The sequence below is a fragment of the Canis lupus genome, chromosome 7, assembly GCF_003254725.2.
Source record: "Canis lupus dingo isolate Sandy chromosome 7, ASM325472v2, whole genome shotgun sequence".
In the NCBI taxonomy this organism is placed as follows: Eukaryota; Metazoa; Chordata; class Mammalia; order Carnivora; family Canidae; genus Canis; species Canis lupus.
In genome coordinates, this window is record NC_064249.1 from 30,914,291 (window position 1) to 31,025,104 (window position 110,814).

At 44.1% G+C, this 110,814-nt stretch overlaps 2 protein-coding genes and 2 long non-coding RNA genes across 12 annotated transcripts; 1 reads left to right on the forward strand and 3 right to left on the reverse strand.

Annotated features, from left to right (window-relative positions):
• Positions 1 to 831: 831 nt before the first annotated feature.
• STYXL2 (serine/threonine/tyrosine interacting like 2) lies at positions 832 to 31,915 on the reverse strand. Of its 2 annotated transcripts, XM_035719383.2 has the most exons (7): positions 31,675 to 31,688; positions 30,875 to 30,999; positions 26,551 to 26,613; positions 14,420 to 14,514; positions 10,833 to 11,064; positions 9,174 to 9,391; positions 832 to 4,130 (listed from the first exon to the last, which is right to left on the reverse strand). In XM_035719383.2, exons 3-7 carry the CDS (start codon positions 26,568 to 26,570, stop codon positions 1,288 to 1,290), a joined length of 3,408 nt encoding a protein of 1,135 aa, XP_035575276.2. In that variant the 5' UTR covers positions 26,571 to 26,613; positions 30,875 to 30,999; positions 31,675 to 31,688; the 3' UTR covers positions 832 to 1,287. The 2 variants fall into 2 exon arrangements, with proteins under 2 accessions (XP_035575276.2, XP_025286265.3); XM_025430480.3 differs by lacking the exon at positions 26,551 to 26,613 and having other exon boundaries at positions 31,675 to 31,915.
• Positions 31,916 to 35,949: 4,034 nt separating this feature from the next.
• On the forward strand, positions 35,950 to 83,020 carry GPA33 (glycoprotein A33). The gene is made up of 7 exons (XM_025430486.2): positions 35,950 to 36,108; positions 50,691 to 50,845; positions 58,009 to 58,225; positions 65,661 to 65,813; positions 79,850 to 79,969; positions 80,676 to 80,799; positions 81,249 to 83,020. The coding sequence occupies exons 1-7, from the start codon at positions 36,066 to 36,068 to the stop codon at positions 81,379 to 81,381; spliced, it is 945 nt and encodes a 314-aa protein (XP_025286271.1). The 5' UTR covers positions 35,950 to 36,065; the 3' UTR covers positions 81,382 to 83,020.
• LOC112648698 (uncharacterized) lies at positions 41,470 to 43,423 on the reverse strand. Its single transcript, XR_003129220.2, has 2 exons — positions 42,816 to 43,423; positions 41,470 to 41,705 (listed from the first exon to the last, which is right to left on the reverse strand). It is a non-coding gene; the product is annotated as an uncharacterized LOC112648698 (long non-coding RNA).
• On the reverse strand, positions 57,864 to 101,976 carry LOC112648699 (uncharacterized). Of its 8 annotated transcripts, XR_004817643.2 has the most exons (7): positions 101,880 to 101,976; positions 81,265 to 81,398; positions 68,038 to 68,365; positions 66,698 to 66,771; positions 61,570 to 63,135; positions 58,156 to 60,407; positions 57,864 to 58,022 (listed from the first exon to the last, which is right to left on the reverse strand). It is a non-coding gene; the product is annotated as an uncharacterized LOC112648699 (long non-coding RNA). The 8 variants fall into 8 exon arrangements; XR_003129226.3 differs by lacking the exons at positions 66,698 to 66,771; positions 68,038 to 68,365; positions 81,265 to 81,398; positions 101,880 to 101,976 and having other exon boundaries at positions 61,570 to 62,226; positions 63,018 to 63,377; XR_003129227.3 differs by lacking the exons at positions 66,698 to 66,771; positions 68,038 to 68,365; positions 81,265 to 81,398; positions 101,880 to 101,976 and having other exon boundaries at positions 58,156 to 58,294; positions 60,304 to 60,407; positions 61,570 to 63,377.
• Positions 101,977 to 110,814: the final 8,838 nt, after the last annotated feature.

The window sequence follows — 110,814 nt, forward strand, 5'->3', positions numbered from 1 at the left end:
CCTGTACCAGAAATTTCCCTATTGGAGTAAAATGAGAGAGGAAAGCTTGAGCTCACCCAGAAATGGGCCACAAATGGCCTTCTTGCTGGAGGTATATTAAGATGGTGCAATTTCATAAGAAAAGAGTGTTCTATCAAGCAATGGAAACCAGGAACAAAGGCTCACTGACATCTAGACATCTTGCAGCCCTGCATGGCCTATGCCTATTTTCAAATCTTGCAAGGTGCTGCCTGTTGAAAGGAACTATAGGAACCAATCCACCAATGCTCGTTGTAAGGTGCTCAACACACCAGCTGGCCTCAGAAACCCAACTTGTGTTCTGTAAAGCAGACATGCCTTGGGAATAAAGGGTAAAGAATTCTCACCAACTTAGCCCAACCAGAGTGCAGGAAGGATCCCGTGAGCTGCCCACCGCATGGTCTGACCATCCTCCAAGGAATGAAAAGCAAGGGTGACGGAAAGATTTCATGAAACTACATCTCCATCTCCATCTCCTTGTATTGGGCTTCTTTTCTTCTCCCTCACCCCCATTGGTTTGCTTTTGTCTCTCTGCTATTCCAGGGAGCCCTCCTCTCTGCCTATGTCTCACCACTCTCGCCCCAATAAAACCTGATCTCCCTGTAATTCCCTGTTACTCTCAAGGGTCTTCCTCATGTCTTCCCACTTTACTGTATCATAGACAAAATACTTGGTTACTGTTTTAATGTGAAGAGCGCGGTGTTGTCTGGAGGCCGGCATTTATGGAACAAGGTGAGACTGGCTCATGATAACCTATCTGTGTCTTTTAAGGTAGGTTCAGAAAGCTAAAAATGACCAGAATGACGTAAGAAATGTTAGACAACATACCATTTTAATGGAGATCCCAAACATTTAAGAGAAACAACCAGAAATCAGCTTTGCCAGGAGAGGTGAGACTCGCCACAGGATGAATTTCCTGGCTCTAATGAAACCTCCACAACCAGAACCACATCCTGTATTGAGTATTCCTGGATATAAGCTGGAATCTCTGACAAGCTATGGTGTCACACGAGCTCACCTCCAATCTCTGATGGACACGATCACATGTGTAAGTGAAGTGTCAAAGCTTAAGAGGACATTGGGCAACAGAAAGCAGTGTCGGTGGGTTTAGCATTCAGATCTCACTCTCCTCCTCCTCTCCACCCCAACTCGAGTGCCCTGCTGCCCCTCAGGATGATCCTCTCCACACCCCTGTCCCTTGATGGGTGGTGGCCGTGTGTGTTCTGAGCCCTGCACTAAGCTGCGTGACCCAGGTCCACCTTGCCCAGCTTAATCCTCCCTCCTTCTCTGCAGCTTCGTCCTGGTTTCTTCCTGCCGACGTCTCCAGGCAGCAATGATGGCTTCATCGTCCATTTCTTCCTCCTCCTCCCTGTCAGTGCTTCTCCGATACTGAGACCGCCTCCCTGAAGCAAACCTCCCTTCTTCTCTGTTTTCCATTCTCTCTTTTTCTCCCTCCTCTTCAGACCTCATGAAGCTTTGGGTGAATTTCCTCTTGGCTCCAAATTCAGAAAAGTCTGAGTTAGATGACTCTTCCACGTCTTCCCAGTCCCTGGGCCTGGCCCAGTTTGGACGCCGTGGTTCCGGGGATGCATCCCCTTCAGAGGGCTCAGGGCTCCGGCGGAAGAAGTAGGGCTCTGGGCTCTCCTCCCGGGAGCTGGAGGTCTCGCTGAACATCGACCGGGAGAACTTGTGCATCTCCCTGCCCTCCCTGGTAGAGGAAGAAGAGATCCGTGAAGTGCTCCTTACAGAGTTGCCATTGGCCTCATGGTAGGAGGAGGTGTCCTGCTCCTCCGACTGGGATTTGGAGAACTTGTAGCTGGAGGACTTGGACTCAGTCTCCCGGAGCAGGGAAGATCTGGTGTACTTCCCCCTGGAGCTTCCCGACCAATCACTCTGGGGAGAAGATTTTTCCTCTGTCCGGAGGCCACTGAGCCACTTAGTGATACTGCCGTCCATCTCTTTGCCAGCCCTGCTACCACTTCCATTGCGATCAGAAATGGCCAGGGAGGAGGAGGTGTCTGTTTCAGGTTTTTGGGAATTACTGCGGGAAGAATACCGGAAGCTCCCGATGGCGCTGTCAGTGTCCTCATCCCTGTCACCCACATCATCGTCCTCATCTTCCTTGACCTTCTTCTTCTTGAAAAGGGAGCTCCGTTTGTTGTCGGAGGCCAGCTTCTCCATCTTGTACTCAGACATCTTCTCCCTCAGCTCCATCTGCATCTCCCTTTCCTTCCGGCCAAGCTCTTTCAGATCCACGTTGTCAGCGAAGAGGCTGTAGATAGGCTTGCTGGTCCCCCTGACTTTGCCCCCCTGACTTTCGGCCCTCGGACCCCCCGCAGCGCGGGAGGCCAGCAGGGCTGGTGAGCCGGAGCCGGGCCCGGGCTGGCTCTGCGGCAGCAGGCGGCCGCCCAGGGAGGAGCCGCTGTGTCCGCTGAGAAGGGACACCTGGTCGTCCCCCGGGCAGCCGGCTGCTGGCGCCGCCTTCGCGCTCGCCACGGACGGCGAGCGGGGCAAGAGCAGCATCTCGTTTTGCTTCTGGGCCAGAGTTTCACTGACCACGTTGGCAATCCAGTTCTGAATACTGGCAATGGAAATGGTGTCCCCGGGCCCCACGGGCAGGCTGGGCACAGCTGTGCCGGGGAGCGAGGCCAGGCACCCCCCTGCGTTGCTCCCCGCCTGCGAGGCGCGGGAGCTGTGGCTCTGGGTGCTGAGCACCGAGGCCGCGTCCTCCTCAGCGCCCACCGAGGAGCCCGCTGCCCAGAAGGCAGACAGGGGGATGCTCCCGCCGGTGGCCGAGCCGGCGGCCTCCCAGCTGCCCAGGGACTGGCTCTCCTCCAACGTCTGCCGGCTTCTCTCCAGCAGCTCCAGCCTCCGCTGCCTCTTCTTGGCCGAGGCGGCGGCGTCCGCCTTGCTGAGCTCCAGCACCTCCTCCGTGTTCTCGCCGCCCACCTTCTTCTGGTGCTGCAGCTTCCAGGCCTGGTAGGCCGTCAGGCTGACGTCGGCGCTCTTCTCGCCCTCGGCCTCCTCCTGGGCGCCCGGCTCACCGCCGCTCTCTTCAGCCCCCAGGTCCTTCTTGTGAAACCCAAATTGGATTCTCTTGATCTTCCACCTTTCGAGGGCAGTGAGCTTGTCCTTGTGCCTGCTGCAGAAGTTGTAGAACGAGCTGGCCTCGGAAGACACGCTCTCCTCGTCGTCTTGGCGCCCCCTGCTCCCCGCCTCCGAGCTCGAGCCCGCGGCCGCCTCCTCCCTCCTGCTCCGAGAGCGATACCGCCGGGCGGCCTCCTTCTCAATCTCCTGCAGCCTCTGGTTCCACGTGTCCCAGGTGCTCTCCGTGGACACCGAGTCCGAGCGGCGCCTCCCAGCCCGGCTCAGGCTGCTCACCTGCAGCTGCTGCTTCAGGACCCGGATGTCGTGGCTGCTCACACTCTCCGAAGTGCTGCTCTCGCTCAGCAAGCGCCTCCGGCTCCTCCTCACGAAGGAGCCCCCCTCGCCCTCCTCCTCCTCCTGCGCCTGCTCCTCCTCCTCCCTCCCCCACCGCTGATGCCCTTCTGCCTGGTACCTCTCATTTCGGCTCTGCCACTCCCGAATCATCCTCTCCACGTCCTCTTCGTCTTCTGGCTCCTCCGTACCCTGGCCAGAGGCCGGCCGTCTCTGGGCACTTCCAGCCGGGGGGGCCTGGCCCGCCGGGAGGCCCTGCTCCTTCTTCCACTCCTCGTACAGCTTCTCCTCCTCATCTTCGTCAATGAGGCTGAGGGGCTTGGAGGCCTGGCTGGCCCGGCCCCAGGAGGAGCCGCTCAGGTGGCTGACCGTGTCCTCCTCCTCCTGCACCGTGAGGCTGTGCACTCTGGCCCCCACCTTGCTCTCCCTATCCTCGCCCTCCTCAGCCTCATCTGTCACCCCTTCCTGGCTGTAGTCCTCTTCTCTCTCCTCCATCAACTTCTCGTTGAGCTCCCGGAGCTGCTTCAGGAAGCCGTCATTGGGGTAGATGGCCCGCTTCCGGCGCACCGTCATCAAGGCCTCCAGGATGGCCATGTTGTGGAAGATCATCAGGTAGGCCACCACCAGCACTGCTGACCGGCTGATGCCCATCTCACTGCTGACCAGGACTTTCCCTGAAAGCAAACACGAGACGGAATAACATAACTACGGCGGCTTCCTTATTAGGGTTTTTAAAGTTGTGTTAAAAAGTACGGTTTGGTGGGACGCCTGAGTGGCTCAGTGGCTGAGCATCTGCCTTTGGCTCAGGGCGTGATCCTGGGATCCAGGATGGAGTCCCACGTTGGGCTCCTTGTGGGGAGCCTGCTTCCCCCTCTGCCTGTGTCTCTGCCTCTCTCCGTGTCTCTCATGAATAAATAAATCTTTAAAAATAAATAAATGAAAAGCACTGTTTGGATGTGCTGGACTTAATATATTTACCAGCCTCTGGCATTCATCTGCACTCAAGTCCCATGAGGGATGAGCATCACTGCCCCATGTTACGAACATCAGAGAGGCCAGTGAGGCTGCCCTGCGCTTGGGCAAGCATTTTCTGCATTGCCTGAACGTGGGCAGGGAGGGAAGGGTGGGGAGGGAAAAGAGCTAACAAGTGTCCCCACTTTTGAAACACTGGAGTGCACCCCTACTTTCTTCCTGCCAGATGGATGAGCACCAGAGGGAGGAGAAACAAAGGAATGGGGGGGAGGGGGAAGAAAAAAGAAAAGAAATGAGGCTGAGGTGAATGAATCACAGTGACACATAATGTCAGTGTGGGAAAGCACCAGGAGTATAGTGGAAACTTGAGAATTCCCTTTACAATGTCCTCGATGCTGGATCATCCATCATCCAGGAGAGACTGGATGCTTCCTGTGACAGGGAGCTCAGTATCATGCACATGCACACACACACACATACACACACATCCTTCACTCTATATTTAGATCAATTTACTCTTTCGAAACTTGTTTCACATGTTAGGGCAAAGTATAGCTTTCTCTAATGAGTATCTCGTGCTCCTACTCTGACATTCTGACATTTCCATAATGAACCAGGCTTTTATACAAAAATATGTTAGAGATCACTATCACATTCTTCATTAATTTTTTTCCCATCTCTTGGCTATTCTGGGTCTTTCGATCATTACTAGCCAAACTTGCAGGTCAAACTTTATTAGTTTTTTTTTTTTTTTTCCTTAGGAGTCTGTGTCAGGATTGAGCAAATATATTTCAGATTTGGATTGATCCACACAGAATAGAGTGGGCCTCTTGCCACTCTCATTCTGGGCACCGAGGCTTCATTGATGCCATTTAAGCTTGCAATGTGGATGGATAGGTCCTAAAATGAACTCAGATTATCTTTTATATCAACTGAAACCTGTAAAGGTTTTTTAAAAAAAACTGCTATTAAGTCATGTGTCAGCATTTTTATTTTTTATTTTTATTTTTATTTTTTTTAGCATTTTTAAAACATAAGGATAACTTTACCAATTCCTATTAATGTTTTTGGTAAAAATAACCTTATAGCCTACCAGAAACTTTCACCAAGTCTTGACTCTAGCATTCAATAAATCAGTTATCCCCTTGCCTCATCTTCTGCTTCATGTCCTTAATAAATATGACAAACATGCCTTCTATGCCTTCTTTCTAATGGCTGTTTTTGAGCAGCCTGGAACCACGAGAGACCTCCTTGCATGCTGCCATCAATCTATTTGCCAACAGTCTTTGGGGATGCTCGTTACATCTTTAAGAGTCCTAGCTAACAATATGGGATGGGCAGGGGGTGACTTTCATCAGCACATCTTGCATCCAGTTAAGACTGTTTGTCACACGAAGTCGGAGACCAAGGCAAGCCTAGAAGGGACTTGAGGCCCAGTCACGCAGAAGAACATTATTGCCGAAGGACAGCAGTGACTAGAGGGAGGTGAAGGGCAGAGGGTGTCCTCTCCTCCCATCACCAGCTCCGGGCTCAGCTGTCTCTCACCAAAGACTGCCCTTTAACTGGCTGACCAGGCCACTGCCGCCACTTACTACCACCAGCACCAAAGTCTTCCTTCCTTTCTTTGGAGGTGAAGTTACTGGGCTGGCTCACAACAGGACACTTCTGGCACAAGCACCCCAGCTTCCTCATAGAGACTGGCATCAAGTGCTACTTAGACTCAGTCTGGCAGAGACCAGCTTGGGGGGTGCTGTGCTTTTCCATGCTGTGTTCCCTGCATCCCAGAGTTCCTCTGTGGAGCTTCAAGTGTGGCCTGAGGACAAGGGGGAGGTGAGGTGGGTCAGGCCCTGGGTGATAGGACTGTCTGCTCTCTGTTTGACACATGGTCATCCTGACACTGTACCATATGTACATCCAAGTCAAAGTCAATTTGGAGATTTGTTTGGTTCTGATGAAACATCTCCAGCAATAAAACGGCTTGAGGAAGGTGGTCTTTTTCTAATTTGCAGCCACATTTTGATGAGCAGCAGGAAGAGGGAGGTGCCCTCTCGATGTGGTCTCTCTGTTCAAAGAGTTTGAAGGATGTGGCTAGTGGAGAGAACACTGGGCTTGAGTAAGAAAGGTCTCTTTCCATTTTCAGTATGCCTCTACATGGCTGGCTTTTGTGTTGTATTCTCCCAATTATCATTCTCATTTTCCTCAGAATGTTCCCTCTTTCCATATTTGGGAAAAACACACGAAGCAATTGCCCAGAAGCTATGCTCCCCACCTTGCCACCATGGATAGAATTCAGGGTACACAAAGGACCAGAGTCTGCCAAGCACATTTTCTCCCTAGGAAATTTGGAAATGACACTGAGGCAGGAAGTTAGGCAGTCTATGTTCAGGTCTGTGAAGGGCCATGCAACCTGGGGTAGAAAGAAAAAGAGAAGATGGAAACCAAGAGTCCAGAGATTATCCAGTCCTTGTTCAGGTGAGTCTGGAGCCACATCCCCATCTTTGGATTTGTTCTTCTGTTGTTATAATTAATGCCTTTGGTGATGGTTAAACAGTTTGAGATGGTTTCTACTTACTAGCAACCAAGAGAACCTTGATTATCACACAGCGACAAAGTCACTAAACCTTCCGTGGGTCTCAGTTTCCTCATTTGTAAAATGTAAATAACATCCTCCACTGTAGTTATTGTAACTATTACCTAAACCGCCCAGCCCAGGTGTTAGTTTGGCCTTCCTCCCTCTTCAGAGCAGACTCCAAAGCATCCTGGAGTAGAGGAAATCACAGAAGCTACCGCTCAGGGGTGGTGACAGCCCTCAGGCTGGAGTAGGAAGGACGCAGAGGTAACCCCAGTGGGGATAAGGTCCTTTCCCTGCCTGGCAGGGGTGCGGGGTGCAGGGGGTAGAGGCGGAGGCGGGGAGGGCAGGCTGATGGCCACCGCCAGCAGCAGCGGAGGGGAGGAGCAGGGGTGCCGGGCCCAGCAGGGCCACAGGGAGGCCCCGCCACCCACCCGCCCTGGCGGCTCCGGCTCCGCTCAGGTTGGCCAGACCACGGGCCCTGGTCCTGCTCTGGCCCCACGTCCACGGCCACGCGCTCCCCGCCGCTCTGTGCGGGGCAGAAGCGCGCCAGAAACCCCCTCCCCGCTGGCGTTTGCACACACGCTCCAGTCAACGATGGTCGGAAGGAATAAATTTTTAAAAGTAGGGATGTTTTTTTTCTCCATAGAAATGTGTCAAACCATAGGTATTGTTTTCAATTCAGTTTTGTTCACTTAATCCGTTATAAGCATCCTCTCATGGTGGCAAGTGTGAGGCTCCGTTTTCATTTTTATTTTTTATTTTTTTTCCGTTTTCATTTTTAATGAGAGCTGAGGTTCCTAGTCTATGACCATATCAAACTTTACGTAACCAGCCCACATTTCGTCTTTCTGATCATTCAGACTATGATCCCACGAGTAATCCTTGTAAGCACATCTCTGTGGGTATATCTGATCCCCTCAGGGTGGGTTCCTAGTAGAGCTGCTCTGTCAAGTGTTATGTTCTTAAAGTTCTTACTAAGGGTTGTTTTTTTTTTTTTTTAAAGAATTGAAAAGGAGAGAAAACTATTTCATATAATATACATACATATGTAATATATATGCATAAAATTTATAAATTTCATTTTAATAAAAATCTCTATAAAACATTCTATGTATAGAGATACATACATATATTTATAACTATACATATACATACACATACATATTTGCCAGGTGCTGTGCTAAGTAAGTTTTTATATGCATTTTAAAATTTAATCCTCATAGCAATGTTAGGAAGATTACATCTCTTTATCTCTGTTGTATATACAAAGAAACAGGTTCTCCTGGAGAAAGAAATGGCTCAAGGTCCTCGGGAAGAGAGAGCATAGCAGAGCCTGGACTCAAGCCTGAGGTTTCTGACTCCGGATCTGAACTCCAGCCACCCCCAACGCATGGGCTGCAGCCTGTCCCCACTGAGGTGTCCTGTCTACTCTGTGGCTGAGTCTCTGGTCATCTCGCGTTTGGACGACAGCCACAGCCTCAGCACTCCCTGCTCCTAGTCCCACCCTCCCGCCGCCACAGTCTCCCAAGCCCAAAGAGTTTTCTACAATGTAGATCAGATTCAAGGAGCTTTCCATCTCCTTCACTTTGGCCTTCAACTTCTTGCATGACTGGGCCCTGCCACTCTAACCCTTCCCCACCGTGCTGACATATGAGCCTGTGATCCCGGACACACCAAGCTTGTTCCACTTCAGGAGCTTCAAGCTAGCACTTTCCCTGGCCAGGAATGCTCTTCCTATTTTTCCATAGCTACATCCTTCCTATCACTTGGCTTAAATGTCCTCTTCTCAGAGAGGCTCTCTCAACCACCGTCCCCACGGCATCCAGCCAGTCACTCCAACACATCATCCTATTTGGTCTCTGCCTCACACTTGTCACTCTCTGACACATTTCTCTGTGCTCACTACAGTGTGAGATTCAAAGGTCAGGGCTTTTTCTGTCTTTCAGCACAGCACCTAGAACTGTGCCTGGTATGTGTTAGGCCCTCAATAATTACCAATAAGATGAATTATTGTCCTTTCCGTGCCTCTCTTCTTAGAATGAGACAACTACCTTCTTAGGACAGATAACCTCCAGACATGTCAGGTAATCCGGAGTTCTCCTGATGTCCCCCACTCTGCCTCTCCCCCTGTGGAGTTCTAGCAGCCTGGAGAAGGCACACTCTACTCCCTCACCTCTGTAGGTCAGCAGGGCTTCATCAAGGAACTCAGCAGCCTTCCGGAAATGCTGGGAGATGTCTACCTCGGGAAAGTCATCCACCTCCACTCCCAAGTACTGAATCTCCAGGCCAGTGTAGAATTCGGGCCCAGTATAGACGCCGGTGCCATGAGCAGCATTCAGGATGTGCGTGATTCCCAGCCTCTTCAGCCTCCCTTTGTTCACAGCTACGCTCCTGGGGAGGAGGAAGGAGTCAGAGAGAGTTTTGTCAGAGTCAGAGCAGGAAAGGTGCATTACCAGAGACCAGGAGCGAGAGGCCACAGCTGGGTGAGCACCTCCTTCTCTGGTGCCAGGCAAATATGGTTATAAAAAGGGGCCAGAGAAAGAAAGACAGGGAGCTGGGCAGGGGAGGGTAGAATGAAGAGGAGAATAAGACTGATAGGGAAGGAAATCTTTGATCTAGAGACCTCTGGTTTAAAATTCTTTGCCTTGGGATTGGACATTCATCTGGACGCAAAAGTGGCAGACAGAACTAATGATCAAATTAGATGTGCTTCACGTTGATATGTCATGCTGTATTTTTCAAAGTCCTTTTACACACATTATTTCATTTTATCCCTAAGGATAAACTTAAGAGGTAGATAGGGTAACTATTTTCATTCCCGTTCGAAGATTATAAAAATGAACCTAAGAACTTTTCTGACTTCCCAGGACTGAAAGGAAAAAAGACTGAACAAAGAGAGGTGTTTTGGTTTCTAGTTCACAGCTCTTTTTGCTCAGTGAAGTAAGTGGAGCTTGGTTTGAAGAGGCTCTGAAGATGAGATTGCCAAAGAAGAACCAGAAACCTGGGGTTATCCAGAGGCGTCTGGGGTCCCTGGTGAGCATGATGGAATGTCCCTGGATCTCCAGAGCTAGCTAGAGATCACTTAGGACTTGGTGCCCAGCTCTGAGGTTCAGGTTGTGATCATCACTCCTGGTGGAGTACAAGCCCTACCGTCCAAAGTTGTCTTCCCTACTGCCTGCCGCCACGGGGGCCCCCAAATCCCCTCCTTTGCTTCTACATATATGAGTAATTGCACAGGGAGGCTATCTCATTACGTAGCTAATGGATCAGCAAAGATTAGTTTCACAAACTAACCTGTGGGTACTGATTGTACATTAGCAGGACCCTGAAGGAACAGGACATGAGTGAAGTGTTTTGGGTTTTGTTCTGAAAAACCACTCATAAACTTTTTAAAAATAACATTTTTTTTCTGATTATAAAACCAAGAAATGTTTACTGTAGGCAATCTGTACAATTCAAAAGAAACCTAGAGAAGAAAATAAAAACCACTTGTAGAACCACCTCTTAGAGAATACTGTTACTGTTTAATCACATTTGTTTCTAATTGTTGTCTATGCAAAGTGCATACACACATCTATGTGTTGCTCAATTAGTATCATATTATACATATCTATGTACATAGATATGTATTAATTATAACCTGTTTATCATCTTATTATATTGTGAAAGTCTTCATTGGTATCATCCCTGAGTCCAAATGTCCCATCAGACAGCATCAACTTGTGGGATGAAGCTATTGGGGCCTTTGCGGGGAAAGTGGGAGGTGTTTCATGTGTCTCGGGCACTGAAAGGGTGGGGACAAAGGGTCACAACTTGCAGCAGTCAGACTCACTTCTCTGCTATGAAGACATTGGGCCAGACCTCATCCACCTCATTCCAGGGCGCCTCCTGGCGGTCTTGGACCAAGGCCCGCTGTAAATCCAGGACGCAGGGGGTATTGTATAGGCTGGTGTCATCCATCTTCTCCCTGACACGGTTGTACAGGTCCTCCACCAGCAGCTGCTCGGCCGACTCCAGCATGCCTGGACACTCTGCCTCGGCTCTGATCCCCCGTGGCTTGAATTCTAGACAAGACAAGCAGTATTCTCATTAAGAAGTTAAGAATACCACGGCCCTCCCCATTCTCAGGAGGATCTGCTCTTGGCCAGTCTGCTGCTAGGACTCTGAGCATGCCCCAATACCAGGAACGACTTAATGAAGGTCTGGGGGTGGTGGTGAGGGCTGCGTTGGCCTGGACACTTGTGGTCAGGACCAACAACAGTATAGGTATATGGGTGTAGGTGGAGGGACACTCATTTCCCTTACTCCCTCCTGTATTTTTCTAAAGGTTGATAATTTCTTAGACCAAGGTCCTTAAGTACCTGGCGTATGTCTGATTCACCTGCACAGCTCCCACAGGGTACCATGTAAACTAGAAGCATTTACCAAATGAATAAATGGCATTCTTTCATATCACATTTCACTTTATTAGTTTGAGTCCTTTTCATACAGAATGCAGGTAACTTGGGAAAAGTAAAACTTTCAGCATTTATGTGAGGTCACTTTCTCATACACATTTGATTTAGTTGTTTATTTTCTTGTCTGCTTCTCCGCACTGGAGTGTAAGTGCCTGTGAATCTCAGTCCCCCAAACTTTCTGGCAGGCAGCAAGGGTTTGCCAAGAACTCCCATGCAGGTCCCAAAACACCATGCAGGGCCTTTCTACCTCAGAAAAGCTCAGATTGCAAATGGATTCAAAATCTATTCACCCACATCTCCAGTGAGCCTTTAGCTCCTCCTCCTAATATTTTTGTTCCCGGTTTATCAAATTTGGGGGGAATGTAAGATATTTCTTTCTCTGAGAAATGTAAGAATAAAGGAGGGCAAAACCTTTCCTGCCACTTAGTAGCCAAAAATACTGAATAGAGAGAGGGGGGAAAGTAAGAAAGGAAAGAGTGTCTCCCGTGTGGGCCATGACCTCTTGCTGGCACCATCTCTTTCCCTGATGGGTGAAGAGCACAGCCACATTTGGTGACTAGACGTGGCCCAACCCTTCACAAGCTGAACAGGTGTCCATGAGCTAGGCCGGCTGCTCAAGGTCTGCGGTTCCCGGGGGTTCTGCTTTCTACCCAGGTCTGAGCACTCCATTTCCCTAAAGCTCTTCTCTCTCTCTTCCCTTTTCTGAACCACCTGATGGGCCCCCCCATCCCTGAATCAGATCTCAGCTCTAAATGTTCTCTGATCTCCGTTTCAAAAGCAGAAAAAAGAAAAGCCCTGCAATCCCAGAGCTCTATTTTGTTTAAAAATAGATGAAGCGTTCCTATTCTCTCTACCACTCAGTCTTCTCCCCTGGCTCTCCTGGGATCTTACCTAGCAAATGTAAAAGGCCCTCTCCTTCCCTCCCCTAACAGAGGCCTCTCTTCTTTACTACATATAAAAAAGTAAAACTCCCTGATGCCTCATTAAAATATACAGCATTGTCCTCCTCAGCTATTTACATAGCTGGTTGTTGTCTTGATTTTTCCCTTTCCAGTTTAAAAACAAGTGTCCCAGCCCCTCATTCTTACTGGCAGCTCCTGCTTTCCCCAGGTCTGGTCTACCTCCCTCCCTGCATCAATTTCTCCCATTTATTTTACTATGTAATATTCCTTCAGAAGAAAGCAAAGCCTATACTTTTCTCCTTGAAGCTCTCTCGGGTGTGTGGCACATGCAGACTTTCATGAAAATGAAGGGTTCTTCAACACATGTTTTTATCCCTCTGATCACTGGTGAGCAGGGTAATGTTTTGAAATAGCACCTGATACATTTTCTTTTCTCTGCTGTGTTTTTTACCTCCCCACTCCACCCATGAGCCACTGAGACTAAGAAAACCTAGGCTCAATGCCCCAGACAAGGGACGGTAGATAAAATCTAGAATTTAAGAAAAGGCACTACTTAGCTTTAGATTTCAACCTACATGTGCAATGTCCTGTAGACCCATCTAGAGCATTCTATAGGCTTGAAAGCAAAGTTTTCAAAGAGAGGAAATGGTTTTCTTACAGCTCTGAAAGCCAGATTTTTACTTCCCAAGAACCCAAGCATGGAGAAGGGTCCAGAGAGTAAGGCACAGAGCAGGGGTGTTGCAAGTTGGAAGGTGAGGGAAGTTCCCAAACACATGGGAGGAAAAAAGAACTTCCAGAGCTAGGATGGTGCTGGGATCAATTCAGAGAGATCTAGACTGGGTGAAGCCACTTTGGCTTGGCTTGGAGCAAAGGGAAGAGAGACTCTAGGTAGGGCGGTAAAAGAAAAGGGAAAAAAACTTGAGAGTTCCTTGAGAAGATGGGGCCCCCGAGGATGTCTATGTCACAAGCAGTGGCAGATGGAATTTCTGGCTCCTCACGAAGTGGATCCAGATGCCCTTAGCGACCCTGGGGGCACCCAGAGGGCCTGAGGACTGAGAAAGACCTGGGACTACATGGAGAAGCAGCAGTATGTGTGGTTCTCACAACTAAAGGCCAGGGAAGGGTTCATAGCCACCAGCAGTGGATGCCAAATTAAGCTCAAAGCCCAGCAGGACCCTGTGTCATTAGCATGGCTGCTACATCCTACCCCACCCCACCAGTAGTGACAGAGACACTCAAGGCAGAGGGAGGAGAAAAGATGTTTGCTCAAAATTGATTAAAAAAAAATCCATCCAATCAAGATGAGTATCCTTGAATGAAATATATAGTATGTTTTCTGTGCCAAAATTTACGGTGTGCATATTAACATTTTTCCCCATTCTACCTTTCCCTGCCTCCTCCTCATACATAATTCAGATTGAAAACCACCTTCAAACACTAGTGGGAATGCAGATCTAAATCTAGATATCCTGGGCAGCCAGGTGGCTGGGCAGTTTAGCGCCGCCTTCGGCCGAGGACCTGATCCTGGGGACCTGGGATCGAGTCTCATGTTGGGCTCCCTGCATAGAGCCTGCTTCTCCCTCTGCCTGTGTCTCTGCCTCTCTCTCTCTCTCTCTCTCTCTCTCTGTCTATCTGTATCTCATGAATAAATAAATAAAATCTTAAAGAAAATGAATAAATCTAGATATCCCTTTGAACAGAACTCTCTGTGCTTCTGGTCATTCCTTGGGCTTTCAGCTCTGTGTCTCTAGTATAAGCCACCCCAGGATTCCTGAGATTAACTACAAAACTGAATGGGAGGACATAGAAGCAGATTGGCCCTGTCTCCCTGGCTGCTGACTCCAGAGAACGATTCACACCGATGCGTAATAATTTCTGCCTCTATCTCTTGAAGGTTGATGATGAGTTGTGTTGGCCGAATCACAATCTTTGGATCTACTCCTCCTAATGTGATGGGCAGCCCCTGAGAAGCACCCTGACCTCCTCCAGTGGGCCCTCTCCAGGGATCCCCAGATGGCTGTGGACTCTGCCTGCTTCCACCCGCCTTCTGGTGGCATTACCTTCGTTGATGATCTGTTTAGCTGCAACCGACGAAGACAGGTGAATGGGCTCCATGAAAATGCTTTCTGTTTCTGCATCTGAGACCATCGAGTACCTAAGAGAAAAGAGTATTTGTGTAAGATGACTCTGAGCAGCATCTGAGTGGGAGGCATTCTTTTTAGACAGGAAAACTGGACCTGATTTTAGGCACAGTGGACAGCAATGAGAGATAAAGGGAATACCCTCCTTAGTTTAGGGAACCTGAGAATGGCGAACACTGTGGCTCAGTTGCTGCTTTTCAGACCAGAGTTGGCACTTATGTGAGCTGATGTCTAATGACGTGGTAGTCTAGGCTGTGGAGGGAAGAGCACATGTCTGTGGTTGGGGAGATCTCACCCTGATGTGAGTTCACCTTTTCTACTGGTTTACACTGTTGTTCATATTTTCTATCTTGCCCCTGTTCCTCTGTTATCAATACTATAGGATGTCCCTAACTATGCTGTTCCTGAGGTTCTGCTGGATTGGTGGGCTGGGTAGGCTACCGTCCTTACCCCTTACCCCCATGCCCTATATCTTTGCCCTGTTTGAAAGAGAATAGGCTAAGAATGATGGGCTGGCACAGGGAAATGTGAAGGTTTGCTCAAATGCACAGTCCTGATTCTGGACACAAGAAATCAAGACTCAGCCTGAGCCCAGGGATGCAATCAAATAACATAGGTAAATGTCAAGGTAATTTTCCAGAAATAATTCAGCAGAAATGTCCTAAGGGATTTGAGGAACATGGTGAATCAGGGGCAGAAACAAGGGGTAAGACCACAGTATCACAGTGGGTGCTACCCCCCACCCACGACCTTATGGGTTCTTCTCTTTTCCAGGCATTGGGGTAAGTTTTGGTTCTTTTTTTTGTTTTGTTTTGTTTTTGCTTACTCTTTCCTTTAGGTCCAAAAAGATTAAAGAAAAAGTGAGAGAATTTAATGGATACCATTTTCTTCCATCACAAAAATTCCCTTGTGCTACTTCTTTAGAGTCAATGCCTCCCTTAACCTCATCCCTTGCCAATCACTGATCTGCTTTCTGTCCTTACAGTGTGGCTTGTCCCAGAATGTTATATAAATTGAATCATATCACAGCCTTTGAGACTTGGCTTATTTCACTTAGCAAAATGCATCTACAAGTCATCTATTCTTTTGCATTAATCAATAATTTATTGTTGAAAAATATTCCATATTTTAGGCACCTCGGGCTATTGTTTCCATTGCTGTCACATTGCCTTGAGTCATGTCTGGGTATTCCAGAGGGGGGAAAAAATGATATTGACATTGCTGATTTGGTTGTACTTTGAATTCTCTCTTCCTCAATCTGTCTGCTACTATTTACTTTTCAAAATCTTCAAACAGTTGCTGTATCCTTCTGTTCAGGTTTTATAAAGGCAGTCCATGGGAGAGTGGAGGGTGTGTCTGCCATCTTAGCCAGGACTGGAACCTCTGTTCTACTGTCTTTTTGCTTTTAAATGTCTGAAGTCAATGTGTTTCCTGATTCTTATAAGTGACCTATTTTATCTTTATTAAAACCCATAGGATCTTTTGGTTCATGGTGTTTAGAAACTTCCCAATGATGTTCATTGGTTATTTTCATCCATTGTTCTGGGAATGGATACCATTTTTGAGTGCCTTCTATGAATTTAATCCTGATGAAATTCTCACACAGTAGGTATTATTATTCCACTTTAAAATTAGGAAATTGGGGAACGTGGGTGGCTCAGTGGTTGAGATTCTGCCTTTGGCTCAGGTCATGATCCTGGGGTTCTGGGATTGAGTCCCACATCAGGCTCCCCGCAGGAAGTCTGCTTCTCTCTGTGTCTCTCAAGAATAAATTAAATTAAATTAAAAAAATAAAAATAAAAAGAGTAAATTGTGGCCCAGATAACCTAATGAAATTCTCCAATCCAATAAATAAAAGGCAGGATGCAAACATAGGGCAATCCTGCTCAAAGTCCAATCTGCTCCTCACCACAATATACCATTTAGATTAGACAGAGGAGGTAAGTTGATTGGTGGATCCCCAAGCCAAACATAGACTTCAACTCGGAAAAGTACTTAAAAAATACTTGTTGAAAGCATGGATTGATGAATAGATAGATGAATGGATGGACTGAGTTGAGTTGTACTGAGTCTGGCTGAACTGCATGGAGCTACCTTGAGCAAAGATAAGTTTAGTTGAACTGATTAACAGAACAATTTTCCCATCGTAGAAATCCACACGAGAGTCCTCCCTTGGGAGAATGGTGTGCTCAGGGCTAGTCAAGCTATGGAGAAAAAAAAATCTTTGGCAAAAGAAAGGAGCCTATGACTCTACCCCGAATGTGGCTAGACTTGTCAATGCAGCAAAAGGGACAGCACAATGTGGCATTATTGTTGGTAGTTCCTGATGGATTTCCAAGAAAAGTCGTGTTGGATTCCCATTCTAGCATCAAGTACTCCTCTAATATTCTAAGTACTCAAGAAGATGCATTTTTATATAAGTATGACTGGGAAGTGGGGGTGGATTCAGGGTGAAGCGTACAGGATAGTATCCTTGCTTATTAGAATCAGTGAGGTCTTGGGATCCCTGTGTGGTGCAGCGGTTTGGCGGCTGCCTTTGGCCCAGGGCGCGATCCTGGTAGACCCGGGATCGAATCCCACGTCGGGCTCCCGGTGCATGGAGCCTGCTTCTCCCTCTGCCTGTGTCTCTGCCTCTCTCTCTCTCTTTCTCTCTCTCTCTCTGTGTGACTATCATAAATTAAAAAAAAAAAAAAAGAATCAGTGAGGTCTCATTATTTGGAGGGTAGTAGTAAAGAGTGAACGCTTGGCAAGCATGGGCATGAGCTCTGTAAAGGCACACCTAAGGTCATTTTATTTACTTCTGTATCGCCAGCACATGGAAAGTGATCGGCCAACTAAGAATAGACCAAATGGATGGTGGGCAGACAGATGGGTAGAGGGACGAACAGACAGACAGATGGAAGAATGCATGGGATTTGCTGGGTATTGGGCAAGGTGTCCACATATCACCTTGAGGAGCAAACCCAATGGTCTTCAGGGCCCTGCCATCTCTGGCTGCTTTCTCCTCTCCAGCCTCAGCTCACACTGGCTTCCCTCTGGCTCACTCCTCACACTAATCTTCTTTTGGCTTTCCATCCTCACCAAGCTTCCTTTTGCCCTGGGACTTTCCAGAAGCCCATTTCCACCGCCTACATGCTCAGTGCTTCCCCCCTTACCTATCTTGCACATCTTAGTCCAATCATCACTCCTCTGGTCTCTACCTCTCTCATTGCACGAAGTACCTTTCCTTTATGGTGCTGCTATCAGGTGCAATTTTACTTTTATTTGTGAAATCATTTGATAAATCCCTGTTTCCTTTACTAAATCATACCCTCTATGAGGCAGGCACCATGACTGGTACTTTGATGACTGTGTTCCCAGCACCTAATACAATGTCTGGCACAGACTAAATGCGTAGAAGGGATTTTCTGATTCACAGACTGAACTAGTCCTCAGTATAGTACCATATTTATGGTGATGTAGCAGTTTCAACAATTAGCAACAGGCACTTATCAAGTATTCGCTACTTGCTCAACATTTTACTGGGATACCAGTAGCAAGCTCAGAAGGAAAACCAAGGTTCTAACTATGTTCTGTTCATGCTCATTCTCTGCCCTTGTGAGGCCACATTGCATACGATCTTGGAGGCCAATGTTGACAGTTTGCAATTTTTTCCTAGGGTGGATTAAAGGTGGCCCGGATCTATGACACTCCTCACACCTCCTTTGAATCTGGGTGGTCTCTGTGACCGCTTTTACCAACAGAATATGGTAGAAGTGACACTATAGCATTGTCTGGCCCCAGTCTTAAAGGCAGCTTCTCCTTCCTGGCTCTCTTTGGAAGCCCTGAGCTGTCATGTGAGAAGACCACCAAGCTGAAAAAGCCAATGGTCAGCAGTTCATGCTGAGCTTCCAGCCACATGGATGAGTCACTTACTCCTCCACCTGTCAAGCCACCACAGCCGACTCTACACAGACAAGCTGCCCAGTAGGCTTCTGTCCAAATTCTTAGCCCACCAAAAGGGGAGCAAAATAAAATCATTGTCTTAAGTCATTATGTTTTGGGGTAAATTTGTTAAGCAGCAACAGATAACAGGAGCTGTGTTATTCCAAGGGCTAAGAAGTGAGATTTGAGAAAATGCTAAGGCATCTTCTCCCTAATAGTGAACGTAGAACCTAATAAATATCATTGAATGACCTGGAATTGTTGCAGTTGGGAAGTAACAACAAAGTAACACCAATATGAGAGCAAGCCCCACCACCACACCAGACCCTGTGGACGTTTGGGTCCAGGTTTCAGGGCGGTCTCAGTATTAAAATAGCAACATTCCATAAAACTAAAGTCAGAACCTCAAATTTTATATACATATGAGTGATATCCTTGTAAATAAACAATATTTATTAAGGGGGTTAATTCCTTCATTAATAAACAATTATTTATACCATTATTTTTTATTTATACTATTATTTGTAAAATAATCCTTTTGTTTATTAAGGGTCAATATTATGTAAAATGAGGTTAGGGGTGGAAACCAAAGCAAAACTCTGACCAGGTAAATAGTGGAGAATCACTACGTAGGGATGAGAAGGGCTTTCTCCTGGCACAGCTTCTCATTTCTCCCACGGGTAGGTTTTCTCTGTTTCTCTGTAGGCTTCCACAGCTGTGCACTTGGAGGCAGCCTTCTCACATCCATAATCAGTATTCCCAACAATGGGCATGAACTGGAAAGGGGCAGAGAAGGAGCCCTCACCTGTCAGGTGTGAAGAAAGGTTTGGGAAGAATTCACCTGGCCGTGCCACCTGGATTCCTTCCTGGAGCCATTGACAAGCCTATTATCATGACATTTTCCCTAAACAACACTGATTTCAGGTGGTGTGGATTTGTTCTCACGTGACAAATATAGGGACCTGAGAATCTGTCCTAAATATACCTAATCTCTGAGGCTGTGAGTTCGATAGGGGAGAATTTGAAATTAAAATTTGAAAATAGAAATGATGGAGAAATATCCTTCTTCTTAGGGGTTGTCAAGATTGAACTTTTTCTCCTTCTTCTTTTCTTCTTTTTTAAAAGATTTTATTTATTTATTCATGAGAGATACAGAGAGGCAGAGACACAGGTAGAGGGAGAAGCAGGAGCCCAGAATCCCGGGATCACAACCTGAGCCAAAGGCAGATGCTCACCACTGAGTCACCCAAGCACCCAAGATTGAACTTCTTCTAATGAGTCAGTGAGTAGGACACCCTTGAAGACTCTACCCAGTACACTTTTCAGAAGTTGGAGATTTTGTGATTGAGAAAAGAGGGGTGTGAAGAACAGATTCTCTCCCCAGCCCCACAATGTGTCTCTTCCTAGCTGCTGATGCAACCATGTGAACAATAGTAAAGTGAGCTCAGCATTATGTAGTGTTGAGTATAGGATGTAAACTATGAGTCAACTGCTAAAAGAAAAGGAAATGTAAACCTAACAGTCCTAAATTGTTTTGCCACGGAGGCAGTTTACCATGTCAGATGTGGGGGTGGGACCCAAAAGGACCCAAGTGGAGAACAAAGTTTAGGCATCAAGGAGCGGTTCCTTTGTTTTCCAGGGAGAAGCAGGACTGCAGGGAAAGAAAGGAGGAAGGAGAGCGAGACCTGAACAATTGTCCCTGTATATATTTGCAAGGTCAGTGAGACAGTGGCCCTAGAGGTTTTGATTTATGACCATGTCCATGCCTACCCCCCGCAGACCTGAGACAGAATGAAATGACACCCAGACCCTGATTGGAAAGCGGCAAGGGCTGGCTGCTCAAAAAGACAGGCAGGGAAGGAGAGAATCTAGGATCGATACACACCTCATCACAGGATCACCAAGCAGCAGCTAAAAAGCCTTGAGGGTGATTTGAAAGAGAAACAATAAAGCAGAGTTTGATGGACTTCCTAACCAAGAGCGGGAGACTGGTGCCGTTTTCTTTAAACCCATGTTTTACAAAATTGCGGACTGTGGCCCGTTAGTGTATCATAAAATCAATTCAATGGGTCCTGCCCAGCATCTGGAGAAGGAAGGAGGGAGAGAGAAAGAGAGAAAAAGAGTACAGAGCACTATCCGTTTTAAGGTAAATATAATCTTGTAAAATCTACTTTTTTATTTATACAGACCTGAATGTATGTTCTGAGTTGAGAAGTAAGTGGCACATCCTACCGTGGATTACAGTCACTGAAGTTTAAAAGCCACTGCTTTAAACCAATTGCCATGCTGTCAAGGCACAGAAGTCCTTCAACCCAGACCCCCTCCTGCCAGCTGATCACGTCATTTCAAGGAGTCCCTTGGAAATGAAATGGAGGCAGAGGCCCAGGAGGGGGTGTCTATCTTGATTTGGCTTTTGCAAAAAAGGAACAGATTTCTGAGTTTCTTCTAAGTGTTCATTCGCTTCAGAGAAAGTGACCACATGGGCAAAGTTCAGGTTCCAAAGAAAGAGAGAAGTCAGTAAACAAAAGCAAATTGATTTATAGCAAGCTGCTTCTGGCAGGCCTTGTGGAAGCCGGAAAAGTCTTCACGGAAAAAGAAATACAAAAGAGAAAGGGTAGCTAGGAATAGCCAGTTCCCAAGGACACTCCACGCCCCGATTGCCTGTCCCACCTGCCCCTACCGGCCACAGAGACCTCACTGTAAAGGAACTTGGCTGAAGGTGGAGGGGAAGATGCCTTCATGACAGGCAGCCTGAGCAGATGACCAAGGAGTTCTAGAAACTTCAAAGGCTTAAGAATTCCAGATCTGAAAAGCCAAAGCCAGAAATGAACTTTAACTTGGAAAGAAATCAAGGCAAAACAGAAAAAACATTCTCCAAATCAGAGCAAGAGAAGGATAAAGGAGTCTGGTCCTTCATTTGGAATGGAAGAGAAAACTGGTGATTGCTGAAGAGGAAGAGGAGAGGCAGAGGGGGGCTCCGGAGCCCCTGCAGTATGGGAGGGCTTGGGGGGCTATAGCGTCCTCGGTTCACCGCACAAGCACACTGATTTCTTAGCCTGTGCTCGTCTGGATGACTGGCAAGGTCTGATGGAGATCACAGAGACAGGCAAACCCCGCCAACTTGCCCCCCTGGACAGGAGGTTTTAAATTTTAGTGTTAACTCATAAATTACCTAGGGAAATTAGTCTCATGGGGAGATGGAATAATCTCTTGCCAAAGGCTTTCTTCCAGAAAGAATGCTTCACAGACATGGGTTTGAATTTAAGGCATTTGAGGTCAGTGCCTAAGCCAGACAAAAATGAAGATCTGACGCCTCTATCCACTGCCTCTCCCTCTTTCTCAGATTCTTGATTCACCCCAGGAGGCGATTTACTGGTGAGGTTGGAGATGTTAAGACGCCCTGCCAGGGCAGCAAGCTGACTTCATCCCGCAGCTAGCTCTGATTGATCAGCCGTGGCTTCTAGTCTACAGCACGGGGTAGACTTTGCAAGGCCCTATCCTGGTTGCACAGCAGAGTCCAGTTATGTCTCCCCGGGGCTGGATCTAGGGCTGTAGTAAGTTGAATGGTGGTATCCCAAAAAGGTAGGTCTCCCAGAACCTGTGAATGTAATTTTATTTGGAAAAAGGATGACAGTAGATATAATTCGGTAAAGGATCTTGAGATGAGATCATTGTGGATTAGGATGGGCCCTAAGACCGATGGCAAATGTCCTTAAAAAGGGCACACAGAGAAAGAGAAGACAGAAGAAGATGGAGGCAGAGGTTGGAGGGACAGAGCCACAGCCAAGAAACTGTTGGAGCCGCCAGAAGCTGGAGAGGCCAGGAAGTCCTCCTAGAGCCTTCAGAGGGAGGGTGGTGCTGCCAACACCTTGATTTCAGACTTCTGGCCTCTAAAACTATGGGAGAATATGTCTTTTGTTATTGTTGTTGTTTTAAAGATTTATTTATTTATTTATTTATTTATTTATTTATTTATTTATTTATTTTATTTATTTATTTATGAGAGACACAGAGAGGCAGAGACATAGGCAGAAGGAGTAGCATGCTCCCCACTGAGCAGGGAGCTTGATGCAGTATTGGATTCCAGGACCCCAGGATCGTAACCTGAGCAGAAGACAGACACTCACCCACTGAACCACCCAGGCACCCCTATGGGAGAATATATGCTGTTTATAGGCAACTCAGTTTGTGGTAATTTGGTAGAGTAGCCTTAGGAAACCAGGTGGGTGGGGTATCTGCTGACTCTGTATATTTAATTTTAAAAAGGCTCAAGCTTTTAACTACAGAGATAAAACAAGAAGGATGGAATTTCAAGCACAAATTAAGTACAGGAGGGACTGTGCTGGCTGGAGACCAACAGCAATGGTGATGATCAGTTGCTCAGAATACAGTATTTGCTTAGAGCAGAATGAGAGAAACATGGTATTTTATTTAACTAGAACATGTAGGTCTCTGGTTAAATAAAAATTTCTTGACATCATGAGTTACTGTCAGATATCTTTCACTGGAAGGAACAGGAAAGAGAATCACCATATTTCAATACCTAATATGATACATGTTTACACATGTTATATACATGTTATAATAATATATGTTACATATCTTATATATTATAAACAGCATATGTTATATTATATTGTTTAATTTCTACCACTGGGTAAACTATTCCAATTTTATAACTTGAACAAGCTCTCATGGCTAGTAAGTGGTAGAGCAGAGCTTAGTAAGTGGTACAGCAGAGCTGACTTCAATTTTGGCCTCAGTTATACTATTTAAGTTTTTTTTTTAAGATTTTATTTACTCATTTATTCATGAGAGACACAGAGAGGGAGAGAGAGAGAGAGGCAGAGACACAGGCAGAGGGAGAAGCAGGCTCCACGCAGGGAGCCTGACATGGGACTTGATCCTGGGTCTCCAGGATCACGCCCTTGGGCCAAAGGTGGCGCTAAGCCTCTGAGCCACCAGGCTGCCCTTGAAGTTCTTTCCATAGCATCGCACTGCCTCCTAGAAGAGACTGTTATTTCCCCTCTCATAGCTTTAAAAAAAAAAAAAAAACGCAAAAGAAGCACAGCTTTTTGAGGTATAATTATTATATAAACATCACATATTTAATGTGTACAGAGTGGTTAACATTTGACACATGTATATACCTGTGAAACCATCACCACAATCAAGACTGTGAACCTCCCTATGCTCCTCCGAAGTTCCCTTGTGCCCCATCGTAAGCCCCCCTCTCCGCGCCCCCAGCCCCGGGCTCCCCAGGCAACCACTGATTTGCTTTCTAACACTATAGAGAGTCATTTGCATTTCCTGGATTTTTAATATAAATTGAATCATATGGTATGTACTCTTTTATGTCTGACTGCTTTCATTTAGCATAAGAGATTCATCTGTGTTGTCGTACGAATCAATACTTCATTCCTTTTTTCTGCTGAATAGTATTCTGGGGTATAAATTTACCACAGTACACTGTATTTATCCATCCACTGGTTGATGGACGTTTGGCTTGTCTAAGCTATTGCAAATAAAGTTGCTCTGAACATTCATGTACAAGTCTTGGTATGGATGTAGGCTTTCATTTCTCTTGAGTAAATACCCAGGAGTAGAATGAGTAGATCATATAGGTGTAGGTGTACATTTAAGCAGGTGTATGGTCAACTTTTTAAAAAAAGTTTATAAAATGGTTGTACCATTTTACATTTCCACCAATAGCGGGCTTGTTTCAGGTACTCCACATTCTCACTGATATTTGGTATGGTCAGGCTTTTTAACTTTAGGTATTCTATGGGTGTGTAATTGTATCCCACTGTGGTTTTAATTTGCATTCCCCTCAAAATTGAGCATTTTGGATCTTTTCATGTGCTTATTTGCCAGCCACATACCTTCTCTGGTGAAGTATCTGTTCAAATCTTTTGTTCATTTTTAAAATTGGTTGTTTGTTTCTTTTTTACTGGGTTTTGAGGAGTTTTAAAAAATATCTTCTGGGTACAAGCGCTTTATCAGATATGTGATTTGTGAATTTTTCTTCTAGACTGTGGATTGCCTTTTCATTTTTTTAAATTTTTATTTATTTATGATAGTCACACACACAGAGAGAGAGAGAGAGAGGCAGAGAGAGAAGCAGGCTCCATGCACCGGGAGCCTGACGTGTGATTCGATCCCGGGTCTCTAGGATCGCGCCCTGGGCCAAAGGCAGGCGCTTAACCGCTGCACCACCCAGGGATCCCTGCCTTTTCATTTTTAAAGATACTATGGATTCATTCATCTGTGGTGGTTTAGGCCTGGGTCTGTAGTGCAGACTGAATGATAACTCAAAAGCCAGTGCAGCTGTAATAGTTTATACCTGAAGTTTAACTATGATGATTATTATGGGAAGGTTTTATGATGATTATTGCAGGAAGGGATAGCCCACCAAGTGTCACTGTGTGCTTGCCTCCCTTGAAAATCTCTGAAGGGGGCTAGCTAATTTGGGATCAGCTTCAAAAACCAATTGTTAAGGAGCCTATACAAACCAAGAAGAGCATCAAAACCAACAGGATTCAGCAGGAGAAAATTTGGCTCTGTATGTGGGGCCATGCAAAAGCTCAGCCCATTCCACATGTAAGTGGGGCTTTCAGGTTGAGCCTGATTTTTCCCAGGAGTGAGACTGGCAGCTGGATGGGCTAAAGATTGAGTATCACTGGAACTGCTCAATTACAAACAACTGCTTCTATTCTGTATGTGGCAAGCTAACTTTCTCTGAAACTGTGAAACCACCAGAATTGGCCTTCCCTGTCTCCTACCTCCCCTTGCAATGAGTGACCCACTTCTCACCTGTGCATCCAGTGCTCACTGCCTTTCCCAACCAATAATCTGAGAAACTCAATCACACCAACGTGATACACACTTAAACATGTTTATTCCCTAAGGCAGCATTTAAAAACATATATACCCAACTTTATTTATCCAGCCTACTGTTAATTGGACAGTTTATCAACTTGCTTACACATTTATACCCTTAATGACTGTTAGCTAATAAAACATTCCTTGACTTCTCTTCTGATGCACAAATGTACTTATTTCTGTTAAGTATGTATCAGGAATGAGCCTGCTGGGTTACAGGACAGGCATATGTTGAGCTTTAGTAGTTACTATGAAAGAGTTTTCCAAGTGGTTGTACTAATTTACACTCTCCCCGGCTATGAATGGAGTTCTGATTGTTTTACATCCTCATTTATAGTTGCTATCATTGGGTTTTAATTTTAGATGGCCTAGTGAATATGCAGTAGTATTGAGTTGTGGTTTTAGTCAGAATTTCAATTATATATTTATGCTTTTATTGATTTCTAGCTTCAATCTTCCAAAGTAAAAGAATATATTTTATATGACTTCAAGCATGAAAAATTTGTTGATACATGTATGGCCAGAATATGATCTATTTTGATAAATGTTCCATGTGCATGCGATAAGAATATGTATCCTAAACTTATTGGGTACATGTTCTATAAGTGCCAACTAGGTAAACATTGCTTATTGTTTTGCTCAAACTTCTCATATTCTTTTTAGAAAATATTTACTCATTTTAGAGAGAGAGACTATGTGTGTGTGAATGTGGAGGGACGGGCAGAGAAGGGAGAGAAGCAGGTTTCTTGCTGAGCATGGAGCCCCATGCGGGGCTCAAGCTCATGACCCTGAGATCATGACCTGAGTGGAAATCAAGAGTCAGATGCTTACCTGATTGAGCCACCAGGCTCTTCCTTCCTATATTCTTAATGATTTTTTGTTTGTCTCATACCATTGGTTGCTGAGATTGTTTTTTAAAAATTTTATGTTTGACTAAGATTGCGGATTTTATTTTTTTCTTTAGTTCTGTCAATTTTTTGCTTTGCACATTTTAAGACTACATTATTAGATCTCAGAAATTTTATTTATTTGTTTAGAAAAGATGTATGTATTATTTGAGAGAGAGAGGGAGAGAAAGAGCATGAGCAGAATGGGGGGAAGAGGCAGAGGGAGGGGGGAGAGAGAATCTCAAGCAGACTCCTTGCTGAGCTGAAATCAATGGTTGGAGGTTTAACTGACTGAGCCACCCACGTGCCCCAGATCATAGAAATTTTAAATGATTACATCTTCCTGGTGAACCACACCTTTGATCACTGTGAAACATCCTTCTTCGTCTCTGGTAATGCCTGTCTTAAATTCTTCCTTGTCTGAAATCAACAAATACCTTTAATCAGTGTCTGTGATTGTGGCAGTTTGTATTTCCCCAAAACGGCCCTGCTATTTCCCATCCCACTTCTCTTCAGTGTGACGCTGGTACTCCTGTAATGCTGGCGGAATTTATGTTGCCTCCTTTTGAACCTCTGGGGTCCTGTACATGACCCCTGAGGCTAGGTCATGAAACTCAGTGCATGTTTGCCTTGTTCTCTTGGATGCTAACCCTTGGCATTTGGCTACCAGGCTATGAGAAAGCCCGAACTGGCCCATGTGGAGAGCCCATAGGAAAAGACCACGTTAGGTGCTCTAGCCAACAGCCTGGCTAAGGGCTGGAAATGAAGTGTCATACTTGTGAAGAAGCCACTAAGCTACCAGCCCTCAGTTGTTGAGTCATCCTTCTTCTTAAGTCCTCCTGGGCCGAAAGTCTTTCCAGCTGGGGCCCTAGACATCTTAGAGTAAAGATGTGCCACACTTCTGTACCTTGTGAGGTTCCTGATTGTGAACACGAAACAGTGGTTGTTTTATGCCACTAAGTTTTGAAGATACAAGAGCAACTGTAATTGGAACAGTGTAGTAGAGGTTTTCTAGTCCTTGTTAATCTTTGTATATCTCTCTTTTTTTTAAAAATTTGAAGTAGGATCCATACCCCGTGTGGGGCTGGAATTCATGACCCTAAGATCAGGAGCTGTCCACTACACTGACGGAGCCAGTCGGGTGCCCCTCATATATCTCTATTTCTTAAGGCGTGTCTCTTGTAAACAGCATGTAGGCTTTTTAAAAAACACTAACTCTGACAATTGGAGTATTAGCTTAATATTTTTTTAAGATTTTATTTATTCATGAGAGGTACAGAGCAAGAAGCAGACACATAGGCCAAAGGAGAAGCAGGCTCCCTGTTGGTGAGCCCAAAGCAGGACTTGATCCCAGGACCCCGGGATCACACCCTCCGCCAAAGGCAGATGCTCAACCACTGAGCCACCCAGACATCCCAGTTTAATACTTTTAATTGGAGTATTTTTATTATGATTTTATTATGCTTTAAATTGGAGTATTTCATTTTTATTAGGTTTAAAGTAATTATTTCCACACTTGGGTTTAAATCTACCATCCTACTCCTCTCTTATCATTTGTTATGCTTCCTCTGTACTCTTTTTCTCTTCTTACTTGCCTTCTTTCGGGTTGATCATATTTTAGCTTTGCATCCTCCCCTCATTTGCTTGTTAGTTATACCTTATGTTGTAGAACTTCTAACAATTATGCTATAAATGCACAACACACCTCCTGGACTTCCCATTCACATTTAAAGTTTCAGATACCTTCTGCAGATAATAGCTTAAGCTTAGATAGTAAAGTATGCAGACAAGGAGGCAAAGAAAGAAATCAAGACAGAAAAATTGTATCTAAGAAAGAACTTCATGTGTGGTTTCTGACACGTGAGGTTGTCTGGTCTATATCCATCAGAAACCTATTAAGTTTTTTTTTTTAATGTATATTTTTCTGTTGGAGTTCGATTTGCCAACATATAGCATAAGACCCAGTGCTCCTAAAAAAAAAAAAAAAAAAAGACCCAGTGCTCCTCCCATCAAGTGCCCCCCTCAGTGCCCGTCACCCAGTCACCCCATCCCCCCGCCCACCTCCCCTTCCACTACCCCTTGTTCGTTTCCCAGAGTTAGGAGTCTCTCATGGTTTGTCACCCTCTCTAATTTTTCCTACTCATTTTATCTCCTTTCCCCTATAATCCCTTTCACTATTTTTTATATTCCCCGTATGAGTGAACCTATATAATGATTGTCCTTCTCTGATTGACTTTCTTCACTCAGCATAATACCCTCCAGTTCCATCCACATTGAAGCAAATGGTAGGTATTCATCGAGAAACCTATTAAGTTTTTGAAGGGATCCTATTTTCAAAGAATCCAGTGTCCTTAAAAAGCCTTTGGCTGCTTTCAGCCTTAAACAACCCTCGGGCCCCCAAATTTCCATAAGCAGGACTAGTCTATGAAAGCTATATAGCCTTTAAGGAAAACACACTCTCTAACCTCAGATCAGATGTGGCTCTAGAGGATAACAGACAAGGAAAAAGGCCCAGAGGGTGGAGCTAGAGGCCACCGAGAACAGCACTAGGGAATGCAGCCCTGAGAGTCAAATCAAGGTTAAATCTAGGAGATCTTCCCGCCTCTCAGGCAAACATGCTCATTAATTATATGGGCTGATGACTGCTATGCCTCCCACTCCTCCTTTTATCAACTGGGAGCTTGTTTTGCAGACAACCAGGTGCTGCACTCTGACCTGGGCAAGAGGATGCATACCCTCCAGAGAACCTAGCGTTTTTTTTTTTTTCTTTCAAGTTTCCTTTTTTTTTTTTTTAAAGATTTGATTTATTTATTCATGAGAGGCACAGAGAGACAGAGGCAGAGATACAAGCAGAAGGAGAAGCAGGATCCTTGAGGGGAGCCCAATGTGGGACTCGATCCCGGGACTCTGTGTTCACACCCTGAGCGGAAGGCAGACTCTCAACTGCTAAGCCACCCAGGCGTCCCTCTTTCAAGTTTTAATTTAAATTCCAGTTAGTTTACATACAGAGAACTTAGCCTTTGAACTGCATGTAGCAGTTTGTAAACTGCTTTTGGGATTGTCTCCCTTGGGAGTTTCATGAGTGGGGGGAAAAGGTAGCATGAATATTAACTGTCCACAGAGGAATACTGTGGCTGAGACTGCTATGTATTAGCAAACCCATTTCCTCTTTCCTGGACTCATGGACCTCATTTCCCACCCTCCCTTATAAGAAAGCATGGCTTTGCTGAGTTCTAGCCAATGGAAAATGAGCGGAAGACAAATAGCCATTTTCAGGCCTGGCCCATAAAAACCTCCCGAGAGATTCTTTATTCTCTTCCCATTTTGTCTTGATGCTGATGAGCACAGTAACTTTAGCAGCCTGCCTTAAAATGGAAGATCTACAGGACAGAAGGAGTCTCAGTTCCTGGATTACTGCTCAGATACCTGTTTTGGCATTTATTTGAGTGAGAAAAAAAATACCCATTTGCTAAAGCAGCTAGCATTACGCTAACTACTACACAAAGCCATCCATCACCTACCTCGATCACACACAAAACTATCTCTGCCTTGCCTGGTAGTGTAGAGAGGGGAGGGATCCATTTTAGAAACTCTATCCTGATAGGTTTTCTGAGTGGGAATATAATGCTGAATTTTAAAGGAAAAATCTCCAACATTTGGACAAAGTGTCCTGGCCAATGAGTGATGAATTTCATTCCATTGGGGAAGCCTTTCAAGCTCTGAGAAGCAAGAGCCAGCAAGACTCCAGAAGGACTTCAGAAAAGTGAAGTCAAACAGAAATCATAGATATTTTGAAGTAAAGTTATCTTAAGTTATCTTAGTTGGGTCTTTCCTTCCTTTTTTTTTTTTATACATAAGGAGACATAGGCTCAAGAATTAAAGGGATTCTTCACATAAATTTGGTGACAGAACTAATATTAGAAGTCATGTCCTCTACTTTGATTTATGGCAGAAGAAAATAGATAGACACACATCCCTATTGCTTCAGCAGGCAAGTAAGCATTTCTTTGATGTCTCATGGTTTTTCTTACAATTTCATGCAAATTTTCCAATCTACCTCATAATACACCCTCAATAACGTTATGTAAAGAAGAATTTTAAATTATGTGTCATATAATAAAGAGGACTTTCCAGGAAGACACACCGTGTTGATCGACCCCCTGGGCACATTGTCAGTTACCTTCAGGTTTGCACGTATCTCAGTTTGAAAGACACAGCTTGATCACAGATGCAGAATTATCTTAGTACTAGGGCCTGATCTTATGCCTCTTCCTGTCCTGATGCCTCCCATGCAGTCTGTGGTCTAGCATCCCCATATTCAGCCTCAATCCTAGTGAGTCAAGCATCACTCTCCAGGTAGACCTATCAGGTTCTGGTCCAGCATCACTTCCTCCAGGAAGCTTCCTATGGACCCATCCAAGTCCAACTTTCCCTGGCCCACCCTGCACTAGACCTGAGACATACTGATTCTAGCACTTACAATGCCACATCACAATGTAGTCTGTCTGCTTATTTGCCTCTTCCAGCAAGTATGACACATAAAAAATAATCAATAATATTTGTTAAATGAATGAACTTAACATGGTGACTGTAGGCTCCCTGGGGCCCATATCTCATCCTGCTCCCCAGCCCACTCCTGCTGTGGCTGCAGGGGTAGGGAGCACAACAAGTATACACTTACTGGCTGGGGGAGGGGCTCCGGAGGTACTGGGCCTGCACAGCCCTCACATCGGCTTCATCCTCTTCACTTGGGACTACCTGCTCCTCCTCTGGGTCCCCACTGGTCGCCATGACAGCCTGCAGTCCCTGTAAGTTTGGCATGAGAAAGGTGGTTAGGAAATTAGCTTCTGGAGGTTTTGTGGGGAGAAGGGGTATATTAGTGATGTCAGGGGGGAAGGTCACCACATGCTACTACTTTGGTGGGGAAAGGAACCACGGGGGAAAAACCCAGTCTAACTTGGACCAGCTACTGTTAACCAGGATGCCAAGACTCACACCTCAGCCATATAAACTGTCCACCTTAGAGTCACATTATTTAAGAAATGAAAACTTGGCTCCTTCCTCAGATTCCAGTAAGGAAGCAGAGAGGGGACCGGGGTCCTGGGTTTACATTAATATAGCTAAACTAGTTGGAAAGCACAGAATTCCCTAGATCAGAAAGGTCTTTATTGAAACTCCTAGGTGTACTCACACATATGCACACGTGGGGACACATATATAAGCACACACCCCACCTGCACACAGAAATACACCTTTCCCTCTGTTGGGGGGAGGTGCAGCTGGCCTTCTTCAGTATCTCTAACCAAGGCCACAGGAGTCATTGCCTTTGACTCAGGCACCATCCCACAGCCTATTAAAGAACATGAAATCCCTCAGGAGCTGGTCCCACACATGGTTGGGCCCTGACCACTCGAGGCAGCCCGCCCTTCTACTTATAAGTCTTGGGTTCACAGGACAAAATGAAGGGAAAAGCACACTCACCACTGGCTTGCCTGTACCTCCACACCAAAGGGCAGTCACCCAAGGACTCAGGGACCCGGATAAAATGGTCAAAAGTTCTGACTAGTGAGAGGGAACAACCTCTCTCCTCTCTTCAGTGCTTCTTCTCTGAGGGGCAGGACAGCTGTTAACAGGAAATCTTAGCTACCTTCTAAATTTAGTCTCTGGCCCCATAGCCTGGCAGATCTCTAGGAGGAAGGAATGCAGTCTCAGGACCCAGACCTGAAAGCAGGCCCCACTTAACTCTTTCCCTCCTGGCAGATTCTCTGGACGCTGGACACTGACCAAGGAGCAAAGTTAGGAGGTCACATTCCATTGATGGAGAGACCTAAAGAAAAGGGTTTTGAGGGGCTTGCTCTCTATACTCTCCTGCCTAAGGCTACCTATTCAAAGTCTTTCCAGAAGATGATCTGATACCAAAAATCTAGAAGAATGAAACAAACTATATCTCAGCCCCATGTCAGTCTAGAGGGTGCTGGGAAAAAATACCTGATATGTAGAATGGGCAGGGGTCTCTGATAGACGCCAGGAGAGCACCATGGTGCTACTAAAGGATATAGTCATGACTTGTGACCAGGGTTACATTTTTTTGAACAGCAATGACTGTGGATAGTAAAGCAGACAGTTGTACTCACCTTCCACAGTCACCGCCACACTCACACTCACGGTGATGGTCAAGTGGTAAGGATTGAAGGTATAAAAATTCCATGAGCTTCAGGGTGCGTAGGTGGCTCAGTTGGTTAAGCATCCAATTCTTGATTTCAGCTCAGGTTATGATCTCAGAGTTGTGAGATCCAGCCCCGCATTGGGTTCCATGCTAGGTGTGGAGCCTGCTTAAGATTTTCTCTGTTTTGCCCTCTGCCCCTCCCTCCACCACACTCTCTCTAAAAAAAAAAAAAAAAAAAAAATCCACGAACTTCATTAACTTCAAATGAGCACATAACCCACTCTACCCCACTTTGTCACCTCTTGCCATTCCCGTGACCAAAGCAAACCAAAGCATCCCACACATTCTATAATTATGCCTCATCCATCCATCTATCCATTCATTTATCTACCCGTTCACAAATTACCCACTATGTGTCAGGCACTATACTTGACCAAAGTTAGTAAGATACATAATTACATGCTCAAAACAGTCCTTCCTCTTAGCTAAGTGGAACAATGCCCTGCACACAGCATCATCAAAAATTGGCTGAATAAATGAATGAGCTCACAGTTTATTAGGAGGAATGAGACACAGGTCAAAAATAACTCAAGCATAAGGCAGAATGTTGTTAGTATCCTGAGAGAGATCCAGAGCGGTGTGAGTTCAAAGAAGGGAAGAGCCCTTCTGGCTGAAGAAGTCAGGAAAGCCTTCATAGAAAAAGTAATGATACATGCATTGGCCTTTAAAAAACAAGTTGGATTATAACAGCAGGTGTGATGGGGGAAGGAATGCCAGAGGGGATAGCATGGACAAAGTTTGGGGATGTCAGTGGTTAGAGCTGGGAAAAAAGCAAACAGGTTGTGTGGCAGAGACTTGGCAGGGCTGGAGTGGGGGGCTCCTTTGGGAAGAGTGACCAAGGAACACATCTCAGAGGATGCATATGGCGCCACCATTGACCAGTCGCCAAACCTCCAATCTGCGGTCAAAATAGGGACCCATTAATTGACTGCCAAAGAATGACCACAACTGAGAATGGGGGTTCATTTTATGCCCACACACTTCAAGGATCCATAAAGATGGAAAATGGCTTGAGAGAGAGGTGAGAAGAGGCGGTAAGGATCAGGGAAGGACTAAAGGGCTGCATCAGTCAGGGTAAAGCTCAAGATGACAGGACACCAGCACAGAGAATGAGAGGGTGGCAAGGAAGTGAGGGAGGAAAAGTTGGAGAGCCAACACACCTAAGAGAGGCAACAGATAATGAGGGAGCCACTCAGGAGAAAGACATAGCCCCTGCCTTCTATATACCCTGAGTTACCTATAGAGTGTGACATCAAGTTGCTGCAATGGTAAACTAGAAATTAGAAAACTACTTACTAGCCATGTGACCTTCGAGAAGTCATTTCACTTCTCTGAGACTCAGATCCCTGTTTGTAAAATAGAGATGAGTAATACTCATCTCCCCATCTTGTTCTGACTGCTCAACTAAAGTGGGGCCCTGCCCCTGCCCCAATTTCATTTCCTATACCATGTTTCAGGTTATGTTCCCCACAGTACCACCACCCTTTAAGTAGGGTGACCAACCATTCCGACTTTGCTTGGGACTAAGAGATTCCAGGGCCAAGGAACTTCCTGTTTTAAAACCAGGACAGTTCCATGGGGGAAAAGACAGTCCCTTTAATAAAGGGTTGCTGGGAAAACTGGAGAGCTACATGCAAAAGAGTGAAACTGGACCACTTTCTTATACCATACACAAAAATAAACTCCAAATGGACCTAAGTGTGAGACATGAAACAATAAAACTCCTAGAAGTAAACACAGACAGTAATTTCTTTAACATCAGCCACAGCAACATTTTTCTAGATATGTCTCCTAAGGCAAGGGAAACAAAAGCAAAAATAAACTATTGGGATTACACCAAAATAAAAAGCTTTTTTCGCACAGTGAAAAAAAAATCAACAAAATGAAAGGACGACTTACTGATTGGGAGAAGGTATTCACAAAGGATATATCCTATGAGGAGTTAATATCCAAATTATATAAAGAACTTATATAACTCAATATCAAAAAACCAAATAACCCGATTTAAAAATGCAAAGAGGACCTGAATATCATTTTCCCAAAAAATACTTACGGATGGCCTACAGACATATGAAAAGATGCTCAATATCACTCATTATCAGGAAAATGCAAATCAAAACCAAAATGAGATATCATTTTACACATGCCAGCATGGATAAAATAATAATAATTTTAAAACGACAACAAATTACAAGTGTTGGCAAGGATGCGGAGAAAAAAGAACCCTCTTGTGTTGTTGGTGCAGCCACTGTGGAAAAGTATGGAGGCTCCTCAAAAAATTAAAAATAGAAATACCATATGACCCAGTAATTCCACTACTGAATACACCCAAAGAAAATGAAAACACTAATTGGAAAAGATATATACACTCCTATATTTATTGGAGCATCTCTTACAGAAGTCAAGATACGGAAGCAACCGAATGTCCACAAGATGGGGATATGAGTATTACACATCTCTATTTTACAACCAGGGATCTGAGTCTCGGAGTATATGAAGAATAATACTCCTCCATAAAAAAGAATGAGATCCTGTCATTTCCAACAGTGTGGATGGACCTAGAGAACATTATACTAAGTGAAATAAATCAGACAAAGATAAATGCCATATGATTTCACTTACATGTGGAATCTAAAACAAATGAATAAACAAACAAAAAAGGAGAAACAGGCCCATAAATACAGAGAACAAACTGATGGTTGCCAGAGGGAAGGGGGGAAAAATAGGTGAAGGGGAGTAGGAGATACCATCTTCCAGTTACAGAATAAGTCACAAGGATAAAAGGCACAACATAGAGAATTCTAGTTAATGGTATTCTAATAGTATTGTGTGGTGACAGGTGGTAGCTACACATGTGAGCATAGCATAAAGTCTAAATGCGTGGAATCACTGTGTTGTGCATCTAAAACTAATGTAACATTGTGTCTAGTTCAACTGTACCTCAATTTTTTTGAAGAAAAAAAAAAAGACAATTTCAAGCAAACTGAGACAAGTTGGTCACGGTATTTCTAAGATTCTTTGTTTATTTTGTCTTCTTTGTTTACTTCTGTACTTTCTATCTCCCCAACCAAATTATCAGCTTTCTGAACATAGAGACTTCCTGCCTTTTTCATGGCTACGTCTGTAGCATGGGTGGGTTGGGGTTGTAGGAAAGGGAGAGAAGGAGAGGAACAGATCCTATTGTGCTTTGGAGTATTTCAGCAATTGTGGGCAACACCCCTCTTTTATTGGCTTTGAAAGCCTGTTTCCAAGATCATTCCCTTTTTATTACAAGATGATAATTTCCTATCTGTTATAGAAGCCCACACCTTGGTGAGAAGCCCAGGACTTTGTACACCTGCTAAGTGGAGAAAAGGTGGGGGGAGCAGGGGACTGGTTCAAGGAGAAGATGGGGAAGGTTCCTCTTGGGGCCTCTGGTGGAGTAGGAGGAGCTCGAGCCCAGTCCCATAGGTGAGCTCACCTGCCAGTCCCGTTGAGTAGCACAGTGTGTGGGGGCCAGGCTGGGCAAAGGTAAACAGGAAAAGGGAAACCACAAGGACAGAGGGCTGGGTCAGGCTAGGGCTGCTTTAACTTTAAATAGTCAGCCCAGACCTGTGCAGAGCCAATCCCTGCCAGGCTGGGCTTCGAGCACCAAGGAAGCAAGACCATGGTAGGGAAGATGTTGCCTGTGCTGTGGACGCTCTGCGCAGGTGAGTGGGCCGCTCCCCTGTCCAGCGCTCGGGTGGGTGAAACTAGGGGACTGAGTGTTGACCGTCTCCCAGAGTCTCCCCAGGGGTGACCTCCAGTGACAAAGTTGCATCCCTGCTGGGCAGAATTACAGGTTCTGTTATGCAGGCAGTAGGTTCTAGGCCAGCACCCAGTAAGAGAATGGTTTGTATATGCATGTTAATAAATAAAATTCCAGCCCATTTGTGGACTGGATAATTCATACATTTTCAAGACCATTAATTCTGATCCCAAATCAGATCATAAGTTCTGACACAAGATCTGACAACAGGGACTAGGTATTTGAAATCAAGTTTGTCCTGGAAAATCCCGGATGTGGGGTTCTAGATATGTTCACTCCCTAGGATTTTAGCAGTGCTTTAAAACCAGAGAAAAAGGCAATGGTAAAAGTGATAACTTCTCCATCACTTGTAGAGAAACCAAGGCAGAGAGAAAATGCAACTTAAAAACATTCCCAGAGCAAGAGAAGACTCAAACCTTTCAAAACCCAAACTAGAAAGGCCCTTTCCAAAGGTTAAAGCTCTTCAGCCCTTCTGATACTCCAGTCATTGAAAACTTGGAAGATGGGGAAGCCCTACAAAGTAGAAACCAAACATTTGTTGATATAATGACTAAATCCAAATCAAGTGTTATTAACTAGTAAAGTTGTTGCATGGTGCCCATGGAGTGTTTAAGGGTTAGGATGGAGGCCTTGACATTCAGGGTACTAGGTGCAGGGAAGAAGCAGAATGGAGAATGGAAGTTGAGAGATTGGGGTGAGGGAATTTGAGGAGTATCTCTAATTCAGTGTATTGGGCTATGCTGAGAAATCCCATCAGCCTGCGATTTAGAAACTGTTACAGGCTTCAGGGGTCCGGAAAGAATGGGGAGGAGGCAAAGAGTTTTACAGGGAAATGTAGGAGCCCTAAGGGCCAAGGAGGCTCTGACTTAGAGCTTGATTTTCAGCTCCTACAGCAAACCTCAGGACCAGCTGGCCGACCTGCCGGGCAGGCCCCACTCTTATCACTCAAACCTGATCTTTGAGACCTCAGGTGGAGGTGCTGGGGAAGGACTGGGTCAAGGCTTAGAGGTAGCCCTGGAAAAGACCAATCGGCTCCATCTGGCTTCAGCCAAGAGACCCAATTGCCTGGGGGCGGAGATGCCCTCATGATCAGGCCAGAGGGCCTCGTTCCTTCATTCCTTCATGCAAACCTCTTTACTGATCACATAGTTTGTGCAGGCCTCTCAGGAGTGAGGATTGTGAAATGATTGCAGCCCCGAGGGCACCTATCTCAGCCATCGGATCCAGACAGTACGGATACTTCAAGTCCGGAGGGAGGCTGAAAGCAAAAAACCATCCTTCCTGGACAAAGCGAGGGACACTCTGATACTTTTCTTTGGAGCTGGAAGCCTTGCTAGGGATGCCTCTCCTTCCCCCACCCCCAGGACACATCCCTGCAATCACTGCATTTTTTGGTCTAGGAAAAACTCTAGAATAAAACAGCTCCCCCAGCTTAGAATGAAAAGTGGCCTTAACTCTGAATTGCCTGGAGCAAGTACATTTTCCCTCTTCCTTTGAGAAGGCATGTGACCCTGGGGTGAACTCCACTGGAACCAGTTCTCGGGCCTGTGTTCAGACTCGATGGTGAAGTGTATTTTCTGCCCCCAGCCCCTCCCATCTACCCGCCCAGACTGCCCAGTCCAGATTCACATGCCTGCCACCTGTGGCTTCACACCTTACAGTGGGAGTGGAAGCCTGGGTTGGTGGCCGGGTGGGTGGTCAGCTCGAGGCATACGGACAGTTTGCCAAATGAAAATATTTGTGCGCAGGATGCCTGGGTGGCTCTGCCTTTGGCACAGGGCATGATCCAGGAGCACCGGGATGAGTCCCGCATCAGGCTCCCTGGGGGGAGCTCGCTATTCCCTCTGACTATGTCTCTGCCTCTCTCTGTGTCTCTCATGAATAAATAAATTAAATCTTAAAAAAAAAAAAAGAGAAAATATTTGGGGGCAAAATAGCCATTGACATGTGCAAGTGAGCAATGAAGGTGTTCAGAGGTCAAATCTAAGAGCAACTGGGTGGCCCTCCCCACTATGTCTCATGAGAGCACACCAGAGGGAGGAACAGGGAAATGAAGGAGAGCTTCCTGAAAGAGGTGGAGCTTGAGCTGGGTTCCAGAGGACCTACTGGCCTTTGCCCTTCTTCCTTTCTCCAACTGAACATGCGCAGTAATAACCTAGATTTTAGTGATGTACTGGGCAGAGCAACACCCAGCTGATGAGCCAGTCGGCCCCAGAACTCAACAGACCCTAGGGAGGCAGAAAATATCACATATGGAAGGGACTCAAATAGAAGGTGGTACATTAGAAAACTTAAAAAGAATACTACAACCAACTAAAAATCAGTCTGACAATTCTAAACACTGTCAGTGACAAAATACTTCACCCTTCCAGAGCAGATGTTCCCATCCCCTCCTATCATGGCACTCTACTGCCATCACAAGCACTTGGGGCAGCCTTCTTCCTATACTGACTTTAGCGCAGGGAGAATTAAGTCACCTTTATAAACCTCAGTTTCCCACTCTGTGAAATGGGCAGGGCAATATATAACATGTCAAAATGCAGCGTGCCTCCCACAGGGTTGTTATGGATAGTAAAGTTTGTAAATCTTGGAACAGTGTCTGACATAATAAGCATTCAATACATGCCAGTTATTCTTATTATTGATTATTAGTGTGGGCAAGTGTAAATTACAGAGAATTAGTAGACTTTGGGGATCAGCCTGAGTGCTGGTATCTGGTAGAAGTGTGTCCAGAAAGAGAGTTGGAGGGACACCTAGGTGGCTCTGCAGTTGAGCATCTGCCTTTGGCTCACGTTGTGATCCCGGAATCCCAGGATCGAGTCCTGCATTGGGCTCCTCGCTGGGAGCCTGCTTCTCCCTCTGTCTGTGTCTCTGCCTCTCTCTCTGTGTGTCTCTCATGAATAAATAAATAAATCTTAAGAAAGAAAGAAAGAAAGAAAGAAAGAAAGAAAGAAAGAAGAAAGAAAGAAAGAAAGAAAGAAAGTCAGAGTCACTGTAGATGAACCCTGAGTTACCACCCCTCCCGAAGACTGCTAGAGAAAACACCCCAACTTGGGCACAGAACTAAGGTTCTTCCCTTTTGGGAAATTGCCAGCCACTGGACTGATGAGACTCAATGTGATGGAAGAAGCTGCACAAGGAGAAACCCACCAGAGAGAAAATGTCCATAAGCAGATCTGCCTGGAGTCACTAAAATCTTTGAAGACTTGATAAGAGACACAAACAAAAAAGTCCCATCTTCCTGAACTAGAGGAAACTTTTTTGAAGGTTAAATGAGAAAAACTTAGGAAGATACTGCTCTACACAGAGAAATAAAGGAATCATCCCAAAATATACTAGATGAGAAAATACAACTTTTCTCCCCATCTAAAAATATTTCAATAAATCCATAGATGCTTGATCCATAGGGAGGGGTCTTTTCTGGGATCTAAGTGTCCAAGTTCCTGAACTGAGACTGATATGCCATTTTAGAATCTTTCCCAGGGGTCTTTGCTAGAGCCACAATTCCTAGCAGGATAACTTTCCCTAAAAGACTTAACGTTTGTCCACTCTGAAGTACTGTGTTTCTGTTGGTCACACAGGCTTGGGGAGCTCCCTGTGGTCTGCCCTGTCAGAGTGTGGCACGTCTGAGCTCAGTGTCACCTGCATGTCTAAGCTCCATGCAGTGACCTGGCCCAGGCCATGAGGTTTACAGGTCTCGGCCTCAGACGTGCACATCTGATGAGAGTCAGATGAGAGAGTGGCTTTTGTCCAGTTAACCTTGACTCTGAGAGGGTGGCCAGAACCAGGGTGGTGTCAGCCTGCAAGCGTGCTGTGAGATGGGCAGCCCAGCCTTTCATCTGCTCCATGGGTGTGAGCCCCATTGCCACTCCAATCCCCAGGACCTGGCTCCCACTTGGGGCCTGGGCACCACCTGCTGCTGGTATCTGAACAAAAGTCAGAAGCCAGTGCTCCCAGGGACCTCTGTGCCTGGGGAATTACACTGTCTGCCTGCCAGAGATGCAGTTGGGATTAAAATGCCCCAGTCCCAGCCACAGCCTCAAAGGGGAAGATGTAACCATCAGCCTAAGAGGAGTATGTGTGCTAAGGGGGTAGAGTGATGGTCTAGGGCAGTGGCTATCAACTCTGGCTGCCCATCAGAATCACCTGGGTAGTAAAAAAAACAGATGCCCAGGCCCCCCAGACCTTCTGAGTTAGAATTATGGGGGGCAGGATCTGGGTCTCTCTGTGATTTTGACAGTTACCCTGGTGATTCTGACACGCAAGCTACTGGAACTAGATAGGGTTAGATCCTGAAACTAGAAGGAAAGTAGGTGTCATCAACAGTCAGCTTCTGTTGCTGGGGCTGATACTCTGCCCGGGACTTGGCTCAGTTTTGCGCCATCTGGCGGCTTCCCGGAGTTCCTGTCCAGCACCTGATTCCATGACCCAAGAGCAAGCATTCTCACACTTTTGTGTATATAGAAGTCACCTGGGGAATCTTGTTAAAATGCAGACTGATTCCGTAGGGCAGGGTCTGAGATTCTGCGTTTCTAGCAAGCTTCCAAGTGATGATGCTGCTGATTTAGAGACTTGTGTTTAAGAAATAAGGCTCAGGGAGGAACTAGTTTGTGGGCACAGGTGTGGTCCTCATTTTGCCTTTGTTTCCCAGTCCCAACCCCAGACGGGTAACCCAGCCATACTGCTTCCTGTGATGTTGGTCCCTAGGATGCCTGTGGGAAAGAGTGTCTGGCTCAGCCTGTGCTTGTATTCCTGACAGCGCCTGACCCTGCTAATCCCTCCTCCCTCCTGAAACTATTCTGTTGCTCCCATGATACACCCTCTCCGGGTTGTCCTCCTAGATCCCTGGCTTCTTGCAGGTCTTCTTTGCAGCTTCACTCTCCTATGCCCACTAAGAAATGTCAGAGCTCCTCACACCAAGACCCACTTCTATTTTCACTCTAGACCCCACATCCACATTCATGTCTCTAAGTGACACCCATTTCCAACTGACTCACAATTTGTCTCCAAACCCAACCTCTCTTCTGAGCTACATACCCACAAATCCAACAGTCCACGTGACCTCTCAACTTAAATGTCTCAGAAGCACTGCAAACTCACAAACTGAAAAGAAAACCCATAATCTTCCCCCCACCCTCAACCTGGGCTTTCTCAGTGGTCTCTGCACCATAAATGACTCCCATCCATCCAAGAATGAAAGCTAGAAACCTAGCAGTCCCCCGTTACGGTTCTTCTACTGCTATGTAATGAACGATCCTGAAACTTAAAACAAGAAAATAATTTATTTTGCTCACAGATTCACAATTTTGTTGGGGCTTGGCAGGGACAGTCTGTCCTTGCTCCATGCAGCATCACTTGGGGTGACTTGATTGGGATTGGAACACCCACTTCCAAGATGGTGCACTCACTGGCTGGCAAGTTGGTGCTAACTCTGATTCCTCTCTTTGTGGGCCTCTCCTCAGGAAAGTCTGGGCATCTTCAGAGCATGGTAGCTGGAATCTAAGAGCAAACATCGAAAGAGAAAGAAAATGAAAGCTGCCAGTACCTTAAGGTCTAGCCCAGATACTGACTGAGCATCGCTTCTACCACGTTCTACTGGTCAGGGAGTCACAGAACTCAGACTCAAGGAAAGGGACATGAACCTTGCCTCTGGATGAGAGGAATTTCAAAGTATTTGGGGACCATATTTTAGAATCCCCGTATCACCCAATACCTCCCTCTCCCTCAGCTACAAATTCAAGTCATCACTGTGCCCTGATGATTTTAGTTCTTTTGAATCTGTTTACTTTTCTGTTTCTCTGCCACTAGCTGATGCGAGCTGCCTCTCCTAAGCTGCTTCCATAACCTCCAACTGGCCTTTGCACGCTTGTTCTGCTCCTTCTATCTGTTCTCCACGCTGGAGCCAGCATGATCTTTTAAAAAAAATTGTGACCATGTCACTCCCCCTACTTAAAGCTCTTCAGTGATTTCTCACTAGCACTAGAATAAAGACTCAAATCATAAAGACAGGTTCTCTAAGTTATATTTAAGTTCTATAAATCACTGAAGTGTTCCCCAAGCCCCAGTATTTCAGCACCCTGATCTCCCAGAGTGCCTCCTATACCTTGAATAGTACACAAATTTTTGTCTTGTCACATCTTTTGCTCCTTGATTTGGAAAAATATCACCACCTCCACCTGTAGTATCCACACCTTCCTTTTTTCCTAATTTTCAGAGGTCACACGTCCCTTTCCTCCATTTAAGCCTTCCCAGGTCACTCTGGGCCCCACTGATTTCTTCCTAACAGGAATATATAGTCTCAACCACCTCTTTGGCATCTGTTATATTGCCATTTAACCTTTCACCCACTTCGGGCCTCGTCTTCCTAAATAACCCGAGGGCAAGAACGACTGCTTCTACTTTTCTTTCTTTTTTTTTTTCTTTTTTCTTTTTTCTCCTTCCGTCTCCTCCCCACCTTTTTTCTTTTCTTTCTTTCTTCCTTCCTCCCTCTCTTTCTTTCTCTCTCCTTCCTTCCTTCTTTTTTTCTTTCTTTCTTTCTTTTTCTCTTTCTCCTTTCTTTTCTTTTCTTTTTTCTTTTCTTTTTCCTTTCTTTCTCTTTCTCACAGTTACCAGAACAAAGGCTCCAATGTCTATTTCGTTTTCCACGACCAAGTTACACGTCTCTGGCCCTCTTTTCCTCTCCAGTACTTTTCGCTGAGCTCTCGCCTCGGCTCTGAGACTCTCTGTAGTCCGCCCTGGGCATCCATCCCAAGCATCCGCAGACACCGCTATTGACTTGTGAGATTCTACACCACACGCTAAACAAAGACATCCAGATCTCCGTCCCTGGTGATACAGGCGCTTCTGCTTGCTTATCTCCTTCATAATATTCCTCTTCCCTGCCCTCAAAATTGAAATTACCCCTCTATTCGGACAACGGCCACGACTAGGCCTTCTTCCCAAGTAGCAGCCCACCTCTCCCCGCTCCCATCACTCCTCGCGCCCGTTTCCGGCGCGCCTTCCCTTCCCCAAGATGGCCGCCGCGGAGCGCGGGGAAGGCGGCGCGAGTCCCAGCCACGCAGGGCCGCTGGTGTGCTGGGGGCTGGGGGACGAGAAGCTCAAGGCCGGGGGCGCCTGAGGAGCGGGAAGGGCCGCAGAGCGGCACCTGTGAGGCCCACCGCCGGGCAGCCTGCACCTGCTGTGTCCAGAGCCACGGCCTGGCACAGGAAGTGGGCACCTCATCCCCCAGCGTCAGGGGCCGGAAGTGAATGTTGCTGAGGCCCGGATGTGGGTGAGGGTTCCCATGTCTCCGCGGAGCCCTCGGTCGGGCAGAAGAGGCTTACAAATGATGCTGTTGTCAAAAATAAATTGGCCACTTGTCCCTTTGATGGTCACCACCAAGTTCCTTGGGCTGAAACCAGTGATGACAAAGGTTGTGTTGAGGGAGATGTCAACCACACACACCGAGAACCTGGGACAAGAGACTGGTTGAGCACACATGGCAGTGCCTTCCTTGCCACGAAGACTGGGTTGGGATTTGTGGGAAAAGACCAACACCCCTTTGTCTGGCATGCCCAATTACTGTGGCCCAACAGCCCCACAAACAGCATAGGTATGGAACGTAAAAGTAACCTGGCTCCAGGCATGCATGTTCCCAACTGTATTTTCTGCCATAGAAAAACCATGGAAATGCACAATCACTGAGTACCTACCTCTCTTATTCACCCGCTAGACCCTGGAAGTTGCTTGCTTTTTCCTGCTCTCAGTGGGTTCCTTACTTTTCTCCTAATCTAATTCTTTAGAAAGATAAATTGTCTTTCAAACTCATAAGTACCCTTGTTTCCTCCCCCCTTTGAGTCTTCACTCATTTGATGCAAGAAAGAACCCTCATATTTAGAATTGTTTCAAATAAACCATCAATGCAGATAGCAAACAAACAAAACAAAACCCCCAAGAAACCAAAAACCTCAAATTGTGGTCACGGCCAATTAGACTTGGGCCCATCCCATATTTCTGGCCACACCTGCAGTGGTGTAATTCCAGAATTGCATTGCAGGACATCATTGAGGGGACAAGGGGAAGCAGCCAGGCTGAGAGAGGGCAGATAGTGGAACTTGTCCTAAACTGCCCTGATGGAATGAGTATGCTGTTTGTACTTGGTGTGTATGTTTATTTGGAATCTTAGTGGGGAGGTTAAAGGATATCATACAGGGGGAGTCACACCCCCCCAAATCACCTGCTTGGTGCTATTGCTACAGACTGGCATGGTTTACTTTCTGAATGTGCCCTACCTTCTCCATGCCCTGACCTCTGCACAGTGCTCCTCTCCCCCCACCCACCTGTTCTCCAATTTTCTCATGGTTCATTCTTGCTCATCCTCCAATGTCAGCACAACAAACCTTTCCTTTGGACAACCACTTCTCATCCCCAAACCTTTAATTCTATCCTGTTATCAAATATGTAACACTTGTTTCCATGGTGGCTTAAATTTTTCTCTGGGATTATTTATTACAATTTGACTTACCCAGAAGACTGAATGCTATGAGAGTAGGAACGATGTCTGTCTCTGTCATTTTCTCCCAGGAGCCTAGCACAGTGCCTGCAACATGGGTGCCCAGCAGCCATTGGCTTTATGGGTGTTCATGAATAAGAACCTATCCTTTTGAACCTCACGAGGTAGCCAGCTGGTTTGTTTTTAGTGTCTCCTATCCTGCCTGCCCTCCTTTCCCTCTTTCTCTAGGCAGTTCCAGCTTCTGTCTAAGCCTCAACTTTCTAATTTCAAATGCTTCTGTCAAAAGGTACCCGTTCTGAGTCCCTTTCTTGAGTCTGATGGATAAGAGGAACTAATTAGGGAAATGGGTCTGTCCTGCAAGTTAAAGGAAGAGAGCCCCTCAGTGTGTCTTCCCTCCCTCCCAGACAGCACTTGTATTTTAGCAGCAGCTTCAGTGTCTGTCCTTAATGGTGCTAATTATCAGGATTGAGAAAGCTGATGGAGGCCATATTTGACTTGGAAGTTTGTAAAGAGAGTTGTCCTCAGACTACTCCATGTTGGCAGTGCTCAGGTTTTCTCCCTCTCTGCCTGCCGGGCTTGTCTTTGTTCCCAGATCACCCTGTCCCTAGAGCAGCCCTCTCTGCCTGGAGCACCAACTGTCACACTTGGACCTACCTTCTTCCTGAGGTGCCTCCCTCGCCTCTACCACCCAGTGACCTTTGGTCTGTGTCATTGTTTTCTGCCCCAGTGAGTCAGGGATGCCATAAACACCTGGCATGGGCAGCACACAGTGATAGATAGTTGCTCTCACTTAGACCTTATCTCTCTGTACACGTGGGAATGGGTTACACTTGCTATGAGCAACACTAGTCTCCCCTGTGACCTCTCCACACCCCTCTCACCCAGGCTGGAGTCTTGCTCCATCTGGCTCCTCTTCTATTTTCAGTGTCTTCCTTTCTGGAGCTCCTTCCCTATTGTCTATAAGCCTGCTTCAAGTCTCTGCATCTTCTATCCCAGAGGAGACCAAAGAACTTTCTCAAGGCCACCTTGTTTCAGCTTTTTCATTTTCCTGTGTTCGACGAGCTCCTTGCCAAAGTAGGCTGCCCTCCCTGTCTCTATGTCCTCACTTTCAGCTTGATTTATAAAACTGTCACATGGCTTTTTGATTACAAGAGTAACGCATATTTACTACAGAGCATTTGGAAAATAAAAATATACAAACAAGAAATCCAAAATTTATCCATGATCCCAAAATCCAGAGATAACTTATTAATACCATATTTTGGTATATTTGCTTCTAGAATTTGCTCTCTTTCTGTGATTAGGTGGAAGTGCGATACTGTTTATATATAGTTGCGCATCCTGCTTTATTTTCTTACCTGTACAAGTTCAAAGAAGTGAATCAACTCCCTTGGGGGCAATTTCAAGTCCCACCTTCTCGACAAGCCTTTCTATTACAATCCTTCTTCTGGATAGTGACACAACCCCTCCACTCTCTCCCTCTACATTTTATTCCCTTAACACTTACACTTAACACCTAATTAGGCTCCATTAGGTTGCTGACAGTGACCTCTAACTGCTGCCTGGGTAGGGACTATGCCCCAGGCTACTGAACCCACAGGTCTTATTAGCACTCAGCTCTGTAGAAACCTTGAGGTGTGAACTGGCAAACAGTAGAGACAAGAGAAACATAAGACACAGGCCCCACAGGAAGGGGCGTACTGTCTGCTGAGAGGAGGAGGCTTGCATGCACCAACCCTCATCAATGGAGTTTTGTGTGTACCTGGTGAAGAGCTGCCTGAAGTGGCCAGAAAACCCGTGAGCATTAAGGGCTGGGATGGTCCCAATGGTTTCTGGAGGATATAGCACATGAACATGCCTCTGATCATTTTCCCAGTGCCTTGCATGAAACTCGGACTGTAGGAAAAATTCATTGAATTGACTGGAATTTACAGATGCCTAAACATCCATGTTGAACAGTTGGACAAGTTCTAACCGCCCATCCCTCCACCGCTGCCAGTGAAGACAGGACAAACCAACCTGCCTGTGTGAACTGCCCCTCCTCATCCAGGGTACCAATACTTTCTCAAGGCGAGAGCAAGTGCTTGGTCCTGGGGCAGGCTGGGACACCTCTGGCCTCCAGCACTTCCTCTCTGAGAATGTGGTTTCTCGGAGCAAATGGATTTTCCTAAGTGGAGGCATTACTGCCAGTTTCCCAAGGGTTCCCATAATGCGCTGTGTATGCCTCAGGCAGCCAGTTCCATCAAGCATTTCATTATTCTCCTTGGATGTATTACTTTCTGGTTAGCTCTCAAGAGACAGTTTATTATCTTCTTAACAAACCTTAATTATTTACAAGCAATCATCAAATCTTCAGGCTGGGTCTCCACACCCCACCCTTTCAGGGAGGTTAAAGGACCTCGCTCATTTCCTTCTGGGGCATCTTGCAGACTCAGCTTCCCTTCTCTGGGGTCTCTTTTGATCCCTTATTTGATTTTTTTTGGCATTTTCTAGCAATCTGTAAGATAGGTTCTCCAATAAGTTTCTCTGGTTGTGAATCCTACCCATCTTTTAAGCTTAAATTCTCTGTAACTCATGTATTTGCTGCCAAAGAGCACTTCCTGTGTTAGGCACTTTGTCGAACCTTGGGGACATCGAGATGAAGAAAACGGTAGCAGAGGAGAAAGATGTGACAATATAGAACACTGGTATGGTTCTTGCCACATCGGGTAGGGGATGTGCCTGCCCACGATGGTCAGTCATTCAACCCTCACCATAATATTGTTATTCTCATTTCATAGGTGAGAAAACAGGCACAGCAAAATTAATTAAGTTGGTCAAGGTCACACAGTTAAAAAAAAGTAAGAATGAGGATGCCAGCTGGGGCAGTTTGGTTCTTGCACTTGTGTTCTTAGCCACTCTGGTGTATTGTGCAATAAACTTTCATGAGACAGAAGTCTTAGGAGGCAGGCACTTGTGAGCAGTAGGTGGGACAAAGGGCAATGGCGTTGATTCTGCTTGGGAGAGTCTGGACGTTTCCTCTAGGAAGTGAATGCGCTCCAAACGCCTTCCTCAGTAAACTGCTATGGTGCTGGGAGATGTTGACTTCTTCCTGGAGGTGAAAAGCACTTACTCTCCCAGTGTGTCTATCCTTAGGGAGGTTCACACAACCCTGAACTATTCCTTCTTAACCCCTTGTGGGGAACTAGCTGAGCATCAGATGGATGCTCTTCCTGAACAGGAGAAGGGCTCAGCCTTGAAAAGGGAGCAGGGGAATGAGAGTGAGAAAGACTCTTCCTGGAGCACGAGACACACAGCTTGCAGGTGGCAGCAGGATGGGTGAGCTGCAGCTGCTCGAGGCAGGGTGGGTTCTGAACCACTAGAAAGGAGATGCCGGATGTAGACCCACACAGGGAAGTAGAACAGGAGGTAGTTGGAAGGTTCTAGATATGAACTTCTCTACTTCCTACTTTTCTAATCACAGATGAGATTCCCATCTGATACTTTTGTCACACCCACTGAGTAGGGAAGCAAAGATCCCATAGAAGAAGAAAACAAGGGCCACAGTATCAAAAATATTTTTTAAATCATCAAACATATATTTTTTTAAAGTCACAAACATCTTTTGACCCTACAGACTCTTTTAACTCCCACGTGCCTTTCTCTCTCTCTCCTTTTTGGCAAAAGCTGTCCTCTTCTCATCCACTTGCCCTTGAGCTCATCTTCCCAAGCTCCATCCTCTCTACTCCATGGAATCTGCTCCTGCTGAGGTCCCCCCACCCCCTCCATGGTGCCACATCGAGGGGTCATCTCTCTGTTCCCAGGTCCCTGGCCCAGCAGATCAGTAATGTTGAATTAGTTGACCCCCTCTGCTTTTATGAAACACTTGTTCTGCTTGGTCTCTAGAAAACACTTTTTCTTATCTCTCTTCCTAGCCCCCTGGCCAGTTCTCCTTCTCCTTTGCTGGTTTCTCCTCATTTCCTCCACCACTAAGCACCCAGGCCTCCATCCCAGACACCTTCCCTGTCTTCCTCCCCATCCTCTAGCCTTCAGTGACCTCTCCAAGAACTGTCTCCTCAACACCTCTGTTGGGTGTGTAATAAGCATCTCAAACTTCACATGTCCACAAACAAACTCCTGATCTTCCCCCTGAAACCTGCCCACCTCAGCCTTCATCATCTCCCTAAATTAGAATTCCATCCTTCTAGTTATTTAGGCCAAATCCTGATCTATCTTTGACTCCTCTTTTCCTCTAACACATAAAATCTAATCTGCAGTCAAATCCCATTGGCTCTTTCTACATACATTCCAATCTGGATCACTTCTCTCTACCTACACCACCAGGACCTGTGCCCAAGCCACCATTAGCACTCACCTGTACTATTGTAGTAGCCTCTTGAATGGTTGTCCTGCTTCTGCTCTGTTCCCCAATCTCCTCCTTCCTCTCACTTCACTTCAGCCAAGATGACCCTTTAAAATGTATGTCAGGGGATCCCCGGGTGGCGCAGCGGTTTAGCGCCTGCCTTTGGCCCAGGGCGCAATCCTGGAGACCCAGGATCGAATCCCACATCGGGCTCCCGGTGCATGGAGCCTGCTTCTCCCTCTGCCTGTGTCTCTGCCTTTCTCTCTCTCTGTGTGTGACTATCATAAATAAATAAAAATTTAAAAAATAAAAAATAAAAAAAAATAAAATGTATGTCAGGTTTATTACCTTGCTTAAATCCCTCTAAGGGTTTCCCACCTCCTCCAAAGAAAAATATGAAGTTCTAGATATGGGCTATAAGACCCAATGTGACCTGAGACCTCTCTACTTCTCTGTCTCATCTCTCTTCCCTCCTCCCCTCCTACCACATGGCTTCCTTGCTCTTCCTCACACGGGCCACACTTACTCCTGCCTAGAAAGTTCTCACAACACGTATCCACATGGCTTTCTGTTTCAGTCATCTATTGCTACATACCAAATCACCCCAAAACTTAGCGTCCTAAAACAATGCTAAAACTTAGCGTCCTAAAACAATGAGCTAGATTTGGCTCAGGAATCTTCACTCTGGGCAGGCTCTGCAGGAATAGCTCAGCCCTGCTTTCCTAGACAGCTAGCTGAACATGCTCATACACATGCTAGGAATTGATGTTGGCTGTCCCAAGGGACCTCAGCTGGGGCTATGTCCCAGATACCTGCATGTGGTCTTGCCAGGTGACTGCTTAACTTTATCACAGAATGTTATTGGGTTCTCAGAGTGAGCATCTCAAGAGGACCAAGCAAAGCTAATGTCCTCTTACAAGTTAGCGTGAGAAGCCATATGGTACCACTCACATTGTAGTCCCAGGCCCACTCAGATTCAAGAGGAGGGGACACAGAGGAAGGAGAGTCACCATCACATGGTAAGATAAGTATACATGATGGGAGATACTGTTGTGGCCACACGGTTTTTCTCACCTTTTCCTGATAAACTTATGTAGAGTAAACTAGCCTGGGAATCCCTCTATTTCTTTACCTTGATTTAATCTTATGTATAAAATTCCTTACCACATTTAAGTGCTCCATAAAAATGTGTAAAATGAATGACTATATCATCATCACAACAAAAAAGATGGCAAAGAATATTTATCATGAGCTTTCTATGTGACAGGGACTAAAAAAAGTATTTATGCATATTATCTCTTTAAGTTCCCCTAGCAACTCTGGGAAGTATTTGTGTTCCTATGTAATGGATGAGAAAAGTTCACACAGCTGGTAAGAGGTTGGGGCTGAGACTCAAAGCTGGGCTTTTAGCTACCACACAATGCGTTGGACTTATTTGTGATGCTGCAGGATGGATATACAGTGAACCAAGGCACATGGCTGTGTTCGCCTCAGTCTCGGAGAACAGTTGGTGCGCCGTGGCCAAGATCACAATCATAGTGTGTCTAGCTGTGGTTGCAGGAAGAGAATATCACTGAGCATTCCCTCAGAAGTCCTATGGGCAATGAGTGGCTATGCCATTTACTTCTCCCACTTCCCACTTTCTTTCCAGTCTGGGTGACTGTCAGTGCCATCTCTGTGGAAACCCCACAGGGTGTTCTTAAGGCTGCCCGGGGGAAGAGTGTTACCCTTCCATGTACCTACCAGACTTCTGCCTCTGACCGAAATGGATTTATCCAATGGGACAAGCTTCTAAGGACCCACACGGTAAGAATCCTTAAAAAGTTGAGGGTATCATGGGAATGATTATTACCTGACCATGACCTCTTATAGGATGAGCACTCCAAGTCTTTCAATAAATGTTAGAATAAACATAAGCACCCAAGCTGGACTGGATGGGGAGAGAGCAATGAAGGTTGGGCCCAGCGAGGGACATATTATGCCACCTTTATTTTGAAAAAGTGAGCGTCCCTAAAATATCCTTCTGCTAGTCGGTCTCAAATTACCTAAATTGTATACTTTGAGACAGTCACTCCTTTTTTTGTTTTGTTTTTTAAAAAGATTTTATTTATTTATTCATGAGAGACACACTCAGAGAGAGAAGCAGAGACATAGGCAGAGGGAGAAGCAGGCTCCCTGCAGGGAGCCCAATGTGGAACTGGATGGTGACCCCGGGATCACAACCTGAGCCAAACGCTCAACCACTGAACCACCCAGGCATCCCCAGTCACTCCTTTTGACTAGCACAGAGCTCTCCCTGAGGCCAGATTTTATTTTATAGTGTTTGGGGGATTTTTCCCTGTTTGCGATCTTTTGGAGAATATAGAAGACATTTTGTTCTATTTTTTATTTTTATTTTGAAACAGATAATACAGTCCCACGGTTCCAAAATTAAAAGATCATCAACATTGTAAAGTCTCATTCCCATCCTTTCCCCTCCTGTCTACCCTAATCTTCTATTCCGCACCACTTCCCCACCCTCACACACACTCCCCATCTGTAGGCAAGGCTGACTTTCACTGGTACTGGTTGTTTGGGACCAGCATCTATTCTGATTGGTTGGTATCTCTGCTGCAATTGTTAAGTATTTTGAATATTACTCTTGGCTAGGAGAACCAGTTTAGTTTCTAGTGTATCCTTCCATTGATTTTTTTATGCAAATTCAAGAAAATGTTAATGTTTTGTGTGTATGTATGTGTGTGTTCCTATTTCCCCTGTTTTTACACAAAAGGTAGCATATTCTAGGCACTATTCTGCCCCTTGCATTTTTCACTTAACCTAGTTCCTGAAGAGCTTTCTATATCAGCAATAGAGAGCTCCTTCATTCTTTAAGAGCTGCAGAGGAGTCCATTGTGTGGATACACTGTTAATATTTAACCTGCCCCAAAATGATAGACACTTGCTTATTCCCAACCCCCCAATTACCAAGAATAACCATTTACCTATGCCATTTTGTGTCTGCACAGGTAGACCTCTAGATACACTCCCAGAAAGGGTAAATGCTTTTATAATTTCATAGAGACTACCAAATTGCCTCCCCAGGAAAGCATCCTGTGCTCCCCCAGCAGAACCTGAGTGCTCATTTGTGTGTATGTGTGTGTCTAAGTAATACATGCACATCACTAAAGATTAAGCAGTAGAAAAGTACACAAAGTGAAAGTATGTCTATCTCATACCCTGAACTCCCAGGCTCCTGTTTCCCTCACCAAAGGGAACCTACTCCTACGAGTTTTAGGGTGACCTTCAATAATGCTGTACATATATACAAACATACAGACAGACATATATATGTAAATACACATGTATAAATATGTATGTTTACATAGGCTACGTACACACTGTGCTGCACTTGGCTTTTTTCTCTCAATACATATCATGAAGCTCTTTCCATATGTCAGTACATTTATATCTATCTCGTTTTTTACATTTGATCTTAGCCAAAAGGCCTAGAAGCAATCTACCTCATTTTTTTAAACATTTGTATTAAGCGTTCCATTTTATTAATGTACTATATATACCAATGATGGATATTTGATTCAGTTCCTGTATTTTGCTGCTACAAATAATGCTGCAATAAAATATCTCTAATGTCTATGGATGAATATAGCACACATACATAGCATAAATGTATATGTAAAGTATATGAATATAGGATAAATTATTTAAAAAAGAACTTTTGAGTCACAGGGTATGTGAATTTAAAATTTTGAAAAATAAGATCAAATTGCTCTCATCAGATGTCATGCCAATGTCTACCTTCACCAGCAAGATGAGGGCACCTACTTCTCTAACACATAGTATTCTCAAAATGTTTGATATTTGCCATTTTGGTAAATGAAAAAAAAAGTGTCTCCTTTCTTATTACATTCACATGTCTCTAATTATAAGAAATGGAGCATCTACTCATAAGTTTGAGTGAGGTCTACTTTTATTTATTTTATAAAAGTAGAGGGTGGGAGGAAGAAGAACACATTCAAAAAAATTTTTTTTGAATACATTCAAAATTAATTCTCCAGCAGACAGACAGCATCAGCAGGTGCAACTGCAAAGGTTTCTCCGTAGATCATATATTCACAAGGCATTATTTGCTTAACAGTGAGAAAGGCTCTGGTGTGTTCTCTGTAACAACATCCACTTCACAATGTGAGCAAGCACTAGTATTGTGTTCCACTTACAATTCCAGGAGGAAAAGCACAACTTGGCAAAAAATATTTTTTGGATCCTAAAGTCAGGTACAATAACATAGACAAACTTTTGATAACACTTGATCTACTTTTCCACAAAGGAGACTTCTCTACCCAGAAATTAGAGTCTTTCTTTCTCCTTCCCTTGTTTAACTATTAGAGCAATGCCTCATCATTTCCTTGTATATTACAAATACAGAATGGGGGGTTTAAAAAATTACAAAATATCTCAAATGTCCCCATTTGGAACCCTTCAGCAGTCATAAAATAGGGAAATAGAGATTTGATGCAAAAATAAAAAATAAATGAGGTAGATAAATGAATGCTTTCAACACCCATGACTTGCCTGTTCCAACTTCCTAGCCTTCACACAATATTCAAGAACAATCTTCACAATTACTTGGCATACTGCACCAAGGACATTTTTGTACATGTTAGTTTGTGAACTGAGGGGCACCTGGGTGGCTCAGTCTATTCAGCGCCCAATTCTTGGTTTTGGATCAGGTCATGATCTCAGGGTTGTGAGATGGAGCCAGCCACTTGTTGGGCTCTGCTGTCATGGGGGTGGGAAGGTGGGAGTCTGCTTGAGATTCTCTTTTTCTCCCTCTGCCCTTCCCTCGCTGGTGTGCTTCTTCTCTTTTTCTCAAATAAATAAACAAGTCTTTTTTTTTTTTTAAGATTATTTATTTATTTATTCATGAGAAACACAGAGAGAGGCAGAGACACAGGCAGAGTGAGAAGCAAGCTCCCCATAGGGAGCCCAATGAGGGACTCTATCCCAGGACCCTGGGATCACAACCCGAGCCAAAGGCAGATGCTCAACCACTGACCCACCCAGGTGCTCCAAATATTTTTAAAATGAGTATGTCAACCTATAATAAACATGCCCTTCTATGAGTTTCTTCAAGAATAAAAACCCAGTTCTTCAACTGAGTAGGCACTGGTGAACTAAATCAAACACCTGCTCCCGTGTTTCACCAGTCAGGTGACTGGTGAACTAAATCAAACACCTGCTCCCGTGTTTCAGGAAGGAGGCACCTGGAAACACAGGGAGTACACTGGCATTCTCAGGGCTCCAGCTGGCTCCAGCTGAACTGTATTTAAATAAGCAGCAACCCACATCGACTCCCTAAGGACTAAAATCAGTCACTTTGAGGGTGTCTCACCTAAGGTCCCAAGTTTGAAGGAATTTTATAATTCTACAACCTTATTTTTTTAGTTTTTTTTGGTAAAGTACATTTAGAAAAAAAGAAAGGATGGGTGCAGGGTTAGGGGGATCATACAAAAAACATCTCTAAACAGGTGCCAGATCTTGTTCATGTACCTGCACACGGTCATCAGGGAAGTAGATAGTACCCTCTCCCACCTTAAGCTAACAGTTGTCTTTTCCTTTGTGGTTCAGTAAGTTCCAGAGTGAGATCTACTTTTAAAATGCAAACAGAGGGGCTCTTGGGTGGCTCAGTCAGTTAAGCACCAAACTCTCGGTCTCGGCTCTGGTCTTGATCACAGGGTCTTGAGGTCAGGTCCTGCAAAGGGCTCCATGCTGGGTGTGGAGTCTACTTAAAATTTTTTTTTAAAAAATCTAAAAGTACCAGGATGCCTGGGTGGCTCAGCAGTTGAGCCTCTGCCTTTGGCTCAGGACGTGATCCCGGGGTCCCAGGATCGGCTCCCATATTGGGCTTCCTGCATGAAGCCTGCTTCTCCCTCTGCCTGTGTCTCTGCCTCTCTCTCTGTCTCTCATGAATAAATAAGTAAATAATTTGAAAAAAAAAATCAAAGGTGCCTGCTCGAGGTAAGCATCAGGTCCCTGGAATACCCAGAGTGAAAGCATTTAGCTTTTTCCCTGACAGGAAAGAAGAGGTGATTCAGGATACCCACGGCCTAGAGGAGCAGGACCGATGGGACAGGAGAGTAAATCCTGCCTGATGCACCCTGTTGTCTGTTACCCCAGAGTCTCTGATGGCCACGGGCACAGGTCCTCTCTATAACCAGAATCTCAGGGTAAAAACCTAGAGGGGGAAACTGCTGCCCCTAGCTTGAAGGAGGTCTCTTTCACCACCACGTGTGTTCAGCCAACCAGCTGTAGGGTCTCACCAGGCACTTCTGAGTGCTTAGAGAAGCACTGAAGTTCTCCTATTGACTGATGGATCCTCGCCTTCAAAAGGATTTGAGGCAATCCCCTTGAGAATAAGCAAGGGTGCAGAGAAAGGGATTACATCTGAGTCCTCAAGGAGATTATTGTGACATGTCCTGGCAAGGGGGTGGGGGCAGGGGATCCAGGGAGGAAGCCTTGGGACAGCTGTGATTAGGAGAATGGTTGGGGCATGACGAGTCCCAGGCAGAGTCAACTCCTTGGAAAAGAGCTGAGTTGGGAGAGATTCGCATTCTTGGACTGGTCCACAGCCCCAGACACTTCCTCCCCTCCTGCCCTGATGCCCTTCTACTTCTCAGCCAAGCTTCCTGAGAGCTGGTTACCTGCACACACACAACCCCCCCAGGACATGCCCTGCCCAAGGGTACCCAGCCCAGGGGGCCTACACTCCATCACCTGTGCCCTGGCACAGGCTGTGTCTGTCCAAAAACTAGGGCACCTTGTCCTAATTTGCCCAAAGGACCTGTCTCCACACTCCCTTCTCTACACAAGCATGCTCTGCCTTCTGCCTCTACCAATCCACTGACTTCGTCGGCAACTTCTCTTTTGCTGAATTCACGTGCTCATTCAGGCTTTATCTTGTTTCATCTCTCGCAAGCATATCCCACTATCAACCACTTTCCCGTCTGGAAATCTTCCTCCTTTGCCTTTTTCGGTAATCCTATCTTGGGTTTTCTTCTATCTGACCTGTCGTGGACCATTCAGAATGAAGTAACCTGGGGACTTGGCATACCGCACTGTTACCTGGGGTAGCTTCATCTAGCCCATGGCTCAGTTAACATCTGAGTCACTGACTCCCAAACCTTCATCCCCAGGTGCACTCAGCCACCCTGTCCAGCTCCTACTGAACTCCACCTGGGTGTCCCATCCACACTTCAGGCACAACACATATAGAACAGAATGCATCACTTTTTTCTTACAACATTCTCTTTCTAAGGTATTTCTTCTCTTGGAGGTGACATCACCACACATCTGAATATTCAGGCCAAAGACTCTCACTTTGAGGTCTTCCATTCCCTGACCCTGTACATTTAATACACTCCCAGGCCCATTGGTCCACCCTGTTCACACTCCCCAAATTCACTTTATCCTTCCCGGCTGCACTGCCACAGCCTGATCTGAAGACCCATCATTTTTCATCTGAATTGCTAAACTGATTTCTTAACTGCCTTTCCTTCTCCTTCTAATTCATTTCCAACTCTGAATGGAGAGCTAACTTCCTAAAATACATGGCTCTCTAGTGCTTTCAGGATAAAATGCAAATTATTCAGACCTATATACATGGTCCCTGAAGCCAGAATGTCCAGTTCAAATCCCTGCCCTGCCATTTGGTTAACCACGTAAACTTGGGAGAGGTACTTAACCTCTTGGTGCCTTGGTTTCCTCATGTGTAAAATGGGTATAATCATAATACCTCCATGGGGGGGGGGTGTGCTGTGAGGATTAAATGAGATAATACATACCAAGTGCTTAGAATATTACCCAGCATGTAGCATGTACTCAATAAGTAGCAGCTGTGATCTTTATAGCTACCTGCCCATGCTTATCATTTCTCCCTCCCCTTCACTCACACACTCACCTCCATTCATACTGAACCACTTGGGGTTGACCCAACAAAGCTTCCCACTCCTAGGTCTTTATTCAATATTCTTCCTTTGCCTAAAATGCCAGATACATCTGTCTTCTTCCAATATGCGCCGCCCCAACCCTCTAGGGGCCTGGCCAGTTCTCCTTTGTCCTCCAGGATCCAAGGCACTGTCTTCTGAGAACTCTTCCAGGAAGCCTTCCCTGAGTTCCCAGTTTAGACATAATGCCTTCTGAGGTCCCATATAGCTAATTACAGGATGTTGTAGCATTTATTCTTTGAGGACAGAAATCATGAGTTATTCATCTTTGAATGTCAGGCACCTAGTAGATGCTCAGTAACCATTATGTCTAGCACTTACAGCAAACCTACTATGTCAGGCAATGCCATTTTGCATATATATACTTTCATCCTCACAAAAACTGTATAAAATAGGTATTATTGTTTTTATCTCCATTTTGTAGGAAAGGAAACAGTCACATTTTGGTGGAATTGGGATTTGTACTGAGGCAGTTTAGCTCAAAAGTAGTGATCCAGCTAGTATCATGTTCTTTTTGGTAAACAATGAGTAGAAGAGTCAAGTAAATAAAGTGGGCTTGGAAGCCAATGGTGGCTGCCCAGCACAATGTGTGGCACATAAGAGGTGCTCGATAAATACTAGTTGTCTGAATGAGTGAGGACAATGAACTGAAATCGAATGCGTAAGGGAGATGTCAGAGGATACCGGCGGTGAAAGTGTGGGGATCCGAGAAAGCCCCATTTATCCACATGTGCTCCTGTGGTATGAACAGCCTACCTGCCCTGGTCTTTCAATAGTTTTATTAAAAGCACATATATGTTGTAACAGGAATCCACAAATGGGCATTACGTATTAGAGCTGTTTATTTGAAGGGGTTGTTGAGACAGGGCTTTGGGCCTGGGAATGGTGGACGAGAATCATCAGCACAGGCAGCAAGCACCATGCCAAGCCCTGGGGTAAGGCCAAGTGGTGGTTTCTTCTTCCTCCCAGGAAAAGGTGCTCATCTGGCAGTTTTTGGAGAAAAGATACATCTATGGTGAACTTTATAAGAACCGTGTCAACATATCGAAAAATGCTGAGCAATCAGATGCCTCCATCACTATTGATCAGCTGACCATGGATGACAATGGCACTTACGAGTGCTCAGTCTCACTGATGTCAGACATGATGGGCACCTCTCAGTCACGTGTCCGGCTCTTGGTCCTCGGTGAGTGTCTCCATCTCTTTCCTGGCGGGGAGGGGGTGCAGGGGCGGGGGAACAGGGAGGAGAAGCTCCCTGTAAGGTAAGGGGTAAGGTAAAGCCGGGGCAGCAATGCCTGACCAGGAGCTCAGACTCTTCCCCTCATCCCGTCTGCCTGGGCAGGGGGCTGCTCCTCCCTTTTCACCTGAAGACTGTTCTGAGCTGTCCACCCCTGGGAACCAGTTCCCAGGGCAGAGGAGGAGGCCTGTTTGGAGCGGCCCGGGGCAGCCTGGGAAGTTCTGTCCCCGTTCAGTCCAGTGCTCTTCTTCCCCATATCCCAGCTCCCTTCCTTTTCATGGCAAACTTATTAGGGAGAAGAAAAAGGGAAATCATAGATTCTAAAGAAGGACTCTAAAAAAAAATAAAATAAAATAAAAAAAAGTAAAGAAGGACTCTCACCGTGCCTTCTTGTGGTGCCGGCTGAGAGCCAGATCGTGACTTTCCCGTCATAAATTCAGCTAATCAGTAGAAACCCTTCACACCACCATCTCTCTACCCCTGGGCCTCAACAACACACCACTGATCAGGTTCTACTGCCTTTGACAGATGTCCCAAGATGACACTCTTTTCCTACCAATATCTTATTATAGGAGCTTCTAGTTGGGGAAGAATCTGAACAATCATCTCCCTGAGTATCTTCATTTTGTAGATGAAGCCCAGGGAAAGTAGGCACCTGACTCAGAGTCAGTTACTGGAACATTTTAGTGAATGCCTCCTCTATGTCCAATATAGGAGTGGCCTCCACCCCAGGAGGTAGCAAAGCTTTTATGCCAAAATGATGGACCATTTTTCCTTTATTTTTTTTCCATTTATACTACTTAGTGGGATTTTATTTTTAATTGCGGAAAGTGGCCGCCTGGCTTTCTGAAGCATTGTATCAGTCAAACAATAGAGCCCTGAATACAGAATAATTAACTGTCTCCTTCTTCCATCCTAACACCAGCATGGCAGCCAATGGTAATATTCTTTCATGCTTTTCTCCATGTCCTTTCCAAACAGAGATTGTATTATAAAGATCATTTTGGGGGGTAATGTTTCATGCGTATTTCTCGAGATCAATATCTATGGATCTACCTATTAGCAGCGTACGTTCCATCATGTAGATATACTATGATTCATTCAAGTGTTCCATACTGATGGATATTCTCAGGCTGTTTCCATTTTTTTGTATGAACAATACTGATAGATAGATAGATAGATAGATAGATAGATAGATAGATAGATAGATAGATCTTCCCACCCCTGGGAGATGATGACGTGGCTCCTCTGAGGTCATGGCCAAGGGAGGGAAGGTTAAAGGGAGAAAAGGGAAAGGCCTGCTCACCTGGCTAGACCACGTGTATCTCTCTTGGCTCTCACGTAATTCCACCATAGGTTTTTTTAGGGGGTGCACTGGCAGTTTCTTCCACCTGACACAGGTAGCATGTGTGCCCCCCATCCTTTTTCTACCCAGCCCCTGCTTTTGGCACTCACTGCGGCCAGTCCACTCTGGGCTCTCCTGTGGCCCAGTGAGCAGAGTCCCTTCAGTATGATGTGAATCAGCACACCACCCCCCTATTTGCCACACCCCTACTTACCCTGCCATTGAAGCTTGCTCCGGCCAGCTTTTCTTGGCAACACGCAGGCATTACAGTCCTCAGGCGGGTCCCCAAAACCCAGAGGATCTATATAGCCCTCCCATCATCACACTGCAGGATCAGCACTTCAGCAACTTACAGGTTCCTCTCTCTCTCTGAGCCTCAGCCAGGGAATGAGAGATGCCATCTCCCAACAGTAGGGAACCCTAATCTCCATGTTGGATTTTTTTGGTGCCTCCCTGGCTTGACCTGAGATGGGGGAAATCCTTTCTTCCCTTCCCACAAGAGAGGAGAGTAAATGCTCATGAATCCCTATTCCTAAGTATCCTCTACAAAGAAATCTCCCTGATGAACCTCTAGGCTTCTCTTGCTCGGGTGGGAGGAAGGTAACTGATAACCTAAGGATTTGCTCTTGGAAAGGCTGCTGGGATGTTCCTCATGCTTCTCCTTAATATTGAGGATACTTACCACCCTGGAGGTTGTAGTAAATTCTGAGCCACAGGAGAAGTCCCAATCTGTATCTTGCTAATGTTTTCTATCATGCATTTGAGGTCTCTTGTCATGTACCATCACTGCTGGGAATATAAAAATGAACTTAATGTTCTTTTCTTATGTCGTTAGGTCTTATTTTTTACATTTAGATCTTTATTTTACTTGAAATTTATTTTTGTAAATAGGATACTAGGAGTCTAACTTTGTTTTCTTTCAAATGGGTAACCAATTACATCAGCATCATTTATTGTACCAAAGAAACAATTATTATCCCACTGGAATGCCAGCTTTGTCACATATTAAGTTCTTACATAGACATGGCTGATTTTTCATTCCTTTTTTGTCCATTTTCCTTTTGATTATTCCTATGCTGTTACATGGTTTTGATTACAGCATGCTTATAGTGTTGATGTATATATACATAATTTTTGTGGGTTTTTTTTTAGTTGGAGCTATCAGTGCTTGAATAGTTGGCTTTTAATATCTGATGCTGTGTAATATCTTCTCTTACTAAACTTCTCCAAAAAAAATGTTGTCAATTTTTTACACATTTTTCTTCCATGTTAATTTTTTAAACCACTTTGCTTCGTTAAAAATAGAAGTTGATTGGAATTATGGTCAACTTACACATTAATTTGCAAAGGAATGACAAGTTAAAAATAGCAAGTCCTCTCATCTAAGAAGATGTATTTCAGATTTAATGACCTTCAATAACATGGGATCTCTAATAGAATTCCAGGCCTCCTGTGGACAGATGCAGAGCCTTTTTTGTCTGTAGGAGGAAGGCATGGGACTCCTTTCACAACCCTGTTCCCATCCTATCTAGTTAAATTTCCCATTTCTATGTGTCCTCTTGCTCTAAAAACAGAGGGGATTTAACTTAAACAGAGAGAAACTACCATCAACTTGCAATGACCTTGGTGTGTGTGAAAGTTGCCACAAATTCATGGTTATAATAACTCCCATTTACTGAGCACCAGGTATGTGCCAGGCCCCTAAGAGCTTTACTGATATGGCCTCTTTTAATCTTTGCAATCCATCTATGAAAGTGGGAATTAACACTCTTGTTTAATAGAAGAGAACAGTGAGGCTCGAGACACCTGTAGGAAGTGTCCAAGCTTCCATCGAAACAGGATGGCCCAAAAGCAAAGCCCTTCACTGCTCCACGGTGTAAACCTACCACTCCCAGCCAGTAATCAATCCAGTTCAGGATGGTTACCAAATTCTTCTATATTTACCTACCTTTCAAAGTAAGGTAACAGCTGTCAGTTGATAGCAGACACAAGCTCACCAGTGATGTTTTAGCTCGCCTTGGCAGTAACTTGCATCCTGCCCTTCCTGGATCCACGCCAACAAGAGAAGGCTAGAGGGGCAGAGCCGTGCCAGCCCTGGATGTGCCACTTGCCTGCCCTTGTCCACAGCACACCTGCATCTTGAACACATCACTCGGTGGTAACTGAGGTTCTGTACCTGCTCTTCCAGGGGGAAGGCTTTCGCTTAGGGTCTAAGAGATGGAAGCTCCACTGCCCTGTGAGTGCATGGGCAGTAGTTTCTGGGTTTTCATGGGATGCTCTTGATGGTCTTAGATCTAGGAACATTCACACCTCCTCTCATCTCATGGACGAGGCTGTCACCATCACACATTATCATCTTCAAGCGTCTTTATAGCTTTGTTTTAGTTGCTCCAGATCTAATCGGGGTGCCCTGCTGTGTTTGTCTCTCTGGGTCCATCAGAGCAAGAGGCCTGCTCTCCGGAGGGCTCCTCGTGTGCAGATCTGCAGCACAGAGAAGGCTGTGCGTTGTTAAAATGGAGCTCTGCTCACTCCCCTCCTTCTTCCACCTTGGTCCACACACAAACAAAGAACTGTTTGGTGATGCTGCCCTGCCTCTTAAGAAATACTATTAGAAAAAAGAGACAGACAGAGAGAGGGAGAAACTAAAAAAGGAAAAACATTCACTTGTGTCACTAGGTTTTTTATTTGTTGGTGCTTCCTTCCAGCTCTTATCCATGTGCTTGTTTCTGTCCATAACTGAATCTGTCGCCTAAGGAGTTGGGACTTTGCCCCTTTCGTGCCTTTTGCTCTCTTCGCAGTTACCATCCTTTCTTTTTTAAGATTTTTTAAAAATTATTTATTTATGATAGACAGAGAGAGAGAGGCAGAGACACCGGAGGAGGGAGAAGCAGGCCCCATGCAGGGAGCCCAACGCAGGACTCGATCCCAGGACTCCAGGATCGCGCCCTGGGCCAAAGGCAGGCGCCAAGCCGCTGAGCCACCCAGGGATCCTCCTTACCATCCTTTCTAAAGCTCCACGCCACTTGCCCCTCGCCCCTCGGGGGAGTGGGTGCAGCATCCCCCGTCCCTAACCGAACAACCTGTTGCAATTAAAGCCCTTATAAATAATGTCCTAACAAATTGTTCTGCGTACATAGCTCTTCATTTCTATTTGCCTTAGCTCCTCGGGGAGATACTACAAGCCAAAAAAAAAAAAAAAAAATGCACGTTTGTATCTAGTTTCTATTCTGCACTTCTTCCTCCTCTCCCCTTGCCCCGCATGGCCCCTGGCTGCACCCCTCCCTTCTCTGCACCTGGTCCTTTTCTGGCTAATTCGGTCTCCTTTTGGCTTCCCTGAAGCAGCTGTTTTCGTCAGGCGACGAGCTGCTTCGGGGAAAGCCAGCAAGACCCGCTTACCCGTGACTGTCCAGTTCCTCCCGCCCCTCCAGGGCCAGCTTCATCCTAAGACAGGAGCTCTCCAGCAGGGGGGCGAAGGACACACGTCCGGTGGGAGATTAGGGATCTCAGTGTTTTGCTTTAAAAGGAGACAGAGAGAAAGGAAAGTGAGAGAGATGCCATTTTGTACTCCAAGTTAAGAAATCCGGTAAAAAAAATCTTTAAAAGAAAGTTTGCTTTGCAAATGGCTTTGCTACTGGGCTATTTTTAGGTAGAAGGGCTTTAATTATACGGGGCCGCCCAACGGGCGGGGCGAGGGCGCCGAGAGCTCCGGGACCGGGCGGAGCGCGCGGACCCGTCCCCGCGGGGAAGCCACCTGGCGCGGGCGCGGGGGCGGGGCGGGGGCGGGGGCGGGCGGGGGCGGGCGGGCGGCTCCGCGGCCTCTGGCGCCCCCTGGCGGCTGCCGCGGGAGGCGCAGCTTCGGAGCGGCCGTGCCCGCCGCCGAGATCTCCGCGGAGCAGCCGCTCTCCGTCCGCGAGGTCGAGGTCGCAAGGGCAGATCGGAGCCCCGCAGGCCTCGCAGCTCCGCAGGAGGGGCTGTCTGCCTGGAGCTGACTCGAGGTCCTCGCTGGCCTTCATGGTGGGGGGCCGGGGACGGAGCCCTGAGAGAGGGTGGGGACCTGGTGCCTAGGTGGGCTGGGGGGAGGACAGCCAGGGCGCTGAGGTTAGGGCCCGGGTGTCAGGGTGGGGGTGGGGGGCCCTGACGTGCTCCCTTATAAGGCTGGCCTCCTGGGGGTGCTTGGTCTCTTGTCTCTACTGCTGCCTGCAGAGTGAATTAAGGATTCGCCTTGATAATTTCCCCTAGCTAGCCTCCGGATGTGTCCGGATAGGCTTCTCTAGAGGCTCCTTTGCCTTGGCCTGCTCTCTTCCCTTTGTGTCTTGGATCCCAGAAAGCTGGTCCCAGAAAGGCCTGACTACAGTCATGCACACCCCGAGTATGACGCTGGTTGCAGTGTTGTGTCCCAGGGGGTGTTGTACTTTAGGCCGACTCTCTCATTGTGAAATGAAAGCCCAGCTCCTCCAAAGGCAGAGCTGAGAAATAGGGTGACTGCTTTTGGTGAGTGGAGAGGGATGTTCCTGTACCCCGGAGCGGTCAGGAGGTAAAGCGTGGCCCGCCAACCCTGACCTAGTGCCAGACCCAGGGCAGGTAGCAGGGCTCACCTTCTCCTGTTCCTGCTGGGCCAGAACCCAGTGAAGGCAGCAGTCCGACCCTCCTGCCCAGGCTGCTTGTCCCTGGGGCCTGGACCAGGATGTAGGAAGGCGGTTCTTGAACTTCCCACCTCTTAGGTTTACGGGAGTCCAACTGGGGCAGGCTTAGGGAAGTGCCTGTTACTTACTCCATGCTTGTCCCACACCTGGTGGGCCTCCACTGGAGCAGCAGAAGATGTGGAGCACACCCACCCACAAGCACCTTGGCCTTTCAGAGCAAAGCTAGAACTGGCAGCTGGGCCAGAGGGGAGGGGTGCATCCTGCGTAGCTTCTCCCAGCTACTCTTCATGCTCAGTGAGCATGCGTCAGTGCAGTCTGGACTGTACAATGGGTGGCACTATTTACTGGAGAAGCAGACTATACATGGGTCTAAAAAAGGAGTTGGAGGGGACAGGCCTGCCAAGGCATTCAGTGGTAGCCCTCTGTGCTGCGTATTCTCCCCTTCTCAGCCCCAGGGATACTACCTGAAGTCTCAAGCATAGCTGATACTTCTTGTCTCAGGGCCTGTGCACATGCTTTGCACACTCTGTGTGGAGTGCCCTCACCTGTCTCTGACCACCACTGCCTCCATTGGCTTTGTTTACTCTCACTCCTCCTTCAGGTCACGGCCCAGGCTGTGACCTTGCTTGTGCCATCCCTGCCCTGGCAGCCTGGCCTCCTGCCTGCCTGTTATTGTCTAATTACTTGTCTTTTGCCCCACTGGACTCCTTGAACACAGGAACTCACTCACTATGTCATCCCAGTGGCCCGCAGTTTGAGTTGAAGGGCTTCTGAGACAGGGCTTTCCACTAACCCGGAGGCAGGCAAAGTTGGCCAAATCCAGCCTAGGCCTGTTCATACATGGCCTGAAAGCTAAGAATGGTTTTTACATTTAGAAAGGATTATTTAAAAAGTAGAAGCAGTGACAGAGACCATAGCATGGCCACAAAATCTAAAATATTACCTTTGACCCTTTACAGAAAACCTATTGTCCCCTGCTCTTAGAGATGGGACACTGAGGGACTGCAGGATTGACTTGAAAGGGTCAACACCAGAGGGAGTTGCTATGGCTACTGGAGAGAGTACTGGCTGTGGAGTCAGAAGACCTGGTTCTAGTCCCATCCAGGTCTTGCCTAGTCTCCTCTCTGGGCCTCAGTCTCCCCACCTTTATAAAGGTGGTGACTACTGTTGCACTCAGGACACTTCCTGATGTCCGTGTGTGCTGCCCGCTGATGGTGACAGGCCACAGAGGAGATATTTGGGGTGGGTTGACCTTACGGCACTTTCTCTCCCCAGGAGGCTATGAATTTCTCTGCCCTAGAATGAGCAAAGTAGTATGTGTGTGAGTGAGGTGGAAGGTGGCTGTCCCCAGGCCCCTCCTGGGTCATGCCTTCACTTTGGTCCTCCCACTCTGCAGTGCTGCCCTCCACGCCGGACTGCGGCATCGAGGGAGAGACCGTGATCGGGAACAATATCCAGCTGACCTGCCAGTCGAAGGAGGGCTCTCCGGCTCCTCAGTACAGCTGGAAGAGCTATGACATCCTGAACAAGGAGCGGCCAGCCGCACCAGGTAACAGGGTCAGCGGGAAGACGGGCCCCCGCCCCAAAATGCAGGTGACTGGCTAGAGTTGCCAGGGGAGATCCCAGCCTGGCCAATCCGGCCTCCGTGCAGGGCTGCTGGGCTGCTGGGCTGCTCTTTCCCTCCACCCTGCAGTCAGCCTGTGATATCTTGCAGTTTCTCTAAGTTTTCTCATGATAATACCCATCTCACAGGTTGTTGTGGGAAGTAAAAGTGAATCATGTAAAGCACTCAGTGGAAGCACATAATAAATGTTCATTTGTTAACTTTGTTCCCTGCAACTCAATTCTCTCGAATGAGCATGTATGGATCACACTCTGTGCAAAAGCACTGGGTGGGATTTAATTTTGACTATGATCATGTCCTAGTCTAGCACTATGGCTGCACTCACAGGCAGGCATTCCCATCCTCATTCCCTATCCGGGCTTCACTGAACTTCACCTTCCCAAACATGCCCCCCATTTCTTCTTTTTTTTTTTTTAAGATTTTATTTATTTATTCATGAGAGAATAAATAAATAAAGAGAGAGAGAGGCAGAGACACAGGCAGAGGGAGAAGCAGGCTCCAAGCAGGGAGCCTGATGTGAGACTTGACCCCAGGTCTCCAGGATCACACCCCGGGGCCGAAGGCAGGTGCTAAACCGCTGAGCCACCCAGGGATCCCATGCCCCCCATTTCGGGCCACACCCAACTGCATGATCAGGTCTACTGGAAGGATCCCATGTTCTCAGGAGACATGAGGTTCAGCTGTGGTTGCCTGGACACCTGCTTTGTACTAGGCAGCTTGGTATTTGACCTTTGATCAGGAAACAAACTGAAAAAAAAAAAAAAACAACAACCAAAGAACCCTATATAAATATTTTACTGTCATATTACCTTGGCACCAACTGCTGTGGGAATACCTCGCTGGCATTTTTGGGCTCGAGGGCCCCCTGGCACACCCAGTGCTCCTGGAGATAAAACAAAACAAAAACAAAAACAAAAACAAAAAAAACAAAACAAAAAAAAAAAACAAAGTCTGAAAGATGCCGGTTGGTTTAACTTCTGGGATATCTTTCCACTCAGTGTGGGCAGTGAAAAGTGAAGCAGTGGTTGGAGACATGTGAGAAATGGGATGGGGCAGGAGAAGAGCCCTCCGGGGCCTGCTGAGTCCCACCTGGTGAATGAACATTTTGAGGCTTTGGTCAAACGAGGATGAACTTTTTCACTCTGTCCTTCACTCACTTGGGGAACAAAATAAGAACTTTTAAAAAGTAATAATAATAATACAAATAGAACCCACTCAATCTAATGTAAATTAGAAAGTATAATGTGGATTTCAACAAGCTTCCAGTTTTGTTTCCAAATTTCTGGCTGGCAAATTTTTATCGAGTGTGTCTGGAATTTCTGTTGAAACCACCTGGCAGCCCTCCTCTGGGTCTATGGCCTGCCTCCTGACCCGTGCGTGACTCAGTGACTCCAGCAATGGTCACCAAGGTCTGCCATGGACAATGTTGGCCTGCACTTCCTTGCAGCAAAGTGTGTATAGGGAGACCCAGAGCTGAAGGTTACATGATGAATGCTATAATAGCTTTATATCCAATGGTGTTGGAAACCAGAGGATGCACAAGGAGATAAAAAAGGGTTTCTGCAAAGAGGGGGCACTTGGGGTGGCAATATAGCATGTGGCCAAGAGCATGGTGTGAGCTTGAATCCTGGCTCTGCCACTTGTTAGCTATGGGACCATGGTCACATGGTGATTGACTTGGCCTCTTTGTGCTTTAGTTTTTACATCTGTAAAATGGGCATAAAACTAGTACTCACTTCATAGAGTTCCTATGAAGGTTAAATAAAAGTACATGTAAAGCACGGAGACCGTGCCTGGTAAGAACTCCTTAATGCTGTGTGTTATGTGAGCTAGATCCTTAAGGATGAGTGGGCGAGGTGTGGGAAATATCCCGGGAGCAGTGAGTTTCCATGCAGCCAAGGGTAGGGAGCATGCGCTGCAGGAAGGAGGGATCGCAAAGAGCTTGTGCATTGGGCTGGGGAGGTCAGCCTTTGCCCTGGAGGTCACCTTCTGAGGAGCATCATCACAGATACTACGCTACTCATAGCTCTCCTGCCTCCAGCTGGAAAGACTTCCAGGCGCTAGAAGCCAAAACTTCGTCTTTCTATGATTCAAAAGAGGAGAAACCCAAGGACTTGAAAGAAGGTCAAAGGGAGACTCGCATACTTACTTTGGAAAAGCTTCATCCTGTTTCAGGTTAAGGTTTGCTCAGAATCAGAATCCAGATCTGGGAGTGCCAGCCAAGCTTGCACCCGGTGTTGGCGTACAGGTGGGGTCATTCAGAGCCTTGGGTCTCCACCCGCCTCACGAGCACCAGAGTCTATCCTGTCTTCTTCAATTGGACCAAACCCAGTTCTAATTCTTAAAACATGTTAGTCCACAGTGGACAACTTGGAGAGTAGGGTTCCTCCACACTCCTACATCTGAAGACAGCAGAGATTGCTTCCTTTCACTTAGTAATCGGTGGAAGCAAGCCAGCAGTGTAAAGAACAGGGAATCTGGAATCAGTAAATAAGAATTTCAGTCCTGGTGTCTCCGCTTTGTAGCTGTAAGTCACTCACAGCCTCTTTGACCCTTAGTATCATCATCTGAAAACCTGGGATGATCATTATACCACCTTCCCTGAAGGCTGTGAAGAGGATAAGAGGAGATCCCATGTATGATAGTTCTGAACATCCTTTGTCGGCCAGCTGAGCTTCATGTACTGGAAGAGTAGGAATTTGGGTCTCAAAGAAGGAAGGAGGGGTACTTCTGGGGCTAGAGCACTTTAGAAGAGGAGATTCTCAAAGGTTTGAAAGAGTGGGCAGGGGCCCTGCAGCCAGGGAGGGTCCTGAGGATCCTGGGTGAGAGGTGGCAGCCTGAGCTTATTGACAAGCCATAGGATCAGGGTTGTGGGGTGGAAAGTGGCCAGGGAAATGAAAGTTAAATCTTGCCAATTTAACATCAGTGCCTCTGGGAGACCAGGGTTTCTCTGTGGGGAAATCTCGCCCCAGATGTCGCCCTGAAGTGCTGGGAAGGGCTGACTGTCCTGTGCGTTCCTCTTCTGGACCACAAGGTGTCACCACCACAGCACAAACATTAGCTTTAGCCAGATTTCAAAAACTGTATTAGGTCCCTTCTAAGAGGACAAGCAGCTTGGGAGCCCCAGCTCAGAATCAGAGCAGATCTTGTGGCACTAGATACACACTGGTTAATTCCAGAGCAGCTTCTTTTTTTTTTTTTTAAGATTTTATTTATTTATTCATGAGAGACACAAAGTCATAGGCAGAGGGAGAAGCAGGCTCTGCACTGGGAGCCTGATGCAGGACTTGATTCCAGGACCCCAGGATCACAACATAAGCCAAAGACAGACACCAACCACTGAGCCACCCAGGTGCCCCTCCAGAGCAGCTTCTAATGACTGTCATTTCCTTTGTGCAACAAGCCCCAGAGCCCAAAGCTGGGCTCTGATAACCAGCACGGTCCTGGAGGCAGTCTGAAGTCCTGTCTGATGTGTCTGCTCTGTGTCTTACACATAGACTGAATCTCGCACTCTAAAGCAGGGGGAATCTGATAAGGGTTATAGACCCTGTAAGTATTCCCAGGGTCATAGAACATTTCCCAAAATGTATTCCTTCAAGATGCCTCCTTTTTTTTTTTTTTAAGATTTTATTTATTTACGAGAGAGCGCGCCCGAGCAGGTTGGGGCAGTTTTGAAAGAAAGGGAGAGAGAATCCCAAGCAGACCCTGTGCTGAGCATGGAGCCCAGGGCAGGGAGGGCTCGATCTCACAACCTTGAGATCATGATCTGAGCCAAAAATCAAGAGTCAGACACTCAACTGACTGAGCAGCCCAGGAGCCCCAAGATGCCTCTAAAAATAAAAGAATCCAATTAGTTTACAAAATAAGACCATTAGGGAGGAAGCGTTGTGATGGCAGAGGAGTAGGGGACCCTCAGTTGGTCTCGTTCCTCGAATACAACTAGACAGTTACTGAATCATTCTGAACACCCAAGAAATCAATCAGAGGTTCTGAGAAAACGAATACCGCAAGTGGACAAGCTGAAAAGTGAGCACCTTTTGGGAGGTGGGAGGTGCAGAGGCCGGACCCCAGTGTGACACAGCTGAATATAGGTGGCATACAGGGTGCCTGCTGGAGGACCCCCCCCCCCACCTCCCCAGGCGCTGCGGCAGCGAGCGCAGACCTTCCGGAGCTGCAGGTGGCAGAGCAGGGCAGAAATCCGGGTGTGACACTGTGATCTGAGGGTCCCCTGGGTCACAGGAACAACAGATTGCGCCTAAGTGGTGCACTGTCCCCAGGCATAGGGACGTGGGACCCGGCTGAGAACAGCAAGTCTAGGTGCTGGCCTTCTGCCTAGATGGCCATGAACTGTGTGGTTGTGTGACGCTTTCCCGGGCCGGGTCCAGCAAAAGGCAGAAGCGTGGTGAGACCCTCCCCAGGAGGAGTAGTGCAGGTCTGTGCTGCTGGAGTCCCTAAAATCTGGAGGAGTCCTGAAACTCAGTCATGCACCTGAGACAAAAAAAGCTTGGACACAAGCAGGGTGAACGCAGAGTTCTGATGGAAATCAGGGCGACAAGAGTGATTGATTCTGCGAAGAGTGGGGAGCCCAATTTTCAACTCTGGGGCTAGAGAGGGGGCAGGGGCTGCCACTTTCATCCTGCCCAACAGTGTTGAAAGCCTTAGGGGAGCAAAAACAGTGCCACCTAGTGGAGCCCAGAGCCACTTACACGAAGCCCTACCTCCCTGCGCCCTGGAGGCCCATTTTCACTAGGGCAAGTTCACCTGAGAATCAGCATAACCCGCCCCTCCCCCAGAAGACAACACAAACCCTGGTTCTCACCGAGTTTACTGATCATAGAGAGCTGCAAACCTTCAGCTTTAGGGGAAAATAGTATCTAGCATCTTTTGTACTTTTATTCTTTATTATTTTTTTTATTTTAAAATTTTTATATATACTTTATATTTTTTTATTTTTTGTTTCCTTTTATTTTATTCATATATTTTTTCTTTCTTATTCTGGTATCTAGTTTCTTTTAAAAGCAGGCCAAAACACACCCAGGACCTATGTTTTTGTTGTTATTGTTTTGTTGCTTTTCTTTTTCCTTTCTTCTTTTCATTTCTGGACAAAATGACAAGATGGAGAAAATTCACCCCAAAAGAAAGAACAGGAGGTAGTACTCACAGCCAGGGAGTTCATCAATATGGATAGAAGTAAGATGTCTGTACTAGAATTTAAAATGATGATTATAAAGATAGTAGTTGGGCTTGAAAAAGGCACAGATGACACTAGAGAATTCCTTACAATAGAGAAAAAGAACTAAAATCTAGTCAGGCTGAAATTTAAAATGCTATGACTGAAATGTAGTCCCAAGTGGAGGCTATAAAACCAAGGATGAATGAATCAGAAGAGTGAATCAGTGATATAGAAGATAAGATTATGGAAAATACGGAAGCTGAAAAGAAGAAGGAAATAAAACTATTAGATCACAAAAGACTTAGGGAACTCAGTGATTCCATACAGTGAAATGATATCCATAGTATAGGAGTATCAGAAGAAGAACAGCGGAGCAGGGGATGGGGGGAGTGGGGAGAGAAAGGGCAGAAGACTTATTTGAATAAATTATAGCTGAGAACTTCCTTAATCTGGGGAAGGAAACAGGCATTCAAGTCTAAGATGTACAGAGAACTCCTCTCAAAATCAACAAAAATAGGTCAACAGCACAACATACTATAGTGAAACTTGCAAATTAAAGATAAAGAGAAAAACCTGAAGGCAGCTCGGAACAAGAGGTCCTTAACTTATAAGGACAGACACAGGAGGCTGATACAGACCTGTCCCCAGAGACCTGGCAGGCCAGAAAGGACTGGCATGATATATTATTCAATATGCTAAATGAGAAAAATGTGCAGCCAAGAATCCTTTATTCAGCAAGGCTGTCATTCAGGATAGAAGGAGAGATAAAGAGTTTCTATGACAAACAAAAACTAAAGGAATTTGCGAATACTAAACCAGCCCTGCAAGAAATATATTTTTTAAAGATTTTATTCATTCATTCATGAGAGACAGAGAGAGGCAGAGACACAGGCAGAGGGAGAAGCAGGCTCCATGTAGGGATCCTGACATGGGACTTGATCCTGGGTCTCCACGATCAGGCCCTGGGCTGAAGGTGGCAACGGTAAACCGCTGAGCCACCTGGGCTGCCCCCCTGCAAGAAATATTAAAGGGGATCCTTTGAGCAGAAAGAGAGACCAAAAGTAACAAAGATCAGAAAGGAACAGACAATCTACAGGAACAGCAACTTTACAGGTAATACAATGGTATTAAATTCATATCTTTGAATAATTACTGAATGTAAATGGAACAAATGCTCCAATCAAAACACTTAGGGTATCAGAATGGATAAAAAAAACAAGACTCATTGATATGCTGCTTACAGGAGACTCATTTTAGAAAGTGAAGGGGTGGAGAACCATCTATCATGTTAATGGACATCAAAAGAAAGCTAGAGTAGCCAGCTTTAAAGTCAGACAAACTAGATTTTATTTTTTTTTAATTTTTTTTCTTTATTTATTTATGATAGTCACAGAGAGAGAGAGAGAGGCAGAGACACAGGCAGAGGGAGAAGCAGGCTCCATGCACCGGGAGCCCGACGTGGGATTCGATCCCGGGTCTCCAGGATCGCGCCCTGGGCCAAAGGCAGGCGCCAAACCGCTGCGCCACCCAGGGATCCTGACAAACTAGATTTTAAACCAAAGATTGTACTAAGAGATGAAGAAGGATGACGCCTTCTCATTATAAAAGGATCTATCCAACAAGAAGATTTAACAACTGTAAATATTTATGCCCTTAACTTGGTAGCAAATATATAAGTCAACAAATAACAAAATTAAAGAAACTCATTAATAATAATACAAAAATAGGAGGGTACTTTGACGCCCCACTCACAGCAATGGACAGATCATCTAAGCAGAAGATCAACAAAGAAACAAGGGCTGTGAATGACACACTGAACCAGATGGACCTCACAGATACATTCACAGCATTTCACCCTAAATCGGCAGAATGCACATTCTTATCAAGTGCACATGAAACATTCTCCAGAATAGATCATATACTGGGTTGCAAGTCAGGACTCAACTGGTACAAAAAGACATCATACCATGCATATTTTCAGATCACAATTATGTGAAACTTGAAGTCGACCACAAGAAAAAATTTGGAAGGACCACAAATACATGGAGGTTAAAGAACATCCTGCTGAAGAATGAATGGGTCGACCAGGAAAATAAAGAACAAATTTAAAATACATGGAATCACATGAAAATGAAAACGCCAATAGTTCAAAACCTTTGGGATACAGCAAAAGTGGTCCTAAGAGGGAAGTATATAGCAGTACAGGTCTCTGTCAAGAAACAATAAAAGGCTCAAATATACAATCTAACCTTACACCTAAGGGGGCTGGGGAAAAAAAAACACCAAATAAAGCCTAAGTTCAGCAGGAGAAAAGAAATAATAAAGATTAGAGCAGAAATCAATGAGATAGAAATTTTTAAAAAGCATTAGAATGGATCAACAAAACTAGGAGCTGGTTCATTGAAGGAATTAACAAGATTGATAAACTCCTAGCCAGACTTACCAAAAAGAAAACAGAATGGGCCCAAATAAATAAAATCATAAATGAAAGAGGAGAGATCATAACCAGCACTGAAGAAATATAAGAGAATATTATGAACAATTATATGCCAACAAATTAGGCAATGTGGAAGAAATGAATACATTCTTAGAAACATAAACTACCAAAACTGAAAGAAGACATAGAAAGCCTGAACTGAGCCATAACCAGCAAAGAAATTGAAGATGTTATCAAAATCTCTCAACAAGGATTCCTGGGTGGCTCAGTTGTTTAGTGCCTGCCTTCGGCCCAGGGCGTGATCCTGGAGTCCTGGGATCGAGTCCCACATCAGGCTCCCTGCGTGGAGCCTGCTTCTTCCTCTGCCTGTGTCTCTGCCTCTCTCTCTCTCTCTCTCTCTCGAATAATAATAATAATAATAAATCTCTCAAGAAACAAGAGTCTAGGGCCAGATGGCTTCCCAAGCAAATTCTACCAAACAATAAAGAAGAATTAATACCTATTCTTCTGAAACCATTTCAAAAAATAGAAATGGAAGGAAAATTTCCAAACTGATCCTATGAGGCCATTACCTTGATCTCCAAACCAAAGAACTCACCAAAAAGGAGAATTACAGACCAATATCCTTGATGAACATGGGTGCAAAATTCTCACCGGTACTAGCCAATAGGATCCAAACTCTCTTTAGTGCAGGGATAGAGGAAACATACCTCAACATCATAAAGCCATATGTGAAAAACCCACAGCAAGTATCATCCTTCATGGAAAAAACTGAGTTTTCCCCCTAAGGTCACAAACATACCAGGATGTCTGCTCTCGCTACTTTTGTTCAACATAGTACTTACTAGAAGTCCTAGCCTCAGCAATCAGACAACAAAAGAAATAAAAAGCATCCAAATTGTCAAAGAAGAAATCAAGCTTTCAGTCTTTGTAGATGACATGACATTCTATGTAGAAAATCTGAAAGACTCCACCAGAAAATTGCTAGAACTGATATAGGAATTCATCAACATCAAATTTGTTGCATTTCTATACAGTAACAATGAAGTAGCAGAAAGAGAAATCAGGGTATTGATCATGTTTACAATTGCATGAAAAACCATAAGATACCTAGGAATAACTTAATCAAAGAGGTAAAAGATCTGTACTCTGAATACTATAGAACACTTATGAAAGAAACTGAGGAAGACACAAAGAAATGGAAAAACATTCCATATTCATGACTGGAAGAACAAATATTGATGAAATGTCTATGCTACCCAAAGCAATCTACACATTCAATGCAATTGCTATCAAAATACCACCAGCATTTTTCACAGAGCTGGAACAAACAATCCTAAAATTTGTATGGAACCAGAAAAGACCCCAAATAGCCAAAGGAATGTTGAAAAAGAAAACCAGAACGGAGACATCACAATTCTGGACTTCAAGCTGTATTACAAAGCTAATCATCAGGACAGTATGGTTATGGGCACAAAAGCAACACATACATCAGTGGAACAGAAGAGAGAACTCAGAAATGAACCTTCAACTCTATGGTCAACTAATCTTGAGCAAAGCAAGAAAGAATATACAATGAAAAAAAGACAGTCTCTTCAACAGTCACTCATCACCAAAGAAATACAAATCAAAACCACAATGAGATACCACCTCACACCAGTCAGAATGGCTAAAATTATCAAGTCAGGAAATGACAGATGTTGGTGAGGATGTGGAGAAAGGAGAGCCCTCATACACTGTTGGTGGCAATGCAAAGTGGTATAGCCACTCTGGAAAACAGTATGCAGGTTCCTCAAAAAAGTTGAAAATAGAGCTACCTACAACCCAGGAATTGCACTCCTGGGTATTAACCTTCAAAGATACAAATGTAGTGATCCAAAGGGGCACCTGCACCCCATTGTTTATAGCAGCAATGTCCACAATAGCCAAACTATGGGAAGAGCCCAGATGTCTACCAACAGATGAATGGATAAAGAAGATATATCTAGAAATATCGATATATATACACACATATGTACACACAATGTACACTACTTAGCCATCAAAAAATGAAATCTTGCCTTTTGGAGCAATGTGAATGGAACTAGAGGATATTATGTTAAGTGAAATAAGTCAATCATAGAAAGACAATTATCATATGATCTCACTCATCTGTGGAATTTAAGAAACAAAACAGAGGATCATAAGGGAAGAGAGGTAAAAATAAATCAAAGTGAAATCAGAGAGGGAGACAAACCATAAGAGACTCTTAACTATAGGAAACAAACAGTGTTGCTGGAGGGGAGGCGGGTGGGGGACGGGGTAATTGGGTGATGGATATTAAGGAGGGCGCTTCATGTAATGAGCTACTGGATGGTATATGCAACTGATGAGTCACTCAATCCTACCCCTGAAACTAATAATATACTATACGTTAACTAACTTTAAAAAAAAATTGAAAGAAAAGAAAGACCATTAATACTATAGTCCTCATTTAGGAACACCCAGTCCACACTAGCAAATTAGAAGCTCTAAGAGTTCTCTTGTTAAAAAACATATTTAACCCTCTTTTAATGATTTTGAAATTTGCTTTGGCCTTGGATCACTTTTTTAGCACAGCATATTAATGTCACATGTAAGCAATATTGCAGAAAACAATGACATATGAAATTCTAGGATGGAAGAAGTAGCACTTTATATAGAATGAGCACCCAGAAAATACAGCTGTGGGTTTCAAGGGAAGAATCTGAAGAAAGTACATAGCAAAAGATTGGAAGAAAATAACCCAAATCACCAGCTGTTATTTCTAGCTGGTGAAATTACGGATGATTTTATTTTATTCTCTGTTCTTTATACCAGTTTTCCCTGAACCTTCAGATGAGATTAAACTCCTTTGCTATAAACGCAAATAGCATTTCCATTTTGAACTCTAACCACCCTGTGACCATCCTGGTTTCATGTCTATTAGCCCTCATGCCAAGACAAACACTGTCTTCATCTTGTTTAGTGCTAATTCGATCAAGCATCTAAAGGTTTTCTGGTCTGAACTGAATTGAAATAATAGCTTCATGTCATGTACAATTCTTATAATGAATGTACATCATTTTTATAATACCTTTTTTTTAAAAAGAAAATTGTCAACTGCTCTTGAGAGCTCTAGACCTAAAACAGGATTTTTGTTACACTTTGTCATTTCTTAATTTTGTGATGTTCGGCAAGTACCTTAAGTTGTCTAAGCTTTAAATTACCTCTGTGACATTGGAGATTTTGTTCCACTTCCCATACGAGATTGCTGACGAAAATCATAGGACATTTGAGGAAGTATACCAAGTAGCACATCCAGACAAGGAAAATCCACACCAAGATACAATCTTGCAAGAATGTGGAGGTGGGGCTGGGGGAGGCTGTGCACACCAGGGGAACTGGCAAGAGGTAAAGCTGAGGTGATTACAGGACCAGATATGTAACCCTGTGATCGTATTAAGAAGCTTGGACTTGCGTGTGTGTATTTATGTTTTAATTTTAATTCCAGTTAGTTAACATACAATGTAATATTAGTTTCAGGTGTACAATATAGTGATGCAACACTTCCATGCATCACCCAGTGCACATCACAAGTGTACTCCTTAATCCCAATCACCTATTTCACCCATCCCCCCACCCACCTCCACTCTTACCATCAATTTGTTCACTATAATTAAGAGTCTGTTTCTTTATTTGTCTCTCTTATTTTTTGCATTTTAAAATTTTACTTAAATTCAATTAATTAACATATAATGTATTACTGGTTTCAGAGGTAGAGGTCAGTGATTCATCAGTTATATATAACACCCAGTGCTCATTACATCACATGCGCTCCTTAGTGTTCATCACACAGTTACCCCAACCCCCACCCCTTTCCCTTCCAGTGACCTTCAGTTTGTCCCCCATAGTTAAGACTCTCTTATGGTTTGTCTCCCTCTCTGATTTCACCATGTTTTATTTTTTCTTCTCTCCATCTCTTATCCTCTGTTTTATTTCTTAAATTCCACAGATGAATGAGATCATATAATTGTCTTTCTATGACTGACTTATTTCACTTAGCATAATATCCTCTAGTTCCAGGGGATCCCTGGGTGGCGCAGCGGTTTGGCGCCTGCCTTTGGCCCAGGGCGCGATCCTGGAGACCCAGGATCGAATCCCACATCGGGCTCCTGGTGCATGGAGCCTGCTTCTCCCTCTGCCTGTGTCTCTGCCTCTCTCTCTCTGTGACTATCATAAATAAAAAAAATAATAATAAAAAAAAAGAAATTTTAATATCCTCTAGTTCCATCCACATCATTGCAAGAGACAAGATTTCATTTTTTGATGGCTAAGTAGTATTCCATTGTGTGTGTGTGTGTGTGTGTATACATCTTCTTTATCCATTCATCTGATTTTAAAGATTTTTAAAAATTTATTTATTCATGAGAGACACAGAGACAGAGACACAGACAGAGGGAGAAGCAGGCTCCCCTTGGGGAGCCCGATATGGGACTCTATCCTGGGATCCCAGGATCACGCCCTGAGCATTAAGGCAAATGCTCAACCACTGAGCCACCCAGGCGTCCTTATCCATTCATCTATAGGTGGAAGTCTGGGCTTTTTCTATAGTTTGGCAATTATGGACATTGCTGCTATAAACATTGGGGTGCAGGTGCCCCCTTGGATCACTGCATTTGTATCTTTGAAGGTAAATATCCACTAGTGCAATTCCTGGGTCATAGGGTAGCTATATTTTCAACTTTTTGAGGAACCTCCATACTGTTTTCCAGAGTGGCTATACCACTTTGCATTGCCACCAACAGTGTATGAGGGCTCTCCTTTCTCCACATCCTCATCAACATCCGTCATTTCCTGACTTGTTAATTTTAGCCATTCTGACTGGTGTGAGGTGGTATCTCATTGTGGTTTTGATTTGTATTTCCCTGGTGATGAGTGATGTTGAGCACTTCTTTTATGTGTCTGTTGGCCATTTATTTGTATGTCTTCTTTGGAGAAATATCTGTTCATGTCTTCTGCCCATTTATTGATTGGATTATTTGTTCTTTGGGTGTTGAGTTTGATGATTTGTCTCTGTCTTTTTCCCTTGGCTCATTTGTTTTGTTTCTTAAATTCTACATAGGTGGAAAACAGTATGGAGGTTCCTCAAAAAGTTAAAAAGAGAACTACACTACGATCCTAATTGAATTTAAGTTAAAAAAAAAAAAAACAAAAAACAAACTACACTATGATCCAGTCATCACATTACTATTTACCCAAAGAATACAAAAACAAAAATTCAAAGGGATACATGTAGCTCTATGTTTATAGCAGCATTATTTACAATAGTCAAGATATGGAAGCAGCCCAAGTGTCCATCCACTGATGAATGGATAAAGAAGTGGTATGCATATACAAAATATTATTCAGACATAAAAAAAAGAATGAAAATCTTGCCATTTGCAACAATATGAAGCTAGAGGGTATAATAGTGAGTGAAATAAGTCAGTTAGAGAAAGCCTGGACTTGTTATTGAAGATTATGAACCACCTCTAAAATGTCTGAGCAGTGCATGACTGGATCTTACTTGCCAGGCCAAACATCTCTTCTGGAGGAAATGCAGCCACTTGATGGCAGCAGAATCTTACAAGGCTAACTGCTGCAAAGCAGAGGAACAGGTCTCTAACTCTCCACTCAAAATAGCAGTTAGGACAAAGCATCTTTGAAGACAGGGCATATAAATGTGTCTAAGCATAAAGCTTTCCATTTCAAGGTGAAGAGATTCATAGGATCACATATTTAGCAGGAAGGTTTCTCATGAGGACTATTGGGCCATTCTTGGTTTCTCAAAGACTTCTTCCATAAGTCCAAGCTCAAGGATTCAGTTTCTGAAGATCATAAAAGTGGTTATAACCATATCTTCTAGTTATAAAGCATTTTGTGTGGTATATAATGTATTTTATTATTCCTGAGCACTTAATATACATCAAGTGTTCTGATGTGGGCTTGTATTGATCAATACCTCATTTTATACTCACTATTACTGTGCCTCACATGGACTATTGCTATTTATAAATAAAGAAGCTAAGGTTCCATGAGGCTAAGTTCCTGGGCCAAGGTCACAAAATTAATCAGTGGCAGAACCAGGCTTCAAACCTAGGGGGCCTGACTGAATTCTAAACACTTTAGAATTGTGTATCCTGCCTGCAGTTGTTCTGGAAGGCCCAGAGGTCGATATTCTCTCCATATTACAGAGGAGGCTCAGACAAGTTCAGTGGCAGTGCTTGCATCTGCCTAGAAATCTGAATTCCTAGGTGTCTCTACTGAACTATGGTGCTTGGGCTCCTCACCCTGATTGTTCTTCCTTCCCAGTCACAGGCCAGACCTTGTCTCTGAAGAACATCTCCACAGACATGTCGGGTTATTACATCTGTACATCCAGCAATGAGGTGGGGATGGAGTCCTGTAACATCACTGTGGCTGTCAGACCTCGTAAGAGTGGTTTGGGGGTGGGAGGGAGGGTGAGGAGTTGGGGGGGTGGGTTGGACAATGGCCAAAAGATCAGTAGCTTGGGGTCCAAAGAGGCAGCTGAGAGGGACCCTGTGGAGGTGAATTGGGGAGCCTCCTTAGGGGCACCGGCTGGCAGGGTAGCTGGGGCGACCTCAGCCAAATGCTCCTGTTCCATGCTCCCTTGCCTAGAGGTCAGTCCAGTTCCCTTGGTTCTCGGAAGTAGAGCCTCAGACTGACTGCTGGAGACTTGCTCGGTCCTGCCGGCCTTTAGCACCACTCAGCGGGCCTGAGAGAAGTACCCAGAGTCAGTTGCCAGAGTCTGGACTTTATCTTTTGGTGTGGGTCACCTCCACCAGCTCAAGGACAAGCTAGAGTAGGAATTGGCATGGCTGACAGCTGAGGGCTTTTAGGGACCTGGGTGGCCCAGAGAGTGTTGAGACACAAATCTATTGGCCTGTGTATCTTTGTGTACACCTCCATCCTGAAGAGTAGTCTCTAGACCTACCTGATTGCCTTCCTACCAGGTCATGCCCTTCACAGAGTGTTACTAGAAGCTGGCAGCACTCCCTGGGCTGGGAGGAAGACTGAGCCTGCCCAGAGGCACCCCCCACCTTGGCTCAGCCTCCCCAGATGCCTGGGCTCCTGTCAGCACTCGGGAGGTACAGCTGCTCTGCTCTGTCTCTTGCAGCCTCCATGAATGTGGCGTTGTATGCGGGCATCGCGGGGGGCCTGGCCGCTGCCATCATCATCCTTGGCATCATTGTCTACTGCTGCTGCTGCCGGGGGAAGGATGAGGCTGAGGACACCAAGCTGTGAGTGTTTGTGGGCAGCTTGTTGGCAAGGAGCTGAGCAGAGTGGGAGGAAGTATCACAGCTCCTCATGGCCTTTTCCACTCATGCCACCACTGGGGACAGCTTCCCTGCAAGTGGCGTTGCAGTCCTGGCACTTGATTCCAAGGCCCGCAGTTCCCAGGCTTCCTGTGGCCTGCTCAGGGGCAGCGTCGGGTAGAGCCACCTCCACGGGCTCGCCCCTCCTTACCTAGTGAGCCAGCCTGTTCCTCTCACACCCTGAGCTCATGAGCAGAGCCAGTCTGTGCCATCTACCTGTCTACTCTGAGCTAGCTCGTCAGCCTAGTGTCCCTTCGCATCTGGATGGGTAGGGATGGCAGGTCCAATGTCTCCTCTTCCCATAAGGAGTGCTAGGCCCAGCTCCCCCAGCTGGAGTGAGAGCAACCCTTCCCCTCTGTCCTCCCTGCTCTCAGGAGTCAGGTGGCCTACCAGAAGCCTTCAGAGCAGGTGAGAGAGCCTCCAACAGAGCCGGAAGAGGAGGATGACTACAGGCAAGAAGATGAGAGGAGCACTGGGCGGGAGTCCTATGGCCACGCTGACCGGTGACTGGAGCATGCTGCAGGCTGAGGTGGGGGGGAGATTGGTGTCATTTCTCTGCCTCTGCCTCCCCTCTCCTTGCCCCATTTTTCCAGCCCTCCATTCCAGTCACTGATGGGATGTTTCTTCCCTATGTCATCTGCTGGAGGACTTGGCTAAGGGGATCTTGTGACTGACTGCCAAGTGCCCTCACCCACGAAGTGATCCCTTCCTACTCCCCTGCCTAGCTCACGGCCAGGCCCTCAGCCTGGACCAGGCCACAGCCTCAGCTTCCTCTGCAGCTGGGAGGCTCCCAGAGGCATAGGATGGAGCCTGCGTACTCCTGGTTGTGAGTGGTCTGAAATCTGCAGAAGCAGCACCCCCTTGGGAGAGCAGGAACTGCTCAGCTGCCCTGTGTGCACAGCACCCTGGGGAGCATCTGCATACAGTACATATTTGTTGAATAAATGAGCCTGAGAAGGACTCCCTGTTATTTAGCCAACCTGAGTGAAAACTCCTGCTTCAGGAACCACGTTGGCCTCCAGTTCTCTTTGCAGCTCATCTCCCACAGCTTTCCTGCACACTCCAGAAACTCTTCACAAGGGCCACCTCCCACTCCACTGCACATCTCCTCCGGGGCTCTTTACTTCCTGTCTCTGGCTGGGATGCCCATGCAGTTTCCATCTCCACTTTTCCCGATAGGCCTGTCTCAAATCCCAGTGATTCCTATAACTGGACCCTGATCTCCCCTACACATGGGAACAAGCTTGTCACTCCTCAGGGCCACACAGCAGTTATCTGAGCATTAGCATATGCCTAGGCTCCTTGGGCCAGAGCCTGGGCTTCACTGCCCCCTGCCCCAGCCCTTCCAGTGAGCACTTACTCCAGCTGAATCTAGGTACCTTTTTTTTTTTTTTTTTTAAGATTTAATTATTTACCCATGATAGACAAGAGATAGAGAGGCAGAGACACAGGCAGAGGGAGGAGCAGGCTCCATCCCAGGACCCCGATGCGGGACTCGATCCCAGGACTCCAGGATCACATCCTGGGCCAAAGGCAGGTGCTAAACCACCTAGCCACCCAGGGATCCCCTAGGTACCTATTTTGATAAGTTGAGTCTTCTCCTCCCTGGTCTCTCTGATATGTTTGTAGACTAACAACTCCCGCACAAACCTCTTTACTGGTTTAGTGAATGAATTACGTGCTGATACAAGTGAACACACAGTTGTACACACACAGGAGCCTCTTTCAGCTGGTCCCACATTCTCACATCATGATGACTCCTCTCAAGAGTAACCGGCATGCCCACCCCTGCTTCCTGACACCCAACCCTGACCTTGCCAGCCTGGTCCTGCCCTGTGCCAGCTCTGCTCTGCTCGTTGACAGTCACGCTGCCCTGCCGCAGCTCCCCGCTGGCCTGGCCTGTCTCCCCGCTGTCGGAGCACAGGCAGCGTCCCAGCCTAGGGCTCAGGGTCCTGTGGCTAGTCACGCCCAAAGGTAGTTTCCTATTAAATAAACATCATTGTCTTTTCTGATCGGAAAACCAATTCTATAAATCTATCATCCATTTGAGATTTTAAAAAATATATATTTTTTACACATTTTGTTAAATTCGTTGCTTCATTCAAAATGCTATCAGTAATAATAAAATTGTTAGTAGAAATTCTTATTTCTTTTTTAATGTGGGGTTTGTTCACACTAAGGCAAAGCTCGTGTCTTGTGGGTTTGTGTCTGCTTATTGCACAGCTCTTCTGCTTCCTAGGAGAGGCGCGGCAAGGTGACAGGCTGAGAGATCGGAGTACAAGGTCAGAACCTGTGAGTCCCATTGCCAGTGGCACTGCTTCCAGTGGTTGCTAGGAACAGGACAGAACCCAACCTGGTAGTGGAGGGATAGTCCAGGGAAAATGGTGGAGATGCTCTTGCCATTTATACCCCAAGTGGAGCTCCTCCTGAGAGAGGAGGAAGCAATCCTTTTGTTGCAGCTGTCAGAACAGGTGGCTCTCCTTCCTCAAAGCAGTGTGGTCCACAGTTGGTTCTCACCTGTGACATTGTCTCTCCTGCCATATGTTCAAAGTTGTCTCTTCCGTGTCCCTTCCCATGGCACCTTGTGCTCCCTCCTGTCCCAGCACTTGTTACACAGTACTCTCATTACCATGGTCTGTTTCTGCCTAGGCCTATACGATTTGCAAGAGTGGGAACTGAATCTCATTCATGGCATGTGTTGACACTTGATAAATGTCTATTGAATAAATAATGTTTAGAGTCAATGTATCTTGCTTAAGGTCATCTCCTGGTCCTTTAGATACTTTGAGGTGCCTTCCAGTCCCCCTGGTGCAAGTCTCTACAAGCATGTTCTTGATAAAGCTATGGAAGGGGAGGTGGCCATGTCCCCTAGTTTTGGCTGGCTTATCTCTCTGGTCTGGAAAGGCTCTGAAGGTTCACATGCCTTCGTTCCAGGCTTGTGTAAGAAAATGAGGGAAATTAGGACCCATTGCATTAATTCAGTAGCCTTAAATCAGGACCTATTGCATTAATTTAATGACAAATCTTTTGTGAGCACCTATTATGTACCAAGCATTGTTCTGGCTGCAGGATATATAAAGGTCACCAAGACATTATAACTCAGGAGGAGCTAAAGTCTAATGGAGGTAACAGGCACATGATTATGTGAGATGGAGAAGATGCAGGAACACAGTGGAGACCCTGAGAGAGTTCAAGGAAGTTCCAAGGAGAATGTGATGTTTGGGCTGCATCTTGAAGGAAAACAAGTGATTGTTTTCAAGTGGAACAACAAACAAGTGGAAAAGGTATGGTGCTGAAAGGTCCATACTCCAATGTGGGGGTTCTCTTACTTGAGTCTCAAATCACATTATCAGCTGGTAAGGCCACAGTCTCCTGCTGAATTTATTTCAAACCAGAAACAGTGGGAATTAGATGGTTGCAGGTTCTCTTACAGCCAAAATTAGCTATTACAGTCTCCTTAAGGTGTCAGGCATTCCCTTCCCAATGCGTGGTTTCCAGGTGACAGTTCAAAGATTTATGGTGCTTGAGAAGAGAGACGAAGGGCATCATTGTTTGAGGGAAGGCTGTGTGCTAGACATTTGTTAGGCATTTGAACCAGTTTTTCATACAATCTTTACGTACAGTTGCAAATATTAAGGCACATGACAAGATGAGTCACGCATATTATCACCTAAGAAGGGACTCTGGCTGCCCAGAAAGGTCCCTTCAAAGTAATATTAACCTTGGTAAATCAGCCACACTTCAGGGACTTGTTAAGTTGCTTTGGTTTGCACCCACACAGCACTGGCTTTCAAAGGCAGAGTGACATTAACCAGCCTCACAGAGCCTGATGTACAATACTAATAGTGAACACTCAGCTAGTACTTGCTCTGGGCCAGCCACCATTCCGAGCACCTTCCATATAGCTCTCATAATCCTCACAGCAACTCTGAGAGGTGATATTATTACCATTTTACAGTTGAGGAAGCTAAGGCACAGTAAGTTTTAGCAAGTTTAATAAACACAGAATGTCACTTTGCTATTTGCAGCTGTTAAGCCGACCAGACTTTCTGTATACGTACCCCAAGCATTCTCACCCCATGAAAACCATGCCCTCAGCTGCTTGGTGAACATGGAATCAGAATAAGGGAAGCTAGCTATCTTCAAGGAACCATTCTCTCTATAGCAGTGTGTATCACCAGGCATCATGTCATCTGGGGGGATTGTGAAGGATTCACCAGCCTTGCCCCATCCCTGGAGGTTCTGATTCAGGGCCCCAAGTATCTGAAGGAGCGGTGCCTAGTCCTATTGGAAGTGCCGTCCTATGGGTAGGACCTCCTTGGGGATACTTGCTATTGGCTCTTGAGTTTGCTCACAGAGATTGGCTCTTTTCTTTCTTTTTTATTTAAATTCAATTAGCCAACATATAACACATCATTAATTTCAGATGCAGTGGTCAATAATTTATCAGTTGTGTATAACACCCAGGGCTCATCATAGCAGGTGCCCTCCTTAATGCCTATCACCCAATTAACCCATCCTTCCACCCACCTCCCTTCTCTTCTGGATGATTTCCAGAAAGGCCTTTCTACCCTCTCCATTACAGATGAGGAAGCTGAGGCTCAGGGATATAGCATCACCAGAGTTAACAGAGTTAGTAGGTATCAGGATAAGGATTAGACTCAGTCTTGTCTGATTCTGAAGACCATGCTCTTTCTACTTGGCCACATTTCCTCCTGACCCCGTGCATATGTACAGGATGACTAAATGGGGAACAAGCAGGGATGGAGAAAGAGTTACAGGGTTTTTGTTTGTTTTAAATTTGTATATGGGAATTGTTACCTACTATAATAGACATTTCAGATATGACACTGTATGCGCATTTCCCCAAACCCCAGAATTTTACAAAATCACACACTAAAAGTAAGAAAATTAGGATAAGAGGCAGACCACAGGAAAACAGTGGGACTTTGTAACTGGATCACTTCTAAAACAACAATCCTAGTAAAAATACAGCAGTGTTAAATCTATGTTAACAGCAAGTATCATAGTCATAAACCTTTGACCCTGAGGACCTTTTGGCTTTCATTTCTACAGCAACTGACTTACCAAAATTAAAAAATGATTCCTGTAGTTCATTTGGCTATAGAGTTGGGAGGGTCTCCCTTTAAAAATTTTGGCTTCTACCATGTGTATTGATTTTTAGCCATGTGCTTATCCTTGTACTTGAGTTCTCTTGTTAGTGTATGGATATAACCTGCCTTTGCCATGTGTGGGAAAGGGCCAGGATATATTGCAAGATGGGTTTACCATTATCTCATCTTAAAAAAAAAATCCTTCCTTTTAAAAAATGTGTATTTATTTATTTTAGAGAGAAAGAGAGAGAAGGGAGAGGGGCAGGAGGGAGAGGGAGAGGATCCTCAATCTGATCCCCTACCGAGTGTAGAGGTAAACATGGGGTTGGATCCCAGGTCCCTGAGATCATGACCTGAGCCAAAATCAAGAGCTGGATGTTCAACTGACTGAGCCACATAGGCACGCCCTTCCTTTTTTTTTTTTTTTTTTTTTTTTTAAATAATGAAAGGTAAATGTCTTTTGTATTAATCAATTTAAGCCAAATTATGTCATGGTAACAATGTAAAATCTCAGTGACTTACAACAATACAGGGTTATTTCTTGTTCATATTAAATGCTATCTCAGGTTAGCTTGGCCCTGTTGCACATCTTCGTCATTCTGGGATGCAGACTGAAGATCAACCCAGCTCTGGAGACCAGGCTAGTCTCACAGCACAGGAAAAAAAGAAAAAAAGAAAGACTCTGAGAACACTCATAAAACTTCTGCTTACCAGGGGCTGCCATCCCTTCTGCTCCTATTATGCAGCATGGAGCAAGTCACATGTCATTGAGACATGGGTCCACCATCCTTTTCAGGGAGAAACAGTGAATACACTGAACAATCGAACATCTGCTACACCTTCACCGTCTCCTCCTCTGTACTCATAGCTTCTTCGTACAGTTATAATGTAAAGCAAAGTGAATTTATTCTTCAAATCACTTGAAGCCCCTTTTAGAATGAAAGGAGGGCACTTGTGCAGTATATTTAGCTTTTTTATTAAGGCCATCATGTATTGCTCAGGCTTTGTCTTTCATTGGGAAAGATTTTCCTCATGCCTGGGAAAGCTATTATCTCCCCAAGGCCCAAAAGAACAAGGTAGGAAGGTGGTGAACCCTTCCAGAACACAGTGGGAGCTAGAGACATGGAAAAGGGATTTCCAAGAGCAGGTGGAGTCATGGAGAGAAGCCAATGCCAGAACAGCAGCACCAGTGCAGGGAGTGGGCAGGGGAGGAAACACCACTCTCCCACCTTGCCCACTTCCCACTGGAAGAACCCAAGCAGAAGCCAGATGGTAAGACGTCAGGCCATGCCTTCTATGGGGATCAGCCTCTTGGAGTAAAAGTCGAGGAAGGAAGGGAAAGAGAAGAAGCGGGGGAAGGCGTAAATGAAGAATAACCATCACAACTGCCTTTACCTGTAACCAATTGTGAGTATTCTATTTTTACCAAGTACTAAATCTCTTCATCCCTACTCCTCTGCACCTTCTTTTTTTTTTTTTAAGATTTATTTATTTATTCATGAGAATACAGAGAGAAGAGAGAGAGGCAGAGACACAGGCAGAGGGAGAAGCAGGCTTCATGCAGAGAGCCTGACGTGGGACTTGATCCTGGGTCTCCAGGATCATGCCCTGTGCTGAAGGTGGCGCTAAACCACTGAGCCACCAGAGCTGCCCTCTGCACCTTCTTAAGGGGTGAAGAGAATCTAAAAGAGTTAAAGCTCACTTAGACCTAGCCTAAGTTCCAAATAAGGAATTTTAGAAACACCCATATCCTCCTATTTTGAGGCCTAAAGAACAAGTGCCTTTCAATGTCCTTCCAATTCTAGAAAATGGGGGATTGGTTCTCCACATGGGTGGTCTCGTGCTAGCATCGCAGTTTACTGGGAGGGGCTGTAGGAGCCATGCCTATGTCGATACCAAACATATACAGGAAGGTGGTGTGATTCTACTGTATCCCTCCACTGGACTTTTTTCTCCTTATACTATTTTTCTTGAAAAACCTACAAAAAATGTGTAAGTAGAACACAAAAGATTTTTTTCCCCTGAACCATTTCAGAATGCCAACACAATGCCCCATCACCCTAAATATGTATTATATATGCATAATATTTAATGTGCATTTCCTCCCTATCAGGATATGTCCCTATGCAACAGCCATTGATAGCAGGAAATCCCCAGACCTCATTAAGTTTCCCCAGTTTTTCCAGGAATATCCATTTGAGCAAGAGAATCTAGTTCAGAATTACCTTATTGCATCCAGTTATACGTTGCACATATAACATATGTAATATCTTTGTTGGTCTGTCTATCCGTCTCTCATATGTATTCAGTCTGGAACAATTCCTCAGTCTTCCCTTGGTTTTCAGGACTTTGACACTTCTGATGATAAGCCAGGTATTTTGTAGAAAGTCTCTCAATGTGGATTTGTCTGCTATTTCTTCATGATTAAACTCATGTGTTTTAGAGAAGAGAATCACAGAAATGAAGCTGTTCTTCTCATTGCATCCTATCTGGTGGCACAGGATTTTAATTTTCATTTACCGATAATGTTAACCTTAATCACTGGATTAAAGTGGTGTCTGCAAGTTTTCTCCATTCTAAAGTTACTTGTTTTCCCATTGCAATGAATAACTTTTTTTTTGAGAGGTTCTTAGAGACTATGTAAACATCCCATTTCTCATCAGAGTTTGAACTTACTCATCAATTGATTAAATCTCTATGGGCTCTTGTGTTTCTATTTTATCTCCTGGGTTATAATCCATTGCTGTCATCACTTATTTTGATGCTCAAATAGTCCAAGATTTGGCTTTGGGAGCCCCTTTCTAGCTGGCTTCTTAGACTCTTGACAATTCTATAATTCTTTGTACACTTCATCACTTTCTGACTTAAGGTATTTCGGGTGTATATTGTACTTTCTCTTTCTCAGCCCTGAAATCAGTTGTTTCCCCAAGGAGCACTTGTCTGTTTTAGTGAAAAATGGTGTTAGAAATGAAGATCTGAGAATTGGGTGTGCTTATTGTTATTGTTTGCAAGCCCCTCTCAGAACTGTAAAGATCTAGTGAGTGAATTAGGCATATATCATATATAAGAAGTTATATTTAATAGATACAATTATATATAATTTTAATAATATATAACTTTAAATAATTTATATAATTGTTATATAATTTTTCTACATACACATTATCCTTTATTTTCCATCTGTCTTTATTTCTCTATTAATAATCTCTATATACTGAAGACCAGTAGTTCACACTAATGCCTCCAATTCCAATCCAACATTGGATTTGAGTTTTCTCTCCTTCTATATTTGTAGCTTCCTCCTCCAGCAGTGGGAACCCATGGGTTAGGCATCTTTCTCTTTCCAGAGATGAAAGATGTTTGGAGACAATTTCCCATAGCAAATTCAAGGGAAATAGCACATCCCTGATTTCCCCTATCAGCAAATCTTCCCCCCTCAAAAATAAAAAAATAAAAAAAATAAAAATTGTGAGAAACACTCCACTTGGCTTTCAGCAGTAGTCCTGAAGTCACTTGCCATTTTTATGGTATGGAGAATTCACCCAGAGTTTCAAAGGAACAGTAAGACCAGTGAGAAGAAGAAAAAGGGAGGAGGAGGAAAATGATGTTGGGCTAGTCTAAAGGAGCCAACAAAGTGAATGCTTAATCTCTAGACACCTTTTGGTGATTCTGACTCTGAGAAGCATGGCATGGCCTGAAGCTCTTCTAATCCTAGACAGAAAAACTGTCCTCTCAGAGCTTGCCAAAGAATGTACAGCAGGGAAAACAGCTCCACATCTGTTCCTCTTTCCTTTATGGAGTACCCATCCTGATTGTTACCCTTCTTCTCTCTGAAAGGCATTCCGCATTATGACCAGAAGCTGCTGTAGAGTGAGGTGCAAGGACAGGTCTTACACAAATGTCTTGGCAAAGAGGCTGATGGGTTGAATTAACTGCAATGGTGTCTTAGCTGTAGAACAGATGGGTGATCAACTGGTATTGAGGTCTGAGTGGCTCTGATCACCGAATGCTAATAGAAATGACCCAAGGGCAAAATGCCTGACCCACTGAGCTTTTTTTTCTCTCTATTTCCTTTGTTGGAAAGCAGAGAAATTGAAGATAAAGGGTTATGAGAAGATGATAGATATCTACCCAATAAAGTTACACAGAGACCATCTAACGTGAACTCTTGTAATAACCTGTTGGTCTCCCCCGGAACTCCTATTATTTGAATTACACACATCCACTTAGAGTATCCAAATCTCCTCACACTTTTTAGATTTTCCATATTCATTTCTCCCTGATGTCTTCTGGGAATGTTCCTTAACCCAACTTTCTAACTAATTTTGGGATCAAGGCTGGCTTCCTACACCTTCCCCAGAAAGCAGAGCCTGAGATCAAGGTGCTTATCTTGGGAAGCCCCAGTGGCTCAGTGGTTTAGCATCGCCTTCAGCCGGGGGTGGGATCCTGGGTACCCAGGATTGAGTCCCATGTCGGGCTCCCTACGTGGAGCCTGCTTCTCCCTTTGCCTGTGTCTCTGCCTCTCTCTTTCTCTATGTCTCTCATGTATAAATAAAATTTTAAAAATCTTTAAAAAAAGGTGTTTGTCTTACGAGGTAATTATCAAGAAGCTGAAGTGATGCAGTAAGTAGAATGGTATAGGGAAAAAGTCAGTAAAATCAGTGTTATTGTGCTGGTCCCTACTGTGGGCAACTGGGGCTCAACCACACTGTGTACCCTCTGAGAAACTGTGTGGAACATGCCTCAGATTTTTCCCACTGAAGGGATGATCAGCTGGGGCATTTATCTACTAACTTCCATCCCCTACAGATTCTGATGGTTAAAGGTTGTTTCTGGGGTGGCAACTTTCCCATACTTCCCAGCTGTTCCTCCTAGGTTGTGTGATGTGCTCCTGAGGCAAAAAAAAAAAAAAGGAAAGAGATTGTAGCAGACATTCAAGTGGGTGTAGAAGCATCATGCACAGACCTGTCCATCTAAGCAGCACCAAACTCAGGTGACCAAGAGGATGAGGTAAGGGACCACAAGTGTTTGCCCAACCCTAGTGGCCAGGGTGAAGAGTTTACAAGGTTGCTTCTCCTCAAGGAGACCCTGATCACAGGGAAACTTAAAAGATGTTTTAAATTACAGTGTAGTTAACATACAGTGTTATATTCGTTTCCGGTGTACAATGTGATTCAGCAATTCCATAAATTACTCGATGCACATCATGACAAGGGTACTGTCAATCCCCTTCACCTAGTTCATCCATCCTCCCATCTCCCTTCTGGGAACCTTCCATTTGTTTTCTATAGTTAAGAGTCTAGTTTTTGTTGTTGTTATTTTGGTTTGTCTCTTCCCCCCACCTCCCACTTGTTTGTTTATTTTGTTTCTTAAATTCCGCATATAAATAAAATAATATGGTATTTGTCTTTCACTAACTGGCTTATTTCACTCAGCATTATACTCTCTAGATCCATCCATGTTGTTGCAAATGGCAAGATTTCATTCTTTCTCACGGCTGAATAATATTCTATTATTCTTTATCCATTCATCTGTCCATGGACACTTGGGTTACCTCCATATTTTGGCTATTGTAAACAATAATGCAATAAACATAGAAGTGCAAAAAACCCTTCAAATTAGTGTTTTTGTATTTTGGGGTAAATAGTATCCCCCAAATTTTAATATTTTGAGGAACATATTTTTAATATTTTGAGGAACCTCCACACTATCTTTCACATTGGCTGCATCAGTTTGCATTCCCACCAACAGTGAATGAAGATTCCTTTTCTCGACATCTTTGCCAACACTTGTTTCTTTTTTTTTAACTTAAATTCAATTAGCCAACATATAGTACCTCATTGGTATATCCAACCGATTAGTTATTCTCAACACTTGTTTCTTGAGCTTTTGATTTTAGCCATTCTAACAGATGTGAATGATATCTCATTTGCATTTCCCTAATGATATAGAACTGATGTTCTTTATATATTTTGGATACTAACCCTGTATCAGATATGTCACTTGTAAATATCTTCTCCCATTTAGTAGATTATCTTTTAGTTTTGTTGGTTGTTTCCTTTGCTGAACAGGAGCTTTTTATTTGATGAAGTTCTAATAGTTTATTTTTGCTTTTGTTTCCCTTGCCTCAGGAGACATATCTAGAAAGATATTTTTATGGCTGATGTCAGAGAAACTATTGCCTGTACTGTCTTCTAGGATTTTTATGGTTTTAGGTCTTACAGTCAAGTCTTTAGTCCATTTTGAGTTTATTTTTCTTGTGTGGTCTAAGAAAGTGGTCCAGTTTCATTCTTTGGCATGTAGCTGTCCAGTTTCCCAACACCATTTGTAGAAGAGAATTTTTCCCAGAGACCCTCTTTATACTTCAGCCTCAGATATTATCCCTCTTCAGCCTCAGGAGTGTGGAGAGAGGGGGGTCCAGCCAGGGTCCCTGTCCTGTAATTTGCTCTGGCGTGGCATCCTGTGGCTTACAACTGATTCCTGTAGTGTTGTACCTGCAGCAGCTTCTCTTCTTCTTAGTAGTGATTTGCCCAGGGCAATACGATGAAGAGAAGACAGCACAAAATGAAAGCCTTCCCCCAACCTGAGGGTCCTGATAGACCTCTCTTTCTCTTCAAACCAATCTATGGTCAATTCTGAAGATTCTATCCCTTTATCATTTCTCCATGTGTCCTTCTCCTCTCCATTCTCCACCATTTTGGCATTGTCCCATGGCATAGAAATCTGAGCCTCATTTGTGGACACATCCTTGGTGTGAAGTGAAGCTGGGGTTGTTTGCTGCCCCCTTAATAGCCCCCCAGGCCATCTCCGTGCAGAAACAGGTGGAGTGGCCTCTGCTAGGTAAGTATCTTGATTAGGCATTTCAACTTTCATAAGAGGATATCACTTTTACCCTCACCCTCAATGGCTGGCTTTTAAAGCAAATATGTCTGCACTTAACTGCCAAGAAAGACTATTTGTACACCAGAAATATCAGGCAATTGCAACTTAGGATTCACTACCAGTCAATTCATTTAAAAATCTCTACTGAAAAAAAAATAAAACGTATAGAGTATTTTACAGAGTATATAATATTCATTACCCTTGACTCAAGCCACACCATCAGATATGCATATTTGGTTTGCATAATCTTAATTTTTTCTGGAATTCTTTTACATTAACTGTGTTATACATATTCTTTTACATAACTATGTTATTCCACTGGACACTATTGTAGAAGATTGTTAAAAGCATTAGGTCTCTCATTTTTTATTTACCCTTATGATACTGTTGAGGATGCTGATAATTACATTGCAAACTTCTTATTGATAAGAATCAATAAGAACTAGAGAATTTTCTCTTGGTTATGCTTACTTAAAAGGTTTTTGCTACTTGTGAACAACAAATTTGCTATATTGTTTTAACTTAACATATGAATTGTGAACTTGTGTTTCCCTCTTTGCAATGGTTAGTAGGAAGCTCAAAGTCAAACTTATGATGCAGGTCATGCAAGTTATAGAACTTTTCTAAATAGAGGCGCCCCAGTGGCTTAGCAGTTGAAAGTCTGCCTTTGGCCCAGGCCGTGATCCTGGAGTACCCGACTGAGTACCACACTGGGCTCCCTGCTTGTCTCTCTGCCTATGTCTCTACCTCTCTCTCTGTGTCTCTCATGAATAAATAAAACCTTAAAAAAAAAAAAAGAACTTTTCTAAATAGATTTGTGAACTTTTTCCACTACCTTACCCTTTTTTGCCCTCATTTTTATCTTCACATTGATTTTGCTTTTATTTATTGTCTTTATTTGGTTTTCATCTTTTTTGTATTTTTCTAATCCACCTTAAGTTATTTTGAAAATAAGATGGGTTTGATTAGCAATAAGAGTAATAAAAGCAGCTATGGGGTTTGAGGTCTAAATGCCTGGAGCTCTGAAGAGAGTTGTGGCTGGTTCAGCACTTCAAGGGTCACCGGCATCCAGGAGGAGGTAAAGTCATAGACATGGAGGAGGTGCCCTGCATGAGGGTGAGTGGTAAGAAAGAAGCCAGGGAGGAATCCTGGGGACATCTCTAATGACACATAGAGCAAGAGAACTCAGCAAAGGAGATAAATGTGAAGCCTGCAGGAAGGCTAGAAGAAAGCCCAAGAGAGGATGGCCTACACGGCAGGAGAATATAGATTCTTCTCTCTCTTTTTTTTTTTTTAAAGAAAACTTTTTTTTTTCCAAAGATTTTATCTATCTATTCATGAGAGACACAGAGAGAGAGAGAGAGAGAGGGGCACAGAGACATAGGCAGAGGGAGAAGCAGGCTCCAGGCAGGGAGCCTGACACGGGACTCAATCCCAGGTCTCCAGGATCACACCCTGGGCTGAAGGCGGTGCTAAACCGCTGAGCCACCCGGGCTCCTCCTAGATTCTTCTCTTTTAAAATATCTTAAACCCATCATGTTTCTATTTCATCTTTTCCTCATAAAATCAACACAATGTATTTCACTGTTGAAAGTAATTTTTTTAAAAGGAGTATTAGAAAAACACTTTAATTGTTGTAAGTACTTTAAAACTTTGGATATAAGTTTACAACTTATGGAATTAGTTTCATCAACAAAGGATAAAGCAATCATTATGATGAATTAATTTTCCAGGCGTTTAAGCAACATCCAACATTGAGGGAGCCCAAGCGAACTACCTGGCAAGGGATTTCTTTTCTTTTTTTTTTTTTTTTTTTATATAAATTTATTTTCTGGGATCCCTGGGTGGCGCAGCGATTTGGCGCCTGCCTTTGGCCCAGGGCGCGATCCTGAAGACCCGGGATCGAGTCCCGCGTCGGGCTCCTGGTGCATGGAGTCTGCTTCTCCCTCCTCCTGTGTCTCTGCCTCTCTTTCTCTCTCTCTCTCTCTCTCTCTGTGACTATCATAAATAAATAAAAAATTATTAAAAAAATAATAATAGGGATCCCTGGGTGGCGCAGCGGTTTGGCGCCTGCCTTTGGCCCAGGGCGTGATCCTGGAGACCCGGGATTGAATCCCACATCGGGCTCCCGGTGCATGGAGCCTGCTTCTCCCTCTGCCTGTGTCTCTGCCTCTCTCTCTCTCTGTATCTGTCATAAATAAATAAAATATTAAAAAAAATAATAATAATAATAAAATAAATTTATTTTCTATTGGTGTTCAATTTGCCAACATATAGAATAACACCCAATGCGCATCCCATCAAGTGCCCCCCTCAATGCCCATCACCCAGTCACCCCCACCCCCCGCCCACCTCCCTTTCTACCACCCCTAGTTGTTTCCTAGAGTTAGGAGTCTCTCATGTTCTCTCTCCCTTTCTGATATTTCCCACTCATTTTTTCTCCTTTCCCCTTTATTCCCTTTCACTATTTTTTATATTCCCCAAATGAATGAGACCATACCCTCTTGCACTGTTGGTGGGAAAGTACCCTCTTGCACTGTTGGTGGGAATGTGAACTGGTACAGCCACTTCAGAAAACTGTGTGGAGGTTCCTCAAAGAGTTAAAAATAGAGCTACCTATGATCCAGCGATTGTACTTCTGGGGATTTACCCCAAAGATACAGATGCAGTGAAATGGTAGGACACCTGCACCCCAATGTTTATAGCTCAATGTCCACAATAGCCAAACTGTGGAAGGAGACTCAGTGTCCATCGAAAGATGAATGGATAAAGAACATGTGGTCTATGTATACAATGGAATATCACTCAGCCATTAGAAATGACAAATACCCACCATTTGCTTCCATGTGGATGGAACTGGAGGGTATTATGCTGAGTGAAATAAGTCAATCGGAGAAGGACAAACATTATATGGTCTCACTGAAAGTATTAATTGAGCATAGCTTATATAGCATGACAATCTTTTATGATTTTTTCCTTTTTAAAAAAAAATATATTTATTTATTTAATTTAAATGAGAGCAAGAAAGCATGTGTGCTTAACCAGGGAAAGGGTCAGAGGAAGAGGGAGAGGCAGAGAGAATCTCAAGCAGAATCCCCACTGAGTGCAGAGCCTGAGGCAGGCTCAGTCTCACAACCCTGAGATCATGACCTGACACTGAACCAAGAGTTGGATGCTTAACAGACTGAGCCACGCAGGTGCCCCTTTTATGATTTTTTTTGAAGACTTTATTTATTTATTCATGAGACACACAGAGAGAGGCAGAGACATAGGCAGAGGGAGAAGCAGGCTCCCTGCAGGGAACTTGTTGTAGGACTCGATCCCAGGACCTCGGGATCACAACCTGATCCAAAGGCAGATGCTCAACCACTGAGCAACCTAGGCACCCCTATGATTTTTTTCTTAATCTATGGTTATCTATGGGAAGACAAACCTTTTTGTCTGTTTCCATCTAAATTTCACCTCCCGCATTCCCAGTGACCTTGACAGACACCTGTCAGCCTGTCTACCATCAGATTAAGCAGTCTTATAATGTAATACTTGCAGGCTGAGAGCATGCCCAGATCACAGGCAGACCTCCCAGGGAACAGAAGAGCAGGGCTCAGGAAGCGATTGTGGTGGAAACTGACATTAGCATCGGAGTAAGGCGGAAGTGGGTTTCTGCAGAGACACCTGGACTCATAATTTAGGCTGCTGTCACTTCCTACCCCACTTGACAGTCAAAACCGGAGATGCTTTTGAGCTTTCTTTGCTGCCAGGAGAGAAGATGGGCTCACTGTGCCAATGGGTAATTATTTCACATCCCTCTAAAAAGAGTACAAACTGCAGCTGCCTTGGAGCAGGAGCTTTGAGAGGTGGATTCAAAGTGTCTCATCTCACCCAGCATCCAGGAGGAGGATTCAAAGAACCTGATGAAACATTAATTGAGCAACTTCCTAGAAAAATAAGCCTCAGTGAATCACAACTAGTCAGTCTTCCTATCTCAATATTTTGTGGTATGTATACACATGCTTGAGGTTGTTGGGGTGGGAACTGTGTTTCAGAAGTTCATGAATGGGGCTGCCTGGGTGGCACAGTTGGTTGAGCATCTGACTCTTGGTTTGGGCTGGGGCGATCTTAGGGTTATAGGATCGAGCCACATCTGAGACTCCACACTCAGTGGGGAGTCTGCTTGGGTTTCTCTCTCCCTCTCCCTCTGCTCCTCCCTGCCCTCTGATCTCTCTCTCAAATAAATAAATAAATCTTAAAAAAAGAAGTATTGAGCTTTATAAAGCATAGTCTTTTTTTTAAAAAAGATTTTATTTATTTATTCATGAGAGACACAAAGAGAGAGAGAGAGAGAGAGAGGCAGAGACATAGGCAGAGGGAGAAGCAGGCTCCATGCAAGAAGCCTGATGTAGGACTTGATCCCAGGACTCCAGGATCACACCTGGAGCCAAAGGCAGATGCTCAACCGCTGAGCCACCCAGGTGTCCCTATAAAGCATATTCAAAGACATGACCCATTTTGATCCTCCCAGTTACACTATCAGCCAGAGAACCATACTATCTCAGAAGAAACCAAGGATCAGAAGAATTGAAGTGACTTGTCAAGGATTCAGGCAGCTGTTTGGTAATAGCTGGAGCTCAAATTCAGGTCTAACTTTATGTAAGTCCTGAGCTCTTTTATAGAACTTTTTGTCTCAGAGAGAGATCCAGAACCCTTGAACAATACGTTAGTTGCTTAAGTACAATTCTACATGCCATGAACCTTAGTCCTTCCCTTCAGAAACAATCTATATGGTTTATCAGATCAGAGCAGCCTTCCACCTCTGTCAGCATGTTGCTTTTATCTTCCCGTTCCCACTTTTCTCCAACTGGTTTTTATTATCTCCCTCATGAAATTAAAAACATCTTGCAAAAAAAAAAAAAAAAAAAAAAAAAAAAAAAACCAAAAAAACCAAAATACCTTGCAGTTCCTTTAAACCCATTCCACTACTCAGGAGAGCTCTGTGGCTTGGCAGGTAGGGTGGAGACAGGGAAGAGTCAGGCAGAAACAATGCCACCACCAAAAATTGCCCAAGGCGCCATTAATTGGAGCTATTTTCTAGACCAGATGGGGACAAACAGATGGGATTGCATTTGTCTTATTTTGCTCCCTTAACTTCTCTACAATGTTGATGCTGTGGAAATAACCCAGGAACACCTGAAAATCAGGGGCTTTGGCTGTGTGACTTAGCAGTAATAAGATTTGTGGGGTTTTTTCCTTCATTGATAAAAGAAGCCAATGAGACAAAATGAGGTGACTAACAGTCATCTCTATGGCAAAAACTTTACCACTGCTTTTGACTCACTGGCAGGGATGACCCCAAATTTCTGAATATCACAGATGGAAACATAGGGAAAATCAAATGAACCAAGAATGAATCAAGAGTATATTGTTTAGGAAAAATCTTTCAGCCTGAATCAGAATAGTGTCATTTACTTCTCCATTAGCTCCTTTAGGTAGAAGAATAAGCTCATTGTTGGATCTCCTGTGCCTAGAACAGTGTTTGGATATAGCATGCGCTCAGTAAATATTAGTTAAATTAATGAGTAAATGAAATTAATGTAAACACTCAAGAAATCCAAGATTTTTAATCTCACCATCAAAACCCTAATTAATATTTGAAAATATTTGTACATATCACCCTTCGACTGCAATTTCACCAGGACTTAAGTTTCTTTGGTGTATCCTATTTTGCTAAAATTTGAGGCTGTGTTAGCAGAAAGATAATAATTTGAAACATAAGGAAAAGCTTGAAGAATCTATTATCAGATATATGAACACAGCGCAGAGAGAGTGAGAATTACCCTTAATCATGCAAAAATATGTGGGTTTTTTTGCAAAAATATGTTCAACATCACTCACATTAACTCTTGCCAGACAACATAAAAGTAGCAGTGAACAAAAGAGAAAGAAAAATCCCTGTCTCCATGGAGCTTACGTTCTAGTGATGGGAAAGGCCATCATAAAAAAAAAAAAAAAAAAAAAGAGTGAAACAAAGTGCGTCAGATGCTTCTAACTACAATGGTGGCTGTAAATCAGGCTAGGGAGCTAGAAAATGTGGGGGAACAGTTATTCTGAAGAGGTTTCCCCACAAAAATGACATTTTTTTTTCTTGTTTTTAAGTTCTTATTTTAATTCCAGTTAATTACAGTGTTAGTTTCAGATATACAATACGGTGATTCAGCAATTCCACACAGTGCTCATTACAAGCGCACTCCTTAATCTCCATCACCTATTTAACCCATCCCCCTACCCACTACTCCTCTGGTAACCATCAGTTTGTTCTCTATAATTATGAGTCTCTTTCTTGATTTGTCTCTTTCTTCCTTTGTTCATTTGTTTTGTTTCTTAAATTTCACATGAGTGAAATCATACAGTATCATCTTTCTCTGACTGACTTATTTCCCTTAGCACTATACTCTCTAGCTCACCCACGTCATTGCGAATGGCAATAGCTCATTCATTTTCACAGCTGTATATAATTATATATATTACTGGTGTGTGTATATATATCTATCTATATAAATATATACATATATTTATATATATATACTTCTTTATTCATTTAACTGATGGACACTTGACTGCTATATCTTGGCTATTGTAAATAATGCTGCTATTTATATATCATCAGGGGGCATATATCCCTTTGAATTAGTGTAATTGTAGTCTTTGGGTAAATATCCAAAACAATAGTGCAATTATTGAATCATTGTGTAGTTCTGTTTTTAACTTGAGGAACCTGCATACTGTCTATTGGCTGCACCAGCTTGCATTCCCCACCAACACTGCATGAATGTTCCTTTTTCTCCACATCCTTGCCAATACCTGTTGTTTCTTGTTTGTTGATTTTAGCCATTCTGACAGGTGTGAGGTGTTATCTCATTGTGGTTTTGATTTGCATTTCCCTAATGATGAGTGATGTTGAGCATCTTTCCATGTGTTTGTTGGCCATCCCTGTGTCTTCTCTGGAGAAATGTCTGTTCATATCTTCTGCCCATTTTAATCAGATTATTTGTGTTTTTGGATGTTGAATTGTAATAGTTCTTTATATTTTTTGGATACTAACCCTTAATTGGACATGTCATTTGCAAGTATCTTCTCCTATTCAGTAGCCTGCCTTTTAGTTTTGTTGTTTGTTTCCTTTGCTGTACAGGAGCTTTTTATTTTCATAAAGTCCCAATAATTTATTTTTGCTCTTGTTTCCCTTGTCTCAAGAGACAGATCTAGAAAAAAAGTTGCTACGGCTGATGTTAAAGAAGTTACTGCTTGTGTTCTTTCTTAGGATTTTTATGGTTTCAGGTCTCACATTTTTATGGTTTAGGTCTTTAATCCATTTTGAATTTATTTTTGTGTATAGTGTAAGAGAGTATTCCAGTTTTTTTTCTTTTTTTTATAATTTTAATTTTTATTTATTTATGATAGTCACAGAGAGAGAGAGAGAGGCAGAGACATAGGCAGAGGGAGAAGCAGGCTCCATGCACCGGGAGCCCGATGTGGGATTCGATCCTGGGTCTCTAGAATCGCGCCCTAGGCCAAAGGCAGGCGCCAAACCGCTGCGCCACCCAGGGATCCCTCCAGTTTTTTTCTTTTGCATGCTGCTGTCCAGTGTTCCCAACACTATTTGTTGAAGAGACTGTCTTTTTCCCATTGCATATTCTTCTTTGCCTTGTGGAAGATTAACTGACCATATAATTGTGGATTCATGTCTGGGTTTTCTCTTCTGTCTCATTGATTTATGTGCCTATTTTTGTGCCAGTACCATACTATTTTGATTTCTACAGCTTTGTAATATAACTTGAAGTCCAGAATTGCATTGTGATGTCTCTAGCTTTGCTTTTTTTTTTTTAAGATTGCTTTGACTATTTGGGCTCTTTTGTGGTTCCCTATACATTTTAGGATTGTTCATTTTAGTTCTGTGAAAAGTGCTGTTGGTATTTTGATAGGTATGCATTAAATGTGTATATTGCTTTGAGTAGTATACACATATTAACAATATTTGCTCTTCCAATCCATGAGATGGAGTATCTTTCCAGTTTTTTCTGTTGTCTTCAATTTCTTTCATCAGTGTTTTATTGTTTTCAGAGTGCAGTTCTTTCACCTCTTTGGTTAGGTTTATTCCTAGATATCTTATTATTTTTGGAGCAATTGTAAATGGAATTGTTTTCTTAATTTCTTTTTCAGCTGCCTCATTATCAGTGTATATAAGTGCAACAGATTTCTGTGCCTTATATCCTGTGACTTTACTGAATTTATCAATTCTAGTAGTTTTTGGTGGTTTTCAGGTTTTCTATATATAGTATCATGTCATCTACAAATAATAAAAGTTTTACTTTTTCCTTACTGATTTGGATGCCTTTTATTTCTTTTTGTTGTCTGGTTGCTATGGCTAGGACGTCCAGTATTATGTTGAATAAAACTGGTGAGAGTGGACATCCTTGTCTTTTCCTAACCTTAGAGGAAAAGCTCTAAGTTTTTCCACATTGAGGATCATGGTAGCTGTGGGCTTTTCATATGTTGCCTTTATTATGTCGAGGTATGTTCCTTCTAAACCTATTTGGTTGAGGATTTTCATTATGAACGGGTATTATACTTTGTCAAATGTTTTTTCGATGTCTATTGAAATGATCATATGGTTCTTATCCTTTCTCTTACTGATGTGATGTATCATGTTGATTGACTTGTGAATACTAAACCACACTTGTAACCCAGGAATAAATCCCAGTTGATCATCGTAAATGATTTTTTAATATATGTTGGATTCGGTTTGCTAGTATTTTGTTGAGGATTTTTGCATCTATATTTATGTTCTGCACAAAAAATTCACAACAGCTATGTTTCAGTTTCAAAAGGGAAAGAAAACTCTATTATTATTGTAGAAAGCCAATAGAAACAGAAGAGGAAAGGCATCTACACAGAGGTGAAGGTAATAGTAGGTAATAAATGAGAATAAGGCAACGTTACATCAAACCTGGTACTTACAACATCCAACCTCATCAGCTGGTGAAGCACCATGGAGACAGCCAGGATGGAGTCCCCATTGAGAGGCCTGGGCAGAGCATCCTCCCCTCAGGTGGACTTCCAACTGACTGTTCCACTAAGGGCCATATTTAAAGGGCAAGTGACAGGGTTTGAAATTAAACATTTGGGGGATCCCTGGGTGGCGCAGTGGTTTGGCGCCTGCCTTTGGCCCAGGGCGTGATCCTGGAGACCCGGGATCAAATCCCACATCAGGCTCCTGGTGCATGGAGCCTGCTTCTCCCTCTGCCTGTGTCTCTGCCTCTCTCTCTCTCTCTCTCTCTCTCTCTCTGTGACTATCATAAATAAAAAAAAAAAATTAAAAAAAGAAATTAAACATTTGTTTGCCTATGTGCCGTTTGGAGCCAGCTGCATTTCCATGTTATCATGTTTCTGTATTTTCAAGGAGGTTGGGATATGTGTGTCTGCCTCCCCTCCTGGATTCCATTCCAGAGGGCCAGCCCAGCCTGGAGCAGAAGGAGATGTGAGACAAGATTTATAGCTCTTGGTGCCCAGAACAGAAGGGCCAGTTTTGACCTGTAGGCCAGATATTATATTTCAAACAATTAGGCTCCCAAGGTTATTCACACAGCATGAGTCTCACAAACAATATTCCTCAGCCTGTCCATGTGCATGCAGGTCCAGGTGGTCAGTTTGAGGGACAAATCATAAAAAAATATATCTATACAGAATAGTTTATCATGAATATTGGCCTGTAGTTCTCTTTGTGATGTCTTTACCTGGTTTTGGAATGGGATAATGCTGGTATCATAGAATGAGTTTGGAAGTTTTCCTTCCTTTTCTATGTTTTGGAATAGTTTGAGAAGAATAGGTGTTAACTGTTCTTTAAATGTTTGGTAGTATTCTCCTGTGAAGCCCTCTGGTCCTGGAATTTTGTCTGTTGGGAGTTTTTTAAAAAAAATTTATTACAGATACAATTTCTTTGCTGGTTATTGTCTCTTCAAATTTTCTATTTCTTCCTGGTTCAGCTTTGGTAGTGTGTGTGTTTCTAGGAATTTATCCATTTGAGAAGATGACATTTAAGCAAACATGTAAAGAGGGTAAGGGAAGAGTTGCATGGATACCTTTGGGAAGAGCATTCCAGGCAGATGGACTTAGCATACTGGCCCTATGGCAAGAGCATGCCTGGAGTGCTAATGGAACAGCAAGACAATAGTGTGGTTGCAGCAGAGTGTGCAAAAGGAAAGGGTGGGAAGCAAAGTCAAAGAGGTAGTACAGGGTCTTGGTAGCTATAGAAAGGACTCTCTTAGATGAATTGAGATGGAAAATCATTAAAGGTTGATGGGTTTGTTTTTAAGTAGTTTATTGAAGTACGTATTAATTTCTTAGGACTGCCATACAAATTATACAAACTGGATGGCTTAAAACAATAGAAATTTATTCTCTCACATTCTGGAGTCTAGAAGTACAAAATCAGGGTGTCAGTAGAGCTTATTCTTCCTGGAGGCTGAGCCTTGAGGAACTATAAAATTTGGAGGAAGGGAGATAATACAGTTAAGATTGCAATCAGTAAGACAGGAGAGAACCAAGAAAATGTGCTGTCCTAGAAACCAAGTGAAAAACCTGTTTCAACTGTGTCTAAGAAAGGTTGCTGATAGATTAAGAGGAGGACTGAACTGACCATATTCAGCTTAGCAATATGAAAGTCACTAGTGACCTTGATAAGAACAATTACAGTTGAATGACAGGGAGAGATGCCTTACTGGGTTCAGGAGACAATGGGAGGAGAGGAAAGGAAGAAAAGATAATTCTTTTGAGAAGCTTTGCTCTAAGAGCTGATTATGGAGCAATATAGAGAAGTATGAGGATTACTTGTTTTTATTTAATTTTTTAACTTTTTTTTTTTTTTTAGAAAGAGAGAGAGAGTAGGGGGAAGGGAAGGGGGAGAGGGAGAGAGAGAATCCCAGCCAGGCTCCACTCTGGACATGGAGCCTGATCTCATGACTCTGAAATCATGATCTGAGCTGAAAACAAGAATTGAACACTTAACCGACTGAGCCACCTAGGCACTCCACTTGTTTTGATTTTTAATGGAAGAAATAATAACAAGTTTATATAGAGTAATGAGAATAATCAAATAGGGAAGGAAGCATGAACAATGCCAGAGGAAAAAAATTGCAGGTACAGTGTTCTGAGAGAGAGGGATGAGAATTAGATCGAAGGAGTGTTTTGATTTTAAGGAGAAGTGGAAACAAATCATCCCTTCTAACAGGATGAGGTGGCTAGGACACAGATATGCATCAGAATGCCAGTGGCTGGGTATATGTCATGGTGGGAGCTTGTACAAGTTTTCTTCTGAATGCTGCCTCTTTCTCAATAAAGTGTGAAGCTAGGAGTGAGGATGTGGTAGGAGGTGTTGGAGTTTTGAGGAAAGAAGAGAAGGTATGAAAGAACCACCTAGAAGAGTGGGAAAGTAAGAGACTCGGGTGATATAGAAGCATTAAGGGTGCCCTTGAGGTGGTGGTCATAAATTTATAGTGAGATGGGGCAACTTGGTAATGTGTCTTTCTCCAGCTATTATCAGATGTGCAGGTGTTGACACAAAGTAGGTAGGGTTGGGTTTTGAAAGGACCTGGATTGTATCAAACAAAGAAAGGAAAAGATCAGCAAAGGAGATGACAACGTATGCAAGGGAGTGACACTTGACTGTGGACTTTTAACATTGCAAAAAGCAAAATGAAGACTGTGTGTGGTTAAGAGATGGGGGAAATGGTGACTGAATCAACAGATTGTAGGATCCACATGCAACAGAAGGTTGTTGAATTTGGGGTGCTAGGAGATACGAGCTAAAAAACTGAGGTGGTGAGTAGATCATAGAATTTGAAATGAATGTATTCTGTGGCTGTGTTACTGGTAATTATAAGGACCAGGATATAAGTAGGAGAGTGGGTATTGAAGTAGGATGCAGGAGAAGTTCACTGGAGAGGATGTCAAAGAACTGAGACATCAGGATTTGAAAATATCATCTTTACAGAGACTGAAATCACCAAGAACCATGGCAGAAGTAGCACTGGAGAGGGTGACAGTGAGTCCGGAACTGAAATCATCAAAGAATGAGTGTGAGTGTGCTGGCAGAGGTGACAACAGCACGGAGGATATCCACAGGATACTACAGCCTGGAGGTTCTTAGGGAGAAATGAGGGAAAATGAGAGGTCCCAGAGGTATCCATCTCACCACTAGGCCCAGCAGTATGAGGAAGGTGGGAAAGAGCCAACCAGAAGTGGAGAGAACAGAGAAGCATGAAGAGAAAGGGAATGTTCTAACAAGAGGTGGTATATAATGGAGGATGCACCCACAACCTCCCTTGAGCTCCAAAGGTCCCAGTAGAAGGGTTTAATGAGATGGCACCAGAAAAGAAATGTGTAGAGCTGTATGGGGATCTTCATGTGGGGGAAAAAGGATGACTTAAGAGTGTGGTGCTTGGGAGCATGGGGTGGGGGTAGATGATGTAAACAAAAATAACTGGCTCAATGAGATTAGTCTCAAGTCTCAAAACAGGAAGTGGTGAAGCCACTTATGGTTGTTGGGTGTGAGGAAGCCATAGGGTCATAGGCCATGATAACATTTATGTCAACCAGAGATAAGGAGGTTGAGGACTTGACATCTTATAAGAGCACTGAGACATCCCTGGAGGCTTAGGGAGAGGGGTGATGGCAAGGTTGTCTTACCTAGAATTTGCTTGGGGCCAGGAATATTCTAAGTATACTCATAACAACTCTAAAAGGTAGGTGTTACTATCATCACTTTTGGATGAGAAGCACAGAGAGGTAAGGTAATTTGTCCAAGGCCATACAGCGAGTAAGTGGTATAGCCCAGATTTGAATGGAGACTGTCTACGTCAGGGACCATGCTCTTGACCACCAACTCTACCAATATTTGACATCCACTGAAAGTTGACGAGGTACCACCTGTGTGCCTACTTCTCTGTGAACTCTCTAAGAGTAGGGATTGCTGTTCTTTTTCTCTCCTGCGCTGGCATAATGCCAGGTATTTAGAAGCTGTTTAATAAATGTTTGAATAGTAAATAAATGGGCATATGAATTGAATGAATAAATAGATAAATGAAATAAACAAATTTAATCTTGCAGAAGGGTAGGGATTGGGTTAAAAGTGAATGAAATCATTCCTTTGCCATACCAGATAATTACAGATATACAAGATACTTGTTGTAAAGCTATAAGTAAAACAGGGCAATAAGTAAATGAATAGAACAGAAAATCAGGAATTAGACCGAAATATACATAGGCATTTATTAAATGAAAAATCAGCATTTTGAAATTATTGTGGAAACATGAATTTAATAAATGATCTGGGGAAATCAGTTAACCATCTAGAAAAAAAAAATGCAGTCTGAATCTGTTACATTGTCACCAGGATGCAATTTGGGATGGATCAAAAATTAAAATGTAAAAATGAAATTCAGTAAGTCTGAGAAGCAAGGTTATATATATAAATATATTTTTAACATATATAACATATATATGTTAAAAATATATTTATTATTTATTAAGTTATTTCATTTTTTTAAAGACTTTTTTTATTTATTCATGAGACACACACACACACACACACAGAGAGGCAGAGACACAGGCAGAAGGAGAAGTAGGCTCTATGCGGGAGCCCAACATGGGACTTGATCTGGGTCTCCAGGATCAGGCCCTGGGTTCAAGGCGGCGCTAAACCGCTGAGCCACCTGGGCTGCCCACATTTATTTATTTGAGAGAGAGACCACAAACGGGAGGGGCAGAGGGAGAAAAAGAATCTCCAGCAGACTCCAAGCTGAGCGCAGAGCCCAGCTCGGGACTCAATCTCATGACCCTGAGATCACGACCTGAGCTGAAACCAAGAGTTGTATGTTTAACCAATTGTACCACTTAAGTGCCCCAGAATGAATATATTTTTATCTCAACGTGTGGAAGGCATTTTATTAATGCAATATAAAGCCCCCAAACATAAAAGATTGATAAATCTGATCAACATAAAAATTTCAGCATGGCAAAAGCCACAATTGATCAAGATAATAGATGTTTAATAAGATGGACTAAAGTATTTGCAACTCGTATGATAAAGGGCTTTGAAAATCAAGTTTAAAAACAATTCAAAAACATAGTAGACAAAGAACAGGAATGCTTAATTAATAAAAAAGGAAATATACAGTTGCTCTTAAGCATATAAAGTATCCTCAGCCTCACTTATAAGAGAAATGGGATTTAAATTATACTGCATTACCATGTTTACCTATCACACTGGTAAAAAGCCAAGATTGATAACATACTGTGTGGTGAGAGTATGGGGAAACAGGCACACTTATGTCTAACACATGTGCAAAATTACACATGTACAAAAATATTCATTGCAGCTTTTGTAACAGCAAAAGATAAGAAGTCATTAATGAAAATAAAAAGAAGCCATTAGTAGGGATATGCCACACCCACACAATGGTGTGTTGCTACATGCACATGTAAATACAATAAAAAGGAGGAAACTCTATAGAATGATGTGGAATGAGCTCGAAGATACATCCAGTTTAAAAACAAAAAACAAAAAACAAGGTGCAGAACATTATGCTACCATTTCTAGTTTTTTTCTGAGACGATAAAGAATATATGAATGTATACATGTTTGGTATGGTTCAATAGATGTAAAATTTGAATACATGTCAAGCAGTGGTGTCATGGATGCCATGCATAGAGATTACTGCATATACCCTTTGTATCTTTTGAATTGTAGTGGTATTAAGAAGAATGTCTTTTTGTCTTCAAGTTGGGGAGACCAAATATACATGCACTGTTTTACCACAAGATGAAAAATGTTAGGTGTCCTGAGAGAGGCAGAGATGAAATTATGCTCTGGCGTGGCTAGGAAGACAGAGCTGGCAGGAATTTAGCAGGAGTATGCTTGTATTTTATTTAAATATATCCACGTGGAACTGGAATGAGTATGCTTATTTCTACGTTCAGGTCATGTTGAGCAGCACTTTGGCCTTCAACAAGTTTTTTTTTTCTGGTGAAAAGCAGTCCCTGAACACTTGAAGAATTCCACAAGAGCACAGACAGCATCTGGTAAAAGTCAAGGGCCTGATGTTACTGAAGCCTTTTTAAGTGCTCGTCGCCCTGCTTTGTGACCTGTTCTGGCAGTAAAACAATGTGCTTAACATCATTGTGTGCCAGTGGGAGACAGAAGATGTATACTATTTTTAGCAAATTCTAGTAAAAATGGTAGATGCTCTTTGGACTCTGCTGGCAGATTTGCCTCTCAGCTCCTGGGAAGCCAAACTTATTTAAATTGCCATCCTTGTCTGTCATCTCAAATGGAAAAATGGGCTTTTTAGGTTCCCCAAACTGTGGTGGGTGAATAAATTCCCAAGGTGGCATCCAACTGGGGCTGACAGAAAAGTTTTGGGTTTGTTTTTCCTTCTTAAAGCCAAGGAAAGACGCAGAGTCTCAGCTTGGCAGCTGACGCAGACACCTAGTTTGCTGATGTACCACATAAAGCACTTCTGCCTTTATCTTCTAAAGTAGAAGTTTCAGGTGACTCCTTAACTCTAGCCCTTTCCATATCAACTAGCAGAAACTGTGTTAAAGATTAAAATATTGTAACTTAGAGAAAGAAACTTTTTATTTCACTATTTATTGCCCGAGTCATCAAAAAAGTCTCTATTAAAATTTGCTCTGTATCGTCCCTTTAAATGTAATATTTGACACATATATTTCTCTGCTTTCTCACTTTCATTCCCCAGAGGCAACCACTATCCTGACTCTGTGTTTATAATTTCCAGCCTGTGGATTATCTTTTCACAATCTCTGTCGTTTGTTTTTTGTTTTAATGAACACAAGTTCTTTAATGTAGTCACACATATCAATAGTTTTTTATAGCAAGCTCTTTCTGTATTATGTGTTCAAAAAATTCTTATGATCTCAAAGTCAGATATTATATGTCTTCTAAAACTTAAAATTTCTTTTCACATTTAAATCCTTGGACCAAGTGGAATACTTTGTTGAATAAAGTAGGGAAGGGGTCTAATTTTAGTTGTTTTCCCTTTATGCATTTGTCAATTTTTCTAAATAGGCAATTGTCTAAGTGGACGATTTTCTAAATAGTCCCATTGTCTGAAATGTCACTCCTGTCATATATCAGTTCCATAAATGCATGGGTCTTTTGACTCTTTTCCATTAATTTGTCTATCCTTACTGCAGGATCTCACAATCTTAATTATTATTATAATAAGCTCTATAATAAATTGAAGGTCTGGCAGAGCAAGTCCCATCTTCTTTACCACATTATTCTACAGGAGTGTCCTGGCTTTTCTTTGTCTCTATTCTTCCCCAAATTGGCTTATTAAGTCCACAAAAACAAGGCTGGAATTTTAACTGAAACTGCAATCTACAGATGAGTCCAAGGAAAATTGAAATCTTTATGATTTTTTTAATAGCTAGAAAATCTATCTATAGAAAGACAATATTAAAGAAATTTCTGCAAAGGTCTTTATTAAGATTTGCCACTAAAGTTGTATAATTTTCCATATATGGGTCTTATAAGTCTTTGTCAGATTTATTATTTAGGTAGCTCACAGTTTTTTGCTATTATAAATGCTGTCTTTTCATTCACTCATTCATTCATTCATTTATTCATTCATGGGAGAGGCAGAGAGAGAGAGAGAGAGAGAGAGAGAGAGAGGCAGAGACACAGGCAGAGGGAGAAGCAGGCTCCACGCAGGGAGCCCAATGTGGGACTCGATCCCAGATCCCGGGATCAGACCCTGAGCCAAAGGCAGGCGCCCAACTGCCGAGCCACCCAGGTGTCCCTGTCTTTTCTTTTTAAAAATATTTTTTCAAAACTATTTGTTGATGTATAGAAATGATTTGATTTTTTATATTAATCTTATAGCCAGCCAAACTTACTATTTCTGCTCATTATCTGTAGATCTTTTGAGCTTTTATATAGACAACAGTATCTGTGAATAATGACAATTTATTCCTCTCCAAGTCTTCTTCCCTTCTTATATTGTGTATGCTTAGAAATTACAGTACAATTTTTTTTACAGTACAATGTTGAATAGAAATAAAACAGGGCATTTTGTCTTATTCCTGGTTTTAAAGGAGATGCTTTTAAAGTTTCTCTGATAACAATATTTGCTGTAGAATTTTTGTAAATATTATTCATCAGGCTAAGAAAGTTCCAATCCCATTTCTAGTTTGCATTGAAATTTTATCATTAATAGGTGAATTTAGTCAATGTTTCTTTCTTCATCCATTCTAATAATAACATGCTATTCACCCTTGAATCCATTGGTGTAATAATTGACATTTACAGGGTTTCTAATGTTAAATCACTTTTGCTTTCCTGAATAAACCCAGATTGGACATAGACTATTATTTTTTTTAATATTGGAATGATATATTCCTTGAAAATTTAGAATTCCAAGTTAAACCACGTGGCCCTCACATTTTATTCTTTTTGTAATTTTTTTAACTTTTAAAACTTAATTAAAATTATTTAATTAATTTAATTCAATTAACTAACCAATAGTATTATTAGTTTCAGAAATAGAGTTTAGTGATTCATCTGATGCATATAACACCAATTGCTCATTACATTACATGCCCTCCTTAATGTCAATCACTCAGTTACCACATCCTCCCATCTACCTCCCCTCCAACAACCCTCAGTTTGTTTCTTACAGTTAAGACTCTCTTATGGTTGTGTCTTCCTCTCTGATTTCCTCTTATTTTATTTTTCTCTCCCTTCCCCTATGATATTTTCTTAAATTCCACAGAGGAGTGAGATAATATAATATGATTGACTTATTTCACTTAGCATAATATCCTCTAGTTCCATCCACATCGTTGCAAATGTCAAGATTTCTTTTTTATGGCT

What these genes read in the sequence shown, in the direction of transcription:
- STYXL2 (XM_025430480.3), bottom strand. Translation starts at nt 30,984, where the DNA reads ATGGCGACCAGTGGGGACCCAGAGGAGGAGCAGGTAGTCCCAAGTGAA. An exon ending in TAAACAGATCATCAACGAAG is followed by an intron (nt 11,065 to 14,419) that starts GTAATGCCACCA and finishes TGTCTTGTCTAG; the next exon opens with AATTCAAGCCACGGGGGATC. An exon ending in AGCCCTGCTGACCTACAGAG is followed by an intron (nt 4,131 to 9,173) that starts GTGAGGGAGTAG and finishes GTTTGCTTTCAG; the next exon opens with GGAAAGTCCTGGTCAGCAGT.
- GPA33 (XM_025430486.2), top strand. Translation starts at nt 36,066, where the DNA reads ATGGTAGGGAAGATGTTGCCTGTGCTGTGGACGCTCTGCGCAG. An exon ending in TGTCCGGCTCTTGGTCCTCG is followed by an intron (nt 58,226 to 65,660) that starts GTGAGTGTCTCC and finishes CCCACTCTGCAG; the next exon opens with TGCTGCCCTCCACGCCGGAC. An exon ending in CACTGTGGCTGTCAGACCTC is followed by an intron (nt 79,970 to 80,675) that starts GTAAGAGTGGTT and finishes TGTCTCTTGCAG; the next exon opens with CCTCCATGAATGTGGCGTTG.